At 39.9% G+C, this 144,179-nt stretch overlaps 2 protein-coding genes and 2 pseudogenes across 2 annotated transcripts; 3 read left to right on the top strand and 1 right to left on the bottom strand.

Moving 5' to 3' along the window:
* Nucleotides 1-17,514: 17,514 nt before the first annotated feature.
* On the top strand, nucleotides 17,515-17,938 carry LOC130857195 (60S ribosomal protein L35a-like; annotated as a pseudogene).
* Nucleotides 17,939-43,057: 25,119 nt separating this feature from the next.
* LOC130857677 (40S ribosomal protein S20-like) lies at nucleotides 43,058-46,742 on the bottom strand (annotated as a pseudogene).
* Nucleotides 46,743-55,194: 8,452 nt separating this feature from the next.
* Nucleotides 55,195-66,161, top strand: EPCAM (epithelial cell adhesion molecule). The gene is made up of 9 exons (XM_057741884.1): nucleotides 55,195-55,537; nucleotides 58,300-58,407; nucleotides 58,683-58,923; nucleotides 59,867-59,932; nucleotides 60,948-61,011; nucleotides 61,831-61,932; nucleotides 63,040-63,240; nucleotides 64,913-64,957; nucleotides 65,690-66,161. The coding sequence occupies exons 1-9, from the start codon at nucleotides 55,462-55,464 to the stop codon at nucleotides 65,729-65,731; spliced, it is 945 nt and encodes a 314-aa protein (XP_057597867.1). The 5' UTR covers nucleotides 55,195-55,461; the 3' UTR covers nucleotides 65,732-66,161.
* Nucleotides 66,162-75,976: 9,815 nt separating this feature from the next.
* MSH2 (mutS homolog 2) lies at nucleotides 75,977-143,252 on the top strand. Its single transcript, XM_057742806.1, has 16 exons — nucleotides 75,977-76,276; nucleotides 80,102-80,256; nucleotides 83,278-83,556; nucleotides 84,478-84,624; nucleotides 86,921-87,070; nucleotides 87,712-87,845; nucleotides 97,931-98,130; nucleotides 113,437-113,546; nucleotides 127,618-127,741; nucleotides 129,230-129,380; nucleotides 132,082-132,179; nucleotides 135,390-135,635; nucleotides 136,698-136,902; nucleotides 138,491-138,738; nucleotides 140,659-140,834; nucleotides 142,807-143,252. The coding sequence occupies exons 1-16, from the start codon at nucleotides 76,066-76,068 to the stop codon at nucleotides 142,975-142,977; spliced, it is 2,805 nt and encodes a 934-aa protein (XP_057598789.1). The 5' UTR covers nucleotides 75,977-76,065; the 3' UTR covers nucleotides 142,978-143,252.
* Nucleotides 143,253-144,179: the final 927 nt, after the last annotated feature.

Raw genomic sequence — 144,179 nt, 5'->3', positions numbered from 1 at the left:
AAAGGGAGAAAGAAAGGGAGAGAGAGAGAGTAAAGGAAAAGAAAAAAGAAAAAGTTGTAGGGAAAGAAGGTTAGGGTGCAGGAAAGCAACCCACTTCTAGGTTTGCAGATAAGACCTCTGTGAAATCGTGACTAAATTATTTCTGTTACCTCATTGCAACTTGGACCTTGGAGTTGTCTCCTTATTTGACAAATGGAATTAAAAATCTCTACTTCAGCTACTTTTTTATTTATTTATTTATTTATTTATTTTATTGGCTCTGATGGGTCTTTTTTGCTGTGCGCAGGCTTTCTTTAGTTGCAGTGAGTGGGGGCTACTCTTCATTGTGGTGTGCAGGCTCCTCATTGCCGTGGCTGCTCTTGTTGCAGAGCACGGGCTCTAGGTGTGTGGGCTTCAGTAGTTGCAGCACATGGGCTCAATAGTTGTGGCTCATGGGCTCTAGAGCGCAGGCTCAATAGTTGTGGTGCATGGGCTTAGTTGCTCCGTGGCATGTGGGATCTTCCTGGACAGGGATCGAACCCGTGTCCCCTGCATTGGCAGGTGGATTCTTAACCACTGTGCCACCTAGGAAGCCCCTACTTCAGCTACTTCTAAGGGGACTGTTGGAACTTAAATGAATATGAAGATTCTTCAAAAATACAAAATATTATAATACTGCTATTGTTGCTATTTTTACTAATACTATTATCATATCAATGTTGGCTGAGAAAGGAAAGAAAGTAAAGCAGAGAAAAACAATGTATTGTACGCTTACTAATGAACTGCACTGCACCAGCCAATCTGCATTATTAATCCTCACTACAACCATAGCATGGTAGGTACCCCATTTTACAGATGAGAAACTAAACTGAGGCTCAGCAAGGTAAAGAGATTGCCTAAAGTTTCATAGCTAGGACATTATAGAACTAGGATTTACACTCCCATTTGACACCATTACCCATGCTTTTCCTTTGTAAAAATTTTTTCTCCCCTATTTTGCAAACCACCCCCTCATTCCCACCCCCCATCCCCCCTCCCACACACAGATTTTTTCAGCTCAAACAGTGTAATACAATCAAGGTGAATATTGAATGTCATAGGGTCATAAGATCTGGGCTGAGCCACTCTCCCAGCCTCCTCCAGACGGGTAAAACTGTTTTTCTGACACTGGGAAAATGAAGAACAAGGTCAACCTGGGTGCCTGCTGCCTGGCATACAATCTCACAAACAGTGTTACATTGTTCATCGACTCATATACATCATCAGAGACTTTTTACATGAAGGATTGGCAGTTGTTTATCTAATATAAAAGAGCTAGAAATTTTTAAAATTCCCATCTCTGGGCCAGGCTGATCAAATCCTGTTATATCAAAGGTATTCCCAAACTTCAGCCAACCATTTTTCCATTTTTCTTACAGTATAAGAACAGCTCTTCATGGAACAGCAAAGACAGTGTAGGTGGATAGTTATTCAACAACTATGTAGTGAAAACCTTAAACACTATGGAGGAGATACATATATATATAGGGTTCAAGGATATATGTATATATGTGTGTGTGTATATATATCTTCTGCCCTGAAAGAGCTTACGCTCTATGTATCATACAGCAGCCATCCTACAGGTCATTGAAAGTGAGAAATAGCTGCTCTCACTTTAGTGACTAGGGAGGCTGAGCACAAATTCACAGGAGCTGCTTGAGTTTTGAAGAAAAGGCAGGGTTCGGATGGATGCATAGGGGAGCATTCCAGGGTGGGGGAACCACACCAACAAGGCATAAGGTTGGAACTGAGAAAGGCGGGGTTAGGAATGGAGACAGGACCCGCCTGAGGGGAGCAGGCGTGCGTGGTGGGAGCTATGGCTGGACATGGGGGTGAGGGGCATGTCCCCACGGATGCATTGACTGCTGAGTCAACTTAACCCAGGGCTCCTCAGCCTAGCACTGTTGATATCTTGGACCAGGTTTTCCTCTCTGTGTAGGAGGTGAAGGCGGGGAGGACGGGAGCCTCCTGTGCATTGTAGGATGGTTAGCAACTCCCCTGGTTTCTACCCGTTAGATGCCAGTAGTACCCTCACCCCCAGTGGTCCCTCCCCCACTCATTTGTGACACCAAAAAATGCCTTCAGACATTGCCATATGCCCCCTGGTGAACAAATCATTCGCTAGGTTGAGAACTACTGGGTTAAGGCATTGTGACAAGCGTGCATGAGCTGTGTGATTTTTCTCAGGGTCAGCACATCCTTCCATTCACCATCAGGGCTCCCATCCTCAAGGCCCTGTGACGGTGACCTGCAGCCCACAGAGAATCCATCCTCCTGTTGGACTCCAGGATCCAGTTGTGGGTGGTATCCTTACTCACCAGCCCCTACTTCAACATGCCTGGAGAACACCTCCAGGGGAGAAAGGACAGGTAAAATGCAGAAAGCCAAGGTTAACAAGGGTGGCCTGGTGTCCCAGTGGAAATTTGAAACAGCTAAAACAAAGATATTAGACAAAAACACATGGAAAGCTCTGAAGCAATTTAATATTAACATCAAGCCTCACATTCATCAGGGTGACTACTATTTTTTTTTTTTAAAAAGAAGAAAGAAAAAAGTGTTTGCAAGGATGTGGAGAAATTGAAACCCTTCTGCACTGTTGGTAGGAATGTATAATGGTATAACCACTGTGGAAAACAGTATGGAGGCTCCTCAGAAAATTTAAACTAGAGCTACCATATAATCCAGCAATTCCATTCATGGGTATACACCCAAAAGAATTGAAAGCAGGGTCCTACGGAGATATTTGTTCACACATGTTCATAACAGCATTATCACAATAGCTAAAACATGGAAGCAACCCAAGTGTCAATTGACCAATGAATGGATAATCAAAATATGGTATATACCTACAATGGAATATTATTCAGCCTTAAAAAGGAAGGAAATTCTGCAGTGTGCTACAACCTGGATGAAACTTGAGAATATTATGCTAAGTGAAATAAGCCAGTCACAAGAAGATAAGTACTGTATGATTCCACTTACATGAGGTACTTAGTGTAGTCAAAATCCTAGAGACAGAAAATAGAATGGTGGTTGCCAGGGGCTGGGGGGATGCGAAAATGGGAAGTTATTTTTTAGTGAGTATAGAGTTTCAGTTCTGTAAGATGAAAGAGTTTGGTGATGTGTTGTGGTGATGACTGCAAAACAATGTGAATAAATCTAATTTTATTTTAATTTAACCGTACTCTTAAAAATGGTGAACATGGTACATAAAATAGATAAGCAACAAGGATTTACTGTACAGCACAAGGAACTATATTCAATATCAATTTCCTATAATGGAAAACAATCTGAACTAAATAAATAAACATATATATACATATAACTGAATCACTTTACTGTACACCTGAAACTAACCTAATATTGTAAATTAGCTATACTTCAATTTTTTAAAAATGGTGAAGATGATAAATTTTATGCTATGTGTATTTTACCACAATAAAAAAAGTGGAAAAAACTAACATCGAGAATGGTGGGAAATGTTCAATTTCCATCTGAATAGTGAGCCCTTCAACAATAAAAGGACACATTGTGATTGTCCCAGAGTTGGGCAGTGAAATGCCATCCAATTAGACCTGGCATCAAGCCAACTGGAGCCCCTGATTAACACCAGCTGGATGCTTAGAGGTGGGTGTATTGTTTTCTTGCCCTCTTGACAGGCAGGTTGTTGATAGGAGAACTCTGTGAAAATGTTTACCATTATTCTGGCTTTTCCAAATTAGAGTTTCTAGAACACAGACTTTCCTCCAGGACTCTGACATGGGGAATGGAATGTCAAGGGCAGTGTAGGAACAGAGCTTGAGTGCAGTTGCGTGACCTTGGAGAGCTGAGCTCTCCATCTCCCCACAGTCTTTCTGCAGCCTGCGTTCCCTTCTGGTTTCGTCGGGAAAGAAAAGCTTGTAAAACAACCATGGTGGAGCCCAGGAATAATTTAAAACTTTCATTCTAGTATTGTTAGAATGAATATTTGAGAAACTAAATCTCCATTATAATGATAGCTAATGTTTATCGAGTATAGGCACACCTCGCTTTTTGGAGCTTCGCAGAGAATGCATTTTTTACAAATTGAAGGTTTGTGGCAACCCTTAGTCGAGCAAGTCTCTCTGTGCCATTTTTCCAGCAGCATTTGCTGACTTCACGTCTCTGTGTCACATTTTAGTAGTTCTCATGATATTTCAAACGTTCTCATTATTATTATATTTCTCATGGTGATTTGTGATCAGTGATCTTTGATGTTACTAGTGCAAAAAGATTGTAACTCACTGAAGTCTTAATGTTTAGCATTTTTCCCCCTTAGGCATGAAATTTTTTTAAAATTTATTTTATTGAAGTATAGTTGATTTACAACGTTGTGTTAATTTCTGCTGTACAGCAAAGTGACTCGGTTATACATATATATATATTCTTTTTCATAGTCTTTTCTATTATGGTTTATCACAGGTTATTGAACATAGTTCCCTGTGCTATACAGTAGGACCTTGTTGTTTATCCATCCTATATATAATAGTTTGCATCTGCTAGTCCCAAACTCCCAATCTATCCCTCCCCACCCCACCCCCACTGGCAAGGTGGTTAGCAGTTTTTACCAATTAGGTACTTTTTTATTGACATACAGTTGATTTACAATATTATATTAGTTTCAGGTGTACAACACGGATTCAATATTTTTATCAATTATACTCCACTTAAAGTTATTAGAAAATAATGGCTATATTTCCCTGTGCTGTACAATATATCCTTATTGCTTATCTATTTTATATATAGTAGTTTGTACCTCTTAATCCCATACCCCTAAATATTTTTATTTTTATTTTTAATATATTTTAAATATTTTTATTTTATTTATTTATTTATTTATTTATTTATTTATTTATGGCTGTGTCACACGGGCTCTTCCTTGTGGCACACGGGCTTCTCTCTAGTTGAGGCACACGGGTTTAGTTGCCCCATGGCATGTGGGATCTTGGCTCCCCAACCAGGGTTTGAACCCACGTTTCCTACACTGGAAGGCGGATTCTTTACCACTGGAGCACCAGGGAAGTCCCAGTATTTTTAAATTAAGGTATGTACATTGCCTTTTTAGACATAAAGCTATTACACACTTAATATACTACAGTATAGTATACACATAACTTTTACATGCACTGAGAAACCAAAAAAAAATTCACGTGACTCACTTTATCATGATATGCGTTTTATTGTGGTGGTAGAACCGAACCCACAGTATCTCTGAGGTACGCCTGTATTTACTCTCCATAAAGTTGTTACCAGCCCAGCCTGAGGAAGTTGAGGCTTGGAGGTGATAAATTACCTACAAGAACACACAGATGGTAACCTGTGCAGTGGGAATTTGACCCCAGATCAAGTTCTGTGTCTCCTGTACCCCCTGAACTTTCACACGACATTGATATTCAGCAGTCAGACCTGTCTGTGTAAGAGGCTGACGTGTGTCTCTGTCACAAAAAAACCTGTCTCTATTGATATTTGCTTTATATTAAGCCTGGGAACTTGCAGCATTTTGTCTGAGTCCCCCACCTGACCACTTCCACCTAGCAGCAGCTGAGAACCTACCACTGCTCCCTTCCTACTCTTTAAAAAAGAAAAATAAAAATTCTTTTGCTTGTTTATTCACTGTAGAAAATTAGAAAATTCCGGAAAAGCACAGGAGGCAATTTTTTTAAAAAATCATCCATAATGACAAAACCTTGAGATAATCGTTTTAAACAGCTCGACATATTTCCTACATACAATGCATCCTTCAGAGGCCCATTGATCCAGCCTCCGCACAGGCTCCTGACTCCCGAGCACTGGTAGTGCTCACAGGCAGGCCCACCCAAGGAGCTACCAGCAGAAGGTCCAAGAAACAATACCCTAGCACCCCTACATCACAGAACTTTCTCCCTTTACTTTCATGGGTGAGGACCTTCCCAAAGTGGCCCTCACAACACTGAGTCCTGCCAGCCTCAAGTGGAAGTTAGAATTTTGGAGCCAACTTTTAGAGAAACTTGGAGAACTGATACGCAAAAATGGTACTCTTGTCTCCCTGAATTTCTTATTCTGAGTGTAATGCTAATTTGGTTCCAATCTGAGCCTGGCACCTTTAGAAGCCAGGCACCCCACCCAGGCTAATACAGGGTATATAGTCACAGCCCTAGTAATTATCCAGGTCATAAATCACCCAGTCCTCATCCCTCTAGGCTGTCCAATAGAAATATAATGCCAGCTGCATGCACAATTTTAAATTTTATAGTGGTCACATTAAAAAGTAAAAAGGAACAAGTGAAATGAACTTGAACAACATTTTATTTAACCCAATATATCCAAAATATTATTGCATTGGCATGGAACAATATTAAAAATTTTATTAATAAGCTATTTTTTATTCTTTTTTTTGTGCTAAGCCTTCAACATCTGGTGTGTATTTTACCCTCAAATCAGCTCTCAGTTTGGAGCAGTCACATTTCAAGTGCTCAGGAGCTGCAAGTGGCCAGTGGCTGCCATATTAGACCGTATAGTTCCAGACCAAACTGGACCATTCGGTGACCTGCAGCGGCCTCCCTGACCATATTCTCATTCTTGGGTCATTTCCCAGGTGGTCCTGAATGCTCCAAGGGTGGGAGAAATGAAGAAAGGGACTTTTTGCATCCTGGAGAGGCCCTGCTCTCTATAGCAGGGGACAGGAGACAAGCTGATGAGAGTCTCTGCAGATCTGGTGATGGCGGGTTCACTATCACCTAAATATGTGAGGCCATATCACCCTCTGGGAACACAGGAGAAGCAGAACCCACTCCCATCTCAAAGGCCTCCCCAAGGCTTCCTACTGCAAACACAGTAAAGTTTAAACTTTATTTAAATTTATTTGGCCGCCCACATAGCTTGCAGGATCTCAGTTCCCCATCCAGGGATTGAACCCAGGCCTCGGCAGTGAAAGGCCAAAATCCTAACCACTATGCCACCAGGGAACTCCCGAACACAATAAAGTTTAAACTCTGTAGTCTGCCACCTGGCACTGATTTACCTACTCTCCAACCTTATTTCTCAAGACTGCCCTATAGGACCTCAGTTTATGCCAAGTCAAAGCAACCTGGCACCCCACGAACATGCCAGGCATTTTCCTACCTCCACATCCTTGTGTATGCTGTATTTTCCCAGCTAGAATGTCCTCACCTGCTGAATTCCCACCCAATTCTGAAGACCCTGTTCTCCATCTCTTCCCTGAAGCCTTCTTTAATGATTCCTGCTTGAAAGGTCTTTGTCCTCCTCTGATATCTACAGCACACTTATCAGCAATATCCAGGTCGGTGGTTCTATTTTAGGACATGCCTTACTTACTTTTCATTTAAGGCTATAAATACCTGAAGAGTTAGGATCAGAGTCTTGGGTAACAATAATAATAAATGATGGTTAATGTCTATAGAGTATTTACTTTGCTTCAGGTACGGTACTAAGCATTTTACACTGAATCCTCACAACAATCCTGGAAAATTATTCCCATTTTATAGGTGAGAAAACAGAGGCAAAGAGCGAGACCTTACCCAGTCACACAGCCAAGTGTGGCTTCAAAGCCAGGCAGTTAGAATGCAGAGCCAAACCACTTCCCAGCCAACCCTTGCACTCACCCGCCTCTCCTGCTGTGGTTGTTCCTTCCCTAACATGGTGCTGTGAACTTGGTAGACAGTAAACACGCATTTATTTATACATCAACTACTTGGGGTTTTCCCAGAGCATCTTTCAAAGTATTCGGCACATAATAGTGATTTAATAGAGATTTAAAAATTAATGCCCTGAACCTGCTCAGCCACCACGGGACTGGTCATTCCTTGCACAGCCAGCGAGGCCCATTCCTCCGTTTCCCACCCGCTCCTCAGCACCTACAGCGTGGGGCTGCGCCCTCCAAGGCTGCTCTATAGCTAGATGTCAGGTTTCTTCTCAGTCCGGGCAGCCTTGTGCCGCAGAAGATGAGGATCCGGATAGCGGGGAGCAGAGACCATCCCCATGGGACACAAGGAAATACCCCCCCCATTCTTTATCAACCTTATCTGCTTATTTGGGGCTCTCATCTCTAAGAGGCAATTTAATCCCCCCCCCCCGGAACCCAAAAGTCACATACCTATTCCCCAGGGAGCTGAGGTACCAAGAAGGCCCAACGTTTAGGATTACTCTTCGATAAGAGTCTTGTTTAAACAAGATCACATATAAAAGCTGGGCTGATCCTCACACCCCTCTCTCCTTTCTTTCTCTGTTGCTTGGACGATTGCGAGATGGTGCAATCCCCCCTGAGACCCGGGCTCTGACAGGCCTACTGCAAACTGCTTTCAAACGCGGGAACCTGTTTCCCAGCCCAGTCGTCCTCGCCATCTCCCTCCCCGCTTCCTCCCCGGGAGCAGCTGCTTGGGGCTCCCCGAGGGCTGATTGCTTAGACCTGTTTCTGGGCACTTCCTACTGGCACTGGCTGATTTACATTTTGAAACTAGAGCAAAGTTCATGGGTGCTTGGCTTCTGCACCCTAGGAGTTGCCCTATCCCGGTTAGAAAAACAGAGACAATAGCAACCTTGGGAAACTGCCCTCCCAAAATAGCACAGCCAGTATTTTGGCAACGCATTTCTTTGTGGTGAGTCTCTGGCTCTGCCACGGTGGAAACACCCAGGGCTGTAAATAGCAGTGAAAAAGGCCACTTGTGCCACTATTAGGTTTTGTGGTGGCAGGTTCTCTTTCTTCCCCCACCGAAGGGTCGGTTGTATTTTTACTTTGTTTTGTTTAAGCTGCAGATAAAAGCGTCCACATCTCGGGCTGAGGCCCTGCGGCCTGCCCTTGAGCTGTGAGAGTTCCTTCCTTCCCCCTCCTTTTGTTGCTGAAACTTGGCCTCTGTTCACTGGAAACGGAGTTTTGGGTGAAGCAGAAAAGAGTAGCTTTTATGCTTTGGCAGGCAAAGGGGGCCATAGTGGACTAATGCCCTCAAGACTGTGTGACACCCCCCCACACACACACCACGGAAGGGGTAGTGAGGAGTTTATAGTGTTCAAAGAGCAGGGTGTCATCAGCTCATGGACAATTCTGGGATTGGTTGCCATCAAGCTGAAATTTCAAGCATCATCAACGTTCTGGTTTCAACCGGTCTAGGGCCTGTGTGCTTGTGGTCAGCAGTTTTCATCTGAAGGGGGTCTGCTTCCTGTAAAAACAGCTTAGGGATGTGTGTCAGGCCTCTATCTACAGCTTTCAGGGAAAGGGGAGTTTGGTGATGCTGTGATGTGGCAGAAATATAGTCTAAATTGTTACCAGTTCCCCAGCCCAACAGCTACTCTTTGTTTCTACATCTTCACATTTCCTCATCATGAACTCTTGAGTTTGCGTTTTACTTCAAAAGAGAAAGACACAGGGGCGTGTACACGATTTCACCTTCAGTGCCTTGTCTCATCCCTGCGCTGCCGCAGGTGCCCTTCTGAAGACCGGTCACCTCCGCTGCAAAGTGGGGGTAACACCACTGCAGCCTCAGGAGTTGGGAGGGTTGAATGAGGCAGCAAAGCTCCAGGCCTGGCGCCAAGTCTGCCTCGACAGGCCCGCAGCCTCTCGGCCACTCTTAGGATGGGTTGCTGCAGGTTGCAGGAGTGGGGGGGCCCCTCTTGGCCTTCCCCTCCATTGCAGATACACGGCAGGCTGGCCCGGCAGCTGGGCAGGGCTCTGGGGGCTTCAGGGGGAAGCCCTGTTTGCAAAGGTGGACGCCTCTGATCCCTGTTTGCAGGATTCCAGGCCAGGCCCGGCAGCCCTTCGGCACAGAACTTTTTGTACATTCCACAGCAACTGAAAAGGCTTTTGTCCTCACACGGAAAGAACAAACGACAAAGGCAATTGTGTGTCTCCTCGCAGGCCTGCACGGCTTGGAAAGAGAAACTTCTTTCTCCAAGAGGTCTGCTCTACCTGAGCGGCTACAGCCGCAGATGTGACCACACAGCCTTGCAACTGGGGAGCGGGGTGGGGTCTGAGTTCCCACATGTGTGGCAGGGCGCACAACACACACACTCACACGTACACACAAACCTGGAAACTGCTCCTGGCCAGACGAGCAGGGCTGTGAATCACAGATGCCACAGCTGCAAGGGGCCTGGGGAAGGCATGCAGCAACGCCCACCCCCACCCCCAGGAGCTGGCAACTTAGTATTCCTTTCCAGGTGGGGCCACAAAGACCAGGGGGTCCTCTGACTCGTCACAAGTCACACTGTTCTTTTCAGGCCTCAGCTCACTCTCATGAAGAACATTAGACAGCATCAGAGAAAGATTCATAGAAGTCTATCCTGGCGTCCCTTCAAACACACAGTTCTTTATGGCCTATTGAGAGGGTTGAAACTCCAGATAGCCCATGTGAAATCGATTACATGGAAGAAATAATTCTGATTGAGAGGGGAGTGGGTCTCTCCTTTTGCCATTTTCTCCATTTTTATTTCCCCCTTTCTCCTGTAACAGCCACAGTAGGAGGGTGAAGGTTTGGAGGCTTTTCAACTGTGTTTGTTAAAGGAAGAAGGTTTTCTTATCAAATTATTATGCATCATTTTATTGCCTCCTTGAATGGAGCCACCCAACCTGTTTTCCCTGCCGACGTGGCTGCCAGAAAGTTCAGTGCTGAGTCTGGGGATCAGTTATAACACCTAATTCATCCCAGGTGCATCTGGTACTCCTAACAGGTGTCTGCACGGGAGTTTGCTTTTATGTTTTGTGTCTTGTTGTATCCCAAGTTCAAATATCGTAAGCAATCTTTGTACTGTGCAAAAAACTTTCATCAGCCTGGAGAGGTTGGGAATTTCAGTGTTGTTTCTGGCTCTGAGTGACCAGTTCCACCTTGAGCTGGGCGTCCCCTCTCTCCAGGCCCCGACTTCCTCATTTGTGAAACATGAGGATTGACCTGTCTATGTCTCTCAAGCTTGCCTGTCACAGAATCACCTGGGACTCTCATGCAGATTCCCAGGCCCCTTCCCTGGATTAGACATGGGGGGAGGCTGGAATCTGTATCTTTAAATCAAGCACCCCAATGGAGGGACTTCCCTGGCAGTCCAGTGGTTAAGACTCTGTGCGTCTACCACAGGGGGCATGGGTTTGGTCCCTGGTTGGGGAGATCCCACATGCCAAAAATTTAAAAAAAAAAAAAAAAGCACCCCAGTGGATTCTCATCTTCTGGCAAGTTTGGAAAACACTGACACCAGATGGTTGCTGAGGGTCGACTGTACACTATGATCTATAAATTTAGATAAATAATTCTTTAGAGAGGAGGTGAGATGATAAGGATTTTGAAATATGTCGTGTTTACTGAATGTTTATTATGATCCTCAGTTTTCATATATAAACACACGAGGGGCACACCTTGTATTTCCCTTTGCAAATGAAAACCCCACCCATGGTCTGTTCCTCATGCAGCTTTCCTTTCCCTTGGATTTTTACAGGGTCGGACCTCCCCATTCTTGCCCATTGGAGACTGCTCTTCTTTGGGAGACTCATTTCCCCAGACGCTTGCACGACTCCCTCCCGCCTCACCACCCGCTCCTTGGGTGTTTACTCAAATGTCACTAGTCCCAGTGAAGCCTTCTGTGGGGCTCTATGGCTGCCCCCTTGCCATTTCCTACCCGCCTTCCCTGCTTTGTTTTTCTCCTTAGCACCCATCAGGGTCGAACCTACTGAATTCACCTATTTTTGTTTGTCATCTGTCTCCCCCAACTAGAACACAAGCTCCTTAAAGGGGGAATTTTTGTTTGATTTGTTCCTTGCTAGAGCCTCAGTGCCTGGACTCGGACATAGTAGGTGTTCCATCAATATTTTTGGACTCCATGAATGAAATGCTTACTGAATGAACGAATGAATAAATGAACTTCCAGGGAGGGTCCTGATGTTTGACCCCAAGGAACAGCTCCTCCAGCCCATGCCAGGCTCCAGGCTTCCTGCACCTGAGTTCCTAGCCTCTTGGCTTTTGTGCATATTGGTCCCATCAGAATCCCATGACGGAGTGGCCTCTTGGGTGGACATTACTGTGTCTCGGTCCCTGGGCACAGGAGGCTCCACAGAAGCACCTCCCCCCCTTTCCAGCCCCTACTCACTGCTCCCTCCCTGATGCCTGACGCTGTGTCCTTTGACGCAGCTGCTCCTCCTCCCTTCCTTTTTCTCCCTTTCCTCTAGGACCCAGTGAGACCTTGGTCATCTTTGCTACAGTCTCGGGTTATCCAATTCCCAGCCACACTCGTGAACTTTCTCTAAAACCAAAATTTTCTTATTAAAAAGAGAGGAGGACTTTCCTGGTGGCACAGTGGTTAAGAATCCATCTGCCAATGCAGGGGACACGGGTTCGATCCCTGGTCCAGGAAGATCCCATATGCTGCGGAGAAACGAAGCCCGTGCGCCACAATTACTGAAGCCCGTGCACTCTGGAGTCTGAGTGCCACAACTACTGAGCCCATGCACCACAATTACTGCACCCATGCACTGCAACTACTGCTGCCTGACCGCCTAGAGCCTGTGCTCCACAACAAGAGAAGCCACCACAATGAGAAGCCCACACACTGTAATAAAGAGTAGCCCCCGCTTGCCGCAACTAGAGAAAGCCCATGTATGCACAGCAATGAAGACCCAACGCAGCCAAAAGTAATAAATAAATAAATAAATAAACAAACAAATAAATAAATAAAATGGATTAAAAAATAAAAAATTAAAAAAAATAAAAAGAGGGGAAATAACAGAGGCAGGATCCATCTCTCACCTAGAGGGATGAAACAGAGTTGCAGCCCTTCTCTCTGTGTCTTTAGGTGGAGAGAAGGGGCAGGATATTAGCAAGTGGTTTGGGAGAGACATCCGTGGCCTGGGAATCAGGAGGCCTGGGCTTTAGTCCTCTGTTGGATCCCACATGACCCTGGCCCAGTCACTTGACCTCTCTAGAAGATGGCAAAACTATGAACTTGCTTCATTCAGTACCTACGATCAGATGGGTCAGTTCTTAGTTTCAGGGAAATCCATAAACTGGCGAAGCGACCACAGGAGCTGCTGACCCAGACCGTGCCTTTGTGCCAATCCAGGTGAATGCTCGACGTCAGCAGTCCCTCAGCTGCACGCTCTTAAGCAAAGAACAACTTGAACTATTAAACCTGACCTGAAAGGAACTTACTTTAAATGAAATTTATCTGACAAAGAAAACGCTGGACCTTCGCTTGAGCTGAAATGAAGGGACTGCACATGGGAAAGGGTGGGGGAGTCAGAGCAGGCTCCAAGAGCTGCTGCAGAAGCTCCTGCAGCTTCAAGTGGCTCGTGAGCATGGCTGGGCCGGTCATGGGTCATGGGGCAGACTGCCCAGCATGCCCACTCCCGGCGATCCAGCAGAGCTGAGAGCGAGTTTATAAACCTAGCAACACGGGCTTCCTTGCCCACAATCACAGCTTTGCAAAGAGAGGCTGTGAAATAATAAAATGAAAATTAAACAGGATCATTGCAGCTGCAGATATTAACTTTCCTGAAATGGGGCAGAGCCCATCTGAACATTTGCGAAACTGGGCAAATTTTGCTTTGAGATGCTTCCACCCCTGCTCTGCTTTCTTCTCCCATTTTTTGTGCCTACTGAGCTTTTCTCTGTGTCCAGTGCCCCGGGCTCCCTGCTTGCCATGCCGCCTCCCTCCATGACCCCACCCTCATCCCATTCCCAGTCTCCCCTTCCGGTTAACGTGAAAAGCTTTTGGAAAGACTACAGACTTTGCAATCATACGGATCTGGATTCAATTCCCAACGAACTGTGCGCACTTGGCTCAGTTACAAAACCCATGCAACTCAGCTTCCTCATCTATAAAATGGGGATAATGCCACTTAGTTGATATAATAACACTTGGCTGATTAGGGTTGCTGTGATCATTATTTAAATTAAACAAAATTATACACAGAGTACTAGGCATGTCGTAGGTGTTCAATAAATGCAGGTTCTACCATTTTTCTCTCTGGGTAGGCTCTGCTCTCATTTATTAAGTCCTAGTATAAATTTGAGTCATATCTCCCTTTTCCTGTGTGTCTGGGTATTTACACTTTTTATTATTAAAAAGCATATTTTTTACTACAACAGCAGTGCATGTTAATTTGCTAAAAACCCAGAGAAGCAAAAAGAAAACATAAAAAACGCCACAAGCCCACCGTCTGCACATTTACAGCAGCCACTTGTTGAGCAATGTAAGCAAGGCAGCTGCTAAGCCCATTTGAAAACTTAATCCCCACGACCCTATAAAATAGGTGTTATTTAAATCTCCATTTAACAGATGATAAAATAAAGTCTCAGAGAAACCAGGTGTGCTGCCCAAGTTCACACAGCCAGTAAGGAGCAGAGCTGGGATCTGCAAGGCTGTATTCCTTGTTAAAAAACTTTCAGATGGCAGAGAAGATATTTGGGAGCTGGGGAGCTTTTCGGGGGCTGAGAAATCTCAGTCCCTCAGCCGCCTCCCACTCCGGAGTTCCCTGCCTGGTCGGCTGTCCCTGGCCACACCCACCTACGCACATGTGCCAGTTCCCCCCATTGCTTCATCTTTGCCAGCTGCAGCAGCCGGATATTTGCATGTAACCCTGTAGAGGATACTGCAGAAGCACAGAGTGTGGACAGAACTCTCGCTGGGAGGGCTGTTGACACAGAGCCAGGAGTCCTGCCTGTCACTACCTTGCAGGATGACCTTGAGTGAGTCCCTTCAGAGTCCCGTCTCTCATGGGAATAACAGCAGTTTTTCCTGTGGTTCTAGAGGAGGGAAAGTATACAAGACCAGCCAGAGAGTTTAAATGCCGTATAACAGTTACTGAAATAACTACAGGTAGTTTAAATGCAGTATAAAAGTTACTGAAATAACTACAGGCAAGAATAATCTATATATAATGTGTTTACAATGTTCAAAGGGCATTTGATGAATTGAGTTTAGGAGAAGCAGACCAACCAATACCAAAGTTGCCTTAGTCGTGGTACAGGAGTAGGCAAATACATATTGATCAGAAAATTTACCTGACATGCAAACCCAGAACAAGTAGGTCCAGTATGACAGTGGATGGGGAGAAGCTGGAACCCTGAAGATGAGACTGAGATTGGCTGGAGTCAGGCAAGTCTGGGCTGAGGAATCCCCACTTCTCATCTGATCCAGTGGGACCCTTCCTGGAAGAGGCTGAGTTCCATGATCCTGGTCAGCCTGGTTTAGAGAGTTTCTGGAAACTGGGCTTTGTCTAAGGGTCATTTACATCTCTTTGAACCTCAGAATAAGATGATTAAACGGAGAAATAGAAGGAGAGGCTGGGCTGAGGCCACCCTTGGATGCTCAAAACCCAGGGAGTGAGTCCTGCGGATGTCCACGTCTGAGCATGGGCAACCCAACCAGCCCAATGTGCTCAAATCCAGCCACTCATTGATCAGACTCATGGCTTTCTTGGTCTAAAGCCCTGCGGTTTTAAACCACCAGCTTTTGCAACAGGAAGAAGAAAGCACTGTGTTTCTTCTGGGCTTCCACAGGCTCTTAAAACAATGGTGTTTCTGTTTCAGACGATGATGCCCTGAAATAACCTGCCCACCCCTCTAGCTTTGCACACACCCAGTCAATAATTCACTGGCCAACTAGCATTCTTGGAGACGCCACGGAAGATCTGGTGCTGTGTTGGGCCTAAGAAGATACTCAGAGGTTCACAACCCTACTCATGCCCTCAAGGAGTTTATAGCATCCAGGTGGTGTTTGAATCACTTAGGAGCTCACCATGGGCACAGGAGGAAAACCAGAACAGGAAATGCCTCCCTTAGTGTCAGCTTGAGCAAAATACCACCCCTGATGACACTTGCCTGGGTCTGGAAATGTTTGCTCAGGGATGGCACTGTGTGGAGCATTCACTATACACCCAAATTTGCCTGTGCAGGCTGCATTGTCCTTGCGTGTTTCCCAGGGCTGAGAAAGGGAAGGCAAGGAATACTAACGAGTTGCTAACCCGTCAGCACCGTGCCAGCAGCTTTACAGGTGTCATTTCATCCCCACCACCACCTGGCGGGAAGTCTCATTGTTCCCACTTGCACCGAGGAGATTGCAGCTCTGAGGGGTGCTGAGGTGCTGGGGCTCAGGCGCTGGAGCTGAGGGTGGTGCATCCTGTGAACGAGTTGGGGTCGGGGGATTAAGGAAGAGTCCAGCTCATGAAGGAAGGACCTTGGGTGCTGGCTAAGGAATGGGACATTCTCCTGGGGGCTACAGGGGCCGCTGACGGACAGTAGTGAGACATCGGATCAGATCTGCAGGAGAGCTCCCTGGCAGCTGTGAGAGGGCTGGTGGGGATGGAGGAGGGATTGCAGAATGAGACCGGAAGAGAGGGCTCTGGAAGGGCACACCTGTGGTCTCCCCCCACCCCACTCTCCCACCCCCACCCTGCCCCAAAGCACACACACAGAACAGTGGTCTCTGGATTCAAGTACATCATTTTAATAATCCAATTTAAAATTTTACACCCCAGTCAGTGGCCTCCGTATTGATTTGAATAATCCAAATTGGCTAAACTGAGTCAGCTGAGTGAGAGAAGCTTGTGCTGTGGGCAACAGCCCTGGTAGGTGGCTGCTATGAGGACAAGCTTGATGAGATCTGATATGGTGACTAAGGGAGGAGGGGGAGGGGTGGGAAGGCCCTGGGTTTTGGATTTAGGCAGACTTGAGTTTGAATTCTGGCTCCACCACTGAAATGTCACAATCTCTCTGATTCGAATTATTTCTTTACTTCATTTGTAAAATAAATTTCATCATCCTTCTCTTTTGTGATTATGGAGTTAGAGCGCTCACAGTACCTAGCACATCACTGGTGCTCAGGAAATACCAGCTAAGGTTATCACTTGCACCTGGTTGCTCCGCAGGGCAGATGCCCGCCAACTTGGCTCTTCCCTGCGGAGCAACAGTGTCCCTTAGTGTCTGAATGGGGAATGACAGGTCGGCCAGATGCGGCCGGGTGGGTGCCCTGCTCCTACTCCACCCCACGTCCCACAGGTTAGAAGTCTCCTTAGTCCTATATGATCAGAGCTGACAACTCAGGCCCACTCAGCACGAGAGCCCACTCCTCATCCTGGCCAGCAAGTGACTGGCTCAGTTGTCCCCAGTACTGGAGGACCTCAAACCCAGTGGGAACCGTGGGCTAGGAAGAAAACACAACCTTGAGTAGGCTCGGAACAGCTTTCTAGACAGGGCCATGGACTCCAAGCCCTCCCACCACAGCCCTAAGAAGTATGTGAGTCAAAAGCAAAATGCCAGCTGCACAGACAGGCAGCCCTCAGCAAAACAAGCAAGGAAGGAATTTATTCAACAAACATGTAGAGGGTACCATCCAGGCCCCTGGCTCCAGGCTAGGTTGTAGATACAAAAGCCAGCAAAAAGAAGAAAAAAGCCCTGCCCTCAAGTAACTGACTATTAAGTGGAGAAAGGACATTAACCAGACAATCACCCGGATGCATAATTACAGGCCGCAACAAAGGTATGAAGGAGCTCTTTCAGTCATCTTGGCCCCGCGGAGGCCGGCTGGGAACAGGACTTCTAAAATGACAAATATGTCTGGAAGGTTGTGGTCCAAGGCCATTTTTGCTGGCTATAAGCGGGGTCTACGGAACCAGAGGGAGCACACAGCTCTCCTGAAAATTGAAGGTGTATATGCTCGAGATGAAACAATTCTATCTAGGCAAGAGATGTGCTTATGTGTACAAAGCAAAGAACAACACAGTGACTCCTGGTGGAAAACCTAACAAAACTAGAGTAATCTGGGGAAAAATAACTCGCGCTCATGGAAACAGTGGCATGGTTCGTGCCAAATTCCGAAGCAACCTTCCTGCTAAGGCCATTGGACACAGAATCCGTGTAATGCTGTACCCTTCAAGGATTTAAACTTATTGAAAAGTAAATAAATAAAAGTGTGGATTTATTCTCTTGTAAAAAAAAAAAATATATGAAGGAAAGGTTCAGGGTGCTGACTCCACCTAGGACATGATGATGTGTTCTCCTTGGTGCTCCCATGGGCCTCACAAGCACCCCGCTGGTTGAGGTGATGCCTCTAGGCTCTGTGCACATAGCAAGCATTTAAATGTTCACTGCTTTTGAAGATGAGCCAGTGTGGCTCTGGGCTATCTACCCCTCCACCTGGTAGACACGAGTTAGGGAAGTCACCAAAGAATGAATAAGCATTAATAGGTACTGGGTTTTTTAATTTAAAAAAAAAAAAAAAGCATTCCCAGAAGCAGGAATAGCATTTTCAAAGTCCTGCGGTGGGATCTCATGGAGCATCTTTGGTGCACAGAAATCGAGAGGGGTGGTGGTAACACTAGAGCAGTAGGCAGGGGCCAGGCCATCAGGCACCGGGACTCACAATCAGTAGTGTGGTCTTGATGGGAAGAACAGTGGGAAACCACATTCATTGCTCCTGCCTCCCTGCCACCCACATGGACACTCTGCCTGCCCCAGGGGACAAGCCCCCTCTTGCTGCCTCCCTCCTCCCATCACTTCCCAGGGTACCTCCATCAAGTCTTTTCTGGACCCCATCCCTTTCGCCCTCCTCCTAGTAGCATCCTATCAAGTTGTGTCTGAGGTTTTTTTCCCTTTCCTCCCTACTTTCCACAATAAAATCCTGTTAGATAAAAACTGACACTCAAAGCCATACTCCCACTTCCAAGCTGCAAGGATTTCTTGCCAGCTTAGTGTGCCCAGCCCTGTGGTAAGCTGGGCCTGAGGATGGAAGAGAAAATTTACTCCTTCCTTACCCTGAAGGGGCTTCTTTTCTTGTCCTGAAGCCTCAGCTAGAGAAACTCTTATATTCTGAGCCCTGTCAATGGAAACACTCATCAATCCTCTCTCTTTCTGAACGTTCACAGGAGTCAGTCTGCTGGTCCGTCAGTTCATCTAGTTAATGGTTTGAGGTATACAAGCAAAGACCACTGGACCTAGAGTATAAAAACCTGTTTTTATAACCTGGGCCTGCTATTTTTTAACTGTGTGTCCTTAAATTTCTTAACTTCTCTGGGCTTTGATTTCTTCATTAATAAAGTGAGGCTAATAAGATTTTCTCTGCCTACTTTGCCTACTTTATAAGGATAAAATGAGGCTCCCCAGTGGTCCCAGATGCGGGTCCTGAGACACATATCATTGATGGGGATGTTTTCACCAACCCACAGTGAGATGAGGAAAACAAGGACAAGGAGGGAGGCTTTTACAAAGGGAGATTCATTCAACTTAAAGGGTAGCCTGTATGCTGAGATTCTGTCCTTCTTTACATTGAAGTTACGTTTATTTTATTTTATTATTTTATGAAATGACTTTAGGAGATTTTTTAATGTCTTTACTTGACAAAATAAAAAGATAATTAGTCAATGTGAGGGGAACTTACTGGTCTGTGAACCCCCCAGATCCTCCTGAGTAAGGGAAACAGAGAGCCCTCTGCAACCCCAGGGGCTACCTGTTTTCTTTCACAAGCCCCACTGCCCAGACTCCTGGCCACAGCCTGGATCCTTGGCTTCTCATCCTGGCATTAAAAGCACAGGTTCTGGAATCAGACTCCTAGGGTTTAAGCCCTGGCTATGCTGCTATCTATCTGGGTAGATCCTGGACACGTTGCTCATGGTCTCTGTGCTATAATGTGTGTATTAACAGTGAAGACTAAATGTGAATCACGTAGGATGGCATGAGGGCACTCAGTGAATGCCAGTCGTGATTATTGTATTATTTTCCTCCCAGCCCAGCTCACCAGCTCCCTGCTGCCTGCAACATGTCTTAAGCCATTATGCCCTCTGCTTCTCTTTCTCCATTTTCAAAGCTTTTCCAGATCTGCCTTTTGGAGCTAAGAAGCCATTAGCTTCTCCTGGAAAGTTCTTGGAAAAATATAAGAAACTGGGCCTAATAAGCAGAAAGAAGAAGAGGAATTTTAACTGTATCTTTCTTTTTCACTTAAAAAACCTGCCCATTGACTTCCAAATGAGGAATTGCTTTCAGGTTCTCAGTAATTATTTGCCACACATGAGCCAGGGAGCCAGCTTCAAAAACAAGAACATAGGAGAAGCACCAGCTGGGCAGGGGCCAAGGGGTTGTTTTTTTTTTAAGGGAAATTTTTTCAACTTTAATATTCCTTCTTCAGGACCCAGACTCACAGTCCCTTCCAGTCGTGTCATATATGTGTGCTCTCCGCCGTTTGCTAAGAAGACAGTATCATGCTGGTCTCTCTCGTGATTATAGAGTGCGGGGAGCTGGAGCGTGCACGAGTCCTGAAGGCCCTCCTTCCAGGAGGAGAGAACCTGAGCAAGCCCCTGGGTTAGTGTCAGAAGACAAGATGCTTGGCCCTGGGCTTCTAGAGTAAGCTGAGAATGTCAGCTAGTTCCACCTCCACTCTCCTGGGGAGTCAGCAACTGACAGCATCTGTACATCGAGGTGGGCAGAGGTAATGTGCTTTTGCTCTTTTTTTTTCTCTTTTCAATTTTTCAGAGCTGAAGTATAGTTGATTTACAGTATTGCGTTTGTTTTAGGTGTACAGCATAGTGATTCAGTATTTTTGCAGTGATGTTCCATTATACGTTATTACAGGATAATGGATATATTACCCTGTGCTAGACAGTAAAATCCTTGTTGCTTATCTATTTTATGTATAGTGGTTTTGCATCTGTTAATACCATACCCCTAATTTGTCTCTCCCCCGCCCCCCTATCCACTTTGGTAACCACAGGTTTGTTTTCTACGTCTGTGAGTCTGTTTCTGTTTTGTATATACACTTGCTTACATTATTTTTTTTGATTCCACACATAAGTGATACCATATAGTATTTGTCTGACTTATTTTACTAAGCATAATATTCTCTAGGTTCATCCATGTTGCTGCATATGGCAGTATTTTATTCTTTTTATGGCTGAGTAATATTCGTGTGTGTGTGTGTGTGTGTGTGTGTGTATCACATCTTCTTAATACAGTCGTCTGTCGATGGGCACTTGGGTTGCTTCCATGTCTTGGCCATTGCAGTAAATAGCGCTGCGATGAACATTGGGATGCATGTATCTTTTTGAATTAGTGTTTTGATTTTTTTTCCAGATGTATGCCCAGGCGTGGGATTGCAGGATGATATGGTAGCTCTATTTTTAGTTTTTTAAGGACACTACATGCTGCTTTCCACAGTGGCTGCACCAATTCACATCCTCATCAACAGGGTGGGGGGGCTCCTTTTTCTCATGTGCCTTTGCTCTTGCTCATGTATCTGCATGACTGGAAGGTAGAAGTTTCTAAGCAAAGGAGTTTCCATATTTCTTTTATATTTTGAATGACGCAAACAATGGACTCCTAAGTATTTTTTTAGACTCCATTATTTTCATCCCTAAGCGCCCTGAAAGGCATGCAGAGGGTTTTGCCTTTCTGAGTTGCTTTAATCCAGGTCTGGCTCCCTTCATCTGTGGTTTCCTAGGTTCTACCCACCTCCCTGTGCAGCCTGCGTGCCAAGCCTGGTGCCGGGTGCCTCAGTCAGGCTGTCAGTGTCCCCAGGAAAAAGAGGAATTAGGTCTCGCCCAGCAATATAAGCAATAATCCTGAGAATCACCCTGATTGGACAGCTCTTCCCACCTGGAATGTTCTTCCTGCCATCTCCTCGTAATCAAACACCACCCTTAAAGCTGAGCCCAGTGCTCGCTTCGGCAGCACATATACTAAAAAAAAGCTGAGCCCACCTGAAGGCCCACCCCCCTGCCCCCGCAGCACATACTCCTCCCCTCAGGGCTCCTGAGGGACACTGTGCTCTGATTTGGAGGGAACAAATGAGCAAAAGTCCACATCTGCACAACTCCACCCTCTCTCAGTGTGTCCATATTTTCTCAGTCTGTTTCCCCTGTGCCATGGCTGGACTATGGAACAGAGACAAGTGCCATGACCCACGCCAAGAGGGGACGTGTGACTCTGGTGTCCCTGGAACAGGCCTTAAATAGCTGAGCTGACAAGGCCTGGGGCACAAAGGTGCACTGGTTATACTGACTGTGAGTCTTTGTTACTATCCAGGAATTCAGATAACAAAGTAGTAAATTGCATTAATTATTAGACAGAAATGAGTTACTCCCTTATTCTCTCAGACCCTACAGAGGAAGCCGCCTTCAAGAGCCGCAGACCATGCAGTGGGACCTCAACGGAAATAATCACCTGTTGAACGTGTTCTTTGTTTAATTCAACACACATGGTGCACTTCTGTCCACCGGGAAATGTTCTAGATAGTCAGGATATTTCAGTGAACAGATGAAATCACTATCCTTGTGGTATGCCCTTTCTAGCAGAGAAAGGCAGATAATAAATAAATACATTACTAGAATGCCTGGGACTTCCCTGGTGGCACAGTGGTTAAGAATTCGCCTGCCAGTGCAGGGGACATGGGGTTCGATCTCTGGTCCGGGAAGATCCCACATGCCTTGGAACAACAGAGCCTGGCGCCACAACTACTGAGCCTGCACTCTAGAGCCCTCAAGCCTCAACTACTGAGCCCATTGGCCGCAACTACTGAAGCCTGTGAGCCCTAGAGCCTGTGCTCCGCAACAAGAGAAGCCACCTCAATGAGAAGCCCTTGCACTGCAACAAAGAGTAGACCCTGCTCACCGCAACTAGAGAAAGCCAGAGCGCAGCAATGAAGGCCCAACGCAGCCAAAAAAAAAGAATGCCTGATGGTAACAGTACTCATACATTCATTGGAGGAAAATAAATTTGGGGGATGGGCTAGGGGGTGACAGGAGGAAGAGAGGTTTGGAATGTCCAACAGGGCTATCAGGGAAGGGTTCATTGATGGAGTGACATTTGAGCAAAGGCCTGAAAGAGAGGAGGGATGAAGGCCTGCAGATCGCTGGGGAAGCGCTTTCCAGGCAGGAGGAGAGCAAGTGCAGAGACCCCGTGGTGAAGGCAGGTCCAGGGAGATAGAGGAACAGCAGTGAGGACCAAGTGGCTGGAGCAGAGTCAAAGTACTTGCTGCCCAGGCCTGGCTTGGCCTTCAGAACAATTTGAGAGAAGGGAACAAACACACAGTTCTTGGCTTCAAAGAGACCAGGAGCCTCAAAGTCCACACGGCAAATGGTAAAATAGTTGCACACCTAGGAAAGATGGAGTCCCAGCCCATGCTGTGAGCATTCAGAAATCTCAGGGCCCTGGAGCAGGCAGAAAGGGCTTCAAGGAGCAGGTGGAGATTGGCTGAGAGGCATTGACAAGCAGGGAGAAAGGGAGTGTGGACACCGTGTGTGCCGTGGGGCATTCTGACTCAATGTCAGCCGCATTCTCTATGCCCTGAGCAACTTGGAATTATTACAGCTTGACATTTTTGGAGACAAATCAACAGAGACTCATAATGTGCAGGTATTTCCTCCCCAGAAGAGAAATTCCACATCAAGGCTTCCCTCGTTACAGGGTCTTAACTGCTGTACGGCGTGAACGTCTTCTAGACATCAGCATGAGGTCAGGGTGTGGGGAATGGTCGCAGACTGACCAGCCGCGGAGCTGGACTGCCCAGAGCCGCCTCTGCCGTGAGATTCAGGGCTGCCCTCCCCCCAGAGCCCTCAAGAGCTCTCCATGCCACAGAGCTCTTTCTGTTTAGCCTTTCCTTCCTGTTCTAAAGCAAACAGCCCTGAGGATTATATTTTGAGCCCATCACACATTTATGCCTTGTGGCTTTCCTTTGCTTGTTATTTTATTCGTTTCTTCATTTTTCCATCAATTCATTCAGCAAATATTTATTCTCATTCATTATTCTCAGGTTGTCAGTGGCTATGTGACGTCCACCCCTAGAGAAGTTGATAAATCAGCTTTAATAAGAACCCAGTCACCTCAGATGTCACATAGACAGAACCAGAAGGGTGGTCCCTACCCTCTGTCACAGCCGGGGCCGGCTCCCTAGCTCATGAACCCCAGTGCAAAATGAAAATACAGGGTCCCTTGTTCAAAAATCAGGGGGAAAGTGCCATTAAAGGCACTAAATATGAAACTTTCCTTTTTTCCATAGTCTCTATCTCACCTTCTCATGGTGTTTCTTTTTTTTTTTTTTTAATAAATTTATTTATTTTTGGCGGCATTGGGTCTGTTGCTGAAACCTGCTTTCTCTAGTTGTGGTGAGCAGGGGCTACTTTTCACTGCGATGCGCAGGCTCCTCATTGCGATGGCTTCTCTCATTGCAGAGCATGGACTCTAAGTGCATGGGCTTCAGTAGTTGCAGCATGCAGGCTCAGTAATTGTGGCCCATGGGCTCTAGAGTGCAGGCTCAGTAGTCGTGGCACACGGGCTTAGTTGCTCTGCAGCATGTGGGATCTTCCCAGACCAGGGATTGAACCCCTGTCCCCTGCATTGGCAGGCAGATTCTTAACCACTGTGCCACTAGGGAAGTCCCTCATAGTGTTTCTTATTTGCTATTTAATGTTCTGCTTTCTCGGGCACAGGGATATTTGTAGGATGAGTACAGACCATCAAAGGCTCTGAGGTGGCATGGGGTGGGCTGCCCCACCCCCTGGCTGCTCCAGCTCTGGGATTCCTCCTCCAGCCATCAGACTGACATGCCACACTGTGGGCAGAACCCAGGGTGGGTGGGAGAGCCCCAGAGGATTAAATCTCTGTGCCAGGATATGCTCGGTACCTAGATCGGGGGTGAGTGAGAGGCTCACCTCTGCTGCTACCTGTCAAATGCACTGTGGCACTGCCAGCCCAGGGCAGGGACGGTTGCCACCACACCTCTCCCTAAGGTGCTGCAGGGCATCAGGCTCAGCCATAATTCTCCCTGTGCCCGCGCCCAGGCGGAGGCAGGTGTGTGGGCAGAGAGGGGAAAGCCAGGCAGGGCCCAGGGAGCCAGAGAGCAGGGAACAGACAGCTGAGGACCCATTGCAGGGAGGCAGAGAGGCAGCAAGAAGCAGACCTTGCATGCTTGAGGCTCCAACCCCAAGGACACACTCCATTGTCCCATCAGATTTCACATACAAAACATAAATTCAAAGATAACCTCATTAAGAATGGTGAAAGTATTCTTTAAATTATCTTCTTTAATAATTCTTAAAGTGATTAAAGGTAAAACTTCAAGACAGAGGCCACAGAGCATTAACCCCAGGTGTGGGACCCCTTTGAGTCTGAAACTCTTCTGAGCATGTGTGACCATGACTGCACTGGTTACCCACCCACGGGTACAGCTTTCAATGCACCCATCTTTCAATGGGTCCTTAACAAAGTCTCGCCCCACTTGCTCCTATCAGAGCTGAGATGGGTCCTGAGACTGACATTAGGAAGGAGGTGACGCTCCCCACTGCAATAATAAAACGTCAGCGAGGGCCTGAGGCGTGTGGTTGAGCATCTTCAGACTCAGATCACGGCCACCTCGTCAGCTTCCTCCAGATGCTAAACAGCACCTCAAGGTCTTGGGAGTCTGGGTTGTTTGTGTCAGAAGTAATAACTTGCATTTTATTTGCTTTTAAAAATTGGGTATGCTTCCATTTGCCAGCCTCTGAAATCAGACCCATGTTTCATGTTTCCCAGTGTGCTTTGAGAAAGGTCTATAAACCGTAAACACTTGCTTTTTTTTTCTCCCCAAGGTGAAGTTTAATCCTAGTACGTAATACCACTGATTACTAGAGAGTTGTGCTGGGAACATCTTTTCATTTAGCCTCCATTTCTCAGCCTAAGTGATCTGATGAATATGCACCCCCTCTACATGATGGAAAGTTCTGAAGGCCTCTGAAGAAAAGAAAAGCAGATTTTGTGTTAAACATTACAAAGAAATAGAAAATTCTAAGGAAGTTTTCACTTTGATTTCAGAATGGACGTGTGGGAAATTCCCAAGAATGAAAGCCCCTAAGCAGGCAAGCTTAATACTCAAACATACCACCAGGCAACTGAAAGCATTTAAGTTGAGTGATTTGGTCCTACAAGCATATCTGAATAAATCCCAAATCTCTGCTGGACCTCTTCTACATCTGCACAGAGACTGGAACCAGCAGGACTCCAGCTGTGGCCAAGCCGAGCATCAACCGTGCCTGGGCCCCAGTCAGCAGTGGAGCAGGAAAGTCCCTTCAGAGGGCTTTCTTGGCCAAGAGCCTTTGCAGGGCCGGGAGACAGCGAGAAGGGCATGGCGCACTCTCGCTGGTGCCCACAGCCCCAGACCACATGCCTCCACACCCTGAGAGCACTACAGAGGCTCTGAAGGAGGCTTTAGGATGTGGCCAAGGCCCTGCAATCAGGTGGGTGAGGTCTGGAGCCACTGTTGTTTGAACATTTATACCAATGTGACCTAATTTGCTAACCACAAGCTGGAGAAGCTAGATATACCTGTTTAAATTCAAACCCAAAAGACACTAAGGGGTGATTCCGGAGGGGGCGTGGTGGTGGGAAAACCGTTCCACATTTGACTTGTCTCCTACCTCATGTGGAGGGTCCATGCCTAGTCTTTCCAAGACGATGGGAAAAGGACTTGGAGTCATCGTTGGTTTTGATGAGCTATACCCGCAGTAGCCAGCAGAGGGTAGCACTGCATTTCAAAGGGGCAGTCTAAGCCCTATTAAGAAATGGAGACAAAGAATTTCACCCCCCTCCTCACTCTCCACCCCTCACATATTCTTAGTTACTTGCCTAAAAGAAAAGCCTTGTTTTTTTCCTTTTCCTAATTCTTGGAAATCTTAAAGAAATTCTGAAATGATTCTGTGATTGTTGTGAAGGAAAAAAAATTTTCCTCATTGGGGTGGCCTTGAGCAAAATTATATCATCCTAGACACCGCCATTACCAACCCCCTGCCCCCCAGGCCAAGACCAGCTGGACTTTCTTTGTCTCCTTCGATGTCATGTATACCGTCACTTCACTCTTTCTCTTCTCATGGTCATTTTAACCTTATTCTTCAGTTCTGTAATGCAAGGCTAAGCTCCCCATTAAAAGGAACGTCAGGCATCAGTGAGCAGGTGGGGAAAACATTTCAGGGGGTAGAGAGCCTTCCCAGCACACCTGACATCAATCATACCTTGAAGGTAGGTCAAGCCAAGTAGAGTCTGAGTCTGAATCTCTGGTCCCTGAAGCACCAGCTGCTCTAACCTGAGGTCCTGCTTCCTAGCTCTGGACCCAGCTGTCCATGGTGGTGACTGTCATGGCTTCCAAACCCTTTCCTAATCATGCCTGTAACTGAACATAATGTAAATTGCCTTATTTACATTTACCAGAGAATTTCCTTTGGGGAACATGTTTTCCTTCACCCCATCCCCATCCACAATTAGCCAAATCTTGGTCCAAGCTACATGCGAATGTTTGGCTGTGAGACCCCTCCTTGCCCCTTCCTCTGCCTTCTGAGCTCCTTCTGGGCACTGGTGCCCTTTCACAATCTCAGAAAGGATGGAAAAGTGTGTTTCCTCCCAGTCTGCCTTCCTCAGATTTTCCCTCTGCATCTCTCATCTGGTAGGGTATGGTTCTCTACTAGAAGCCCTACTGGGAGAAAAAACCCTCAATCCATCATTCATGACAAGGTGTTCACATTTTTATTTATTTATTTATTTATTTATTTATTCATTTATTTATTTATTTAGGCTGCACCGGGTCTTTGTTGTGGCATGCAGGATCTTTAGCTGCAGCATGCAGGATTTTTAGCTGCAGCATGCAGACTTCTTAGTTGAAGCATGTGGAGTTTTTAGTTGTGGCATGCATGCAGGACCTCGTTCCCCGACCAGGGATCGAACCCAGGCCCCCCCCACCCCTGCACTGGGAGCTCAGAGTCTTATCCACTGGACAAAGTGATCACATTTTAACAAAGGAAAATATACAAAGGAACTGAATTCTAAAAGTGAAACTCAGCTTTGGGCAGAGACATATTTAAGTGGAGGAGACTAGACCACCACATATGTAGCTGCCTCTTCACTCCTCACTGAAGCCAGCCTTGACTCTAACCAGATAACACACCCAGCCAGGTTTGAGAAGCAACCACCTCTGCCAAGCATGGTCTCTTTCACAGAATCCCAGGTGACCTCATCACGGAGGCCGCATTCTCTGTCGTCTGTCCCAAGCACAGGATCACCTCTGATAACCTTTGCAGGTGATCCTGAGCTCATTCTATCCTGAGCAGCTCCTATATATTCCACACTGGGCTCAACTCTGAAAAGCGTACAGCTGAAGAACCCACGATCCCTCACGGAGCTTTCCACCCCACTCCTCCCAGCGGCTGCCTTCCCTCTCCATGTTTTTCTCATGGGCTGTCAATGGGTCACTTCAGTAGCCCCACTCCACTGAGCAGCATTGCATGCTTGAAAGGGTGATGCCAGACGTTATGACACTCCCATTCAGACTTGGGCATGTAATATCTACATATGCGCTGGCTCTCGCCAGGGAACTCAAAGCCATTTATGAGCCCTATCTCAGCTCTCACGGGAGCCCTGAAGGTAGAGGAGAAGATTCATTCTATCTGGGAACAGACTGGAAGAAACTTCCAGGCTTTCTCTGGTATAAGAAAAGAGTTGGTCACAGTCATCAATCTGTGCTTTGTAGACGACATTTTGAGTTGATAATTCTAGGGTCATTTTGTGAAACTTGCATGTGTGGAGTGATAATCCTCACTCAGGAGCCAATGTTTTCCTATCCGGCTAATGAGGCAAATTAGAACACTGTGAATTCTGTGGCAGGGGTCAGCTTACGCACCAAAGCTTACTAGCTTGCCTGGATGGCCATCCAGACCTAAGCCTTGCAAGCCCTAGGGGATTAGCAGAGAGTCAGGTTAAACACAGAAATTAGAACAACCTAGACATTTTTATTAAAATGGCAATTCATTATCATACAGACACACGAGGAAAGGTAAGAACCCAGATGTGTGATGGCATATTTAGGGAAATGACAACAGGAGACCGAGGGCAAGCACAGTGGGAGAAGTGGCTGGAGTACCAGGTAGAGGCCAAACCATGCACATCCTGTGACTTTCAGACTTTTAGACTAATGGTTCTCTAAAGAGTTTAAATAGGTAAGAGATCTACTTAGGTTTGCGTTTGGAAAGAATCACTTGGACTATGATGAGAAGAGTAGAGAGGCCAGAGTAGGTGCAGGGAACCCAGGCAGGGGACAGTCCCCTGGACTAGAAGAGTGGCAGTAGAGGCAAAGAAAGTCAATGGGTTTGGGAGCTATTTAAGAGAGAATATCCCGAGGGAGATGTGGAGGGAAAGGACTCGATGCTAGAAATTAGATTTCCCGGTATAAACTTTGGCCTTTATTACAGTTCTACATCCTTTGAGCTGCCAGATATCAGGGAGGATGGTAAAGGGGGAATCTAACATTTGATTCTGAATCCTACTATGCACCAGTCTCTGCCTCAAGCTCTATATAACCCATAGGTTAATATGGACTTTGAAATGAGAAGGGTTCCGGCTCTGCATTTATCACTTATTTGACTATGGACAATTTAAACTTTCTCATCTATATAATGGGGTTAATAATGTTTTTCATTCAGAGTTGTTGCGAAGTTCAAATATATGTGAGATACTTAATATAAGGTACTTAGGATGAGGCCTGGCACATACTAAACACTCAGCAAATGGCGGTACTGCTATAAGCATGTATTATCTCATTTAATCCTCACTTTATCTCTGGGATATACAAATTATGGCTCTGTTTTACAGAGGAAGAAACTGAGGCTCAGAGAAGTTAAGTAATTTACCCAGAATTTTCACTTCTGGCCCATGGTGGAGTAACAGGAATCAGAATTACCCATTCACTGTAAACAACCAGAAAATTAGACAAAAATATATAAAACAAACGTTGTTAGACATTGGACAACGGGTAGCGCAAGTCTGTGACCCCTAAGAAAAGGAAACAAAGGAAGTGAGACCTACAATTGCCCTGGACTTCTGCCTGGAGGCACATTCCAGACCATGGCACAGGGAAAGCCAAGTAGTCTTGCTGAGTTGAGGAGAGAGACTTCAGAATTCAGGGGCCTGGGGTGGAGAGAAGCTAGAATTTATGAGGCCAAATTCCAGGGAGGGCGGGGTTACAAAGGAGAAAGAGCTTGGGGGGGTCCCCTTGAATCTTTGCTGAATAGTAGGGTATACATGAATAGAGTAAAACCCCTTGAAAACATGAACGCAGAGAAGAGAAATGGAAGATATTTTTAAGAAACCCAAACAGAATTTCTGGAGTATAAAAAAAAAAAGAATTACTGAACTTGAGACACAGAAAGAGAAACCAGCCAAAGTGGAGCAGAGAAAAACAAAGACTTTTAAAAACTTAACAGACCCCAGTGATCTGTGGGACAATATCAAGTGAGCCCCCCCAAAACAAGGAAAGGCACACACAAAAATATTTGAAGAAAGCATTGCCATTGTAAATCAACTATAATATAAAATAAAATTTAAAAAAAAAGAATCACCACAATTTTCCCAAGTTTGATGCTATTTGAAGTAAAAAAATAATCACAATGTATTATGGAGTTTGACATGTGGAAGTAAAATATGTGACCACAATAGCTTAAAGGATGGGAGAGAAGAGTGGAAATACATTGTTGTGAGGTACTTAAATTTTACATGGAGGCGTATAGTAACATTTGAAAGTATTCTGGGATACATTGTTTCGCCAAGGTTGCACATCTAGAGCTGGGATTCGAATCATGGGTTCTAGCTGGCAAAGCCTTACATGGAGAGAGAAGATGGGAGAACAAACTGAAATAGATTCATACATGCTCCAAGACAGTTTTACCAAAGGTTGTGGGAATTAAGCTCTTTCATCCCAGTAATGGGTAGAATTATGTCCCCTAAAAACATATGTTCAAGTCCTACCTCCTATACCTGTGAATGTGACCTTATTTGGAAATAGGGTCTTTGCAGGTGTAAGCAAGTTAAGATGAGGTCAGACTAGATTAGGGTGGGCCCTAAATCCAATGACAGGTATCCTTATAAAAAGAGGGAGATTTGGACACAGTGAGAGAAGACACAGAGAAAAAGCCATGTGACAGTGGAGGCAGAGAATGGAGTGTTTACATCTATGAGCCAAGGAACACCAAGGATTACCACCACTGTAGAAGCTGGAGGAGGTAAGGAAGGACCCTCCCCTATGATCCTCAGAAGGAGCATGGCCCTGCCCACTCCTTGATTTTGGACTCCTAGCCTTCAGAACCATGAGAGAATACATTTCTATTTTTTTCTTTTTTTAAAATTGACGTATAGTTAATTTGCAATGTTTCAGGTGTACAGCAAAGTGTTTCAGTTATACATACACGTATATGTATTCTTTTTCAGATTCGTTTCCATTATAGGTTATCACAGTGAACTTGGTTCCCTGTGCTATGCAGTAGGTCCTTGTTGATTCTCTGTTTTATATACAGTAGTGTACCTCTGCTAATCCCGAATTCCCAATTTTTCCCTACACCCACCCCCTTTTCCCCTTAGTAACCAGAAATTTGTTTTCTGTCTGTGAGTCTATTTCTGTTTTGTAAGTAAGTTCATTTGTACCATATTTTTAGATTTCGCTTATAAGTGATATCATATGATATTTGTCTTTCTCTGCATTTCTATTATTTCAAGTCTCCAAGTTTGTGATGCTTTGTATGGCATCCCTAGGAAACTAACATAATCCCTAAAACTTTATTTTCCCTGATGATCCCCGGTCTTTACAAGGTTAAAAAGCTCTGGGGGCCCAGGTGTGAAGTGAATGTTGAAAGCAGAGCTCTCTGTTGACAAAATAAACCAGCCCCAGGATCTGACAGCCATGAAGGAAGGAACTGGTTGAACAGGTTTTCTCATACAACTCTGTGACTTTAATCCTAACCAGGCCGAATTTTAAAGTTAACTGATTCAGTGAGTGGGCCTGAGGAGCTGTGTGGTGTGTGTGAGGCCCTGTGCTAGGCCGGCTGGGGAAAAGCCGGAGGAGTCAGAGGCCCTCTGTCTTTGAGGAGCTCTTTCTAATAGGACTCACCTGAGTGCAAAGTGTAGCGGACTAGATGCGCGATTAGTCAAAGTGTGACTAACAGGCCGTAAGGGCTCAAAATCAAGAGAGTGATTCATTCCACCTGGAGGAGGAGGGGGTCGAAGAGGAGATCATCACCAAATAATGCCTGACTGTGGAGTCCACAGCCCAGAGGAGAAACCTGTCTTATGAGTTGATCAGAGACAAACAAGGAAAGCAAACCTGCCAGGAATGCTGGTGTTTTTCTGGGGAGCATTTCACCAACAATTAAGCAGTGTTCTCCGCTCAATGGAGAAGTACAAAGCTGTCCAGCCCCTGCTTAATCGGAGACAATTCTTTGGGATCTTGGAATTGTCTCTTCTTTGCCCTCCTGGTTTTCACTCAAAGTCACTCAAAGTCAGTGTTCCTTACCGCCTTCTGCAGAGGACGAGGAAGGTGGCAAAGGTGGAGAAAGTACAGGGGGATGTGGAACTGTTAATGAATGTTCCTGTAACAACGATCCCGACATTTTCTTCAAGAGCTGGTGGTGTAAGAAGGAGGGGGCAGGCTCTTGTCTAACGTTTGCACTTTCCAGAGCAAGAATACAGCCTGCTTGTCCAAGCTCTATCCACATTGCCAATAAGTGATACTCCCTGGCCCCACTTGGGCCTCCCTGGTGGCATAGCTCACAGTCTGGAAAAGGGACGCGGAGAAGAGACCAAGTCAGCCCTGAAAGCAAATTTGACCCTTTTGAGCCAGGAATGTTGATGTGCCAGAATGTGGTCCGGAAGGGAGGCAAAGGCTCCAGTGCCCTTATTCTCTTGGCCCTGTTGATCCCTTGCCCCATGGGAAGGGATATGGCTGGAACAGGCCTAGAGCAGGACCCTCTAAAGCCTGGGACCCCAAGCTGACTGACCCTTAGGTTTATCTAAGTCTAAAGTAGGACTGGGTGGGAGCCCTCAAACTCCACATGAACTGATATTAAGTTTCTTGGTTTTGTTCTGATAGCTGGAGGCACTAACACCGATTACCACAATGGCCTATATGAAGAACTTCACTGAAGGTAACTTGTCTGAGGCAGTGGTTCTCAACAGGGGGCGATTTTGCCATCGAGGGACATTTGGTGATGATAAGAGACATTTGAATTTTCACCATTGGGGGATGCTACTGGCATCTAGTGGGTAGAGGCCAGGATGTTGCAAAATCTCCTACTATACTACAATCCTACAGAACGCCCCCCCCCCACAACAAACAATGATCCAGCCCCAAATATCAATAATGCTTAGTGTTTGATAAGTGAATTTTAATGTCTTAAGCATGTGCATTTGGACCTGCCTGCTACAGGGTGCTGAGCCTGGAAATTATAAGATCACAGCAGTCAGGGCTCCTAAAGAAGGACACAGAGTGACAGCTTCCAGAAAAAAAATGTGTCAGTATCAGCAGCAAAGCAACTTGATGGCGAACTTGGAACTGTACTATCAGCCTCACCAAGTGGACTTGAGGCCCAGCAATCGGCCATGCCCATGAGACGAACCAGTCCTGAACATGGATTTCTTTTCCTTGTGCAACTTTGCCACCATTGCCCTCACCATTCCCCTTGTCTTTGGTCTTCACAGAAGCAGCTCTCATTCAACTAAATCTCCAAGGTTGAAACTAATTGGCTAAGTTTTCTTTACAGCTTAACACCATGCCTCACGGTGTCTACTTTTTTTTTTTTATCAGACTATATACCTCAGGACACAGACAGAATTTAGTCTTAGGTCTGTGCGGTCAACAGAGCAACAAGTACTATCTCCCCAGAGCAGTCTGGAGTCCATAAGAGATGCTTTGGGCAACATTTTACCAAATGTTTCTGTCTTCCCTCTTGCCCAGAGCAGAAAGTGGTGGTCAGGACCAGTTGGGTTCTGAACACCAACACCCCCTCTACTCCTTCCCCAGGTAGATGACAACTTTTTAAGCTGAGAATACTGCAACCACTTAATTAATTCTTCTAGATATAAAATAATCAGTAGCTGTGTCCACTCTGAGCCTATAAGCAGGATGGACCAAGTTCAACACCCCTTCCTTGTCTGCATTGTAAGACCTGGGGTGCCAGCAGTTCTGGGATCTAAAGGTTTTTCAGGTTCCTAAAACTTCCTCTATTTCCAATAACATTTGTCTCTGAAAATTTCCCCAGTAATTAGCTAAGCAAAAAGGAAAAGGTGTACCTTTATTGACACAGTCAATTCTTGATTATTCTAGGAGGAATCCTCCCATTTTAGATATCACCAGCTTCCTCTTTTGTCCCACTGTTCTTCATTCATTCGGATATTTATCTGACATGTACCAGGCCCCCGAGCACAGGGGTGTACAGTGGTGAAGGGCCATTTTCCTGTATAACATTACCCAGGCTGACTCCAAGATTTGACATCTCAGTCATGAAAAGAAGAGAAAGTATTAATGAAATACATGCCATGCAATTTCACCCATGCAAAAACAACATCCCAGAGAAATAATTCTTTATACTTGAGTTATTTGGATGATATATAAAGGAGACTTAAAAATAGTGATATCATCCTAGAAAGGGAAGGGAAGGGAAGGATCCTGAGTGACTGGTTGTTTTTTTAAAAAGCACCTTGATCTGGTGCAATTAAATAGGCACCTATCTTTCAAGATCTGAGAACTACTAGTGAGCGTCAGTTTTATGGAGAAATAGAACAAAGCTTCCTCTCTGCAGTAAGAATATATTAGCTTGATGCTTTTTGAAAAAGTTTCCACTGACCTTATAAACACTGAAATCTAAGAAATTGGATACTGGAGTTTGAGGATGAGGGAATCCCAGGGTTGTGGACACACAGGCACATCAACAACAAAAACAAAAGCAAAATGAAGAAATGGGGCCGCTGCCTGAAAGACTAGGAATCCTGGTCTCTGCAGGGAGCCCTGGAGACTGCCAGGCACATGGCCCCGTTCGTGCCACGTGACCCTTCTCTCTGCCTTTGGAAACAAAGGAGATGGGAGGAGACTTGAGGACAAAGAGCTGTAGAAACCAGCCCTCGGGTAAGAGTTTCTACTTTTGTTTTTGATCTCACCCCAAGGAAGTTAAAAATTAACCCAAGCTTGTAAGAAGACTCAAGGCTGTAAAGGCTGTGAGGATCTTTAAGGGTCCTGTTCCTCTGGTCTGTTCACTGTGCTGAGACCAGAGAGTGGACGAAAAAGGAGTTCACAACAAGCTTGAGTCCCTGGCCCCTCCCTTCAGGTCTCTCCTTCCCGCAGGGTCTCCCCTCCCACCTCTCTCTCCCTGCCTCCATCTGAGCATTTGTGCCTTAAGTTGCCTGTGCAGGAGCGAACTGTGTTACAGGAGAGAAACTGTGTATGTAAATGAGTGTCACCAAACAGACAAATGGTGGGAAAGGACATCTTTATTTGTTATTTGATGTTGTTTAGAAAAATGCAAACATCATGATAATGAGGCCAGACTAGAATACATGCGGAAAGCAGAGCAGAGATTTAGGTCCCTGCATGGCCGTGGAATCCATTTCCTCTGGGTACAGTGAGACTGTTTCCTCCAGCTTCAAATTTATGATGATATTCATTATTTGGAGTGTTTGTGAGTTTCTCCTTCTCACTCTCTTCTGCACTCCCCCACACAGACTGAGAGCTAGATGCAGTTTAGAAATCAGATCTCTGTTGAACAGACTGTGAACTTACATTTTGAAGAAAAGGAATAAAAATCCCAGTTCTACAGCTCGATGTTGAGTTTATCTGCCTAGTCTTTTTATTAGTGGTTTTGTCTTGGGCTCCTGCCTGCTCTTTCCCCCTCTGATTTCTCTTCTGGCTGAAGGAGAGGAATCTCAGAGTTGCAGGCTCTTCCGATCCTTTTCCAATCTTAGAGTGAGGATGTCCATTGATGAGGTCAGTTTCTCGAAAGTGGCCCAGTAGGCAGATATAAGGAAACGACGTCATGTGTTTTCTTTGGTTGCTTATTAGTCTGTCATTGGGTACCTCTAAGGGTACCATTTTCCTTTACTTTTCATTTTTTTGAAATTGAGGTATAATTTACAATCAATAAAATGCACACATCTTAGGGGTAAAGTTCAGGGAGTTGTGATAAATGTATATACTAGTGTAACTCACACCTCTATCAAAATAGAGAACATTTCCATTACCTGCACCCCTGCCCCCCAAATTTCCTTGTGCCCTTTCCCAGTAACTCCCCTCCCAACCCCATCCCTGTTCAAGGCAACTTTGTTCTGATTTCTATCACTTTAGGTTGATTTTGCCTGTCCTAGAATTCCACGTAAAGGGGATTATACAGTATGTCCTTTTTTCATCTGGCTTTTACTGCTTAGCATAACATTCTTGAGAAGCATCCATGCTGTTGCAGGTATCTGTAGCTTGATTTAAAGGTACTTTGATAACAAAACCCCACAGTTTATTGGACACCCTTTATGTGGAGGCTGATCTTAGGCACCGTGCTTGATGTTGAGAGCATGTGTGGCTTTGTTCCGTGTCAACCTAGCTGAGCTGGAACTACATTTCCCAGAATTCCCTTCCCTATATATTCTAGGTATTGTTGGCTACAAGAGAAATTTGTGTGGTGTTTGGAAGATGCATGTGGCGCAGCACCCATGCTTTTCATACTCTGAAGGTGGGTGTGGGGCACTAGGCACTGAGGCAGCTCACATGCTCTGCTAGTTCACAGGCATGAGGCAACATCCGGTCCGCAGCTCTGCCAGCTCCCGCCAGAACTCCTTTAGCTTCTCCACAGTCTGGGTCAAGTGCATGTGGTTCCAGGTGAAGGTGACAGCATCTCTGGCAGGGCACCCATGGCATCAAGCTTGGACGTGGTGAACATCAGACCTGGGTTTTAGTTTGTCCTCCTGAGTTCCCATTGTCCTTGCTCTCATTCAAGTCCAGCTTTGTTTTCTGACTGTCAGTATGGCGACCTATAGAGACTAAATGCTAAACACTAGATACACTGGCAACAGCCTTGCTGTCTTCCACCAGTTTCCACAATTGTGTGATTCTATATAATCCCTATAATACATCCTCTGGTCTGTATCATTCATAGAGTTTCTGCTTCTCTGCTCAAATCCTGACTGATTCAGGAAGAAATAGAAGTCAGTATTCCATGTAGGCAGTGCATCCAACATAAAATATAGCCTCCTAGCTCCTTGGAAGCCAGCAGTCCTGGACTCTGAGAACCCCTGGAGCTGCTCCACCTCTATATGTCTCCCAACACAAATGCTCATTCTTCCGATCTTCTTACTTCCTTTCCCTAACTACACCTGCTCCTAGACCCCAACTAGACTTCCTGCTCTTGACTGCTCCCTTTTTTCTCAGTCCATAGCCTCTTCTGGCTTCCCTTTATCTCTTTTCCAGTCTGCATCTCATAGAAGACCACCTGAATGACTTTCTTGCCAGCAGCTTCAATGCCATTAAAAAGCTTGGAAACCAAGCAAGAGGATGACTACATGCCCTTTCCATGTTTAGCGTGGTTTAGCAGGCTTACCCATGATTATTTCGTTATCTAGAAGAAAGAATCCAAGATTCACTGTGTTAGTTACTACTGATTACATCCCAAGCACTGTAAAGTTACACGTTAACTTACAGATTGTTGTCTAATAGAGATGCAAATGATTTCTGTCCAGTAGGAAAGAAAAACTATGGTTTTGTTGCCGTATTGATCATCAACCAGTTTTGTATCTAACTTAGCAAGCATATTCTAACATATTTTGAAAATTTCACTTTTAAAAAAATTATGTATATATTTATTTGGCTGTGCCTGGTCTTAGTTGTGGCACACGGGAACTTTGTTGCAGCGTGCAGGATCTTCAGCTGTGGCATGTGAACTCTTAGTTGCAGCATGTGGGATCTAGTTCCCTGACCAGGACTGAACCTGGGCCCCCTGCACTGGGAGAGTGGAGTCTTAGCCACTGGACCACCAGGGAAGTCCCAAAATTTTACCTTGACAATATCTTCACTCCTTGTCCATTTGGAGTGTCAACTCTATAAACCACCAACCCTGTGTACATCCAACCATTTGCACCAAACTGTTCTGAGATGTGGTTTCCCACCAGCAGTGTCCAGAAAACCCAGATGTGGATAAGGCATTTATGGTTACTCTGCAGTAGCTGCATTAACTACCTCTCTTTCCTTTATCTTCACCTTCTTCCTTGACCCCTCACCCTCAACCACCAAATATGCTCAAATTTTGCCTGTCTTGAAAATATCACTCTTGACTTGAGAGCATGCAAGCACAAGGGCAAACCATGGGTGTTGCTTGGGTTTTCACACCAAAGACCAGTGATTTTCTTGAGTCACTGACCTTTCCTCTCTGGGAGTGGCGTGAGCCAAGATTTAGGTAAGAAATTAGGGTGGAAGCAGGAAAGGCAGGCCTGTTTTCGTTCTTGACTTTAGGTTACCCCTACCCCAAACAAAAGTAGTTCCTCATATTTTCTATCTTTGCTTACTGGATACTCCTAGAATCTGAGTTTTGTTTTGGTTTGATTTGGTGTCTTGTTTTGTTTTTTTTTGGCTGCATTGGGTCTTTGTTGCTGCACACAGGCTTTCTTTAGTTGCAGTGAGTGCAGGCTACTCTTCGTTGGGTGCTCAGACTTCTCAGGTGGTGGCTTCTCTTGTTGCAGAGCACAGGCTCTAGGCACGCGGACTTCAGTAGTTGCAGCATGCGAGCTCAGTAGTTGTGGCTTGCAGGCTCTAGAGTGCAGGCTCAGTAGTTGCGGCGCATGGGCTTAGTTGCTCTGCAGCATGTGGGATCTTCCTGGACCAGGGCTTGAACCCGCATCCCCTGCACTGGCAGGTGGATTCTTAAACCACTGCATTGCCAGGGAAGTCCAGAACCTGAATTTTGAGGCCAAAGTCTCACTTATAACATTGGATTCCTTTGCTAGCCACATACCTTTCCGTGTGTATTTCTTATGCGGACCCTCATTCATTCATCACATATTTATTGTCTACATAAACAATGCACTGCACTAATTGCTGGTCCTTGTGTGGCAGAACTCAAGGTCTGCTGTGAAAGATGGATATTATTCAAATAATCCCCCAATACAGAGCTACATCTGTAAAAAGTACAATAAAGGAGAATACAATAATCTTTTAAGAACTCTGGTTCTTCCATCTGTCCGTCAATTTGGTGTTCCCAGAGATCCAGTCTCCGCTTTCTTCTCTTCTCTTCTTGGCTGATTAATTCACGCACACTTACAATTTCAATTATGACCTTAGGTACATATGATTCTAATATCTATCCATATATCCATCCAAAAACTTTCTTCTTAGCTCCAGATGTGTATTTTCAACAGTGCTCTAAATAGCTGTACCTAGATATACAACAAATACCGCAGACTCAAATATGAACTCATCCTCTCCTTAGAACCCACCTCCAAACCTGCTCCCTCCCCATTACTCCTTGTCTCTGTAAATGACACAACCATTTCCCTTGTCGTCAAGTCTAGAAAACTAGACTCATCCTAAATTGCTTTCTTTTTCTTATCTCCTACATCCTGTTTACTCTACTTCAGAGGCACCTCATAGGTCTGTGCCCTCTTCTCCTGGGACTTTCTCCCTGTCAATGTCAGTTCAAGCCCTTATTTGTTCTCTCCTTTTTTATGGTCTCCCTGCCTTAGTCCTCTGCCCCTCCAATCAATCCTCTGTATCACTACCAAAGGAATTTTTCCATGCATCTGACCTTATCACTCTCTGGATTAGTCATCACTTAGGTAAAATCAAACTCCCATAATATCTGGCCTTTACTTCATCCATCTCCCCATCATCTCTCCCTGTATGTACCCTTTACTCAGCTATGTTCAGCTACTTTTATCTTCCCAAACTTGTCACAGTTTCTCCATCTTTAGACCTTTGTAAAAGTGCTTCCCTCTATTCCAAACGCCCTTTCCCCACTTGTTGACCTGACAAATTCCTGTTCATCTTCAAGACAATTTGAGCATCCTCTCCTCCATAAAGCTTTCTTTGTGCTCTCATAGCACCTTCACATTTGTAAACCGTACTACTTACCTTCTACTGTAGTCATCTTGACCTGCCTGTGTCCTGACTATGAATTCCTTGAACAGGTTGACCCTCCCTTGTCCATCTTAAGATCTCCAGTGCCCAGCACTGTGGATAATCCAGTAAACATTGATTGGAAACACAGATGATTATGTGAAGAGAAAGGCTCTTTAGTCAATACTTTTCCTATTGGGTAAAAACAAGATAGTATATAAATAAAAACGCAAAAGGAATGTAGCGTTATATTCAAGTAAATGGAAATTAGTAAAATGCCATTAGACTAAGACCAGAACTTACTAATAAGACAGGCATCATGAGTCTATTGGGATGAGATGGGCAATTCATTGAATGATATTGGAAAAATGTGTTATTTTTAAAATGGATTAATTTAAAGTCTTGACCTCATGCTATGCCCCAAGATTAAGTCCATATGAGTTAAAGAATTACTGCAAATAATAAACTCATTTTTTAAAACTAGGAGAAAAATTCATCAAAGAGTTTTCTGAATAGGAAATCTCTTTCTAAGCGTAACAGTAATAGAAGAAAAAAAAACACCTAAAAAGGCTGATAGATATGACCATATGAAAATATAAATCTTCTGTAAATAAAAGAAATCATAAAATTACAAGTCAAACAACAAACGGGGAAAAACACTTGTCTATAAATGTGACCGAGTTTTCACCTAAGTACTTATAAATTTTTTCTTCCAGTTTTATTGAGATGTAATTGACATATAGCACTGTATAAGTTTAAGGTGTACAGCATGATTTGACTTATATACATCATTAAATGATTACCACAATAAGTTTAGTGAACATCCATCATCTTATATAATACAAAATGAAAGAAATAATATTTTCCTTGTGATAAAAATCTTAGGATTTACTTTCTTAACTTTCATATATAACAAACAGCAGTATTAATTATATTTATCATGTTGTACATTATATCCCTAGTACTTGTTTATCTTATAAATGTTACCCAACTTGGGTCTCCTCACCTGACGCACAGTAGGGCCAATCTACTGACACCAGGTTGTGGTGAAGGAAAGTACAGCATTTATTGCAGGGTGCCAAGTGAGGAGAACAGGTAGCTTATGCTCAAGAGACCCAAACTTCCCAGTGGCTTTCAGGAAAGGGTTTTTAAAGACAGTATGAGGGAGAGGGTCGAGGTATATGTGATCAGTTTGTGCACAGTTCTCTGACAGGTTGATGGAGACGTAACAGGGTGATGTTTTGGTAATTTCAGTCACCAACCTTCTGGCTCCAACTTGTCCAGGGTCTATGTGCTGGTGGTTAGCGTGCAGTTAATTTCTTCCACCTGGTGGGGGTTTTAGTATCTGCAAAACAACTCAAGGGAATGTCTCATAATGCTATCTGTAGCCCTTGAGGAGGAACTAAAGATCCTTGACTTTGTTTTATGGCTAAACTATTATTATTTTGTCCTGCTTAACTGTTTTCCTTTGTTTCTGCATTTTCTCATGTCTCTGATTAAATTTGCTGTTTGGAATTTAGGGAAAGCCTAGGAGGCTAAAACTTTTCTACAAACAAGAGGTGGGGGACACAGGAAAGGGGTGTCTCTCCCACAGAAGACTCCACAGGGTCCTGCTCAGTTTCATAAGTGGAAGTTTGTACCTTTTGACCACCTTTATCCAATTCCCCCTCCTCCACCCAGTGCTTATAAAAATTGATTTAAAAACCACTAAGGGGACTTACCTGGTGATGCAGTGGTTGAGAATCTGTCTGCCAATGCAGGAGACGTGGGTTTGAGCCCTGGTCCGGGAAGATGCCTTGGAGCAACTAAGCCCATGAGCCACAGCTACTGAGCCCACATGCCACAACTACTGACGCCCACATACCTAGAGCCTTCTCTTCAACAAGAGAAGCCACGACAATGAGAAGCCCACGCACTGCAATGAAAAGTAGCCCCCGCTCTCCACAACTAGAGAAAGCCCACGAGCAGCAACAAAGACCCAATGCAAACAATAAATAAATAAATAAAAATTTAAAAATAAATAAATAAATAAAAATAAAAACCACTAAGATTTCAATTGACAATATACAAAGGACACCAACACATAATATAAAAAAAGGAAACTGTAATAGTTATTAAATTATCATTAGTTATCAAAGAAATACAAATTAAAACAGTGATTAGATATTATTTTTTGCCTATCAAATTGCCAAAGATTTTTAAAAGATGGTAATAGTCAGTGAAAATGAGGGTCTAATGAATCATACACCCATGCCTAGCAGGGAGAAGCTTAAATAGAATAACTTTCAGGAAAGCAATTTGTAAATAAGTATCAAGGGGCTAAAAATGTTCTCATCTTCTTACTCATTAATTCCATTTCAAAAATCCATCTTATGGGGCTTCCCTGGTAGCACAGTGGTTAAGAATCTGCCTGCTAATGCAGGGGACACGGGTTCAAGCTCTGGTCTGGGAAGATCCCACATGCCATGGAGCAACTAAGCCCGTGCACCACAACTACTGAGCCTGTGCTCTAGAGCCTGTGAGCCACAACTAATGAGCCCATGCTCTGCAGTTACTGAAGCCTGTGCACCTAGAGTCCGAGTTCCACAACAAGAGAAGCCACCACAATGAGAAGCCTGTACACCACAATGAAGAGTAGCCTCTGCTCTTCACAACTACAGAAAGCCCATGCGCAGCAACAAAGACCCAATGCAGCCAATAAATAAAAATAAATAAGTTTATTTAAAAAAAAAAATCCATCCTATGAGGAAAAGAGATATAGGTAAAGGTTTATGAGCAAATACATTTATCTTGGCATCTCATACTGAAAAAAAAAAATGGAAGCAACCTAAATGTCCAAGAATAAGGAAGTTATCGCTTAATTATAGCATATTCTTACAATGGAATATTATGCAATAGCTTTTTAAAATCATTTTTGAAGAATAATTGAGTGGAAAATATTTATGATATGTTAAATATTCAGTGTATAGAACTATACATGTGATCTAATTTTTTAAATTAAATGTCTATAACATTCTAAATATGAATACAAGCGAATATTCTAGAAAAATAAGTAAGTATATGTGGATTTATGGATGATTGTGGTTTTCTTCTTTTTTATGATTTTCTTCTTTATGCTTTTATATATTCCTCCAAGAATGTGTTATTTTTATAATTATAAAACAGTTTGGGTTTTTTTTTAAACATCTGATTATCAATTTATTTAAAAAGTTGGTTTAAGCATCTGCAGTGTGACTTCAGCCTAGATTCCTGGCTCAGTACTGATGGAAGTAACCTGCTTAACAATCTCAGGAGGACTGTGCAAGTCAGAGTCGCTTGAAAACGATCCCAGTTGTTTTCAACTGAAAACGATCCCAAGTCTTAGCACCTTCACCACAAGGAGTTTTCCTTGCAGTTATTCTCAGAGTCTTGGTAGGCATCCGAATCTCTCCTTTCACTTTGAGATTGTTTTTCCTTGCACCTCCAATCAGGTTAGCACAGACCTTCTCCAAAGACTTCACACTGCGTCTGGTTACAGTGATTTTAATTTGGTGAACCACCACCTCTGGCCCCACTGGAGTCTTTCCGGTATCTTCGAAAAAGCCAAGGTGCGGCGAGGCTTCCGGACCCACTCGTTCCTCGTTCCTCGGCGAGAGTGAACAGCGGGCGGCGAGTCAGAGCAGGCGTTCCCCGGCTCCGCTGCAGCGGAGACCGGCGGTCGTGTCCTCCTCAAAGAGCCAGTTTTGGGTTTTTTGGACCCACATAGGTTTGAGGGGAAGCTGAAGTCCACGTGGAGATGAGATCTGTAGTGGAGATGAGATCTGTAGTAAAGCTGACTGCCCAGCAGGGATTTGCGGCTGATGATGCGTAAGTTAGCATCAGTTAGGAAACTGCGCCTCTACCAGCCAGGCATCTATCTTGGGCAGAGCTAGCTCATGGGGAAGTGGTGTGGCTCCCTGGGTTCCAGCCTGGCTCTGCTATGAGCTGCCACTCTTTCTACTCTCGGGAAGCTACCTGACTGCCCTGAATGCATTTATAAAATGGAGGCAGTAATGGTAACACTTGACACCCATTTCTAAGAAGGAAGGTCCCCTGTAAAGAGGAGCATTCAATTACAAGCTTCTTTTGAAATCAGCCGGAAGTTAGTAAGTGACAGAGTTTATCTGATACATATAAACATTTCTGTTAGTCTTCATGACTTAGACATAAACCTTAGCGTTGACATCAGCATTCAGTGATTTAATGCATATATCCAAGCAATGATTTCACAAATTATTGAAATATTGTAGCTTAAGGTCTAAATTGTTACAATTTCTTAAAACTGGACTTGCATGAGAAATTAAAATATAATGATATGGTACTTAATTATTAGCCAAAATGCTCTCTCAGCTGAAATGCTTACTCATTGGTTTACCATGAATGTGTTCAAGTAAGACTCATTCTCTTTGCTGTTAAGGAGAAGATCAGTATCCAGACTGAATTTTGGAGCCCTGAAAGAAAAGCGGTTAATTTCGCCTGAAAGATTCTTCTGGGAATTAGTTTACAAACTACCTAGACCTCAGTCTCATGATGGATTTGGGCATCACAATGTATCTTTCTTCTGGAAAGCTTAATGTTGTATGCTAGTATTATTATCTGATGTTAATATGCAGCTCTTTATTTTTTAATTTCACGTGTGCTGATCTCTCCAGCTGGGCTGGAGTGTCTTGAGAACAGGCCTTTGGTCTTTGACTTCCTGGATGCCATTAACGCTTAGTACAGTGCTGTATAACTTAAATAATTTAAGTACTAAGTATATATGTATTAAGTAAACAAGTTACAAATTAATCCCATGCCAGCCGTGTGCTTCAGGGCAGTGATTTGACAGGTACTGAAAAACCATGCTACCTCGAACATCTCCCTCAAAGACATGTTTCTGTGCCTAAGATTCCTATCATCAGTTGTCTCTTTTGGATAAAAATTGTCTCCAGAAGGCCTGAATTAAAATGTAAATATCTAACCTTGGAGATGTCACTCACTAGCACATTGTCTTTAATAGTTTGCTAGCAGAGAGCTTAGGCCTAGGATTGTGTCCGGGGAAAGAGCCAGAGAACATAACATCCTACTCTGAGGTGCAGATTACGTGGAGGACCCCAATCACAGCTGTGACAGATGAGGGGTGGAGCATAGAGCAGGAGTCCACTGGGCTGGGCACCTGTGGGGTGGGGCCAGAAATGCCTAACTGGGCCAGAGTGCAGTCAGAGTGTTGTTTGAGTGGTGACTAGGAGCAAGGTCAGTGCTCTTTGCAGGCTCGTCTACTTTCAGAAATAAGTGCTGATTTCATTGCAATTGCAATGAGAACCAAAGCATGGGAGCAGAGGAGAAACAATTTGGGAGGGAACCAGGAAGCTTTATTAACTCAAGCCCTCAAGAATCATGGGGAGATGGGTCGATGTGGTGTGGCCCTTGACCCACAACCAATATAGCTTCTGAATTCTGAGCCACATGTACATAAACATACATGCCCATGTACAACATACCTACCTATACTTAAGTGCCTCCGCATATATAATTCCAATTTTTTTTTTCTATAAATTGTCTGCCAGGGTGATGGGTAGGAGTCAGAAGTCAGCAGCATCCCAAAGTGAGTGGGAAGGTCGTGGCTACCAGACAGGGTAGCCTCTACCAACCCGCAGCAGGAAGCAGACAGGGAGGGTTCCTATGGTTGCAAGGGCTTGGCTGCTTTATTATGTTCATTCTTATGGGCGTTTTTACAAGAAGTAAGCAAAGTACGAAATATTGTATAACCTCTCAGAAAGTATGACATCCTATTTTAAAGAATGAAGGCCCCCTGTAAAGATGAACACCTAACTACAAGCTCCTTTGGGAATCAATCCAAAGGTATTAAGTGCCAGAGCTTATCTGATACACAAATGTTTATTTCTCTAAATTTTGACAACTAAGACATAAGCTTTGACGTTGATAGCATTGAAGCTACATGGTATTGGGAAAGAGTATAGGTTTTGGTGTCACAGACCTAGGGTCAAGCCTTAGCACCACCATTCACTAATGAGATTTTGGGCTTTACTTAACTTTGTTTAACCAATTCTCTCACTTGTAAAATGGAAATAAGTGATACAGTCTCTGTGAAGATTGAATAAGATAATGTGAAGAAAGCACATTGTGAGTGTGTACTGAATGTTCATTTTCCCCTCTCTTCCTTTCTAAATGGTCAGCTGAATTAACAAACCACTAAGGGAGATTTCTGACCAGTAGCCAAATAAGGCTCTGAAAACCTCTGAGAGTAAGAAGAATCCAAAAAATAAACTGAAAAAGAGAAAAGAGCCTGTTTCATTAACATTTACAATGATCTAAAAGTGGGTAGTAGCCAGACCAATCCTATCCTATTGATTCTACACGCTGGAGTTATCTGTGTGGGTATCTGTTTCGCCACTGAAGCTGGAAGCTCATCAACTGAGAACTCTAAGAAGTCTGTCTTATTGAAACTGAATCTCCCCAGAACCAGAATGGAGCCCCACAGTTTGAATGTTGATTAAAATAGAATCATTTTATCTCCCCTCCCCTCCAATTAGTTCTGAAAGATCATTAGGTAATTTTGAATCCCCTTAAGGCTTACTCATAGGCCAACTTGCAGATTTGTGCCACGAAATGAATTTACCTGTGCTTTCAGATGGACTATTTCTGCAGGGGTGAACTAGCTTGGGTGACATACAAGCGGAGCTACAGCTATGTCCTTATCTATACCTGTGAAATTCCACTGGTTAGCATCCTCCATTCAACACACCTGCAGCTTTCTCCTACAAAGCCTTTTGTATCTAAGGATAGAAGCAAAGTGTGATGTTCTCCATGTCCGGATGGCTTACTGACCCTTCATCAGTCTGAGCTATTCTTTGAACTATCTGCAGCATTTAGGCTTTTTGACCAAAGAGGAGATAGAAATTGGTCCCTAACAGTGCTGCAACTGTGTAAGTGACTCAACTCACCACGCATTAGCTCCTAGCTGTATTCGAGCAAGTTCTGTCAGCAGCTGACCATGGGGAGAAAATACTAACTGCAGATTTGCTCTCTACAGGACTTTGTATCATCACCAACATCGCCACCACCCCTGTTATAACCTGCTGCTAGTGCACCTAATATATCCTTTGTGGAAATGGAAATGTGGTCATTACTTTATCACAAGACTTCCCTACAAACTCTTAGAAGTTCCCCTTATTTTTTTTTTACAAACAGTGAACCAACAAAGAGGTGACATGCCCTCCCTCCCCCCTCCTCTATCCACCTTATTTATTTCCGCCTCTCACTTCCTTCTACCAGTGCAAGGCAATCATTCTCCCTCTTACTCAGTCCTCAGTGACGGCTGATCCTTAGCACTAGGACAGGGGACAGCCCAGACTCCCTGGAACATTATCAAACCGAGACCATTCTGAGTCAGCGGTGTATACAGTGATCTGCGTTGCACATGGCTCAGCTGGACTGCGGCACCGGATCATGCACCCATCCTGAGCAGGAGTGCCAAGGGAATTAAGTTTGTGACATTTAGTTCGTTCTTCTCACACATCTTGATTTTCTAGGGACATCTCAGGAGGCCCTCTTGGGACACACAGGTAATTCCAGAAAGGAAAGCAATCTAAGTGTGCATTTTTGTCCTTGGTTTCCTTGTCATGCCTTGCAAACTGCCAGTGCATTCGTTCTCAGCCAGCAACGTGAGAACCCAAGGCCACAGTCCTGCTGGGCCCTGTTCAGTTACCAGGAGAGGGAGCTTCCTCACAATTGTGTATGTGTTCTTGGTTGCTTCAGAGATGTCATTAAACATGAACGCTGTCTGAAAACAGCTCTCAGGTTTCATCAGCACTGTTGCCAGCACCACAAATGACCCATCATAAAGACCTCACCCCTCTCTGATACTGATAAGGCGAAGGTTAAGGTCCATCTCTGTTTGCTACACTCTTATTTCCTTCTGTCTAAGCTAGAGAACAATTTCTGGAACCAACTGATTCCTCTCTCAGTTGTCTTTAAGAGCACTATATTCTTTTTACACTGTTGAATTAACTCACACATAAAGTAAATGCCCAATATTTATGAATGATCATGACTCACTCATTCAGGTGGTTATTAGCTAAGATCGGTCACCCCATAGCCCCTACATTACCATATCCTCCCTGAGAGACCACAGCCATCCCTCCCCACAAGACTGCCACCACCACGACACTCGGCGGGGGTGGACAGTCATCCTGAAGCTCCTACCAACCAAAATCCACACATCTCAGGCTGATTTCCCATCTCCCTCCAAGAGCCTGTCAGGCTAATCCTGTCATGCTTTATATCTCATTTGCCTTAGTCACTGCCAGAAAACAAGCCCTCTAGGAGACCCAGCATCAACACTGGACACTCATCCCAGAATCCCTGAGTTCATTGCCTAAATCTGATCCAACCCTTCCCTGACCTCCCTGAACGCTTCCACTGTGCCCTTTGCAACTCCAGATCCATCATTATCAAACATCCTGGTAGCCTCTACTTCTTTGAACATTCCCTCCATCTCTTGGTAGTAAGCGAACCTGGCGGTCCCTGATTATCCCATCTTCTGAGCAGCCCTCTCAGGTAGAAGGCACTCATATCCCAGGCACCTAAGTGCCAGGGGGTATAGTAGGTGTGCTGCCTGCCATTTCCAAGTGATTTCTTTCCTTTCCTCCTTCTAAACATCCAGCTCCTTTGAAGTCCCTCCTATCACCTCCTGTCCTTCCAGCTCACTTACTCAAGAACTCCCATTGTCACAGCTCTTCAGCATTGTCTGACAGCTGCTTTTCTCTCCTCTCCTGTTTTCACTTCCAAACCCTGCTTAGGTCCCAGCATTTTCATCCCACTTTTGCAAGCATCTTCCCTAACAATCTTGTCCTTCTCTCTTCTGTCATATTGACCTGAAATATCCCATTCTCCTTGAACCCAGCTTCCTATCCTCTCAGAGCCTGCACCCACGCAGCTGATCATTGCTGGAGGAAATCACACAATGTAGTTGATAGATTTCACTTTGAGTTGGTGATCCTGAACCCCAAATGAACGCTGCATACTGCCTGGCAAATACTCTCAAGTTTTCCGGGAAAATGAACTTTCCCACTCTAAAATGACTTTCTCCATTTTTCCTTTTTTTTTTCTCAAAATCTCCCACATTGCAAAGCTTTGAGGGAAAATAGAATGTTTACATCACCTTAAAGTGTCTCCCCCAGAATATTTATTAAAACTCCGATGGGGACATCCTAGGTGGTGCAGTGGGTAAGAATCCGCCTGCCAATGCAGGGGACACAGGTTCGATCCCTGCCCCAGGAAGATACCATGTGCCATGGAGCAACTAAGCCCGTGTGCCACAACTATTGAGCCTACGCTCTAGAGCCCGTGAGCCACAACTATTGAGCCCATGTGCCGCAACTACTGAAGCCCACGCGCCTAGAGCCCGTGCTCTGCAACAACAGAGGCCACAGCAGTGAGAAGCCCACGCACCACAATGAAGAGTAGCCCCCAATCGCTGCAACTAGAAAAAGCCCCTGTGCAGTAATGAAGACCCAACACAGCCAATAAAATAAAATAAAAAAAACTCTGACGGTTTTAGGGAACTCCCTGGTTGTCCAGTGTTTAGGACTCGGTGCTTTCACTGCCAGACCCTGGTTTGATCCCTGGTCGGGGAATTAAGATGCTGCAAGCTGCATGGCTCGGTCCCCACCCCTAAAAAACCAAAAAACAAACAAAGAAACCCCAACTCTGATGGTTTTAACATATGTCCACAGTTTCTTTTACACTCCATCATTCAGGAGGTGATACTTAACTTTCCTCCTCTTGAGTGTGGGCTGGCTATAGTGACTGACTCCAATGAATAGAGTATGAAAATGGAAAAACAGCAACTTCACAGTGGGAAAACCTGGCAGACACCACCTTATGTAAGTGATCCAAGTAATTCAAGTAATAAATCATGTTAAAAAAATTTTTAAATACATCATGTTGATATCGTGTACCCCTTGATATGATTCAATGAGAAGGATATAACACCTCTGTGGCATTCTTCCCTAAACGCATAACCTCTGACTACTCATAAGAAAACCTCAGACAAACCCCAACTGAGGGACATTCCACAAAACTGTACTATACAAAATATTCTTCCAAAGTGTCAAGTTCATGAGAGAAAAGGAAAGACAGAATTTGTCACAGATTGGTAGACGCTAAGGAGAAATGATGCCTTACTGCAATGTGGGACCTTGGATTGGATCCTGGAACAGCATAAGATCATTAGTGGAAAAACTGGGAATTTCCCAATAATGTCAACAGCTTAGTCAATAATACTGTACCAATGTTAACTTTTTATGGTTATGTGAGATGCTGACGCTAAGGGACACTGGGTAAAGGGTATACGGGACTGGTATACGGGAACTGTATACCATGTTTTCAACTCTTCCATAAAATCTAAAATTACTTCAAATTAAAATTTAAAATAATAACTCATATCTCTTCATCCTCATACCCTTCTTGCAGCTGGTGACCTCACCTCATACATCCTGGATAAAATTAAATGGTCAGAACAGTTCCATGCTCCACCACCACATTAGATAGTATATCTGCATCTGCCCCCATCCTTCTGTTATGGTAGAAAACCTGTCCCCGCTCTTCTCAAGGCTCACCCCTCCACTCTGGGTCCCATCCTCCCTCCTCTCTCTCTTTCTCAATGTTGTCCCTCCCCCAGTTATTCCTCATCTCCCCTACTTCATCAATCTCTCCTCCCTCCTGGATCATTTCCATCACCATAGACACATGCTATATTATCCCTCAGATTAATAAGTCCCTCCCTTGAGCCCTCATGTCTCTCATGTTACTACCCTATTTCTCTCGTCGCCTTGGCTTCATAATTTCCAGGGACCAGTACAAAATGAAAATATGGGTTCCTTATTAAAATGTTAAGAATTTTGAGATTGTTACAGTAGAGCATTATATCAAATATGGGGCCCTTCTAAGCATGTGGTCCTATGTGACTGTGCAGTTTGCATGCCCATGAGGCTGGCCTTGAGTGCTAGGCTAGGCAAATTAATTTATGGTAGAAAAAATCAGAATTGGGATTACAGCTGGAGGGAGCAGGGATTGATTGGAAAGAGAAAAATAGAACTTTCTAAAAATGATGGTTATATTTATATTGATAAGAGTCCGTATCACAGGTGCATGAATTTGTCAAACTCATTTAATGATACACTTGCATTTTTCCCCCTTCTTATTATTTCACCCTCTAAGCAACACTGATCTCTAGATGGTGATATACACACTGAAATAGAAAAAATGTGCAATGAAGTCTGCAGATGACTTGGAAATGGATCAAAATAATAAGACAGATGAGTAGATAAATGGATAGGTATGTGATAAAGGCAGTACAGTAAAACATTAATGGTATAATCTAAGGTTGGATATCTCTCTCAATAACTGATAGAAGTATACACAAAATCGAAAGGAATTTACAAGACCTGAAAAATACTATTAACCAACCTGAACATTTCACCTCACAAAATAGTTATTCTTTTCAAGCACACATGGGACATTCACCAAAGACAGACCATATGGTGGGGGTGAAAGACACCTTAAGAAAGTGGTTGGGGCTTCCTAGGTGGCGCAGTGGTTAAGAATCCACCTGCTAATGCAGGGGACACGGGTTCGATCCCTGCTCCAGGAAGATCCCACATGCCATGGAGCAACAAAGCCCATGCGCCACAACTACTAAGCCTGTGCTTTAGAGCCTGTGAGCCACAACTATTGAGCCCATGTGCTGCAACTACTGAAGCCCACGCGCCTAGAGCCCATGCTCTGCAACAAGAGAAGACACGGCAATGAGGAGTCCCTGCACCACAACGAAGAGTGGCCTGCTCTTACAGCAACTAAAAGAAAGCCCGTGCACAGCAAAAAAGACCCAACACAGCCAATAAAATAAATAAACAAATAAATTTATAAAAAAAAAAAAAAAGGAAGTGGTTGCCTCTGGAGGAATAAGAATCAGGATGGGGAAGGAAGCTTCTATTTTATATTTTAAACTTTAGAGTACTACTTGACGTTTACACTATGTACAGGCATTTCTTTGATAAAAGTAAAACTTTATTATTTAACTATAATAGATATCACTTAAGCATGTGTGTATTGTTATTAATGTATAAATAGTGTACTAAGTGCTTATTATGCAGTGCTTTATATTTTATAAAATAATTTCAAGGGTAGAAAAATATGAAAATGGAGGGGAACGAATTAGGAGATTGGGATTGCCATATATACACTACTAATAAGAAAAAAAAATCAAATTGTACACTTTATATGCAGTTTATTGTATGTCAGTTGTATCTCAACAAAAGTTGTTAAAAAAAAGATATTAAAAGATTTTTTCATGGTTGGGGTTAGACATTTTGCTTTGGAGACAAACTTTTTTAATGACAAACGTAACGACACAATAAAAATTATACACACAAACACATGTATATATATTAAGGTGGACTCTGAATATACAGACTATTTTTATTAACCCAAACCAAACTAAGTAATATCCCCCACTCTGCAGGGAGTACATCCTATGAAACCAGGTTCTTTAGTATACGTGAGAAGAAGTAATGAACAAGTAGTATGAATACCAAGGATTATCTAGGAGAGAGAGGGGTTTGCTGAGTAGTGTTCAAAAAGAGCTTTCCTTCTTCATTCTATATAATGTACTTTTGTTTTCCACTAACGTATTACTCATGAAATAACTAAAATTTTAAGAACTAGTAGCCCGTTATAGCAAATGTTTACACATTACACTTTCCTCTAGCCATCTGCAAGAATAACACTCATCCCATTTAAGATTTCATTAAATTTTACATATTACACACACACACACACATACATACACACATGCAGTCTGAAATCTATGTGAAGAAACTGTATTATAGAATATTAAATAAGTAATTTTTTTAAATAGCAGCCCTAATTGTTGCTTTCTTTTTTTTTTTCTTTTGGCTGTGTTGGGTCTTCACTGTGGTGTGCGGTCTTCTCTTGTTGCATAGCATGGGCTTTAGGCACGCGGGCTTCAGTAGTTGTGGCACGTGGGCTCAATAGTTGTGGCTCACAGGCTTGGTTGCTCCGCAGCATATGGGATCTTCCTGGACCAGGGCTCGAACCCGTGTCCCCTACATTGGCAAGCAGATTCTTAACCACTGCGTCAGGAGGGAAGTCCCCCTAATTGTTTCTTTTTAAGGAACATACTAACTTTTCTCCAATACTATTTATATTTAACATGTTATCTTTTTGATTTAAAAGTATCTCTTAACATTCAAGAGAAAGTCACAACCAAAATCCCTATCTTAGCAATACATTGTACTACCCATTATATCTTTTCTTAACTAGTTTCTCTCCTTTTCTATCCGTTCTTTGGCTTTGATGTTGGTTTTTTAACTGGGTTCTTACCTGATGGACTGCAAGAGTTTGGTCAGAAAAGTTCAGATACAATTTTTAATATTGTCATATTTTTTTCTTAGTCAAATATTATATATCAAACTGACTACTATGAAAATTAAAAAGCAACACCTGTAAATTTTAAGAACAATTTAAAGAATATACTTGGGTAGGAAACCTTACAAAAATATTAAGAAATGTTCATAAATATGGCACTGGAACTACAAAAGATTCATAATCAAAACATAAAATAAATATATGTATAAATATAGCTGATTCACTTTGGTGTACCTCAAAAGCTGGTACAAGAGTGTAAAGCAATTATTTTCCAATTAAGAGTTTAAAAAAAAACATAAAATGAGAGCAATTTAGAGCAGTGACAAATCGAGAAAGTGTCAAAGAGCTATAAAAATAAACAATATCTTGGATGTATACGCAGATACTATGAGTCAGATTCGTGTGGTGTTTTGTCATTTATTTAATAATCATGTTTACTCAATTCACTTGGAAATGAACAGTTTAATAAACAGTGGTCAAGTTAGAAAAAGATGAGGTTTTTCTTGATTAGGTAGGTAACAGATTTAGACCTGGCAATGGAACATTTTGCAAATAAAACCACAATAACCAGTTAGTTTATTCTTGGGAAAAGTGTGTGTAGTTTGGGGGCTGGCAGTGTGTAATTTCCTGAAAACATCCATAATGCAGAAGATAATAAAAATCTGGTTGATAGTTGTTCCTGATTCGATAGTACTATTCGTTTCACTTAAAGAAATTTTTGAACAGATCACAAAGTTTCAGAACTAGGTCTAGCTCAGATTTACAGATTTAAAATACTGATAGATGTCAATACTTAAGATGTCAATAATCAAATAGTTAAATAACATTTAATCTTCAAGTAAAATTCACATTATACTGGTATTTACTGCAACAAGGTTATTATTTACATTAATCAACTGGCAATAGGAGAGTACAACACACAAATTATTGCTTAATAAAAGCATAATCCAAGACTTGATATATATTTGTAAAAGTTAATCAAATTTAGTTGAATCTTTAAATTGTCTTTTCACTTTTCCTTGTTTGAACTCTTTCTCCGATGATTTAAGCTGGAAAAAAAAAAAAAGACTTAAAAACAGGTGATAATGATATTACAGGTAACCAAAAAACATTAAAACCACTTAATACTTTTAATAATTATTAAAAGCTTCGTCACTACTATTATTTTAAGAGTGTAACAACAGCGTGTTGTAATTTGAATTCATTTGCGCTGAAATAAATTATTGTTCGTTGTTTCTACTTCCCTCTATTTTCGAAGTACTCATCGACATTGTTCTCTACTATTAATCTACCTGGATAATCTCAGTTTCCAGCATTTCGCTCTATGGGAACGTATTCAAGCGCTAAAAAGGCTTATAAGAAAGATAAAAGAATTGTTGAGAATAATTACAAAGAACACACGAATGTGTCATCCCGAGAGCTAGGGAGATTTTTTTTTTTTTTGCTGGTTTCAAAGGGGTACAATTAAACGTCCAGGTAAGCCTCGGAGGTCTTTTTTACTGTGGTGGGGACGTTTCTCCCACTTCTCTTTGTGTTCCATTCTCCCTTCCACCTTCCTCCTCCCAGCCCCCTCACTCTTTCCTCCAGGTCCCATTTCTTCCAGGTTTCAGAGTCGTGCTGCCTCTGGTAAAAAGGAAGTCTCAGTATTTTCTAACTTTCTCCGTGGCCACCCAGGGGCCCACCCTTCCCGCCCCCACCTGCCGCAGGAGGAAGCACCTGGAGGCGGGGCGGGCGCACCGGGAGCACACCTGAGGAGGGGGTGGTATTCCCAACGGCCGCGTTCCGGGGTGGGGGAGGGGAGGGGGCAGGGTCCCCTCCCCCCAGCCTCCCGGCGGTGACTCATCGCCAAGATCGGGCCGGCGGAGGTGAGCAGCCGCGGGCGGGGGCGGGGGGCGGGGCCGCCAGGTCAGGCAGGTCTGCGCCGCCCCGCCGCGCGTCCAGAGCGCGCAGTCCGTCGGCCGGCTCGCACAGTTCTCCCGGCCCGGGGCACCTTGCCGCCGGCCTCCCGACGCAGACCCGTGCGTCCCAGGCCTGCCGGCCAGCGGGCTCCCGGCGCCCTACTCTGCCCTGCGCGCGCTCCCGCGAGCCCCCGGCCCGCCTCGCGCCCCTCGCGCCCCGGTCCTCGGCGCGCGCAGCATGGCGCCCCCCCAGGTGCTCGCGTTCGGGCTCCTGCTCGCCGCGGCGACGGCGGCGGTGGCCGCGGCCCAGGAAGGTGAGGAGCGGGGGTGTGGGGTTAGGAAAGCCGGGGGGTGATGGCCCTCGGCGCCCTAGACGTAGACTGCGGGGAAGGCGCGGGTGGCCTCGCTTTCCCGCCGGGAGACGGACGGAGCGGGGCTGCCCAGGCTGTCGGGGTGGGAGGCGGCAGGCAGGCGCCCACTCGCGCGGGTCGCAAGGAGCAGCCTCGCTGGGCGCTCTGCGCGCCTCTCGGGAAATGGCCCGGGGCAGGGGCGGAGGGGCAGGCAGCGAGCGGAGCGGCCGCGGACGCCTCGGCGCGCCCACCTCCTCCGGCCCCTGCGCGCTTGGGGTTTTGGCCAGGCGGAAACCTGCCCGGGACGGGAGGGGACTCTGCGACTGCCACCTGCAGCGGGCCCTGGATGTGTGCCCCGGGCTGCGGCGAGGCCTCCGGGGCCGCTGCGCGCCTGTGCGCGGTGGGGGGTCGGGGGAGAGGCCCTCCTGGGCCTTGACTGCGAGGTGTGTGGCTGTTTTCTCTGTAAGGATCATACAAGTAACGCCAGGTTTATTGTAGGGAACCCAGAGATATTGATAATCGTAAAGAGCTGAAAAGGTCATAACGCAAGCACTTCAAGAGAGTCCCGTAATTAAAAATTGGGTATATTTTTCTTTTAGACATTGCTCTAAACATTACCCTAAACCTAAACACATTGTTTTATGTCTTGATTTTTCCCCCCTACATAGTATCCAGAGTTTTCCGTTTCCTTTAGTCTTGAAAAGCACGATTTAAATGGTACAGAACAATCTATAGCCTGGAAGGTCGCATCATTATCCTGATGTTGGACATGTATTTTGATTCCAGTTTTTCTTATTCTGGAGTAAATATCTTGGTAGCCTCTCTTGATTTATTTGTAGGGAGGTGGCTAGCAGTGAAATGTCAGCCAAAGTTTTCTGGAAAGTCTTTTATAGTCTCACCAACAGAGCTTGATCTAATTCACTACACTTTTGAAATAATGCAGTTTCATCAACATGTTTTTTGTACTTCAATCTGAGGCTAAATACTTAATTTTAAATTGCTTTAAAGTGATGATAGCTACTGTAGGAATATGTTCAGAAAGTCTAATTGATCTGTTTTAAATTTCACATTGTTTAGGTGTAAATATGTGCTCTGAGCAGGTATAACAGTGCTGCATAAGATTTTAACTTCTTGAGGACAGCCACTATACTTTCTCCTTTTGTGACCCCAATACTGAATTTAGTGCTGGACAGATTATATATATATATATAACCATAGGACAGATTATATGGTTCGTATTGATTATAATTCAAACAGAAAAATTAAAGGCAACTTGGGATATGAAGGATCAAAATATAAATTCTTTGGTCTGTCATAATTAGTTTTTGTTTTTAATGATTGCCCTCTCTTAGCTATACAAATGAAAGAAATTAGATGGGCTTGCCATTTGAAGTTAACATGAACTTTTGAGATAGTCAAAGATATAACTATTAAACTTACATCAGTATCCAGGATGGGCTGCATTATAGCACTTTCAAAATCAGATTCTAGAATTTAATTTATTTAAGAAATGCACATATGGAGGTGCCTCCAAATTCAATTGATAGTATAATTTTTCTAAGATAGAAATTGTCCAAGGGTTGAGTAGGTTCCCATTAAGTCTCAAAACAAGCATGTCTTATTAAGAAAATGGAGTAGGAAGAGGGAGGTAGTCTGAGTTATTCACAGGTCATAGAATTGGTATTTTTTTAATTTAATTTTTATTTTATATTGGGATCTAGTTGATTTTACAATGTGTTAGTTTCAGGTGTACGGCAAAGTATTTCACTTATACATATTTCCATTCTTTTTCAGATTCTTTTCCCATATAGGTTATTATAGAATATTGAGTAGAGTTCCCTGTGCTATACAGTAGGTCCTTGTTGAGTATCTATTTTATTTTATTTTACTTAAAAAAATTTTTTTTAATTTTTTTGGGCATGCTGCACGGCATGTGGGATCTTAGTTCCCCCACCAGGGATCAAACCCACGCCCCCTACATTGGAAGCACAGAGTCTTAACCACTGGACTGCCAGGGAAGTCCCATGATTATCTGTCTTATATATAGTAGTGTTGTTGATTTTGGGGAAAAGAGTCCATGACTGATAGACAAAAGTGTTTATCTAGCAGGATAGGAACAGGAAAGGAGCTGAGTCTGGGAGTATCATGAAGGCAAAGTTGATCTGGTGTTTGGAAAGTTTATTATTTTTTAAATATATTTATTTATTTATTGACCTGTGTTGGGTCTTTGTTGCTGCCCTCCGGTTTCTCTAGTTGCGGCAAGCGGGGGCTACTCTTCATTGTGGTGCACAGGCTTCTCATTGTGGTGGCTTCTCTTGTTGTGGAGCACGGACTCTAGGCACGTAGGCTTCAGTAGTTGTGGTGCACGGGCTTAGTTGCTCCGAGGCATGTAGGATCTTCCTGGAGCAGGGATCGAACCTGTGTCCTCTGCATTGGCAGGCAGATTCTTAATCATTGTGCCACCTAGGAAGTCTGGAGGGTTTATTCTTGGTTTAAAACAGAAAAATGGGAATGCATGCAAATTAGACACTCTATATAATATATATAAACTATTTAGCATAGTGCCAGCCACTCCAACTACAGCTGAAAAATGGAACATTCTGGGCCACTTTTTAAGGCTGTATGTTCCTGTAACTTGGGCATTATTGTCAGAACATAACTTAGCTGACCCGACATCAGAGTTGATAGTTGGATCCTCATTTTAAAGTGGATTTCTCCCCCTGCAGGATGTGTGTGTGAAAACTACAAACTGACAACAAACTGCTCTGTGAATGCACAGGGTCAGTGCCAGTGTACTTCATTTGGTACACAGCATACCATCATTTGCACAAAACGTGAGTAGAATATCCTCATTGCCTTTAAGTTAAATTTTAACTTACACTTCTTTAATTAATTTGTCTTGAGTTGGGAAATGTTCAGTTGGCTCAAATCTGAATCATGTTATTTTGTCAACATGATCTCATCTCTGAAGTTTCTTATGATTTAGAAAATGAACATGGGAACTTGTCTACAGTAATCTTTGGCCCTGTAAGTTTGTAGTAAATTAAATTTTTTCCTTAAGCGTGAAACTGCAGTTACTTTTCAGTTTAACATGATGCGTTCTTTTCAGTGGCTACCAAATGTTTGGTGATGAAGGCAGAAATGCATGGCTCAAAGTCTGGGAGAAGAGTGAAACCAGAGGGCGCTATCCAGAATAATGACGGGCTCTATGATCCTGAGTGTGACGACAAGGGGCTCTTTAAAGCCAGGCAGTGCAATGGCACCTCCCTGTGCTGGTGTGTGAACACTGCTGGGGTCAGAAGAACCGATAAGGACAGTGAGATATCCTGCTCCGAGCCAGTGAGGACCTTGTGAGTTGGGCTGCCTATATGTTACTTGTTTTCATGCTTTTTGATTTCGTTTAATTAAATTTAGTTTTGAATATGTAATATGATTTCTTGACTTAGATAGAATTCAAAAGATAGAAGAGAGTGGACAGTGACAAGCCCCCATCCCATCTTGATCCCCACTACTTGATCTGTAAACTACTCAGTTTACTTCCACAGAGCTGATGCTACCAGTTTTATGCCATAACCTTCCTGAGATCTGTGAATTTACTGGCAGTGTATTTTTTCTTATTTTTTAATTTTTTTCTTATGATAGCATACTAAACATAATTTTCCTTTTATATTTTTACTTAACGCTGTTCAGTATTTTGAAGTACGATTAGTGTTAAGTGTATATGAATAATTTAAGCTATTTATATATTTGCTCATTTATTGTGTTTTAAAGTGAGATATGGGTGTTTCAGGGATTATGTAATGAAAAGGAATGGAAACACACTCCAGCTAGCTTAAGCCAAAAAGATTTTATTGGAAAGGACTAGAAACTGGAAAGTTATTAAAACCAAAGCAGGCACTCTTCTCCACTTCTATCTTCTGGAGACTTGTGGCCACTTTTCTGTTTCTCTCAGTGCCTTTTTGTCTCTTCACTTGAATGTGGCCCAACATGACCAACTTAGCCTTAGCTGCCTGTATGTTACCTGTTTTCATGCTTTTTGGATTCATTTAATTAAATGTGTAATATGTGATCTTGAGTATGGTGGCCAGACGGTCCATGTTAGAAAGGCTGAGTTCTTTATGAACGATGTGTGTGAGGGCCAAGGAAGAAATGAAGGGCATATCTATTGTATAGATCCTTTTTCTGTTCATTCTCCTGTAATTCCACTTGGGAATTTGGGTATTAGCATATTAAGAAAATAATATAAAAGGCCAAGTTGTTATGGTCAGTCAATACTGTGTTTTTACTTTATAGCTGGATCATCATTGAACTAAAACACAAAACAAGAGAAAAACCTTATGATGTTCAAAGTTTGCAGAAGTAAGTGCTATTAAATGCATTATGTTTGCACAGTTGGTACTCAAATCTTCCATCCTGTGCCATTAGATAAACTAAAACAAGTCTCAGTGCTTTTTCGTATTTCTGAAAAATAGGATAATATAAATAATAATTTTAACTTAAAAAATAATAGAGGTGCAAGAATTGTATAGATTCCTGTAGTACCCTTCACTCAAATTCACCAGTGAACATTTTGTAACATTTTCTTTTTTATATGTGTATGCATATGTGTGTGTACTTTCTATAGCTAACTGAGCATGTGGAAATATTATTTCCCCAGAACCATTTGAGAGCAAATTCTAGATGTCATGCACCATGACCCCTAAATACTATGATGTATCTTTTCCTAGGAACAAAAGATATTCTCTTACATAACCACTGTACAGTTATCAAAATCAGGAGATTTAATGTTAAACCACATTGTGCCAATTTTCCCAATTTCCTTTGTGGCAATTTTTTCCCCTCTGACTCAGGACTCAGTCTAAGATCAAGCATTTAGTTGTTATGTCTGTTCAGTCTCTTTAAATATGGAACACTGCTTTGGCCTTTGTTTGTCTTTGTTTTTCCAATAAAATTTAAAATTTTAATATTTAAATTATGAACCATGACATTGATATTTTTGAAGAGTGTGGGCAAATTGTTTTATAGAATGTTCCTCAGTTTTGTATTTGTCTCGTGTTTCCTCATATTTAAATAATGCATTTTTGACAGAAGAACTACTTAAAGTGATCATATGTCCGTCTCAGTACTTCATGTTGAGAGGCACACAACGTCAGCTTGTCCCTTTACAAGTGATGTTACCTGCGGTTGAGGTGGTGTTCCCCAGGTTTCTCCACTTCGAAGTTACCACTTTCCTCTTTGTAATTAATAAGTATAATCTGTGGGGAGATACTTGGATACTGTGTAAATATCCTGTTTCTAGTCAAACCACAACTCAGTTTTTGCATCAATTATGATGATGATAGTTGCAAAATGGCATAAAATTTTTTGTTTTTAGTGCACTCAAGGAGGTAATCACAAGTCGTTATCAATTGGATCCAAAATATATCACAAATATTCTGGTAAGTTTTTTTTTTTTTTTAGCAAATGAACTTTAACAGAAAGTTGGTTGGACAATTTGGTTTGGGAATGATTTTTGACAGAGATTAAACTGCATTTGAAAAACAGTTTAAGCCCTGGGCACTTAATACTGCAAATCCGCTGTTATTGTTTTCCCTCCATAGTCTTTGAAAACCTCAGTTTACCCTTAAAGAAAGTGTAGTGTCTCTTACTATCCCCAACACATGCCACTTTTCTTACCTTGGAAAACCTATCTCTGTGGTTGCTTTTGGCAATACTTAGGATTCTACTTAGTCCTATTTCCTCTGGTTTCAACAGCTAGTCTTTAGATGGTTAGCCCTTCCTTAGCTCTTTCAATTCTGGTTGAAAAATTCTTGAATAGTGTGATGGAACTCTTTCAAGGCAGAAAACTGATGTCATTTTTAAAAAGACTTTTTGGTAGTAACATATTTTTTCCTTCCTAAAAGCAGAACATGATAAATGCCACTGCATTTTGGATTGCATTTCTTTAGCAATTTAGCGTTAAAGTAGTTCTAACCAAATAAGGCACTTTAATATCTTGTTTAAAATCTTTTGAAAAGAAAATTATAAATATCTTTGGTCACATTGCTATTTTAATTCCCTTGGATAAATTTCTAGAACCTCCCAAAGATTTTGAAATTATTGGTAATAAACGCAATTATCCACTAATGGCAAGAAACACCAACACATGAAGATTACAGAAAATCAAACACTGAATATTCTGATTATTGAACAATGATATTTTTCATACAGTTTTGGTTATAGTAATATTAATTCATATGTTTCAATTTTTCCCCCAGTATGAGAATGATCTTATCACTATTGATCTGGTACAAAATTCTTCTCAGAAAACTCAGAATGATGTGGACATAGCTGATGTGGCTTATTATTTTGAAAAAGATGTGAGTATAATCTTCCTCATTGTGTTCCTGTGTCTAGAAATGTAACGTTGTCTATCATGTCTTAGTGGATTCAGGATCTTTCATCTCTTTACTTTCAGATCAACCGTGTGAGTAACTATTCTCCAAGTGGTTCTCATGCTGCATTTAATTTTGTTCTCCCTCTTGTTCACATGCACCTTTCTTATACACCTTTCTTACTTGTTTGTGTATGTGTGCCTTTTTATCAGATTGTTCTGCCTAGAATATCGTCTCTCTTACGATTCTTATTACTTCCTTGGCAGTTGTTTAGTTTGTGAGTGTAGCCTTCCCCTGCTATAATTTCCATAAACAAGAGACTATGTAAAAAATGCTGTATAGCTAGTGTGATTAAAATGTTTGTTTAAACTTTAATGTACTAAAGTGAGCTATTTTCTTTTTTTTTTTTTTTCACTGAGCCCCTCTCCTGGAATTTCAGTTACATGTATGTTGGACCACTTGACAGTAACCACAGGGGTACTGAGGCTTTGTTCTTTTTTGGGGGGTGGGGGGTGGGGTATGCTCTGCAGCATGTGGGATCCCTGACCAGGGATCGAACCCATGACCTCTGCAATGGAAGCTCAGTGTCTTAACCACTGGACTGCCAGGGAAGTCCCTAAAGTGAGCTATTTTCTGGTGAAATCTGGGATTCACTTCAGAATAACCAGGCCAGGGAATTCCTTGGCGGTCCAGTGGTTAGGACTCTGCACTTTTGCTGCCGAGGGCCTGAGTTTAATCCCTGGTCGGGAAACTAAGATCCCACAAGCTGAGCAGCGCAGCAAAAAACCAAACCAAACAAAAAAAAACCCCACAAAATAAACAAGAAACCCAAAAAACCAAGCCAGGGGAGGCTGGGTGTGGGGGAAGGAAGAGTAGATAAAATAAGGTTGGCCATGTGTTTATATTATTGAATCTGGGTAATAGGTACGTGGGATCTCATTATACTGTTCTTTCTGCTTTTGTATATGTTTGAAAATTTCCTGTCATAAAGTGGTGGGTTTTTTCTTTTTTTCTTTTTTTCTTTTTTTCTTTTTTATGTTTCATTGGATGAGATTGAACTATTTTAAATTGCTTTTCTCCTTCTCAATATAGGTTAAAGATGAATCCTTATTCTTTTCCAAAAGGATGGACTTGAGAGTAAATGGAGAACTACTGGACCTGGATGCTGGTCGAACTTCAATTTACTATGTTGATGAAAAACCACCTGAATTTTCAATGCAGGGTCTACAAGCTGGTATTATTGCTGTCATTGTGGTTGTGGTAATAGCAATTATTGCTGGAATTGTTGTGCTGGTGAGTATAGGACAAGTAAAATTTCATTTAAGGGTCTATTCTTTGAAGAAAAGCTGATAATATGAAAAAGCCACAACCATGTTCCAAAACAAGTCAATGAAACAAAATCTTCGTTTTTTGTAATCCTTTATGCTGAATGAATCTATTGCATTTCTGGTCCCTTTTTATAAAATAGTCAACCTTATGAAGCAAGAAAGGATACTAATCTGAGAAAAGCTTGTAGCTGAGCACTTCACAGGTTGGTTTTGTTGCCATCAAATAGCAAATGTCCTTCAGTTGTCCTCACTGCACACGAGTGCAATTCAGCACTATTGCCAGGACTAGTGCAAAACCTGAATTCCCAAACCATTCAGTGAGATGAAACTACAGAACACAAATTAGTGTTAGCATAAAAAGAGTTAAAAGGGATAAATAAGAAGCAACAATTTAAAAGATTAGTTGAACTTAGCAGTCCTTCAGAAGAGGACTGTATCACCGAACATGCAGGGTTGGTTCTAGATATGTAAGGGTGCTTCAGCATCAATAAATTTTACCAACACAACAGAATTCAGAAATAGATTTCAGGGTATATGAGAACTTACATTTTCAGTTCAGTAGCATTATGACACTTGGCTATCCATCTGGAAGTAAACAAGTTGGATCTCTTTCACCCCACCAGGGCTGGCCGTATTGCTCAAGTGTGTGTGAATAGCACGTTCAGGAGCACGGCAGTGTGAAAGGAGTTGGGCAGTGCACCCATGTTCAAACACAAATTCTAGATGGGTTATAGATCCAAATGTTAAAGAATAGAGTAAGTCTTAAAATTAATTTAGGAAATGTACAATCTTGTGGTAAAAGAAACCAAGTAAGGTGGGAAATCCGGAATCCATGAAGTAAGAAGTATATATTTAACTTCATTGAAATTAAATATTTTGTATGGCAGAGATACTGTAAAGTGAAAAAATGTCAGTGATAGGCTGGGAGAAAACATTCACTATGTATACAACAAAAAAGGTTATTATGCATAATATGTAAAAAGTTCTTAGAAAATGATGAGGACACTAAAGAAAGAGTGGTAACAGGTGTCAATAGACAATTTACAGAAAAGGAATTCCAGATGGCAAATAAACACATGAAAGGTTTATCATAGAAATCTAATTATCCTACAGAAATGAAAACACATGTACATAAGGAAGCATGGTCAAGGTCATGTATTGCAGCATTGCTGGTAAGGGTGAATCCGGAAACAACCTGAGTGTACATCTGGAGGAGAATGAATGAGTAAACTGTGGGATATCCATGCTATGGAATAAAGTAGCTATTTAAAAGGAGTTCAATCTATAGCTTTTGTTCTGGAAGGATTCCTATGATGTGGATACAGGCTGTGCAAAGAGGGAAATGATGTTGCATGATTCCATTTTTTTTTTTTTAGACCCTCTAAAACTTCTATACATATGTTCATATATTTGCATTAGGATGGAACAAGATGTGGAAGAATGCATACTAGGCTGTTAAATTCCACTAAAGATTATTCATTGTTTTCTCAGTGCATTTAAGAAACAATGTCTGTGGATAGATTTTAAAATTAAATTTGTTCATATCAGAATTGTGTTCATTAAAAGCATATGTGTCAATTTTAGACTAATTTTTTGGGTAGCAGTACTCAAATAGTAACCATTTTTCTTCCATTTAGGTTGTTTCCAGAAAGAAAAGAATGGCAAAATATGAAAAAGCTGAGGTAAGTGGATTATTTAATTAAAAGACCCTAGTTTAATCTCTAACTCCTAATAATCACTATACCTTCCAGACACTGATGGGTCTCAGTGTCTTGAGTCCCTTTATAGTATAGTCCTTAGAGTCTCAGGGAGCCTCATAATGCTAAATTTTCTTGCACAAGTTCCACAGCAGACCAGGTTATATTGAATTCTGACCACTTATTGTCTGGGCAAGTTATTTAACTTCCTTTAAACTTCCATGTTTCTTTTATCAGCAAGATGGGGATAATAGTACAGACCCATCATAAGGACCACAGTAATCTGTGTAAACTGTCGATCCCATGCTTGCCACACAGCAGATGCTTGCCATCTGAAGTAGTCATCATCTTGTCCTGGTTCTGCCTATAATTAACTGTGCGATCTGAGACAAATCATTTAATGCTAAACTTCCATTTCCTCACCCATAAAAGATTCATAATAGAACATGAATTGGTTCTTCCTATGTGTAAAAATGGTATACATTTAATAAAAATATTACCCATTCTTAAAGATCTAGCTTACTTGCTACTTCACTTTGGCCATCTTATCTCTAAAAAGCAATTTGGATCATGTACTCAATGTATGCTTCCTTTTAATATACCTTTTTTTAAAAAAAACTTAAGTCATAATGTGGAATCCTTTTTTTAAGCTATTTTCAGAATGAACAAAAGATTGGAAAATTATTTTAAAATTTTTTCTTTTTCCCTCTATTTCAGATAAAGGAAATGGGTGAGATGCATAGGGAACTCAATGCATAACACTGTAATTTGAAGAGTAACTACAAGAAGGGAAATTAGCAAACAGACCAGATTACAAACATATGAGCATGGGGCAAAGAGAAGATTTTTGAAGACCACTGTTGTGTTAGTTAACATCATATATTTTTAATAGTTAAACCTGTACTCAAAATATAAGCAGTTTGAAATTGACTTTACCAATCTTAAACTTTGACCACACGTCATATATATGCAGATCTGATATAAAACCCAGAATTTGGACTGCATAGTTTGAATTATTTATGCCTAACTTTGAAGGGTATGCATTAAATATGCTTCCACAGTAGAGTCTGAGTGACTACTGTCTCATCCATTTGTGATTAAATAGCTGCCTTTCTGTTTACTTTGAGTCCTGTACATATAAACATTTTTTATGAACTATGAAATAAACATTTAAAAATGAGTTTCCTAACTTCATTTGAATCATACGGAATCAAATTTGATAGTATACACATAAGATAATAGGTTAAGAAATGCTCTGAATGCTAACTACAAATTAGAATTTGTATGGGCCCTTATAATCATGTGTATTCAATATAAAATTTATAACCTGTAGTGTGTAACTTCTACACAGAATCGCCAATTTTATCTGAATGCATCTAAGATTCTATTTTAGACAAAGTGGCATTTTGTCAGACACTGAATACCTTGAGGCAAAATTGGTGGAGAATGTTGTGAACCATGAATTCCATAGTTGGTTAAATTAGAAGCCCCAGTTTCTCAACTGAATAATTATGGTACAAACACATTTTATGTGAAGTTAAAGTATCCTGAAATATTTTGCTTTTTGATAGGAAATTTTTAAAAACACTGTGAAAAGAACATTAAAGAAAACATGTAAAGTAGATTTAAACATTTGCCTATGCTTTTTATCCTTTCTGTAGTAGGCAGAATTCCAGGATGGGCCCTAAGATTTCTTACCCATGATAAATATGCTGTATGTAATCCTTTCGCTTCGAGTATGGGCAGGATCTGTGAATATAATGGGCTATGACCCCTGAGATTAAGTTATATTATATGGCAAAGGCGAAGGGATTTTGCAGATGCCATTAAGATCCCTCATCACTTGACTTAGTTGAAAGAGAGATTACAAAAGTAAGAGACCAAAAGCAGAAATAGACGTGCTCTCCTGTTAGCCTTAAAGCAAACTGCCATGTTTTGGAGAGAGTCACCTATCAGGAAATGGTAGGCTGACCCTAGTTGCTGAGGACCTCAGTCCCTCAACCATGGACGTGAATTCTGTCACAACCAGTGAGCTCAGAGGAAGAGGACCTCAGCTCCTGATGAGGTCGCAGCCCTGGTGACATTTTCACTGCTGTCTCGAGACCCTGAAGAAAAGACCCAGTTATACTATGCTTGGACTCATGACCCATAGAAAGTGAGGTGATACATGTTTGTGTTAAGATGCTAAATTTGTGGTAATTTGTTATGCAGCAACAAAAATTAGTAGTAGAAAGTAATGAAAACTTTGAAAACAATGAAAATAGCAGATATAAGAAACAGCCACCACCCCAGGGCTGAGACAGCACCCAGAGAAGAAACCCTGGGTTTCTGAGACAGCACCAAACCACACACCCTGGGCTGGAATCCAGACCTTGTGGGAGAGGGCATTATGGCTCAATGAAGTGCAGAGAGGTTGCTGTGGTGCTGCCCTGGCAGAACTTGTCGAAAATCTCTCTTGTGGAACTTACTGGAAAGATTTGCCGTCAAGGACAGGGGTCATCAAACTACAGGCTGCAGCCTGACAGTCTGGGAACTAGGAGTGGTTTATGCATTTTTAAATGGTTGAAAAAAATGGGAAGAATATTTCGTGATACGTGAAAATTACACAGAATAAAAATTTCAGTGTCCATAAATAAAGTTTTATTGGAGCACAGCTATACTCATTTGTTTCTGTGTTGTGTGTGGCTGTTTTGCACTACAAGGGCAGTTGAGTAATTGTGACAGACTGACCCACTGGGAGGCAGAGCCTAACTATTACTCTGGTCCTTTACAGAAAAAGTTTGCTGACCCCTGCTCTAGGGTGCTGAGGGAAATCTATTCATAGGGAGGTGACCTACCCGACACCGAAGGCACTGTATAAAGCTGCTTTTTATTGTTGGAGTGTGGGAGGCGGTGCTTAGGGAAGCTGCCATCTGCTGTCCAGGGCTACAGAAGCCCTGGGTGCTGCAGGAGCTGGGGGCACGGGGGAAGCCGCAGGTGCAACAAAGGAAACAATACTCTTTCCTCGTGCAGTGTCTCTCCAGCGCCCTCTACTGACAAGGCTTCAGAGCGGGCACAAAGGGTGAATTTGGAGTTGAGGCAATAAATCAGTAACTCTTCAACCCAATGCCTTCTAGTTTCTGTCCTACCTCTTCTGAAGCTACTCCTGTCACAAGTCAGCACTGACCAGCTGATTACCAGTTTCCCCAGTATTGAATCGTTTGATCTCTCCGCAGCTTATCACCACGATCACCACCCCAGTGTGTTGCTTACAAAGTTTCTTCATTGGCTTCACTGGCATTACTCTCCTCTTTGTTTGTTTTTGTTTGTTTTTTGTTTTTTCTCTTCTACTGACTCTGAAATACCGATGTTCCCAGGATTTATCCTTACTTCTATTTTTCTTCTCTTTTTCTTCCTGGAGGATTTCATCATTCCCTTGCTTTAGTTACCATCCAAGTCTAGATGATAATAGAAATACCATCTCCGTTCTCATCCTTCATCCTGAATTCTACACTAAACTGTTTGACTTAACTAGCCTTTAATGACCTCATCGTCTTCCTCCAAAAACCTACTTCATCTCTTATATTCTCAGAATCAATTAATGGTGGTGTCACCATGTACCAAGTCCCAAGTTCTTTTTTCTCTCTTACCTTCTCCATTCTTTTAGTCATCAGGCCCTGAGATTCTCCCTCAGTAATAAATCCACCTCTAATCTGCCTTCTCTTACATATTTTCACTCTTTGCCACCAGTCTATTCCCTCTCTAGCCCAAGTCCCACATTGCTTCCAGAATGGTTTGCCTAAAGTTGATCATAGCACCTTTCTGCCCCTTCCGCCTGCCAGTCTGGCCCTGCACTGGGTGCTGTTTCCCCTTGTGGCTGCCCGGCATCCCATCCCCTCTTCCATTTAGGGAGAATTCTGTGTGTGGTATTGGTGGGAGGCAATTTTCCACCTCCCCCTGCAGAAATTTAAGGGCAGTGAGTCTCCCTCTGCTCTGAGCATCCAGGGCACAGGCACCACCCCCACCTAGGACTTGGAATCTTGTGATAAAAACGAAGAATAAGAAAACTCAAGGGCAGCGATGGGGTTAGGCCAATGGCAGCTGCAGGAGTGTTCCAGGGCTGGCATCCCAGACCTCTAGCTATGGTCACTGCCTGGCCTCTCTTGGTTCCTCCTTTCTCTCCATTGCCAATACCCTGCTCCAAAACTTTACCACTTGCCTAGATGTCATTTGTGGCTTCCTTATTACCAAGCTCTTTTCACTCTCAATCCTTCCTGTGTATTATTCCCAGAGCAATGAAAATAGTCACAATCTACCTTACTGCCCAATTATATCCAACTTTGCTGCGTTTAAGATTTTCCTTCCCATTTCTCAAATGTTCCTGTTCCCCGGTCCTTTTATACTTTGCTTGGGCTCGACCATGCCTTTGCTTGTGTTCTTTCTTTTTTTTTAAAATTGAGGTATAGTTGATGTACAATGTTATATAAGTTTCAGGTGTACAACATAGTGATTCACAATTTTTTAAGGTTGTATTCTTATGTTCTTTCTTGCATCTGGAATATCCAATACTTAGTTAAGGCCCAACTTAAGGTCCCCCTCTTTCATGAAGCCTTTCTTAACACTTTAGCCTCAGATCTTTCTACTTCTTTCAATGTGAAGGGGATCAGGATATGCTACGCCCAAATATGCCACTTTGGCATAAGGATTATTTTGAGCTAAAGACAAATGAGAATCAACAGATGTAGAAGGAGTTCTCTGCCCTCCCCTTATCTACCTAAAATCAGAGCATAAATTTTCTTTTGTGAAAGTGTTTCCCCCGAACCATCACCAGAGATAGTTGACACTGAGATGAGTTTGCACAACCAGACCTTACTACAACAGCGCTTATCTTCCATTAGTTCTCCCGTATGTTTCCTGGTTACTTCTCCACAATTTATCATCTCTGGAAGCCCAAACCCTCTTTCCTTTGTTAAGTGGATATATAAGACCCTGAGTCTAACCGATTCTTTGATATTTACTCTTCTGTGAACTCCTATGCATGCATATATTAATAAAAATTGTGCCTTTTCCCCCGTTAATCTGTCTTTTATTAGTTTAATTCACTTATTCCCAGCAACTGAATTTAAGAGAGTAGAGAAAAAGTTTTCTCTCCTCAATAAACACAACACTTTCTGTAGATACAACATAATTTCAGTTATTTCCCATCATCCTGAAACATGCCCCCCCAACCCCTCTAAAAATTCCCACTGACCTTGCTTCCCTAACAATCTGCCATTCCTGTCTCTTCTCCTTTATTACCAAACTTCTTAAATAGAACTAGTACGTTTTGTTTTCAGAATATTTTCAATCCATAGAGCTTCTGTTGCCCACATCAACCAACCAAAGAGCTTTCTCAAAAACCAGTGATTTCTTCAGATCACTTGCCCACTATTTTTTAAATTAATTAATTAATTTATTGGCTGCATTGTGTCTTAGTTGCTGCACATGGGCTTTCTGTAGTTGCTGCAAGTGGGGGCTACTCTTCATTGTGGTGTGCGAGTGCAGCACGCGGGCTGAATAGTTGTGGCACACTGGCTTAGTTGCTCCGCGGCATGTGGGATCTTCCTGGATCAGGGGTCAAACTGTGTCCCCTGCATTGGCAGGCGGATTCTTAACCACTGCGCCACCTAGGAAGTCCCCATTTGCCCACTTTTAAATTGGGCTATTTATCTTTCTATTATTGAGATGTAAAATTTCTTTATGTATTCTGGATACAAGTCCTTTGTCAGATATATAATCTGCAAATATTTTCTCAGAAGAACATACAAAGCATATGAAAAGATACTCAATATCATTAGTCATTAAGGAAATGAAAACCAAAACCACAATATGATACCATTCATATCCACTAAGATGGCTAGAATCAAAAAGATAGTAACAAGTGTTGGTGAGGATGTGGAAAAATTAAAACCCTTATACATTGCTGAAGAGAATGTAAAACGTTGCAGGCATTTTGGAAAACAGTTTTGTAATTCCTCAAAATGTTACACATAGTATGTTAAACATATGGGTTATAGTTTAACATGAGGACTACAGCTAAACATATATTAAAAGTATGATCCAGTAATCCCATTTGTAGGTATATATCGAAGAGAAATAAAAACATATGTCCATATAAGAACTTGTAAATGAATGTTCATAGCAGCATTGTTTTTTGTTTTTTTAAGTAATTAATTAATTTTATTTATTTATTGGCTGCATTGGGTCTCCGTTGCTGCACATGGGCTTTCTCTAGTTGCTGCGAGTGGAAGTACTCTTCATTGTGGTGCATAGGCTCCTCATTGTAGTGGCTTCTCTTGTTGCGGATCGCAGGCTCTAGGCGCGTGGGCTTCAATAGTTGCAGCACATAGGCTCAATAGTTGTGGCTCATGGGCTCTAGAGCACAGGCTCAATAGTTGTGGTGCACCAGCTTAGTTGCTCCGTGGCATGTGGAATCTTCCCAGAGCAGGGCTTGAACCCGTGTCCCCTGCATTGACAGGTGGATTCTTAACCACTGAGCCACCTAGGAAGTCCAGCAGCATTATTTGTGATGGCCGAAAGTGGAAACAATCCAAATGTCCACCCACTGATGAATGAATAGATAAAATGTGATACAGCCATTTAATAATATATTATTTGGTAATAAAAAGGAGTGAAATATTGACACACGTTATGATATGAATGAACTTTAAAAAATTATGCTTAATAAAAGAAACCAGTCACTAAATACCCTATATTGTATAAATCCATTTATATGAAATGCCCAGAAAAGGCAAATTTATAGAGACAGAAAGTTGATCTGTTGTTGCCAGGAGCTAGCAGGAGGGGGAAATAGGGAGTGACTGCTAATAGGTATGGAGTTTCTTTTTGGAGTGACAAAATGTTCTAAAATTAGATAGTAGTGATGGTTATACAAACCTGTTAATACACCAGAAATCATTGAGTTGTATACTTTAAATGCATGAATTGTGCAGTGTGTAAATTCTATCCCTATAAAGCTGTTTAAAAAAGAAAACTATGTCTTAATACTCAGCTCCAGGGGCCCTTTTAGTCCTCCTTTCTCTGAAACTGCAGCTTCTCACATGGTTGACAGCACTTTACTTATTGTCTTTTTAAAAATGTTTTAATTAATTAACAATTAATTAATTTATTAATTTATTGGTTGCATTGGGTCTTCGTTGCTACACATGGGCTTTCTCTAGTTGCGGCGAGCAGGGGCTACTCTAAGTTGTACTGCGTGGGCTTCTCAGTGCAGTAGCTTCTCTTGTTGTGGAGCATGGACTCTAGGCACTCAGGCTTCAGTAGTTATGGTACACAGGCTCAGTAGTTGTGGCTTGCAGGCTCTAGAACCCAGGCTCAGTAGTTGTGGCACACAGGCTTAGTTGCTCCACGGCATCTGAGATCTTCCCAGACCAGGGATTGAACCTGTGTCCCCAGCATTGGCAGGCGGATTCTTAATCACTGTGCCACTGAGGAAGTCCCTATCGTCATTTTTTAATAATGGAATAATATAATCAAATTACAAAAATTTTAAAAACTAGACTGCTGGCAAAATTAGTGTTGAATATGAATTTCTCATGGGCATATTATCGTAGAAAACTGAGCTAACAATAATTTATTTTTAAGATTAAGTTAAACACTTTAAAATTTAGTAAACACTTTTCTATTTTGGTTGTTTAAAAATCTTAATTATTATTTCTTTGAAAAGCCTCTTTGTTAGGTACATGTACTTTTTTGCCCGACACTTACTCTGATTATAAGTCATTATGAAATTTGGAAAATATGAGAAAATTAAAAACCATTTGGGGGTATAAAAACCATCTGGGGGTAATGATTTTATTACACCCTATCATTTTTGCAAAATCCCTCTTTTCTGTTATTTTTAGAAATTCATAGTTTCTTATGTAGGACTAGAAAATATACAAAATTTCTATAAGATGCAGCTATTTGACATAATTTTCGAAATTATCATAAACATTTAATCTATGCACATGGCTTTAAAGAAAAGACACTGTTAAAACAACCTCTTAGGGCACTCCCTAGTGTCCTAGGGATTAGGATTCCGGGTTTTCACTGCCGTGGCCTGGGTTCAATCCCTGGTCAGGGAACTGATATCCTGCAAGCCATGTGGCATGGCCAAAAACAAACAAAAAAACAAAACAAAACAAAAAACCCAACAGAAACAAACAACAAAACAAAACAACCTCTTAGGAAAACTGATAACAAGCACATTTCAAAGTTTTATTTCAAGCTTGTCTCTAAGCAGGCTAATTTAAAGGTCCCTCTTCTTGAAGACATTTTGGTGGAAAAAAAGCCTGTTAGGATTATTGTTATTAGTCTGGATACAAAGTAAAGAGTCTCTAAAGTCATTAACTATCTTTTAAGTCTGGTGAAAGGTCATTGTCCTCTGCCAAGGCTGACAGTCCTCTAAATGAATTTCTAGACTTTATGCCCATTGGCGTCTACCAGAAATGGTAGTAACTTCCCAAAAGGAGCAGTTAATGACATCGGACTATAAGGCTCAGGTCTGAGACACATTTTCTTCTTCAGAACAAAAGGATTTACAGGAAAAGCTCCCATTCAGGCTGCTGGCCCTTAGTCCCCCAGCCCAGAAGCAACCATGGTTATGTTCCTTGTACTAGGCTCACACTCTGGAGATCCACCTGTATCAGCAGAACTACACATCTAAACTGTACAAATATTCTGAAGGGGGGGTGTCTAGCTCATAATCTAGAGTGGATTTTAAAAAATATTGTTCATCTTTAAAGACTAGAGAAAAATCCACTGCCCCCTCCTAGATGAAACCAAACCCCTCCCATCAGGCTCTTTACCTCCCACCCTGTAAACTCTGTCTTTCTTAAATTGCCATGAGAAGCTTATGTTTTGATATTCCATTACCTGAATTGCTGACTAGTACACGTCCAGGTCCTAAATGTCCAGACAGATCAGGGCAAGTCCGGGTATTCTCTTTATTTTTAGAATTAATAGACTCAATTGATAAACAAATAAATAGTTCAATGAATAAGTGAAAGACAGTTGGGGTGGGAGGAAATGTGATGATAAATAGTATAAAGGCTTTTTACAAAAGATAACAAAATATTTTCAAAGCTACTACATCATTTGATCCCGACATTAACCCTGGAGGTACTTATTAATACCATATGGCCTTCCTCTGAACTCACTATTTAGAATGTGAATTGGGAAGGGGGAGAAATGGATGACACTCAAGGCCAGGTTATCATAAAGAAGTGGTTATTGTGAGACACAGTTCATTCATTTACAAACATTTCCTGTGTACCTAATATGTACCAGGCCCCCTCTGGCACACAGATAGTTAAACTTACAGACTCTAGAGACTGAACTCTAGATCTATCACTTACTATCAGCTCTGGATCTCCAGCAAGCTAATTCACATTTCCAAGTTTCAGTTTCCTCACCGTAAAATAAGAATAACAATAGTTCCTAATACTTAGAGTTGCAAAACTTAAAACAGTAAGCACATGTAAAAATTTTAAAAAACAGTCAATAAATGCTGATGAACATTAGCCATTATTATTAACTATAAATAAATATAAATACTCATCTATGTTCTTTCCAGGTGTTTAGTAAAGGAGACAGGTGAACATATATTTCTAAAACAATGCAGCAAATAAAAGAGAGATATGAATAAAATGGTAGTCCAGAAGATAATTCAACTAATTACACCTGAGGTGGGCTGGGCATCCTTTGGGCAGGAGGACTGAAGAATGACCAGTAGTTTGCTACACAAAGGGCAGGGCAAGGCCATTCTAGAGCAGAGAGACAAGTTTGTGTTAGAGCCACAGGTATTGAAAGGGAAAGGGAAGTTTATTGCTCCAGATCAAAGAGTTGGGGTGAAGGAGGGAGCACTACAGGAAGTGGGGATGTAGTCAGCACTCAGATGGTTCAAACTTTCTCTGCTTCTGAAACTATTTGAATTTTTTTAAACAATTTTTTTTATTAGTTATCTATTGAAACTATTTGAATTTTAACATGTAGGTCAGTGGTTTCTAAACTGAGGTGATTGTCAGGAATATCCAGGGAGCTTTCTTATGAGATCCCAAGACCCCACCTTCAGAAATTCCAACCCTTTACGTCTGGGTGGAGCCCAGGAACATCTTCGAAAAGCCCCCGGGGTAATTCTGCTGCTGAATCAGGATTGGGGGCTGCTTTTATGGGGGAAGGGTGATCAAACAGGAGAGTGCAATACCTTTGTAAGGCAGGTGACTGTGCAGGATGTATCCTGCCCTCCTTCAAGTCTTTGCTCAACACTAAAAACAATTTTTTTTCAACCCCCACCTTTTTTTTACCTAAACACTTATCTTCTAACAGTGTACTTATTATAAGTTTACTTAGTATATTATCTGAATTCATTCATTAGAATGTAAGTTCAACAAAGGCAGTGGTTTTTCTCTTTTTACTAGTGACCCTCAGATCCTAGAAGTCTGGCGCATAGCAGGCCTTCTGTTTTTGAAAGAATAAATCAATCAAGGAGTGGACCATACGAGAATTTGGCTAAGACAGAAGCTGTGGAGAAGAAACCTGTAACCTTGATGTAGACAGTTTGCTTAAAAAGGAAAAGGGAGGCAACTGGAGAGAGAAAAGGGCACAGGTTAAACAAAATACTGTGATAGGGAGGAAGGCTAGGTTTTCCTTGTTTTCAAGTTTCTAATTTCACTCTCATGCTTCCGGGTATATAAACTCAAGTCCTGCCGCACTTCCCACCTGGTCTCCTAAACTAGCTATCCATCCACCTGGGGCCCACGTCAGAGCATCCGAGAAAACCCGGAGAACTGAACTATTTCAAGGATGGGCGTCTGCCAGGGTCGGCGCGCAACCTAAGCTCAAGCATGCGCAGTAGACAGAGTCAACAGCGTGCGCGGGAAGCTGGGCCTCGTCCGATTATGATTGGCTGTCGCGGCGCACTCCCACCCACCGTAACGCAGCGCTTGATGCTGATTGGGTTTCTCCGCAGAGGCCGGACGCCGCACGGGGGACGAGGGAGGGGAGGCGGGAAACAGCTTAGTGGGTGCGGGGTCGTGCAGTTCCCTCAGGCAGGCGGGTGGAGAGAATCCGAAATGGCGGTGCAGCCGAAAGAGACGCTGCAGCTGGAGAGCGCGGCCGAAGTCGGCTTTGTTCGCTTCTTCCAGGGCATGCCGGAGAAGCCGACCACCACGGTGCGCCTCTTCGACCGGGGCGACTTCTACACGGCACACCGGGAGGACGCGCTGCTCGCCGCGCGGGAGGTGTTCAAGACCCAGGGGGTGGTGAAGTACATGGGGCCGGCAGGTGAGGGCGGGGACGGTGCGGGCTCCGGGGGGAACCCGGCGGAGTGGGCTTCTCTCCGGAGGTGGGAGATTGTCGGGCGGGGAGGCACGGCGGCGGGGACGCTGGTGCCTCGTGGGGCGCTGCGCTTGCTGCGGCCGCTGCCTGGCCGGGTGGGGCGCCGCCGGCCCCCTGCCCGGCCTCCGCCTTGAGTCTGTGCCTCCGCAGGCTTCCCGCGTCAGAACTAATAGCGATCTGATCTGCCAGGTTTAGTGCCAGGCGTTTTAACACATTGTACTATTTAATTTTTCTGCATTCCGCGTAGTTGTCTGCTTCTCGGCCCCGCCTGGGACTGTGGATCTCATCACAAACGCCAGTCCAGGATTGAGATTTAGAATAGACGGGATTTAGGGAGACCGTTTTATGTCACCAACGTGATTTTGCCTTTTGGGCGAACGTGATTTATTTCGCTGTTCAGCTCAGGGACCTATAGTGTCTGCTCTTGATAGGCGATATTGTCAAGTGGTCAGGACCTCGAACTGGAGCCAGATTGCTTGGTTTCAAGTCGCAGCCCTTCCACTTACCAGCGATGTGGCCTTGAGCTAGTCATGTATGTCTGTGCCTCAGTTCGGCATTCAGTGCCCTCGGTAACCCATCCCCATCTCTCCCTGGAAAGCCACAAACTTCTCACCCTCTTGTGAATTAGATGTTCTGAACATCTGGTTTTATGTTAATCTCTTTTATCCCTGGCTCCGTTGTGATAACGGAATGGACATTCTAGGAGGAGTAAGGAGTTGTGGGTTTTAGTCCTGCCTCTGCCACATGCAGGTGGAATGTTACGAACAAAAGATGTTTCATTCATTAGATAGACCTTTACTGAGTGCTGTGGTGTCCGGCAGGGTGATGGACCCTGGGAGTACATGGATCAAAAGGCAATACCCCACCTTCATAGAGCTCCCCCTAGTGGAGAGCGAGGCATAAATAATTCCAATTCCAGGTGAAGACGTATGGAGGATGCTCCATAACAAGGTGCCGAAGGGGCAGAGGCAGGATTGCTACAGACTGGGGCCATCAGAAGAGGCATCACAAGAGAGGTTAAATTTCACTTGAGTCTTGAGAAACCCATTATCAGGAACTTTTCTTCTCCCCTCAGCATGCGGGCTGTCTCTAGTTGCGGAGATGGGGGCTACTTTTCATTGCAGTCCGTGAGCTTCTTATTGCCGTGACTTCTCTTGTTGCTGTGGCTTCTCTTGCTGCGAAGCACAGGCTCTAGGCGAGCAGGCTTCAGTAGTTGTGGCACGTGGGCTCAATAGTTGAGGCTCATAGGCACTAGAGCACAGGCTCAGTAGCTGTGGTGCACAGGCTCTGTTGCTCTGCGGCATGTGGGATCTTCCTGAACCAGGGCTTGAACCCGTGTGCCCTGCATTGACAGGCGGATTCTTAACCACTGTGCCACCAGGGAATCCCAGAAGCCTTTCTTAACTCCCATTTTAAGGCTTCCTGGTTAACTGCCACTCTTACATGTTCCCTGCCCTAGGACCTTCTTGCCCTAGACACAGCATTTATTTTACTCGATGCCAGTAGACTGAAAGCTCCCAGAGGGCAGGAACTCTGTCTTAACCAGTCTCTGCCTCTGAATCCCAGCACCTGGCACAATGCCCACATTATCAGCTGAATGAAAATGGAGACTCCAAATTATTCTTGAAGAGGAGAATCTTGTACCAACCTGAGGTTTTTCTTCTGTGCTAGATGGAGGCTGGGTTGCTTTCTCTTCCAGTTCCTCTTCAGTCTTACTTCCCAGCTTTCAGACTTAAAGCATACAGCCAGGCTCTTCACCAGGAACTCCAGTGTGTTGCAAACACTCCTTTGAGAGAAATAGTATTTTTGGAGGATAACACTGATGGTTGGGCAGCCTATCTGGAGATTAGTAATGGAGGAAGTAGGGGAGGCCGTATAGGGAGGGGAATCACCTCATTTGCCTCTTAAACCCACTCATTCTTAAGAAATCAGCACTGGGGACTAACCTGGTGGTCCAGTGGTTAAGACTGTGCTTCCATTGCAGGGAGCATAGGATTGATCCCTGATCAGGGAACTAAGATCTTGCACACTGTGCAGTGCGACCAAAAAAAAAAAAAAAATCTGTTGCGAATGTATGTTCCTGTTGAGTGTGTCTACGAAAAGACTGAGAATTGTTCTGGATCCCTCTGCCCTTGGCCAGGCAGATAACGTTGATGTGCAAATCATCAGGTATAAGTAATAGGGAGTGGCGGGTCTTGTGGATCTGAGAGTGCTTGTTCTTGTGTGCTGAGCATTCAAATTCAAATGCTTTAAAAACCCAGTGCTGGCCAGACAATTATACTGACACATCCTACCAGGCTGATGATTTAAGAACAGTTTCCAAATTAGGTGCCAGACCAGTGTTTTTTCCCTCTCTCCCCAGAATTGTTTTTACTGAGTTGGACTTTCCATTTTGTCTTCTAAATTAAAGGATGATATAACAGTGTTTTGAAACTCATTGCTGTAGTTACTGGAAGTTGCTGACCAGTATTTACAGTGGCATTTGTAAGTGTCTCTGGGAGAAATTCGTCCCTAATTTTGTATTAACTCTGGTTCAGTGCTTTCCATGAGCAATTTTTTTAATAGTAATATTCATCATCTGAATAGTGTTACTTATGTAGAATTCCGTTGGTTAAGCTGATAGTATGTCCAGTTGTTCTGGTTTGCTTGGGACTGAGGGGGCTTCTGGGATGCTGGACTTTCAGTACTAAAACTTGGAGAGTTGGAAATGGGATGAGTTGGTCACCCTGTGGCTAGGCAGAAACAGGAAATAACTTAAATGGGGCCTGCCATTCCACTGAGGTTCTGGTCGTGAGCGAGTCTTTTGTTTTTTTAATTAATTTATTTATTGGCTGCTTTGTGTCTTTGTTGCTGCGCTGGGGCTTTCTCTAGTGCAGCGAGTGAGGGCTACTCTTCGTTGTAGTTCACAGGCTTCTTATTGCTGAGCACAGGCTCTAGGCAAGTGAGCTTCAGTAGTTGCAGAGCACAGGCTCTAGGCAAGTGGGCTTCAGTAGTTGTGGCGCACAGGCTTCGTTGCTGCACGGCATGTGGGATCTTCCTGGACCAGGGATCGAACCTGTGTCCCCTGCATTGGCAGGTGGATTCTTAACCACTGCACTACCAGGGAAGTCTTTTGTTTGTTTGTGGGTTTTTTTTTTTTTTTTTTTTTTTTGTGGACCATTTTTCAAGTTTTTATTGAACTTGTAACAATATCACTTCTGTTCTAAGTTTTGGCTTTTGGCCGAGAGGCATGTGGGATCCCAACTCCCCTACCAGGGATTGAACCTGCACCCCCTGTATTGGAAAGCAAAATCCCAACCATTGGACCTCCAGGGAGGTCCCTGAACCTTCAAGTTTTGAACTGTGTTACCCAGAACATTTTATAATGAATAATAAGTAATTTATTTTTATAAACCTTTTGAAAAAAATTCTATATAAATACTGTTATAGTTATTACATAAGACTTTTATTCAAACTTGTGAAAAACAAATGATAAAAAAAGAACAAGTATGTTTAGCCATATATATATTTACTCATTCTTTTGTCTTTGTATCTTCTCAGTTTTTTATTTTGCTGTGTAGGCTCCACAGGTGCAAGGGGCTATGTCTGTCCACCATTTTATACCCTTCATCTACTGAAGTTTCTAGGACATGTATTAGGTGCTTGATAAATAGTTTATTGAGTGAGTGAATTACTGGTAAAACAACATAGCTTGGGGGGGAAGCATTGTGTTAGGTCTTGAACATTTATTACTTCAAATCTGTAACATGTATTTTTAATATTTTTCTTTAGGAGCAAAGACTTTGGAGAGTGTTGTGCTTAGTAAAATGAATTTTGAGTCTTTTGTAAAAGATCTTCTTCTAGTTCGTCAGTACAGAGTTGAAGTTTATAAGAATAGAGCTGGAAATAAGGCCTCCAAGGAGAATGATTGGTATTTGGCATTTAAGGTAATTATCTTCCTTTTAAATTTAGTCATGTTTTTAAGAATAGAAAAAGAAAAACTGTGAATGCTATGTTGCTTTAATATTTTAGCCATGTTGTGATAGTAAAATGCTTTGAAAAACTTTAATATTCTTTAGCGTGTGGTTTTTAAAATCAGTTTAATAGCAATTCAGAAATTCAGTAAATCCTTATTATGAGTATGAATACTCTGAGCTCTGTCACTGTCCCTAAAACCTAAATAATAAATAGTCTTTATATAAAGTTGAATACCAGCATTAAAGAAGATTTGATTTTACTGTTTTTGAAATATCACACAAATTTACATATCCAAAATATCTCTTTTATACACATTTGTAATGTGTTTGGATATTTGTATGTTCCTTTCTCTTTCATTAGATTGTAATTTTTTTAAAAGTTTGGAACTTTGTTTAATTCTGATCGTATTCCTAGGTGTGCCTAGAAGGGCTTATTGATGTGCTTCTAATGCCTTCATGGAGATGGTGGTGCTATTTTGTTTTATTTAAGGACTGTCTTTATTTTTAGTCCGTAAAGTCATGTTTTTGTTTGTTCACACACAGTGCTTTCACATAAATATTGGATAATGGTTAAAATGTTGGGGAGGGGAGATTTAACCTTGAAAGGGAATAAGTGTGTTGTAAGGGGGGACAACGCTCTGGGCTTGTGTTTGGCTGATCTCATTTCTTTTCTCCTCTGTCCCTCTGTGACCTTGGCAAATTTCCCAGTCTTCTCCTGTATCTCTTCTTTATAAACAGTAAAATTAGAAGGTTTTCAAGATGTTTTCTGACCTGAACGTCCTGTGAAAGTTTTTTTGTGAGGTTTGATACAATATTTAAACATTTGATGTTGGTGCTGCCTCAAATATAAAGTTCTTCAATATTCCTTCCCTATTGCCTCCCACCTCCCATCTTTGTAAATGTAGACATTTACTGAAGATTATGTTGAGAGAGGTTAGCATTCTTTACTATGGGATTTCCTCCAAATTTTCATTGCTACTTTACTGCGAAAAGTGGGGCTTAGAGTTTTTATCCTACATTTTGAAAGATTTTAATAGAAAATTGAGGGTACCGCGAAGTGATGTTTTCTGTCATTCCTCACAGAGCTCAGTTAGTAACAACATCAAAACCTGGGATCGTGGGTTCAGGTGATTAACTGGATTATCAGCGCATCACACCTCACTCCTTTGTGTCATCAGAATCCTTTGAGATGAATTGTTTTTAACTCCTACCTTTTAGATCAGGGGAAGAAACTTCAAATATGTATCTTTATCAAGTTAAAGGTAGTATCTTCATCCTAATATTTTAAGAAGTTCAGATCTAAAACTGCTAAAACTGATTTATCTTTTAATTTTTAGCTTATTGATTCTCTTGTAAAGTATTAGTGATATTCACAGTAGTTGACCTCTATGATTGACTTTTTAAAAAAAATTGTGGGCACGCCCCACAGCATGCGGGATCTTACTTCCCCCACCAGGGATGGAACCCATGTTTCCTGCAGTGGAAGCTCGGAGTCTTAACCACTGGACCACCAGGGAAATCCCTATGACTTTCCCCCCATATTCTCAGTAGTATATTAAGAGTAGGAAGGAGCCTTATATACCATGTAGTTCAGAGGTTACCAGTCTTATCATTTTCAAGGACCCTCAAGAACCTAATTTGATTGGCCGCTGGTTCACTTTTGAGAGTTTTTTTAAGGTGTGCTTCATAACCTGTGCATGTAAATCCAAAGCATGTATGTGTAAATATGATTCAATTCAATATGCAATTGAATCAGTGCTTTTTAAATTTGAATAGCAGGTCACACTCTATTCCCCCCCCCGCCGCCGTACCTCGTGGCATGTGTGATCCCTAGTCAGGGTTCAAATCCAAGCCCTTGAGCCCCCTGCAGTGGAAGCACCAAGTCTTAACCACTGGACTCCCAGGGAAGTCCCTCCATTTCATTTTTGATTCAGATTTTAATCAAAAATCTATACATAGTTACAGGATATTCAAACCATATTGTGAAAAGATAAATGATTATCATGATTATGATGCTAAAGACATTCAAGAACTATTGATGGCTACTGGTTGCTTAAATTTGGCTGTCACTGTGCTCATCTGGACTATTTCTATCTCATGTTTCATACCATGGTCTATCACTTGCCCCAGAAATGCCTCATGTTAACAGCAACCCTTCTGTTTTTGATCATGTTGAAGTATGGCACCCACCAGCTTGACACAGGTGGAGCCAAAAGCAAAGAAAGTTGACCCTTTAGTTTCCTTGTACAGTCTTAAAAGAGATTTCTAATCTTTTAGAAATATTGAAAATAGGTCAGAGACTTCCCTGGTGGTCCAGTAGTTAAGACTCCGTGCTCCCAATGCAGGGGGCCCAGGTTCGATCCCTGGTCAGGGAACTAGATCCGGCATGCAGCAATGAAGATCCTGCATGCCGCCACAAAGATCCTGAGTGCTGCAACTAAAACCCAGCACAGTTTACCAAAAAAAAAATGTCAAAAACCCTTTATTTGGAAATCATTGATCTAGAACAATCTGTATTTTACAAATAAATATATTGATATAGAGAGATGACTATCCAAGGTTAATATTTACGCTAATAATACTGCTCTTCTACGTAGTATAACTACTCAATGAAAATTCTGATATGTGCAACCAATAGGTAGTTTGGCAGAGTGTAGAAATTTAGGCATACCATTGAGAGGTTATCGCTTTGGTACCTCAATGTTTGTGTGAGTGAATGTAAACCTAGATGCCAGATTTCAAACTGAAAATCACTTTTGATACTATTATTTTTAGATGTGTCCAAGTGTTTTGAAAATAACTGGAAAAGTAGGGAGGATACTTTATAGAAAATATGGTAAGATTAATTGAAATATTTGGTTATAAGTAATTTGTTTTGATAAGAAAACGTTACGTTAATAAAATTCATCTAGGTTGGATAATTTTTGTTTGCCAGTAAAATTTTAAAGTACATTCAACAGTTTCTTAAATTTTTAAAAAATTTTTGCTTAGGCTTCTCCAGGTAATCTTTCTCAGTTTGAAGACATTCTCTTTGGTAACAACGATATGTCAGCTTCCATTGGTGTTGTGGGTGTTAAAATGTCTTCAGTTGATGGCCAAAGACAAGTCGGAGTTGGGTATGTTGACTCCATGCAGAGGAAGCTAGGACTGTGTGAGTTCCCGGATAATGATCAGTTCTCCAATCTGGAGGCTCTCCTGATTCAGATTGGACCAAAGGAATGTGTTTTACCAGGAGGAGACACTGCTGGAGACATGGGAAAACTGAGGCAGGTAAGCAAATGGACTGTAGTGATAGAGGAGAATCCAAGGCTAGGAGTGGCTCTAAGTTAACATGATACTGTTTTATTTAAGGGAAAAAAATTACAAGTCAAAACCTTTGAAACCCAATCACAACAGGGTTTTGAGAAATGTCTTGAAGTTTATCTTTGACAGAAACTTTGTATCTTTAATAGGACTTCAGAAGGAGCTGTTTCTCAAGACTTGTTCTACCTCAAATCATTACATCCTCTCCCTTTCTTTTGGAGTGATTGAATGCCATCTTTAAGGGATCACAATTCATTCATAAAAGGAGTGCTTTCACAGTTGAGGGGTGCAGGGTGGGGAAGAGGTGATTTGGGGCCATTAAAAAAAAACTGTATTTAGCAGGGATATATCAAATAAGATGCAGTTCTTCAGGATTATTTTTTAATAATTTGAGTGGAAATTCAGCCTTTTATTATTTTACTGATTCTTTTATTTTAACAAAGTTCTGATTTTGCTATTTGTATCAGTATATGGTTTGTTATTTAGATATTTAAGGGATGCTTTATTCCCCCAAGGATTCTTTTCCTTTCGTGAGCCTCAAATGGAATAAGAACTACTTGAGAGTTAGCATATCTCGGAGGGGCATTTTTTAGCATATTTAGGCAACTTTCCCCAAGTATTATTCTGTTAAGAGTTTCTACTGTTGAGACTATTTTTGAAAGCTTTACATGAGCCTAATTTTAAATTTCTATGAAAATTGCTTTTATAGATTTTAAAAATATGTGTTAATACATGTTACCAATGTCTTCTTGCATGTTGTATAAAAATTTAATGTGGGTTAATAATTTGTTAAGCTGTTGTCATTTATATTTGCCAGTGATACAGCTTTCCTTGTTGCTTTTCTTGTTCCTTTTCTCCTAGTAATTTAAAATATTTTCTGTAAAATAGGTTATTCAGAGGGGAGGAATTCTAATCACAGAAAGAAAAAGAGCTGACTTTTCCACAAAAGATATTTACCAGGACCTCAACCGGTTGTTGAAAGGCAAAAAGGGAGAACAGATGAATAGTGCTGTGTTGCCAGAAATGGAGAATCAGGTATGTGGATTACAGATGTGAATTTACCATTAAATAGTGGCTTTTTAGAAGGCTGCATCTGTCATCTATATCTCAAAGCCTAAACTGGATCACTGATATTTAAGCTTATTTTAATCTTGTAAGAAAGATTAAAGTGAAGAAACTTGTAAAAAAAAAACTCAAGGAATGACTAGAAAAATTTAAACATAACCTTTAATATAATTTCATTATATTTACACAGCATACGTCCTTGGGGTGAGGAAGAGTTTATTGTTTGATTGGTTTCACTTAAAAGAGCCTGATTACTGTCACCTAAGTAGGTGAGGTAGCATAGTTGTTTAGGAGGGAAAAGACCTATCAAAGTTTTATAATGTACAAGCTGTGGGGTTTTTAATAAATTACTTCAGTTTCATTATCTGTCTTAAAGGATTGTTGAGATTAGGAAGTAATAAGGTTGAAAGTATATACAGTGCATAATAATTGTATAATAAATGTTACATTTAAACAATCTGGCTCAGAAATTGGCACTGATTATGTTCAGTGGTAGAAATGAATATGCAAGCAGTATAACTTTTTATGGGGTTTTTCAGTGGTTGAAGTTTATCTTCAGCTTTTCAAATCTTTGAGGCAAGTATGGTTTGAGAGATGTATTTTTATGGTAAAATATTAGAAACTCTTGGTGGGTTAATTGTGGGTCACTGATAAGTAAAATGAAAAATTGTATATTTAAGTAAGACAGCAAGCTCTAGCTTCTTATAATTTTCAAAATTGATTTCAAACTAGAATAAACTGAGACTATTACTACTATCATGATTTTGCAGTGATTGCTTATCACATAAGTTTGATCCTTATAAGCTAAGTTCATCTGTTTTACTTTTTTTGTGTTTCAGAATCAAAAGCCATTGTATATGAGCAATAATCGCAGTAGACACATTCCCTGACTTATGATGGTTCAACTTAGGGTTTTTTTACTTTACAGTGGTGTGAAAGTGATGTGCACTCAGTAGAAACTATACTTTGCATTTTGACCTTTTCCTGGGCTAGCAATACTCGGTGCAGTTCTCTCATGTTGCTGGACAGGGCAGCACGCGGCAGCGTTAAGCAGCTGATACACTTAGAGCTGTGCTGTACCCATAGAACCATTCTGTTTTTCACTTTCAGTACAGTATTCAATAAATTTTGAGGTATTCAACTTTATTATAAAATAGACTTTGTGTTAGCTGATTTTGCTCAACTATAGGCTAATGTAAGTGTTCTGAGCACATTTAAGGTAGGTGAGGCTAAGCTATGATGTTCAGTAGGTTAGGTGTATTAAATCCATTTTCCATTTATGATGGGTTTATTGGGATGTAACCCCATCATAAGTCAAGAGAGATCTGTATTAAAGAAACTTACTTCAGTGTTGAAAACTGGAAAAAGCTTTTATGGCTACTAAAAGGTGTTATCATCTGTGCCTCATGGTGATGTAGCAGGAGATTCTTGTGACAACCTTATATATTTGTTAGAGTTTGGCAGAGGCAGACATGACTGTGTTATCAGTTAGGAAATATGTGCACATTCACAGCGAATCTGGTATTGTGTACAAGTAGAATTTGTCATTGGGCTATCAGCTTGATATCCTTAGCTTCTTTATTTTATGTTACAATGGTAACGTAGGCAGTTTATTTAAACTTTTTATTTAAATATACATATAGGAAAGTACATATATCATGTGTATAACTAAATTCTCATTAATTGTAAGTATCCACATAACCAGCACCCATGAAACAGAATAGTACCAGGATCGTAAAGACCCTTTTTATGGTTTCTTCCAGTTGTTACCTCCACCAAGGGTAACCCTGCTTCTTTCTTCTGACAGTATGGATTAGTTTGGTCTATTTTTGTAGTTTATATAAATGGAGTCATAGAATTCATGCTCTTGTGTCCGATTTCTGTTGTTCAGTATTCTATTTGTGAGATTTATCTGTATTGTTGCGTGTTGTTGTGGATTGTTTGTGTTTATATCTATTGTTTGTAGTATCCACAGTGTGAACATACCAGGCTTTATCCATTTTACTCTTGGTGGACATTTGCATAATTTCTACTTTTGGCTATTAAAACATTGCTGTTAACAGTAAATTTTCACTTTCTAAAAATCATTTTCTAGCCTTAAAAGGTTTATTTAAACTTTGTCTGATTTTCTTGGTTTGGATTGGGAAGGGACACCAGGGAAAATGATAGTGTTTGAAATTTATTTTCATTTTGCCATTTGTTTTTTTAAAAACAATCTCTAGAATTCTAGTGATAGCCATCTTTTATTTTAAATTCTTAATCTTAGGTTGCAGTTTCTTCGTTGTCTGCAGTAATCAAGTTTTTAGAACTCTTATCAGATGATTCAAACTTTGGACAGTTTGAACTGACTACTTTTGACTTCAGCCAGTACATGAAATTGGATATTGCAGCGGTCAGAGCCCTTAACCTTTTCCAGGTAAAAAAAATATATGGGTTAAAAATATTGAGTGGGTAAAAATGTTTCCTTTTATATATATAGAAGACTCTCACTAAGGAGCTTAAATATTTTGAAATATTATTATACTTAAAATAGATAAATAGTTTTGCATTACTGTATTTTTCTAATTGCAAGCTATATAAATAGTATTTGTTTGGTCTTATGAATAATTTTGTGTATTAACAGCAGTTCTTAAAAATTACATTCTAAGAAGTGTTTTTTCTTTTTTAAACATATTATTAGGCAGACTTCTCTTTTTTTTAAACTTATTTATTTATTAAATTTTTGGCTACATTGGGTCTTCATTGCTACATGCAGGTTTTCTCTAGTTGTGGCAAGAGGGGGCCTCTCTTCGTTACAGTGCGTGGGCTTCTCGTTGTGGTGACGTCTCTCATTGCGGAGCACGGGCTCTAGGAGCAGGGGCTTCAGTAGTTGTGGCACACAGGCTTAGTTGCTCCGTGGCATGTGGGATCTTCCTGGACCAGGGATCAAACCTGTGTCTCTTGCATGGGCAGGAGGATTCTTAACCACTGTGCCACCAGGGAAGTCCTCTAAGAAGTTTCATGTCAGGTTTTCACTAATGAGCGTGCCATTTTTCTATTTTATTTTTTGTTCACTAGGGTTCTGTTGAAGATACTACTGGCTCTCAGTCTCTGGCTGCATTGCTGAATAAATGCAAAACCCCTCAAGGACAAAGACTGGTTAACCAGTGGATTAAGCAGCCTCTCATGGACAAGAACAGAATAGAAGAGAGGTATATTACTAGTGTACACTTTTGTAAGCTCTGAGCAACTTCCAGTCACTCCATATAATTATACCACTTATTGTAACAGGCAATTTTGTACCTAAATTTTAGCATCTAACTGCATAGAAAGCTAATAGAGTAATAGAGTAGCAATGATTTAGATTGATTAAATAACTTATTTTCCTAATTATGTTTTTTTCCTCTACTATAAAAAAGTAAAATTTTATTAGGTGGTTATGGATAATGTCTCAGAGCATGAGCTTGGGAGCCAGATTACCTTGGTTCATATTAAGGCTCTACGACTTAGGAGCTGTGTTATATTGGGCGTTATTCAACCTCTCTGTGGCAGTTTCTTCCTTTTTAAAATGACAATAATAACACACCTACTTCTTAGGGTTGTTATGAGTATTTGATGATTTTATGAGGATTAGATAATCGAATGTGTATAAAGTGCTTTGAACAAGATCTGGCACATAGGAAACACTCTTTATTCTAGAAAGGATTTAAGGCAGCCTAAATATATTTCAGAAAAGCTTTAAAATTGAGGAAATAAAAGAAAAAGTTATGTAATGCTGCTGCCCTAATATAATTAGCATTGGAGTAGGTTTTATTTTTCTTTTTTATTTTCTTTTTTATTTTTTGTTTTTGGAGTAGGTTTTATTTTTATCTTTTGTTTTAGATACAAGTTTTAAGCCTTAAATGAGGTATAATATACATAAGAGCACGAATCCTAAATGTGCAGTTTGATGGATTTTCACAAAGTGAACACATTGGTAACAACATACAAGTCAAGAAACAACATAACTAGCATCCCAGAAACTCCCCCTCAGTTATCCCGATAGTTACTACCTCTCCTTAGTTCAAGAGTTATCACTGTCCTTTTAACATCATAGGTTAATTAGTTTTACCTGTTTTTGAACTGCATATAAATAAAATAATTTTCTAAAGTGTACTCTTATGTTTGATAGTCTTTTTAAAAACAGTTGTAATCCTAATATAGTTTTGTGCCCTAGTTTTTTCCCACTTGCACTTATATTATAAGCAATTTTTAGTGTTGCTGTTTTATGTTCATATTCAGCATTTTTAGTAAGTACATAATATTTTATTGACTGGATATACTTTACCTTTTTCAATAATTAGGTTATTTCATGTGGCCTTATTGGATACCTATTGTTTGTGATTTGGTAAATTAAGATATCTTGCCAGAATAGGTAAAAGAGTATTTTTATGGATTTGATATTGTCAAATTGTTCAAGAATTTGTTCAATACCTACTGAATTCTGATGGTATACAAAAGCATGATGATCCCTTGACTATTTGGGACTCCATGTATGCCAGGCAAACATAAAATAGTTGATCAGTATCATAAAACACCCTGCAGATAATTACCAAGCTAAGTGTTGGTCCTGTGGATTCTAAAGGGTCTTACAATAAAAATAACTCATGAGGTCAGCAAATTGTGAGTATGTTGATATATCATCGAAAATGCAAAAGTTGAAATGCTAAGGCAGTATTCTGAAGCCAGGTTCGTTGTGAAAGAAGAATAGGATTTAGTAACTTAAAATAAGAAATAGGAAGGATTGGATATTTGCAAGTAATTAAGGCAGTTACAATTTTTTTAAAATTTTAATTATTTGTGAGTAAGTAACTACATTTACATGTGTCAAAAGTCAAACAGAACAGAAGACTATACAGTGATGAGTCTCTTACTCTTGTCTCCCAATTTTCCAGTACTCCTTCCTCAGGACCTCTGCACAGCTCCAGGGACACATTTCTTATTGTACTCTTTGTGAATTGCCAACACCTGCCCTGGGAGCAACTGGTCTTAATCAGTTTCTTGAGTATCTGGAAAATCTTTGCCTAAACAAGTAAAAGTTTATGTCCATTCTGCTTCATCTTTTAGTTGTTTCTTAAAAGAAGTATTAGGAGCTTTAAATAATTCCCAAGGTCTAGGTCACAGGTTGTATTTTTAACTTTGGACTTGTGGGAACAGGGCATATGTCAGTGGTCCTCTTCTGACTTAACACCTAGAGTGTGCATGTATTTAGACCGTTCAAAAACCTGAGATGTCACATACATACTATTACCAGAATAACAAATTATTTAGAAGGCAAGATATCAAAATTAATTTTTTGACTGTAAGTAAAACTGATTATTTTCATAGGACGTAGCAATAATTTCCAAAATCTGGTGGCCTTATAAGATATTAATTAGAAATAATATTTGCAAGGATAGTTTTATGAGTAAGAGTATGATCTACTTTTCAGCACCTGTAGAATGAGACAATATTTTCTCCTTTTTATCTTGGGGAGAATTTTTTTTTTTTAAACGAGCAATTAGGAAGGCCTGTGGTTTTCAAGGCCAAAGGCTGAAAGTCCACAAAGCAGGAAGAGAAGGTTTTACTTCGTAAAACAGACTTTCATTGGGAAAGTCTCCTTTTTTAATCAGCTTTTCTCAACTCCACCTGCTGTGATACCGCATGCTTTCTAGTTTATGCCTTCCTGGGGTTCTTAGGGCAAGTCTGTTGTTTCCCTCTCTAAGCATTTAAGATTGATCTTTCTTCAGGTTTATGTATTGAATCAAGTTTTTTCTGTTTTTTACTGTCATTGTTTTGGGGTGATTTTCTAGCAGAGAAGGTGCTAGAGAGCAGAGAAATCTAGCAGATTTTCTAGCAGAGAAATCTTTTTACTCCACCTTCTTAAAAACTAAGTGGGGAGTTAATTTTAAAGTGGCTATGTGGTAAATTCCATTAAGAAAAACAAAGATTTCTCTTTATCTTCTATTTTTATTAGAGCAGACACAGGGACAGTTGTGACTAAATCTTTGAGTTTGATGCATATATTTTGTCCAGGACTATAGCCCAGTGATAGGTTCAGGAATAATGATGAAAATAGGATTACTTTTAATTTATTGTCAAGCTCTTAGGAGGAAGAGAAGACTGGTTGCCTTGCACTTTGCTAAGCATCTCGCATTCTTTAGCTGTGAGGTGGTGAGGACGAGCTTTAAAGTCAGGCTGGCCTGACTCCAGAGCCCATGCTCTTAATCCTGTACTGTATTTCTTGCTTCTATCAATTGTATTTAATTTGATCCAAGTTGGATTAACATCAGAAATGAAATGTACTATTTTGGCTTTAAGTTATATCCATGGAATCGCTTTCTGTGTTGTAATGCTCATTTTCCCATTCATTAAAACCTGCTTGCACTGAGACTACACATACTTTATAGCTAATGGCTTAAATACTTTAATCTCTAATGAGAATTGATATGTTATTACCTTTTAGGAGTGAGAGTCTTGGTATTTCTTCCTTTTGTGCTTTAACAATCAAATTAGGGATTATAATAAGAATGCTGTCCATATTACTGTTTGTTCTTATTTTCTAATACATCCCAAGAGTCCTCATGTTTGCACATACACTAGGACTGTTACTGTTACTTTTAATTTTTTGAGATATTTTTGTTTTTGTTTTTTGTCTTTCCATAGATTCATCTGAACCCTTGATAATTTTCCCTCGTTTTTTCAAGTTGGACTTCTTTAAAGAACATCAAATATTTGTTAGCATATGAAATAGTTCCCTCATGAAATTGCTGATGATGTCATTTGCCTTGTCATTTGCTGATGATGTTGAATTTGGTATTCTTATTGCCTTCTTGTTTAAAATTAAGTATTTATATGACATTTAATATAATTAGTGTAGCAGTCTTATTAGAAATATAGGTCTCCAAATAAAAGTGGTTCCTATAAATGTAGAAAGGGGGTGGTGCTTATGTGATAATACATCATGCTTCTTGAGGCAGTGTACTTCCAGGGTTATAGTAAGACTTAGACCTAGATTTCTTTCCAGGTTATGTTAAGTATCCTTTGGTGCAAGGATATTTTTAATTAGTAGTCAGTATTCTGTGGAAACAGAGATCTGGAGCTCATACAGTGAGTGCAGTTTCTTTAAAATAGCAAAGCATTGTTCTGGCCTCAGAGAAAGAACGGGAGGGCTGTCACTCCACAGCTTTCCCACCACTATTTTCTCTGCTTCCAAATCAAGTTTAGGGGAAACCCCTTTATTCTGGTCTAGTCCCTTTGAATTTTATTTGCCTTCCTATCCAGCCTGTACCACAGGGACAACCCTTTTCCCAGTGTTGTCATGGGGGCCATAGAATTTCTTGCCCCACTGGTCCTTTGTCATACTGGCCCCTCTCTCCTTAGCTTTCTTTCTCAATTAAAAGTTGCCAGAGAAGGTCACACAGATGCTGACTGGACCCACTGTACTTTTAAGCTATCTAGTTTTCACTGCTACATGGTATTGCTTTTGTTACATGACTCATTTCCGTGACCAATCCAACATTTTTTATTTTCCCTTCAGCTGCCTCCTACGTGTAAGCAGAAGATCTCCTCCCTGATTCTTATAATCTCAAAATGTACCTGTATTTTTAGTTTTTTACTCCTTGGCTCTTACTCAGAAGAGGAAATAATGCTCTTTCCTTTCCAAAGACAACCTTTCCCTTTTGCCTCTGGTTATAGTTTTTTCCTGTTCCTTTTCCGCTTCAGTTTTCTTGCAGTGCATCCTGTACTGTTCTCCCTTTAGGTCTCTGCATTGCCGCTCCACCCTTCCCTCCCAAGTATTTCCCTCAAAATCCTCTCTCTTTAAATCCCAACTATTTAGAATGTAGCCAAATGAAATACCCCAAAATGAGGTTCCCCAGCTCCCACAGGAATTCTCTGCTTTCTTACTTGTATCACATTTGTTGCATTTTGTATCTTGGTTGTTACTCAGCACTAATTGTAAGACAGAACATGTCCTTCTCCTCCACTGGATTGAATATCCCTTGAAAGCGTGTGCCTTTCTTTTATATTTTGCCATACTTTTTCAGTTTTCTCAAGCCTATGTAGCAGACTATCTGCTATTTAATGTATCAAATGAGTGATTCTGTCTGCATTAAACCATGTGAAGAACAGATAAAGAAGAGACTCAAAAACTTTAGGTAATTGTAGTCTTTTAGGTACCAAAGTTGTTCTTTAGGTATCAGATTTGTTCTCAGCCATATAAATATGCTGTCACGAAATTCCAGTCAGCTCTTCTTACAGTGAGAGGTCAGAAATGCTGGTTTTAAAGAATGGACAGAATGGTGATTTTAAAATAACAAAGATTTCATGACTATTTTATAACTTAATCTTCTGGAATTTTAGAGATTAACTGACCCTAAAAATTATCTTGTATCCAGTCAGTTTGTGAATGAATGTATCAAATTGTGATGGCTGAGTAATTTTGAGTAGGATTGACAGGTATACTCTGTTTTGCCAACAGTAACTTTGGTACTTCTGAAATTGTGATTTGAAAGTGGCATTGTCATGGAAACAGTAGAGCAGTCTTTTAAAAAAAACTCTGTTAGCCAGAACACAAACTAATACTATAATTATTTCTGAAATGGCATGTTGAATAGACTTGTGAAACTAGCAATTTATTAGACTTTAATGATATCCAGACCAAAGACTGAGGGGGCTGTGTATCTTGCCTTGTGCTGTGTGTTTTAGAAGCTTTTTCATTCCCTTGCTATTTTACTTCTTAATGCTCTTTCTGAGCTTTATGCTCTTTTTTTAATTGAAGTATAGTTGAATTACAGTTTAATTTCTGCTGTACAGCAAGGTGATTCAGTTATGTACGTATGTATATACATTCTTTTTTTTTATATTTTCCATTATGGTTTATCATAGGATATTGAATATAGTTCCCTTCAGTATACAGTAGGACCTTGTTGTTTATCCATTCTATATATAATAGCTTACGTCCGCTAACCCCGACTTCCCACTCCATCCCCCTTACCTTTGGCAACCACAGGTCTGTTCTCTATGTCCATGATGAGTCTGTTTCATAGATAGGTTCATTTGTGTCATATTTTAGATTCCACATATACATGATATCATGGTATTTGTCTTTCTAAGTTACTTCATTTATGATAATCTCTAGTTGTATTCGTGTTGCTACAAATGGCTTTATTTTGTTCTTTTTTTATGGCTGAGTAGTATTCCATTATATACATGTACCACATCTTTATCCATTCAACTGTCGATGGATATTTAGATTGCTTCCATGTCTTGGCTATTGTGCATAGTGCTGCTCTGAACATAGAGGTGCATTTATCTTTTTGGATTATAGTTTTGTCTAGATATATGCCCAGGAATGGGGTTGCTGGATCATATGGTAATTCTATTTTTAGTTTTCTGGGGAACCTCTATACTGTTTTCCAAGTGGTTGCACCAACTTATATTCCCACCAATGGTGTAGGAGGCTTCCCTTTTCTCCACATCCTCTCCAGCATTTGCTATTTGTAGACTTTGTAGTGATGGCCATTCTGAATGGTGTGAGGTGGTACCTCATTGTAGTTTTGATTTGCATTTCTCTAATATTTAGCGACGTTGAGCATCTTTTCATGTGCCTGTTGGCCATCTGTATGTCTTCTTTGGAGAAATATCTGTTTAGGTCTTAGGCTTATTTCTTTGGAGAAATGTCTGTTTAGGTCTTAGGCTCATTTTTCGATTGGGTTGTTTGGTTTTTTGTTGTTGTATGAGCTGTTTGTAGATTTTGGAAATTAAGCCCTTGTCAGTCGCATTGTTTGCAAATATTTTCTCCCAATCTGTAGATTGTCTTTTCGTTTTGAGTATGGTTTTCTTTGCTATGCAAAAGCTTCTAAGTTTGATTAGGTCCCGAATGTTTATTTTTGTTTTTATTTCTATTGCCTTGGGAGACTGACCTAAGAAAACATTGGTATGATTTATGTCAGAGAATGTTTTACAAAATTCTGATCTCTTCTAGGGGTTTTACAGGATTAGGTCTTATATTTAAGTCTTTCAGCTATTTTGAGTTTATTTTTGTGTGTGGTGAGAGGGTTTGTTCTAACTTCATTGATTTACATGTGGCTGTCCAGCTTTCCCAGCACCACTTGCTGAAGAGCCTGTCTTTTTCCCATTGTATATTCTTGCCTCCTTTGTCAAAGATTAATTGACCATAGGTGTGTGGGCTTATTTCTGGGCTTTCTATTCTGTGGAACTTTATGCTCTTGAAAAGTGTTGGTTACTTATGATTCTGTGGTCAGTTTAAGAGAAAACAGTGATAAGACACTTGGTGGAACAGGAAAGAAGCATAGGGAGATTCTTGATCAGAAATATCTTCTCTGTGGTTTCTTACCATTTACAGAGAGTGGCCTAAGAATATGGGAGTTTTAGGAAAAGAAAAAGAAAGATGAGGTAGGTCAAGCCAGCCTCAGCTTTCTTTCATCCTTTTCCTGACCCCCTTAAACTTTTCCTGCTTTATCATGAGGACTCAGAAATTTCTTGTGATTGTTAGAACTCACTTTTTAAAACTGTTCCATGCAGAAGAATTGCTTGAGAAGCTCATTGCAGTTTCATAGGAGGGCCCCAACCTTGGGGATTCTGTATTCCACCTCCAAGTGATTTTAATGTGGGTAATTTTGGATCAAGCTTGGAGAAACCCTGTTAGAGCCAGGGGATTAGCTAGGAAGGCCCAAATATGCTGCGATTTGGCTGCATCCCTTAGTCAGTTTTGTTTGTTTTAAAATCTAGAGTACGAGCCATAGAAATCTTCTGGAGCAGTTAAGTACCTGAATTATTCTTTGTTTATATAGCCTGTGACTGGTTCATAATACAAGCTTGGTAGCAGATTATTTCCCCACTAATTTGGCATTTGCTTCAACAAATATATCTACTACCAACTTCCTAGATACTATCTTGACATTTTATAAAGTCTGTTATTTTTCTCTTTATTTTCATCTTTTAAAAGCGATTTTTTTATTGAGCCCTTTAAACCAGTGACTTTTAGCCTAGGGCTGCCCCCCTCCCCTGCCCTGCCTCCTCTGGGACATTTGGCAATGTCTGGAGACATTTTGGGTTGTTACTCTGGAAAGAGTATAGTGGGTGGAATTCAGGGATGCTGTTCAACAGCACAGAACAGCCCCTCACAGCAAAGAATTATCTAGCATAAATGTCAATATTGCCAAGATTGCAAAACCTTGCTTTAGTATTTGTAATTATATGATTGCTATAGGGGCAGCATGTTTTTCCCATGCTAGATGAACATTATGATGATGCAGGAATTGTAAATGCTGGTAGAGAGATCAGGAAATAGTTAAGAAATAGTTAGAAAGCTGATTTGGTTCCTGTTCCTGTGTAATTTAAGGATTAACTTACTACTCATGTAGTTCACAAATATAAGGAAAATCGCTGTTCATCTGATAGCCTTCTAAACCTAGGATCGTCTTCTGTGCCCACGCATTTCCCCTGCCTTTGAATGTTAAAGTTTACCTTTCAGCTATTACTTCAGTAACATCTACTACATAATTTTTCAAACTACATGTTGTGACCCAGTGGTGGGTTGTGAAATTAGTATAGCAGGTGATAACTAGCATTTTTGAGAAGTTAAATACAATAGATAAATAAAAGAGTACACCACATATAGTAAGCGTTAAGTTTTGTCTTGTGAAACCTATTTTAATTATATGTTGTTGAGGAGGAAAATTTCTTTTTCTCTCCTAGTTATTTGGCTGTGGCCCTGTGAATTGGTCTGACAAAAGACAGATTAACAAGAGAAAAAGCATGGAAGTTTATGCTCACACCTGGGAGCACTGAGGGATGAGTAACTCTAGGGTTAGTTAGAACTTTGGCTTATATAGCATCTTAGCAAAGGAACCGTAAATTTTCAGTGAAGTGACAAAACGAAGAAGAAGGACTTTGCGTTCCTAGGGCTACAAATTGTGGGAAGGCGAATGTATGGGAAGCTAATGGTAGATAAAGGCTAGTTGGTAGGGTTATGTAGGTTCCTCTGTTGCCATCTCCCGGCTGATAAGGGTCTAAAGTTGAGATTAATTGTTGTCCTTGCTGGTAAAGAAGGAAGGGGGATAGCTTTGTAAATTTATGTCCTGCTTTTGGGCAAATAAGAAGGCAAAGAGCTTTCCTCCTTTCTGCTTCTTCTCAATTGTTCTTAACTAAAAATAGTCCTTAAGGACCAAAGTAGTCCTTATGGACACTAGAGAGGCTTTTTTTTAAAAAAATAAATTTGTTTTATTTATTTATTGGCTGCGTTGGGTCTTGGTTGCTGCACACGGGCTTTCTCTATTTGCTGCGAGTGGGGGCTACTCTTCATTGTGGTGCGCATGCTCCTCATTGTAGTGGCTTCTCTTGTTGTGGAGCACGGGCCCTAGGCACGTGGGCTTCAATAGTTGCGGCACATGGGCTCAGTAGTTGTGGCTCACGGGCTCTAGAGCACAGGCTTAATAGTTGTGGTGCACGGGCTTAGTTGATCCGTGACATGTGGAATCTTCCCAGAGCAGGGCTCGAACCCGTGTCCCCTGCATTGGCAGGCAGATTCTTAACCACTGCGCCACCTAGGAAGTCCCGAGAGGCATATTTTAAAGGTGGCATATTTTGCCCACTACAATATCTGCATGTGTGTGCTGGGTCATGATGTAAAAATATATTTCTTGCTCTGGATTACAGGGAAAAAAATGGAAAGCCACTGACTCCAATAAATTACAAAAACAATATTAGTTGCATGTTTTATAGTTCTTGAAACAAGCAAAAATTTTATTTATTGATTTTGGGAAGCAATAAACTTATTTCAGTTTTTAATTACAAATTTTGGCCTTGTACTATCACGAGGTAATTTTACAATGCATTTTGAATTTATAAGACTTTCTTATAGAATAAGTGTCGGATTTGGCAACATTCTTGAATTGTAATTCTGTTTCATTAAAGATCATTGTTTACATGTGTAATAATATGTCAATATCAACGGAATCCAATAATGAGATTCCTCTATTTGAGATGTCAATTTGATGAAAGGCAAACAAAATGGGTATATTTCAGTATCATGTAATAACTACTTAACCAAACATTAATTTTGTTATTAACTAATCAGAAACTGCTTACATCACAGTGTTGTGGGGCTTTCCATCGTCTACTAAAAGCTAACATTTCAGAGCAGATTCAAGCTTCTTGGAGTTTTTGAGTTGAGTTTAGACATGCACCTAGTTGACAGATTTTAATTTCATACTAAGATATTTAAGATTAATTCTAGTATAATTTATTTCAGATTAAATTTAGTAGAAGCTTTTGTAGAAGATGCAGAATTAAGGCAGAGTTTACAAGAAGATTTACTTCGTCGATTTCCAGATCTCAACAGACTTGCCAAGAAGTTTCAGAGACAAGCAGCAAACTTACAAGATTGTTACCGACTCTATCAGGGTATAAATCAACTCCCTAATGTTATTCAGGCTCTGGAAAAATATGAAGGTAAAATGATTTTGTTTCTGTTTTCCTTCAGTCTCAATATACTTAGCAAGTGTTCTGTCCTTTTAAAGTTGGTTCTGGTGACTCATCTTTAAGTTTTCCTGATAACAGGTTTGTATTGCCCTCTGGCTACATTGCAGAAGCCAGAAGTCAGTGAGACAATTCAGAATTTTTGTTTTTTAGAAATGAATATTAGGATTATGAAGTTTATTAATAGGTCTTTTGCACTAAAAGTGGCAGTTGAACAGGGTTTGATTGCTAAAGACTCACAGGACCCAAAATGACAGTGCTTACAAATGTATGGTTTATTATAGGAGAAGGATATAGTCTAGCAGCCACACTAAAGTAAGATAATGCATCACAGCCAAAGGCTGTCACAGCAAGGAGGCCGGGGAGGTCAGGTGCAGGTTCCTATGAAAAGGTCCTTGGTGAGGTACACCTTCTCAGATCAGGGACCACTAATGTATTCAGAAACCCTGGAGCCAGGGAGCCTAAAACAGTCTTGCTGGCCTTTTTAGTATTTTGCTGGTTTTGTGGGTGTATTCCTGTTCTGTTCCTAGTTTCTACAGCAGAGCCCTCTTGGGGCCTCACTAGGACCAGGTGCAAATCATCAGTCACAATGCTGCTAAACTGAATGAACCACCTTGAATCTCCTGGGACTAGAGATTACAAAACAACACAATTAGTATGTTTCATGCCTTGCCCAGGAGTCATTGCCATGCAGGAACTTTAAGAACACACTGAAGGCTAATTCCAGGCCTTCTGGAATTAACCTTTCCAGTATACCTAGGAAAGTTAAGACAGAAGGTCTTGGTGGTAACAGTTGAAGTCAGAGAGAAGTTACCAGAATTAAAGTAAGCAAAGTCACATATTAGTTAATCAATATAGTATTGGTGGATAAAGGCAACCTACTCTTACAAGCATGGTTTTTAACTGTAAGTGAATGTAAGTTTCTACAATAAATATTTTAGTAAGTACAAAGTTATATGTCTAATACATAAAGCATTTTAAGTTCCAGAGTTAAAAATCAACATCTCTTAGAACTATTAAAAACAAACCTTTCAATATTATGAGACAGCTTTGTGAATTTTTTTGTAGGCAGACTTAAAAAAAAACTATGATGACTGGTACAAAGTAAGTATAGATTTAATTTAAATTTTATGGTAACCTTTCTTCTTATTTATCTAGCAGAGTGTAAAAGAATAGCTAACTGCTTATCTTTTCAGAGTATCACTGTATAAACAGTATTCCTTTTCTAGTTAAGGCTCCTCATTAGACTGATGAGACTTAAATGCCCTTGCATTTAGTTCCACCACAGTGGAATTAAAGAAAATGGGTCTTTAAACTTTTTTGCTTCACATTTCTTTAGTGTGGCTCAATTTCCCTCCTTTGTGCCTCCATTTCCTCATCCTATAAATGAATATCTTCTACTGCTACGATTTTCTGATTCTGCCTCCTCTGGCCTCATTCCAACAGGATCACCTGGAAGCACAAGGGGATTGACCAGTGTTAGGGATGTAATCAGGGTAGAATCATGGAGATACGCTCTCTAAACAATTTACTCTTACCACTTAACATCAGCTGTTTTAAACATTTCTCTCACATCTCTTCCTTCACAAGGTAAAGAAGCCATCCTTGTCCCTGTGTCCTCTTTTTGTACCTGTACTCAGTGAAGTTTCTGAAAGCCGACATTTCCATCTTCCATTCATTCCACTGGCTTCAGCCCTGACTACTGGCATTTGCTAAGTGACTGGCATTTGCTAACTGACTGACTTATTAAGTGAACATAGTCCCATCCTTATCTTATCAGGTTTCACTGGTGAGTGTGACAGTCTTTTTTTTCCCCCAGTTTCATTGAGATATAATTGACATATAACATTGTATAAGTTTAAATGTACAACACAGTGATCTGATATGTATATACTGTAAATGATCACCACAATAAGTTTAGTTAACACTGTCACCTCACATAGTTTTTTTTTTCTTGTGGAGAACTTTTAAGATCTAATCTCTTAGCAGCTTTCAAATATACAGTTTTGTTTTGTTTTTTTTAATTAGTCACCAGGACTTTAATGTGTCTAGTCACATTACATTGCCAGGACTTAAATCTTATAACTTGAAATTTATACCTGTTAACTATCTTCACCCATTTCCTCCACCCCCTGCCTCTGGAACCACCAGCCTGTTCTGTTTTTATGGGTTTGGTTTTATTAGATTTCACATGTAAGTGAGATCATAAAGTATTTGACTTTCCCTGTCTCACTCTTTTCACTTGGCATAATGCTCTCAAGGTCCATCCATGTTGTTGCAAATGGCGGGATTTCTTTCTTTACGGTTGAACAGTATTCCATTGTACATATGTATCACATTTTCTTTATCCATTGCTTCGTTGATGGACACTTAGGTTGTTTCCATGTCTTAGCTGTTGTAGATGATGCTGCGGTGAACGTAGGGGTGCAGATATTTCTTCAAGATAATGATTTTGTTTCCTTTAAATATATACCCAGAACTGGAATTGCTGGATCCTTCTATTTTTTGCTTTCCTCTTAAATGTAGTCCCCCCCACAACCCTCCGTTCTGTTTTTGGCACTCTTTTCACTCAATACCTGAAAGTTTAAAGTTGGGATTCTTGAATGAGTTCTTTTTTTTTTTTTTTTCCTTGAATGAGATCTTGAAAGCATCCTGAAATTTTATGCAAAATTTTGTGTGTATATATTTTTGGAAGGGGAAAGGATCTGTAACTTTCATTGGGTATTCAAAAGCATATATAAACCACCCTGCCCCTCCAAAAAATGAAAGAAATACTGCTCTGCACATGCTCTGGGGAATTTTTCTCATTCCCTGGGATAAGCATGAAGGTTAGGAATTGGCTCTCTTCATCAACCTCTCTGCAAGTGTGTGGCTTAGTGCACTTGAGAGTTTTCAACAAGGCAGTAATTCCCTACTTTTTCAGTGTTACACTTAAGTTGTATAGACCTATGAGAGATCATAACATTATGTAAATCAAATGCTTCACATTGTCAGTTTGGTAACTGATGTCCAGTTAAGGTATTTGAATTCACCCAGCCTAGAAAATATTAGAGGAGGAAGACTGTTCCAAGTTTTGTGGTGCTAAGAGCTATGTTTTTTTCTTTCAGTAACATGGAACATTGGAGAATCTAGGTATATCCTTGTCACTGGGAACCTAACTATACTCTGAGTTTTTTTTTTAATTGATGTGTAGTTGATTTACAGTGTTATATTAGTTTCAGGTGTACAACATAGTGATTCAATATTTTTATAGATTATACTCCATTTAAAGTTATAAAATGTTGGCTATATTCCCTATGCTGTACAATATATCCTTGTAATTTATTTATTTTACTCACAGCAGTTTGTACCTCTTAATCCCCCACCTCTAAAATGCCCATCCCCCCTTCTCTCTCCCCATTGGTAACCACTAGCCTGTTCTCTATATCTGTGAGTCTTTCTGTTTTGTTATATTCATGTTTGTTTTATTTTTTAGATTCCGCATATATGATAACATACAGTATCTGGTTTTCTCTGTCTGACTTACTTCATTAAGCATAATACCCTCCAGGCCCATCCATGTTGTTGCAAATGGCAAAATTTCATTCTTTTTCATGGCTGAGTAGTATTCCCTCTCCCTCTCTCTCTCACACACACACATACACACACACCTTTGTCCATTAATCCATTGATGGGCACTTAGGTTCCTTCTGTATCTTGGCAATTGTAAATAATGCTGCTAGGCATATTGGGGTGTGTGTATCTTTTTGAATTAGTGTTTTCATTTTCTTCAGATATATACCCAGGAATAGAATTGCTGGATCATACGGTAGTTCTATTTTTAGTTATTTTTTTTTCCATACTGTTTCTCACAGTGGCTACACCAATTTACATTCCCACCAATAGTATATGAGGGTTCCCTTTTTTCTACATCCTCGCCAACAATTTCTTATTTGTGGTCTTTTTAATGATAGCGATTCTGTCAGGTGTGAGGTGATGCCTCGTGGTTTTGATTTGCATTTCTCTGATGATTAGTGATGTTGAGCATCTTTCCATGTGCCTCTCTTGAGTTTAAAATGGCATTTTGCAGAGTTCAGCATACCTCCTTAGCCTACTGACTTCATGGAAAAACCCAAAACTGAGGCTAATTTATGAGGAAAAACCAAATGCACTGTCCTTAAAAGTAAAATCATAAAATCATTAAAAGTTTTAAAAAATACATTTGTATATTACTAGAAATTGAGTGTATTCTGCCATCTTGTGATGTTTTGGTTTTGATTAACTCTAGGTTTGATGTTATTTTAATGTTATTCCTGGAAAAAATGAAAATAAATTCAGAGACAGCAGAGGGCAGCAACAGTTTAGAAAGTAGATTTGCATTGAGTGATAAAAGCTCTACTCTAAACTGTCTTTCTCCTGTTTTTTTTTTTTAAAAAGAAAAGTATACTTGGCCCCCTTATTCCTCATGTCTTTTAAAATTGAAAAGTTGAGGCACACATTTTCAGCAACATGAATGGATCCAGAGATTATCATAATAAGTGAAGAAAGTCAGAAAGAGAAAGACAAATACCGTATAATATTTCTGTATGGAATCTAAAATACAACATAAATGAACCTATCTACGAAACAGAAACAGACTCATAGAAAACAGACTTGTTGCCAAGGGGGAAGGGGTCGGGGAGGGAAGGATTGGGAGTTTGGGGTTAGCAGATGGAAACTATTATATATAGAATGGATAAAAAACAACGTCCTACTGTATAGCAAAGGGAATTATATTCAATATCCCATGATAAACCATAATGCAAAAGAATATGGAAAAGAATATGTATGTATAATTGAATTGTTTTGCTGTACAGCAGAAATCAACACAACATTGTAAATTAACTATACTTCACATAAAAATTTTTTTTACAAGTTGAGGCACAACCTAAAACAATGATATTCTGCATTTGGAGCAAATATCTGATAGTGCTTAAAACAACTCTTAAGTATCCAGATTATTTTGTTGATGAATTTTATTGTAACAGCTATCATACTGAGGTATGTACCTCTTCCCTCTGCCCACATCCAAGTAATCATCCTTTTCTGTTTTAATATGTTTAAAAACCTTACATGTGCTGTCTTCCCTCCCCTGGTCTTTGCATCCTCCTCAGTGAACCCATAGTAATCTTTCTTAGCATGTCTGATCACGTCATTTCTTCCCTTTCAATTCTGAACACATTAATTTGCTTCCCATAACCTACCAGAAGCTCCATTCCTGTGCCTGGCCTGGCTGCTACTTCTCAGTCAGCCTCCTTTATACTCCCTCACCTACCCCTCTCACTATACTGTTTCTCCAGACTGTTCTGCTTTTTTATGCTTTTCTCCATGTTTTCCCTTTGTCTTAAATGCCCTTTACACCTTATCTACATGATGGAACCCTACTAATATTGACGATTGAGCTCAAATATCACCCTTTCTGTGAAGCTTTCTCTGCCCTCATCATGCAGTTTAATGGTTTCCATATCTCCTTCTGCTTATCTCCATTGCTTTTTAACCCTAAATAATATAGGTAAGTTAGTCTAATAATAATCCCCCCTTTTAACCTGATTGCTCAGCTTCCTTCTAAATAGAAGAAAAGAACATGAAAGCAATTTATTTGGCATTTCTGAAAAGGAATCTGCTTTACTAATGTAGCACTTTTTTTTTTTAATGTAGCACTTTTTAAACTTTAGCCTATAAAGCTACAATTTAACATCTGGTTGGATTTTGTATTTTGGAGATACTTTCTTTAAATTTTGTCTTTATCAGTTTATAAAAGGAAGGTAAACTCTTTGTCATAATTATTCTACCATCCAGAGGTAATCATTATCAGTATTTTGGTATATGTTGTTTTATTCTTTAAACAAAATTATACAAGGTCAGTTCTGTTTAACACTTTCTTTGACAACGAAGACTTGTGCTCATGTAGTTCATGTGTTAGGAAATAATTAGCGCACAATGTGAATTTTGTGTTGCTTATGCACATTTTGCCCATGGGAAACACTGGGTGAATGTAGAAAATTGCACCCAGCTGAACTGAGCTGTACAGGAATACACAAATGTACACAGACACACACACACACACACACCCCTCCTCAAACGTCTGTGGTGATCTCAGTTCACCGTGTATTTATGAGCCACACTCATTCACATCTGGTGTTTGCACTCTACTTCAGACGACTCTCACTATTTCACAGTAACTCACAAGCTTCAGCCTTTTGGAAGTCCACCTCCACAAGCAAACTTCATGTCTTTTGTGAGGTAAAATGCATTATTTATTGTAGTAGTTTTGTATTTCCTATCTATTTACTTTAACATGTGTAAAACTGTACAACTGTTTTGTTACATTCCTATCCTTTAAAACATTTTTTTTTTGAGGTACACCAAAGTGAATCAGCTGAACTTATACATATATCCCCATATCCCCTCCCTCCCACAACTCCCGCCCACCCTCCCTGTCCTGGCTCTCTAAGGCATCACCCATCATCAAGTTGATCTCCCTTTGTTATACAGCAACTTCCCCTAGCTATCTATTTTACAGTTGGTAGTATATATATGTCTATGCTACTCTCTCACTTTGTCAGTTTTGTATTTCCTATCCGTTTACTTTAACGTGTAAAACTGTACAGCTGTTTTATTACATTCCTATCCTTTAAAACATTTTTTAAAAATTTTATTTATTTCTTTATGGAAGTATAATTGACTTACCCAGTTAGTGTCATGGAAAATCCTTTGGTGTGGGGGAAAACCTCCACGCACTTGGTGACCAGAGGTGAAGTGTTCTGTGTGAGTAGTAAAGGAGACACTCAGGAGAAAGACTCACAGAAAGATGGGATAACAGGTGGAAAACTGAGTTCCTTTACAGTCCTAACCTCTTAAGATTATTTTTCGTTCCTCTCACACATCAATTGTTATAGCAATTTTCTCATCTTATCTTTTGGGTAGAGTATAGTTTAAATGTCTTCTTTCCTGTCCTCCCATTACTTAGATCATTACCTTCACTATCTTTAATCTTATCTTCAATGATGAAAGCTTTCACATTACAGTTATATTCCTGAGCCAATTCATATTATCTCCGCATTTCTGTTCTTCCATTCAAATGACCTTGCACCCAGATCCCACTAAACATTTCCAACAAGATATACTAACTAATCACCAAAATACACTAATTAATCACCATAATAAAAAGCAAGTGGTGTTGGTGAGGATGCAGAGAAATTTTCTTGTAGATCTTGTGACTAGACCTGTAAATCAGTAAAGCTTCCTGGAAAAGTAACTTGTCAATGTACAATTATTTGCCATTAAAATGCAGACAAAAGGGCAAAAGTCTGGAATGATAAAAAAAATTAACAGAGGTTTCTCTTCTAGAGTTAGACTGGGAGTTGACATTTTTACATTACTACTTTTATTATTCAAAGAAAAAAATGCATAACCTGGCTCAGAAATAGTTTTAGGACTTTACTAACAGAAAAACACAAAATCAGAACAAACCTGAGAGGTACACAAACCTTTAAAGTGTATGCGTAATAATTTCCTGGAACTTTAAAATAACAATAGATGTTAGCTAAATATAATTTATACATTATAAAGATTTTAAAATAATAATTTTTAATGTTTAAAATATGGTAACGTCAAGTAATAGAGGTTAAATTATGGCAGCTGACAATTAGTACTATTTTTACTATTGCAAAGTCAGTACTGTTGTTTATTAAACATACAATTAGTACATTTTTATCCCACCAATATATTCTATTACACTTTTGCATACAGTCAGTTCTGTTATAATGCAAAATATGCATCCCTACACAAAACTGCAATAAAAACTCGTTTACGAGATAAAAGAGGTCTAGGCATAACACTCAGAAACTTCATCAATTACACTTCTGGTCATAAAATGTGTGGAGGTTTCCCCCCACACCAAGCAATTTTCTGTAACATTAACTGGGTGTTCTATAATTTAACTCAGTTCTGACACTATCTCCTTGGCAATAGCATCAGATCCCACAGGTTAAGGGCTCAATCCCACAAGACTGGTGTCCCCCAATGTCTCCACCCAGTCTCAAGCCAAGATATCACCTGTACTTCTGACCAACTGGTTACAGATGAGGTCCCACTGACCCCCTCCTTGGGTTTAATGTGCTAAAGCAGCTCACAGAACTTAGGGAAACACTTACACTTACCAGTTTATTGATAAAGGATGCAGATGAACAGCCAGATGAAGAGATAGGGCAAGTCTGGGAGGGTCCTGAGCATAGGAGCTTCTGTCCTGTAGAGTTGAGGTGCGTCACCCTCCTGGTGGATGTGTTTGCCCACCTGAAAGCTCTCCAAACCGAATAATGCCCCCCCCAACCCCACCCCCAGCTGCCACTACTGGGGTTTTAGGAGGCTTCCTCATGTAGGCATAATCAATTATTAACTTCATTTCCAGCCCCTTTCCCCTCTAGATGACAGGGGTGGGAGCAGGGGTAGAGCTAAAAATTCCAAGCTCCTAATCATGGCTTGGTCTTTCTGGTGACCAGCCTGCATTCAAGAGCCCACCTTGGGTCACCTTATTAGAACAAGAGATGCTCCTAGTGCTCTTATCACTTAGGAAATCACAAGGGTTTTAGGAACTCTGTATCAGGAACCAGGGGCAGAGACCTGTATGGATTTTCTGTTATCTCACAGAGACTAGCATGATGTAAAGTGATACTCGTAACTAATCAGTGGAATCAGAAGAGAAAGTCAGCAGAGGAAAGAAAATTAGTTTTGTCAAAATGATAATAGTAATAAAGGAAAACAAGGTATATTGTTGGAAAAAGACATTGTTACCTGCAAGTGAAGGAACGGAGACAGGTGGCTGTGCTCAACAAAGGGATGACATGACCAGAGAATCTGAAAAGGGAGAGAGGGCAAGGGTCATGAGAGAGGATAAGAGGCCAGAACCGCAGGGTAGCAGAGGCATAACGGAGACGCCCTTGTGCTGAGGGTGGTCATTCAGAGCGATTGAATTATTTTGATATTTTACCATGATTCACTGCACTTCAGCTGTTGGCTTCTTTGCTAATTTGGTAATTTGGCTCCAGCCTCGTATTTATGTGAATACTGTAAACTTTCATTAGCATCTTGCCAGCCTTTTTTTACACTTACATGAATTTTTAAATCTATTTCATAAATATATTCGAAGGGTCAGATAAAGTTTAATTGTACTTAAAACTTCTAGATTGGAGTTAATACAAGCAAATTATGTTAAATTAGTCAAGGGAACGTGGGCACAGAATAAATTTTTAAATCTTTGTTAATTGAAACTCATGTCTTTTTATTACCATTTACCAAAATACTAGAACAAGGATGTTAATACTAACTTTATAATTAATTTAGACTTTAGGTTGCTTTTCCTGCTTGTAGGCTATTTGGAAAGTCTGATTCAGCAGATCTGTCCTGGTAAGGCCTTAGACGCGAGGTAGTGTCAGGAGGACACAGGTAGGGAGGCATCTCATATCTGTTATCCAGAACTATCTTATAGTTCATTTTGATTTTAGTGTGACTTGCTCATTTAACTTGATTAGAAAAATCTTAGTGTCTTCTTCTTAATTATTTTGTCAGGCATTTCCAGTTACTCCTCAGATAAATAAAATGTAAATGATTTGAGAGAGAAGATGTTTACCAGTAAGTATCAGTAATTTAGGTGTAATTACAGCCAGTTTACCCAGCAGCCTCCACTTTGCCAGACACAGATCTGGGAAAGGCTTCTTGTGGTGGGAAGTGGGGGCCTGTGGTGTGGTTGGTGTCTGCCTGTGGTGAATAAGACCAGGCATTGCAAGCTCAGGTGCCTAAAGGGGCCCAGCAGGTTACAGATAAATGAGGCAGAATGGTGGGCTGATATTCTGATGAGCTAGGGAAGTCGCAGTCAGACTAAAGTGGACTACAGCTGGTCAGACCACCTGATTACCACTGAATGGGAATTCTGACTGAGGATTTCCCATATGGGCCCATGTTTCAAAGCCTACTCTGAATTTCTGTCTAAACTCTTCTTTTGGTGTTCTCTCTCAGTAAATGGCCCCATGATCTACCCATTGGCCTAAGCCTTGGGAATCAGCCTTGACTGTTGCCTCTCCCTCATTGCACTTACTCCTATTCAGTCCTGTTGGTATTGCATCCTCTATATTCTTCACCTCGGACACCTTTCCATCCCACTGCCAGTACCCGAGTGCAGGCTATAAGTGTTCCTTACTTGAACTGCTGTCAGCCTCCTAATGCTTTTACTATCCCTTATCTTGGCTCTTTCTAATCCATTCTTTTTGCTTCAGCCAACTCTTTCTTAATATATAAATATATTTATAAATAAAATAAATGTGTCATTAACCCTTCAGGAGTTTTCCACTGTCTTTAGGCTTAAAGTGTGAAGTGGTTTGAAAGGCGCCTCATAAACTGTTGCCTCTGCCTCTCTCTCTGTCTCTCCTTTCCCTCCTAGTGCTCGTTGCCAGTGTTGCTCAGGCTTTTTTGAACACATCTCACAGTAAGATATACATTTTCATTTGACTCAGTGCATACCCATGGGTGTGTCTATGCACTGTTAAAAAACAAAATTCAGCCGAGTGAATTTTAAAGATTTTACTGGCTTTATTCAGCACTTCGTGAATCAGGCAGAATCCCATCCAGGAGATAGAAAGGAACCCTCTAGAGCTGTATGTACAAAATGAAAGACTTTCATAGGCAGAAGGGAGCAGAAATTAAGGAAGTTATAAAAAGAGGGTTGGTTGTTTTAAGGTTACTTTCCTTTAGGGGATTGTAGGGGTCTGTCGGGCGTATTACCTAACTGGTGCTGATCAGGTGATTCCTGATTGGCTGGTTTAAGATTCTGTTTCTGGGAGAGCTGAAACTGTAATTAAGGTAAGCCTCGATTTAGTGACTTGGGGCTTAGCATAAGCGACTCCATTTGGGGCCTGTTGTCTTGTTTTTAACAACATGTAGACACTGTATATATAAACACTGAAATGATTATATAATAAAATGTATAAACTGAAATAATATGTAAAACTGAAACAATAATACAGTGTACTTTGACATTTCCAATTTTTTTAATTGAAGTATGCCAAGATTTATTAAATTAATTTTATGGTGGAGAAAGGTCTGCAATTTGAAAAAACAAATTGCATTTGTTTTTGCATCCGTTCAACTGAACTTCAACATCCTCCGGATTGCACACTGCATGCTCATTGGCCTTTGTATATGCTGTTCCTTTAGATTCAGACATTTATCCCCTCCTGTCTCACCTGGCTTTGTTCTCTTCATCTTTAGATTTTCACCTTCAGAGTCATTTCTTTGGGTAGGCCTACCTTGTTCCTACATTTGGGTACCCTCCTGTCCTGGTTATGTGTTTCCAAAGCACCCTGTATTTCCCTGTCTTTATACTTGCCATCCTTCTTTGTAGTTAGTTTAAATGACTGTGTCATCTCTTCCCTACCCCTAAGAGTGTAGTTTGTGCCCGAGGAACGAGTATTCCAGCCCAACTTCTGACATGTAATAGGCCTTCTGAAACTTCTTTTGGGAGAATGAGAAAATACTCTGTAATGTAGGAGAGAGAGTGTGCCAGAGAGGAAACTGAAAATTAAGTAGTGTAAGAATGGGAAAATTCTTAATGATGCATGGTTGTGCCAGGAGTTCAAGATGCTTTGTCTTACCATTGTTATTTATTTATTTATTTATTTTTAAAAATTTATTTTTGGCTGTGTTGGTTTTTCGTTGCCGTGCAACAGGCCTTCTCTAGTTTTGGCAAGTGGGGACTACTCTTCGTTGCAGTGTGTGGGCTTCTCAGTGCAGGGGCTTGTTGCGGAGCACAGTCGCTAGGCATGTGGGCTTCAGTAGTTGCGGCTCGTGGGCTCAGTAATTGTGGCTCACGGGCTTAATTGCTCTGCAGCATGTGGGATCTTCCTGGACCAGGGATCGGACCCATGTCTCCTGTATTGGCAGGTGGATTCTTATCCACTGTGCCACCAGGGAAGTCTTTACCATTGTTTTTTTGTTTTTTTTTTTTAAACCATTGTTATTTGAGATCCTGGAAGTTTACAGTGTTCTTATTTTACTTTAGTGTCTATACTAATAAAGATATGTTAGCAAAAATTGATTAATTGCTTACATCATAGCAAAGGACTAGTATCCAGAGGTTGTTAGGGAAGATAAGGGAGAAGCAGAAACAGCAAGAAGGTTTAGCAAACACTTGGAGTACTCACAGTGTTCCTGATGCTGCTAGCTGCTTAGGCTGTGATAGGACCCCAAAACAGTCTTGTCTCTGCCCTTATAGCATGTGAGGGAGACAGACATTGGACAAATAATCACACAAAAATATAATTTTGATAGATGTCATAAAAGGAAAATTCTAAAGTATATCAAGAAAGTGCAACATTTTATTTTGGGGTAATACACATGCCAAAGTAGTTTTCAGTGATGTTTTTGCCACTTGAAAATAGCCACGGCAGCTTGCGGGATCCTAGTTCCCTGACCAGGGATTAAACCCAGGCCCCAGCGGTGAAAGCGCTAAATCCTAACCACTGGACCGCCAGGGAATTCCCCTGAAAATTAACCTTTCTAAATTCACTGAGGATAGTCTCCTTAGTATTTCTCTCAATCTGTGAATAAGTGGCATGAACACAGGCAAGATGGAGAAAATAAGTCCGAGAACTGGTGTTAATACACCAGTTAAGGTTTAGATTTAGAAGCTGGCCTGGACATCATCCAGGAGTATATCTTAATGAACCACTTAGTTTTGGTAGACTTATGTGCTTTTAGTTTATCCTGAAATTTGTTATAATTTTTATCATAGTAAATGATGATGAAATGTTTGATAATGGTTAAATTATGCTTTGGATTGTTATAGAAATGTAAGTACTTATGCTTATTGACCTAAACACTGCAGCAGTTTCTGAGGCACACAGCAGCATTCCTTTAAATTTTTCCTGTGGTAACTAGTGGAAAATGGAGTTTATCAAAACCCAGTGGTGCCCATCAGTCGATGAATAAGTAAGTAAAATGTGGCATATCCATGAAATGGAATATTTGTTCCTCAGTCAAAAGGAGTGAGTACTGATGTGTGATACAATATGAATGAACCTTGAAAACATGTGAAGTGAAAAAAGGCAGTCACAATATAATATCCATTTATATGAAAAGACCAGAATAGGCAAATCTATAGATTCAGAAGGTGGATTAGTGGTTGCGTAGGCTTGGAGGAGTGACAGGAGGCTGGAGGGAAATTGTAAGTTACTACTAATGGGTACAGGGTTCCTTGTTACTTTTGAGGGCAATGACAGAGTTTGAAAATTGTGGCAATTGTGGTACAAATCTATGAATATACTAAAAACCATACAATTTAAGATGGAGAATTGTTTGGTATATGAATTATATTTCAGTAGAGCTGTTATTTTTAATTAAAACCATAACCTGTTGGGGAAAAAACAAAACCCAGTTGGAAATTGGCAACTGGGGCTCAGTACAAATTGCAAGTAGGGGAAGGAATTCAAGATGCTAGAAGGCTTGCAGAATTATGGAGCAGGTGAGCAGAGAAGGGACCTTAACTCTGAGAAGAGCTGCAGCAAGGTGGGTCTGTGTGTGTGAGGGGCTGGAGGACATATTCTTCAGTTTATAGTGGTATTTCTATGATAATACTACTTGTGTTTTCTTGGAAAACCTTACCTTCTTTAAAGTCATGTGCTAGAAAACAGAACTTATAGAAAAAACTAGAAATAAGGTAGACCCCTAAATATATGGAAATTTTAATAGAAATCAATAGCCTGCATAAATCTCCATTGCATTTGTACTCAGTACCAGCATCGAGTGGCTTTGCAGCTTGAAAGTCTGGGGCTCGTTTCCTCCTTTGAGACGCCCTTTGAGGGCATTTGCTTCAAATAAATGTCAGTTTCAACAAAGTTAAAAATCTGAAGCAGGGTGTGCAGAATTCAGTTAAAAAAATTTTTTTTTAAACACTGGCAAATGTTTTTGTACTCTTCATCTATGCTCAGCCTTTCCACATATCCTAACATAGTGGAAGGTATAATGGTCATTAAGCCAGCTACTCTGAGGTCTTTGTATGTTGCTAAGCTTACTCTCAATTGTGTGAAAGCTTGCCCTTGATCTCTTCAAAACATTAATGGACTGGGGGGAAATCATTCGTGAACCAGTGCCACCACCATGTTTTGCTGCCTTCATTCCCCCCTTTACCAGTAGCATATGAGCTAATTCAGAATAAAGAACCAGGCATTGTAGCACAACAGACATTACGTGGGCAAAGTGTTGTTTATAGACTGTCTAAATAATGTTTCACACATATGTACTATTTTCTAAATATGTCTAGATGCTGTTGTGATTAATAATAAAATATGAATTCTCATAATAGTTTTGCTGACTGCCATCGTAGCGTTTTTGTTATTTTCTCAATCAAGAGCTACCGATACATCTGGAAAAGGTTCGGAGCTATTGCTTTGGAGTGAAATGCAGTATGTTGGGGATCACATGCAGTGTCTTCTAGGGGAATTTATTGGAGATCAGAAAAATATCCTTGTGTTATAACCAATAATAATACGTGGTAACTATTGCTGAGCTTCCATTGTGTCAAGTACTATATATGCTAAGTATTGTGCAGTTGTTTTATTTATTCATCTTCTGAGTAGCTGTTATTATTACTCCCACTGTAATAAACAAGCAAAAGGTGGCTCCAGATCACAGAGCCAGTAGATACCAGAGCAGGGATTGGCTTCCAGGTCTTTCTACTCATGCCTTTCACACTATAGACTTAGTTGCTTCACTTACGCCTCCTCACACAATTCCTCAGCATGTGCTCTTAAACGGCATCAAGCAAAGTTCCATTTACTTGTGGCTTGATTAAACCTCTGTTAATTGGAACGCTGTATTAATAATGGAAATTAGGGATTTATAAGGTAAGTTAGAGGTATTTTAATGACTTCGACTTGGCGTTATTAAATCTAAAAAGAAACGCAGCTCATTTGGTTGTAATTAATGTCATATTTCTGCAGCTATAGTACCTCTTATGAAGGCGATTACAGACGTGTGGGGGAGGCAGTGTTATTAGGAGGGAGCTGTGAGTGCCAGATCATCCCCCTTACTATACAAGTACTGAACACATTTGAATTAAGATGCCTGAGTAAGTAGTAACTTGAGAGATCTGCTGCACAGCTTGTGCTTTTGGGATCAAATGCTGCTCGTTATAGCAAATTTTCATGATTTGTAGTTTTGTATTTTTAAAAATAGGACCTATTTATTTATTTACTTTTTGCTTTCTTTTAGGAAAACATCAGGCATTGCTGTTGGCAGTTTTTGTGACTCCTCTTATTGATCTTCGCTCTGATTTCTCCAAGTTTCAGGAAATGATAGAAACAACTTTAGATATGGATCAGGTATGCAGTATACTGTTTAAAACAAGCAGCAGAATAGTTTTGAAAAGTAAAGACACATCAGAAAACTTTCCAGATTTCTCTTTTTAGTATTTAATTTTGTAAGGCACTTTTACAGGGCACCTTTGAGACAGTGGATGTAAGATGAAGTGATGGGAAAAGATTTTTAAACTTGTTTTTAATAACAGTTGTTTTAGTGGGTGAAAATTAAGAAAGATTAACAGTAAGTGAATATTGGGCATAAGTGGCCTGGTTAAAAGAAATTTCATAAATAAAAGACTTCACACATGCAAGTATAAATATAGCTGATTCACTTTGGTGTACCTCAAAAACTGGTGCAAGAGAGTAAAGGAAATATATTCCAATAAAGAGCTAAAAAACAAACAAAAAAAAACGAAACATATGCAAGCTGAGTTTTGTTTTAATTCCGAGAAAGAAGGAAAATTATACTCACTGGAAAAGGAAAGGGTATAGAGGTAAATATGGAACATAAGAGAAATCAGCTTCTCTTGTTTTATTTTCCATGTAGGGAGGGTCTTTGGGGAGGAGGTTAGAGTATGGGTGTATCTTGTGAGTAGTTGTTGTATACTAAAAACTTAACCATGACTCTAAATACTAATACTTTGAAATTTTTCTACACTAAATTTCTTGTTAAACATGAGCATACCGGGAATATGTGCTTACATTATTCTTTTTATAATTTTTTTTTTATGTATTTGGTTGCACCAGGTCTTATTTGTGGCAGGCAGGCTCCTTAGTTGTGGCATGAGAATTCTTAGTTGCAGCATTCATGTGGGATCTAGTTCCCTGACCAGGGATCAAACCCGGGCCCCCTGCATTGGGAGCACAGTTTTAATCACTGCACCACCAGGGAAGTCCCTACATTATTCTTATTAAAGAATAGATTCTTTGCATTCTTCTTTTTATTTATTTATTTTTTTTTTATTTTTTTGGGGGTACACCAGGTTCAATCATCTGTTTTTATACACATATCCCCGTATTCCCTCCCTTCCTTGACTCCCCCCCCTCGAGTCCCCCCCACCCTCCCTGCCCCAGTCCTCTAAGGCATCTTCCATCCTCGAGTTGGACTCCCTTTGTTATACAACAACTTCCCACTGACTATTTTACAGTTGGTAGTACATATATGTCTGTGCTACTCTCTCGCTTCGTCTCAGTTTCCCCTTCACCCCCCGCCCCCTCCCATACCTCGAGTTCTCCAATCTGCATTCTTCTTAATAACTGGATTAATTGGAGTTAACATTTGCTGTATGTGATGTTTATTTTGTTTTTACTGGATCATTAACAGATTTAAAGAATTTAAACTCCATTTACTCTGTGCTCTTTGGATTTTAGAGGCACATGAGAGAGAGAGAAGGTGTAGGTAGAAATGCTTCTTTTCTGGTAATATTTTGTCAGTGATAGGGCAATCTTTTCCATTTACTTGTAGGGTAAGCAATCAGAAAACTTACATCATCTCCAGGATAGATCACATTTTGGGTCATAAATCAAGCCTTGGTAAATTCAAGAAAATTGAAATCGTATCAAGCATCTTTTCTGACCACAACACTATGAGATTAGAAATCAATTACAGGAAAAAAACTGTAAAAAACACAAACACATGGAGGCTGAACAATACGCTACTAAATAACCAGCAGATCACTGAAGAAATCAAAGAGGAAATCAAAAAATACCTAGAGACAAATGACAATGAAAACAACGATCCAAAACCTATGGGATGCAGCAAAGGCAGTTCTAAGAGGGAAGTTTATAGCGATACAATCCTACCTCAAGAAACAAGAAAAATCCCAAATAAGCAATCTAACCTTACACCTAAAGAAACTAGAGAAAGAAGAGCAAACAAAACTTACATCATTCATCCTTTGTTTAGGAAAACTTGTGTTTTAGCTCTTGTTTCCTCTGTAATGCTGCTGTTAGTGGAATGATTTTTAGATGCACAACTTTTAGATCATTGGGAGCCCAGCAAGCTGGTTTAACAAGCCCACCAGGTGATTCTGATACATGCTTAACTGTTAAGGCATGGTGTGCTTGTGGGTAGTCATATTAGTGTGCTTGTGGGTGGTTTTCCAGAAAGATATTTAAAATACCAGGATATAAATTTTTAAAGTGTTTTTCTTTATTTAATGCTTTTCTACTTATAAATGGAACACATAGTATTAAAACAAGTGAAACAAAAGTTTACAAAGAAATATAGAGGTAAAAATGACCTTCCTTGATATTTCTCCTTCCCTCTTTTCAGAAGAATGGTGTTAACAGTCTGATGTGTTTTCTTCAACTCCATTATATTATCCTTATTGTGGGTTAAGGATTTTTAACACATATATGTTAAACTAGAATTTGCTGTGACTGTAAAGTAGTCAGTGTTCATTCTTTAATGATGCTATGGGATTAGAGCATTGTGAGGTTTTTATAAATGTCTGGGAAGAGTGTGGATTGGGAAGGTCAGCAGTGTAATAATTGGATGGATATAGGCTGGGAAAGAAGAGGTCATTTGTCCTTATTTCATTGCTATCACTTTAGGTATGACAAGCCCCAGTTTTTAAATCTGAAAGTAGAATATTAAGCTTAATTAACTTTGTAGGGGAAGAAAAACTTTTCTTCTCCTCTCTTAGGCTCATTGTTTGGGGGACTGCTAATTAAACTGACCCACCCCAAAAAAAACCAGATTAGTAAGAGAACAGATTTTGAGTTCACAGAAAAATGTGACTCAAGGATGCTGTTAGAATTTGGGAATATTAGGGGAAGGGGAGAGGGAGAAAGGGCACTTACTGGAAAACAAATGGCTTTTAGGAAAGATAAATGAGCTCTTTGGCGAACAGATGGAAGATATGATAGTTTTGACTTCCCTGGTTGTGAAACTCCCTGGGAGAGGACTTAATGACGACTCAGTTTTTTGGGGAGGCTCTGCTTTTAGGGAAATAAGAGAGTTCAGAAACAAAGTCTACTCTGCTGCTTTCATCTCAATATAATTTTTATGACACAGTGACATATTGTGGACCCCTTCAACATTATGTACTGTGCCAGTTAAGATGTGAGTTGTGGGTTTCCTTTTTTTTAATTTTCTGAGTAGATTATTTTGAGGTTAAACTTAATATCAGTTAGGACTCTTATTTTTGCAGGTAATCTAAATTCGATATAACTTGGCTTGTGAAGTTTTAAGTCTAGAGATACGATAGAGTTTACTTAGAGTTGCTTTATTCAGCGGCTCTGTGAGGCCATCCAAAGGACCTAATTTCTTGATCTTGTCTGTTTTTTTTGTGATTTAAATTTTGACCTAAGGCTGGTTCCTCTTTTGGCTCTAGGATGGCTACCTACCAGTAGCAGTTCATGCCACGTTCCAAGAAAGAGTCCTGCAGTTTGTCTTGATGGGACTATTTAAGCAGTGATTGTGGCCAGAGAAATAGAATGTGATGTTTGGCCTAAGATCCCCAGGAGTAGGTTATGTCTCTCGTTGGAGATACACAAAGTAAGGGCACTACTGGGAAGGGGGAAGGAGGGAAATAACTGTTGTAAGACCACCAAGAGTGTCTCCTGAGATTCTGTCCTATAACTATAGGCTTTCATTTATAGTATGATACTGTCTTTTAAATAAATCAAATTCCTAGTTAAAACCTGTTATAGAGTCTCTAGGGAGTTGACCTAGTATAATATCTTCTTTATTCTCAGTTACTAACTTTTAAACTTAGCTCAGGTTATAAGGTGAATTCAACCCTTCACTGTCATTGTAGATATTTGTAATGAATTTAGGCATTCAATTACATGACTCAGAACCACTTTGAGAAAACCTCAAGAGGATATCAATTGTTTCATGTACGATTTCATATTTTTTAGCTGTGCACTTAGGAATTCATGTGATGAGAGGAGCAGTCATTTATATGAGTGGCTGGGTTAATTTTTATTTTTTCCTGGGTTTAGCTTTTTATATAAATGTGTCAGGTATTTTTGTGGCTGCTTTCCATAAATCTTATAGAAAGATTTTCTATTTTTGAAGTAAATATAGAGCAAATCTACCCCAAGACGGGGTTCAAAAAGGCAATGATTTTTCACAAAAAAGTAAGCAATGTTAGTTTACTGGGTGGTTTAGTGAGATGTATTAAATTTTTAAACCTTTATGTATTTGGACCATTTTATCTTTGAATCTTAGTTTTCACATATACTTATTACTGATATTTCATCTACTGTTGAAAAGTAATGACCTTATTTTTAATGTTAGCTTTATATTTATTTATTTATTGGCTGCACTGGGTCTTTATTGCTGCGCAAGGGCTTTCTCTAGTTGCGGTGAGTGGGGGCTACTCTTTGTTGTGCATGGGCTCCTCATTGCCATGGCTTCTCTTGTTGTGGAGCACGGGCTCTAGGCGCGTGGGCTTCAGTAGTTGCGGCACACGGGCTCTAGAGCGCAGGCTCAATAGTTGTGGCGCACGGGCTTAGTTGCTCTGTAGCATGTGGTATCCTCCTGGGGCAGGGATGGAACCCATGTCCCCTGCATTGGCAGACGGATTCTTAACCAGTGCGCCACATAGGAAGTCCCTGAAAAGTAATGACTTAAGGTAAATTTTTATTGAAAATACTGGGACAGAAAAAATTGAAATAGTTTTTAAAAAGCTACAGTTGAATAATCCTGATACAACTATATCATTATTGTATATGTAAGTTATAAAGATACTACATATAAATAATTTAAATTTTTTGTACTTGGAAACAAAAAAAATACAAAAAAGGGAAGTATTCATATTCTGCGACCTAGAATTAACTGTCAAAACATGTTGACATTTTTTCTTATAGTTGTCCTTTAAAAAACAAAACACTGTTTTTGTAAAACTGATACCTATATAAAATAGCATTCACACAATGCAGCAAGGTAGAGAGATGGAAGTTTAAAATATCCTTTGCATCTACCACCTAGAAATAATTGTCAGTTATTTAGTCTGTTCTCAAGTATGGGCAGAGTATTGAAGGTTTAGAGGACAGATGTTGAAATTTTGTGTTTTAGTCCCTTACAATAAAGTATTGTCCCGCTCAAAATCCTCGTAGTGCACCCATTGAGACACGGCTAATGGTACAGCTAATGGTCTTTTTACAGTTGCCTACAGACAGATGTACAGATAAATTAGAGAACTTTTAATTTTAAAAGGATACAACTTAATGGTTTTCAGTGTAACAGAAAAAGAAAATTATGGGAGGGAATTGTTGAACTTCAAATGAATGATTTTTCACCACAAGAGAAGGAAAAGAATCTAAAACATAGGTTAAAGAAACTTACATTAGAAAAAATGAAGAGATTGGAGATTTCTTTGTAAGACATGTTTCAGTTTTGGAGTATTAATTACTTGCTGTGAAAGTTGAGCAGTTAGGACCACTCTTGTATATGCTTCTATAGAATTCCCTTCATACCTCTTTGTTTTTAATAGTTATATTTTTACACTGGCCAGGTCTAAAATACGCACAATATGTCTGTGGCCTTAATTCCAGTTTCCAGCCTGTTTAATGTTCACGTTTATATGTAATTGGATTCAGTGCTTACCATGTCCTTTTACCACGGTTTTTTCATTCCTGGGTTTAAAATGCTTGATTCCACTTTTATTTGGCTAGATTTGTTTTTCAGGTGTTTTGGGTTTTTTAAAAAGAAAGGTTGATGTATATTATAGTCTTTGAATTATTTCATGCTTGATAAGTGTATCTGTCGTGTAGCTTTATTCTTGAACAAATCTTCATTATTATAGTTACATCTTTCCTAAACTTTGAAGGTAAAACACCTCTTTCTTCTGACATTCAGAATTATTGAAATGTCTGTTATCACTTTGATTTACTACCGCCCCCTTATCCCTACCCTCCTCCCCTTCCCCACATTCCAGGTGATCTGCTCTTACTGCCTGGTTGCTTGAAGAATTCTTCCTTCCTCTTCTCTTTCCTTCACCCCTTAATCTTTCCCCACTTTCACCTTCCCCTTTTCCTCTGCCTGGCCCACTCTGGGCCTTGACCCCATTTTCTTTCCTTCTCTCTTCCCACCCCCTTTCCTTCCTTTCCCCTTCTTTCTGTCCACATCCTTTCTCCTGTTAATTTCTCCACCCACTTTCCTCCTTTTTGAGGTATTTAAAAGTTTAAAATTTGATTGTAAGATACTTGTCATACTAATATAATCAACATTCGTATGCTCACTACAAAGTCCTGTTTGCATACATCCCTCCACAGGATTACGTGCTATCCTGGAATTGGTGTTTATTATAATTTTCATGCCCTTCATTACTATAATATGTACTATTGGTTATTTCTAAACTTTATAAATAATATTGTCTTGTCAGTATTTTGATTGAAATTGCATTTAATTTAATGATTAACTTAGGAGAGAATCAACATCATTACAAAATTGAGTCTTTCCATCCACAAATATTATATCTTTCCTTTTTTTTCCCTTCCAGTGGTTACATTTTTTTTGGAGGGGAATTTACATAAAATCAACCAATTTAGGGCATATTATTCGTTGTTATTTAGTACATTTACAGTGTTGTGCAACCACAACCACTTAGTTCTAAAATATTTTCATTACCACCGAAAGAAAACCCTACCCGTTAGCAGTTACTCTCATTCCCAGTTTCCCTAGATGCTGGCAACCACTAATCTACTTTTTGTCTCTATGGACTTGCCAACTCTTGACATTTCTTATAAATGGAATCATGCAATACGTGGCCTTTTGTGAATGACTTCTTTTATGCCTCAATAATATTCCATTGTATGGACACCACGTTTTGTTTAGTCACTTGTTGATGGACATGTAGGTTGTTTCTCCTTTTTGGCTATTATGAATAGTACTCCTTTGAACAGTCATACACAAGTATTTGTTCGGTTCTTTTAGGTGTATCCCTAGGAGTGAAATTGCTGAGTCATATGGTAATTTTATGTTTAACTTTTTGAGGAATCATTAAACTGTTTTCCGTAATCCCTGCAGCCTTTAGCATTCCCACCAGCAATATGAGGATTCCAGTTTCTCCACATTGTTGCTGATGCTTGTTATTTTCTGTGCTTTTTTTTTGTTTTGTTGTTTTAATAGCCATCCTAGTTGGTGTGAAGGTTATTTTTTGATTTGCATTTCCTGGTGTCTAAATGATAAGCATCTTTTCATGTATTTGTTGACCATTTTGTATCTTTGGAGAAATGTCTATTCAGATTCGTCGCTCATTTTTAGATTGTGTTATTTGTCTTTCTGTTGTTGAGTTGTAAGAGTTCAATTTATATTCTGAATACTAGACCTTTTTCTAGGAGATATACATTTCTGAGGTTTCCAGTTGCCAAAAGTTGTTCATAGTGATTGCTTATTATTTTTAAAAGCACTGCGCTATTTACAGATAGATTTCCTGTTTATTTTTAATATAATTTGTTTATGCCTCCCCTGACACTTGTCCTTTTCCATAGTTTGTCTTTTAGAGAACCAACTTGTGACTTTTAAAATCCTCTTTTGTATCTTTGGGTATTTTTGTGTGTTTTTTCCCCATTAATTTCCATTCTTACATATATATTTCATCTATTTTTGGTCTCTTTTCAGCCTCTTTATTTGAGTGTTCACTATTTTTTCAGCCTTTTCTTTTTTAGTAAGCATTTAAGATTATACTTTTCTTTCTATGTGTTGTTTTAGCTAAATGCATCCCTTATGTTTTGAGAGGTATAGTTTCTTACTCAGTTTTAAGTCCTTTATTCCCATTATCATTTATTCTTTGGTTTGTCATTTGTTTAGAAATAAGTTTTTAAATTTCCAAGCTTGGTATGTGTCAGTTTCCCTAATTTTGGTTGCAGAGTTCTCTGTGTGTCCATTTGATAAGGCTTTAGTTGTTTGTCTGGATACTTGGTAATTTTTAATCTGCTGAGTTACTGAGAGAAATGTGGATTTCTTCATATAATTCAATACATTTTTGCTTCATATGTTTTCAAGGCATGGAGCTGTCGTGTGTGTGTGTGCAGGGTGGGGGGGGCAATTGAACCTTTATCATTCTTAGAGACATTTAAATAATAGTAATGCTATTATTATGTAATGCTTTTAGCCTCAGATTTATTTTGTCTGATAATAAGAAAGCAATGCCAGAGTCCCTCTTTTTTGGTTTTTACATGATATATCTTTTGCCATCCTTTTGTGAGTTTTTTTGGTTTAGGTAGAACTTATAGCTGCATTTTATTTACTTTAAAATTTAATTTGATAATCTTTTTTTAAAGGGGCAATTTTTATTTACTTCTATCAAATTATTTTGTAATTCCTATTCTTCCTGATTCCCCATATTCATTCTTTCTTACTTTTATATTGATTGGGTTTTAAAGATTCCTGTTTTGCCTCTTTTCATGCTCTTGCATCCTATCACACATGTACTAGTTTGAAATTATTTACAAATTAAAAAAAAAGTGTATGCATAACTCATCAAAGTCAAAAACCTATCAGCATCTTCTTACTTCTCCCCCAAAATACTAGGACCTTAGAATACCTTGGATCAGATGATATCTTGTCATTACTGGCTGATGTTCTAGTTCTGTCTTTTTTACCCCTTAGATTTCTATAAGTTGTTGTTAAGTTTAGATTTGCCCATGTGCTTACCGTTTTCTTTGCTATTCATTTCTTCTTCCTGGACATTCTTTAGGAGTTCCTTTATTGTGTGTGTGTGCGGGGGGTGGGGGGGGTGGGGGTGGGGGTGGGGGTCTGTTAGTCAAATGTTGTTAGTTGGGAAATATCTGTATTTCACCCTTGTTCTTGAGGGATATTTTATCTGAGTGTACATTTCCACATGACAGATGCTGTTCCTCAGTACCTGTAAGATTGTGTTGCATTGTCCTTCGGCTTGCACTATTATTGTTTACAAGTCTTGTTCCCAGGTATTGGTTCCTTTAACTGCTCTGGGTCCAAAAGTGGATTTTTCTTTTTTTCCCATCTGGATTTGCTGCATTTTCTTAGTCAGAGAATTCATGTCTTTTATCAGTTCTGGAAAATAATATTAGTCATTATGCCTTTGAATGTTGTGTTTCTTCATTTTCTTTTTCTAAAACTATTGGACTGAATTGGATTTCTAAAACTATTGGCCAATCAGTTCGTTCGATTTTTTTGATGTAAGATGGCTGTAGTAGCGCTTAGTTGTCTTTAACTTCATTCAAAACAATTTTGTTAGATTGTATGTGACACTTGTCATATCAGCCCTGCATTTTTTTAGAAAGTATCAAAATTGGTGAATTTTTGTGTAGCCATTTTAATATTGAAGATGGAAGAAAAAAGCAACATTTTCAGCACATTATGCTTTATTATTTCAAGAAAGGTAAAAACGCAACTGAAATGCAAAAAAAGATTTGTGCAATGAATGGAGAAGGTGCTGTGACTGATCCAATGTGTCAAAAGTGGTGTGTGAAGTTTCATGCTGGAGATTTCTCGCTAGACAATGTGGTTGGGTAGACCATTTGAAGCTGATAGTGATCACATTGAGGCATTGATTGAGAACAGTCAGCGTTATACCATGCGGGAGATAGCTGACATACTTAGAATCAAGCATTGAAAATCATTTGCACCAGCTTGGTTATGCGAATCGCTTTGATGCTTGGGTTCACTTAAGTGAAATAAGACCTTCTTGACCGTATTTCCACGTGCGATTCTCTACTTAAACATAATGAAAATGTTCCTTTTTTAAAACAAATTGTGATGGGCGATGAAAAGTGGATACTGTACAATAATGTAGACCGGAAGAGATCATGGGGCAAGCAAAAATGAACCACTACCAACCGCACCGAAGGCAGGTCTTTATCCAAAGAAGGTGACGTTGTATATATGGTGGGATTGGAAGGGAGTCCTCTATTATGAGCTCCTTCTGGAAAACCAAACGATTAATTCTAACAAGTACTGCTCCCAGTTAAACCTACTGAAAGCAGAACTCGACAAAAAGTGTCCAGAATTAGTCAGCAGAAAACGCATAATCTTCCATCAGGATAATGCAAAACCGCATGTTTCTTTGATGACCAGGCAAACAACTGTTATAGCTTGTATGGAATTTCTGATTCATCCGCCATATTCACCAGACAGTGCACCTTTAGATTTCCATTTGTTTCGGTCTTTACAAAATTCTCTTAATGGAACAAATTTCAATTCCCTGGAAGACCATAAAAGGCACCTGTAACAGTTCTTCGTTCAAAAAGATAAAAAGTTTTGGGAAGATGGAATTATGGAATTGCCTGAAATATGGCAGAAGGGTAGTGGAATAAAAGGGTGAATACATTGTTCAGTAAAGTTCTTGGTGAAAATGAAAAATGTGTCTTTTATTTTTACTTAAAAGCCAAAGAAACATTTTAGCCACCCCATATGATTAGACATGTGTTAGACTTTTGCATTCTCTTTCTGCCATGTGTCTGTGATGCTCTCTTTGTGATTACTTCAGATGGTCTGTTTCTTCAACTCTAATATGTTATTTCACAATCCCATTGGGTTTTTTCTTTTTACTGATTAAACTTTTCATTTATAGAAGTGGTTTGGTTCATTTCTAAGTCTGCCTAGTCTTTTTTTTTTTAAGCAGGAAGTTATTCTTTGATCGTGTGTTCCATTCTTATTCTTAATATTCCATCTCAAAAATTTCTTGGATTTAAATCTGCTCCTTACCTTCTTTCTGTTGAGTCTTACCTTTTTTTTTTTTTCTTTTCTTTTCTTTTCTTTTTTTTTTTGGACTCTCTTACTCATGGTGGCTTGTTTCTTTGTCTGTTAAGTGTGTTTAGATTATGAATTCTCATTTATCTGGTTTCCTTCTGTGCAGATCATACAGGCAAATCATATACCGCCTCATATAAAATTTGCCTTTGCTTTTGCCTTATACCCTGCAAATGTAATTAACCCAGGAAAACTTTTAACTTCTCAGCCTGTAGCTTTCTACATTCGTTAGGGCAAAGATTTAGCTGTTGAAAAAGAAACCTTAAATAAATAACAGTGGCTTAAATAGGAATAGGGGTTTAATATTCTATCAGGACAGTGTGGGCATAGGGGCACAGGGTTGGCAGGGCAGCCCCACTGTCTCTGCAACCTGTCCCCTTTACTTCTCCAGCATCCTGAGGGTGTTGCCTTCATCTTCAAGGTCCAGGATGGCTTACTACCTTATCTTTATTCCAGCCAATGAGAGAGGACTAAAGGGGAAGAGGAGGATACATTCTGGAAATGGTACACATCATTTCTGCTCACATTCTATTGGTCAGGATTTATTACTTTCAGTTATATGCCCACACCAGCTGCAAGCAAAGCTGGAAAATGTAGACTTTGTTCTTAGTAGTTACGTGTCTTGTGAAATATTGTCAGTGCTATTCCTATAGAAGTAGGGGATGATAGAAGTGACCACAACCAGCAGCCTTTTTCACTGCAAAGACAAATAGCAGACATTTGAAATCCCACCCCCAGTGAAGGCAGGCTTGCTTTATTTATTTATTTAAAATTAATTTTTATTGGAGTATAGTTGATTTCCAATGTTGTGTTAGTTTCTGCTGTACAGCAAAGTGAATCAGTTATACAAATACATATATCCACTCTTTGTTAGAATCTTTTCCCATATAAGTCATTACACAGTATTGAGTAGGGTTCCCTGTGCTATACCATAGGTTCTTATTAGTTACCTTTTATATATATAGTAAAGGCAGGCTTAAAAGTTACACATTGTCAGAGAGGAGATTCTGCCCCCATCTTCCCTTTCCCAGGGGCCCAGGCTGATGGAAGCCGGTTTCCCTAATTGTTACCGTTTCTCATGAAGTAAGTTTTTAAAATGGTCCCCCGGCTTTGCTCTATGCTGGGGACTCTGTACTTTGCAGGAGCTCAGATATCTAGGCTTCTCTAACTCAACTATACGTTTATTTGAAAAAGTGCTTATACTATTTTACCTAGTATTTCTAGGATAGTGGAGTTTTTGCTTTTGTTTTTGAAGATTTCTAGTATTTTTCATATTTGTTCTCTCTAATTCCTGTAATCTCTTTTATGTGAATTCTCTCTGATTATATCAAGTCTTTTTGTAATGTCAGTACAGGTAATTTGATTCAATTTCTCTTCTCTGTTATGTTGTATTCATTTGTATTTTAATGATATTGTTAAGCTCTAACTTCTCTTTTTTTATCTTGTTTCTTGATTCATTTTCCTGTTTTGGAGTTCTAAGCCTGGGTTTATTTTGTTCTGTTTCCTTTGTGTAGTCTGGTGTAATGGGTGTGTGTGTTTCTGGTGCTAGGCGGGTGATCATTATGTCTTGTTTGTTAGAATACCTCAGTTCTAAGTTAGAACACCTAGTTGGGTGGTATATTTTCTTATCCATTGTTTGGTAGGAGTAAGGCATTAATGAAGGATACTCCATTTGGTGTGTGGCCTAAGGGTGTTTAGTAAGTTAGAGCTCAATCATCACTTTCTTTCTCTTGCTTCACTTGGGTTTCCCAGCAGCATTTTCAGAATAGTATTCTCCTGTCTGACCAAGGAAGTTCCCCCTTCAACTCTCTTATCGCTGGGCTGGGATTATTAGTGAGATTTCTCAGGGTTTTGTTGACTCGCCAGTGGATTTCTGGAAGGTGGGAGTGAGGATAGGAATTTAGCCTGGCTCAGCCTCACTTCTCGTTTCATTGAAAAAAGGCAGTTCTGTAACATTGTCAATCCACCATTGTAGCATTATTTTTTTCCTTGGGTTATCGTAAGTCTTGGTCCTTGTTTCTAGATCATCTTCATTGTTTGTTTAAATAATTGTATAACATTCTGTTGATGTACCATTGTGCAAATATTGTGATGTTCTATTATTTCCAGATCTTGTTATAACAGATAAATCCGTAGAGATTTTATTCATCCCATGTTGTTTGCTTCTGTTGCATTATTTCCTTAGATTGAATTCCTAGGAGTAGAATTGCTATGTCAGAGTATAACAAATATCTCTGAGTCTTGTCGCATATTGCTTTTTCTTTTTTAAAGGTTATAACAACTTAGATTCTCACCAGAAATGAATGAGTATACTAATTTCACTGTAGCCTCGTTCGTATTTGGTGATAGGCTTTTTTTTTCCCTTAAAAAAATAGCTATAGAATAATATATTAAGGTTGCTTAAATATTCATGTCTTTTATTATTATGGAGCATTAGCATTTTTCTATGGTTTTAGTTTACCACTTATTTTCTCATCTGTGAGTTGTATGTTTTTATGCTTGCCCATTTAATGACTTGATGTTTTTCTCATACATGCAAACAAGTGCCTTTTTATAAAAGAAAATGTCAACCTTTACATTTTTAAATTTTGCAAAGCTGTTTTTACAAATCTTTTGCCTTTTAAAAAATTAGATTTATCTGAAATTTTAAATTTTAGTATATTATATAATTAAATCTTTTGTTGGTTTAAATTGAGAAAGTTATTTGATAAATGTTTTATTCTCTTTTTTTGCTGGCTTTCTGTATTGTGATTTTATTTCCTTATTGTGGGGTTCAGTTTTGGTATGTGAAGAAGTTGTGCTCTGATTAAGTGGATAGTAATTGGTAGAAATTTATATCAGTTTCACTTACTGACTTTTAAAAAATCTCTTTGTTTTAGAAAACATTCATTTTTACATAAAATTAGATCTTTTTATAGTTCTTAATGTCTATAAGGATAGGGTTCACTCTTTTTAAAAAATATTCTTTCATAATTTTGCCTGTTCAAGCTTTAGTCATTTTGTTTCAAAAAGGGATTTCAGGAGCTAACTTTCTGAGATTTTTAAGATGGATCCTTGATTTGGGCAAAAACTAAACATTCTGTTACAGTCTTTAAACATGGTTTAGGGGAAAATACAAATAAAAATAATGAATACTGTTAGTGACAAAATTATCATTTGTACTATGTCTGTTTCGTAGGAATAATTTTTGTATATCTAGAGGTCTGAGCTCCTAATAAACAGGACTCTTTACATCTGTTAATAAATAGAAATTTGTTATAGTTGTGACTGAGTAGCTTATGGATAGTGAATCATTTAAATCAAAACATTAGTGAATTTTCAATTAAATAAGCAAAATACTTTCATGACTTCCATCTTTACCTATCATTGATAAAATTTAAATATTCTTTGTTCTGTTTATAGGTGGAAAACCATGAATTTCTTGTAAAACCTTCATTTGATCCTAACTTGAGTGAATTAAGAGAAATAATGGATGACTTAGAAAAGAAGATGCAGTCAACATTAATAAGTGCAGCTAGAGATCTAGGTAAGAGTGGGTCCTTGGAGGTTGAATCATTCTTTTGTCTGTATAGTATCCACACTGGAGCCAGAATTGCTTTCCTAGAAGACACAATTGATTATGCCATTTCCTTGTTTAAAGGGCCAGCCCCTTTTCTACTGAATAAAATTATAGTTGCATAAAGTTTACATATGGGGTTCTTTACATCTGGAGCCTGGCCTCCCCTTCAGATTCTTCTCTTACTAATTTCCTTAATCCCAGGATGACTCCACGTTCCTGCCAAACAAATAACCCCACCTGCCCTTGCATCATGTCTTTTAAATAAGACCTATTTTTCTTATTTATTTATTTATTTTTCTTTTTTTAAGACCTGTTTTAAATGTCACCTCCTCTATAAGCCTAATTCTACTAGGAATAGTTCATTGATTTGACTTTGGGGTTCGCAAGCACTTCATTAATATTAACTTAAAAAATTATTAGATTTAAATTCCCTAGATTATAAATTCCCTAATTAGTCTACACTGTTTTGTTCTGAGTTTATAAACCTCTTTGTTCGGAGCATCTCTCAAATGTATGTTGAACAAATGAATCTTAGCGTATTAGAAGACCCCTCAGAGCAGTAATACTCTTGTATTGTTATATACCCATACCAACATATCCAAAAATTTTTACAGATAATTTCCAAGGGGGGTCCATAGATGAACTAGATCCTAGATGTAAGAATCTTTGCCTTGAAGGATATTGAAATTTACTCTCCTCATTTCATAGATCTCTCCATATTCTGTGTCACTTTCCTCCCTGGTCAAGTGAGGTCTGTCTTTAGTTGTTTGCTGCTTCTAATATTCTATAGTCATGCTTTAGCAAGTAAGTTTGTAGATACTGTCTCTCTTCTGGTTTGGGGTCTAAAGATCACGTTGATGAATGAGACTATGAGGAGAGGACAAACATAAAAACTCAAAAATCTTAGGTGCATGAAGTCTAGCTGATTGATCATTGCTTGTTTTGTAAATCTTCCTATACTTAACACAAAGTATATGTCCTAGTTTTTCTAGAGTTTCGCTGTCAGAATCTCCTTTTTTGGAAAGTGTATTTGTTTTCTTTAATTGTACTTTATATTAGTTCCAGAGAAATGCTTTGGTTAACTAAAGAACCCTCAGCAGAACCCCTGAAGGGCAACGGCCTTATCTTATCCACCCTCATGCCCACAGCATCTGCAACAGTGTGTGCTACCCACTGCTGCTGCTCTGTAGCCTTGGGTGATTTTACTCAGAAAGGCATCCACATCGGAAGCTGACATTAATAAGGGGATTTAAGTATTTTCATGTAGTTCTTTGAGTGAAGTAAGTGAAGTAGGATGTGCATCTTTCCCAGTTGGATAATATTAATAATTTCCAGTTGCTGTCACAAAATAAAAGTAAATTTTTCACTATTTAGATTTGAGTATTTTAAACACTTAGATTGATAATGGCTGGAGATATCTATGAAATATTTTTTCTTTTTTTCCTGATCACGAAGGCTTGGATCCTGGCAAACAGATTAAACTGGATTCCAGCGCACAATTTGGATATTATTTTCGCGTGACGTGCAAGGAAGAAAAAGTCCTTCGTAATAATAAAAATTTCAGTACAGTAGATATCCAGAAGAATGGTGTTAAATTTACCAACAGGTTTGTAAGTCTATGTTAAATTAAGTCTTTACCAGTCCCATGAAACTATTCTCTGACGAAATGTGAGTGTTCTGTGATAAGGAAGTTTTACTTTATTTATTGTTAATTGATATAAGGCATAAGATAAGATTGATGCTTTTTTTTTCCTTGCAAGAGGTTGGTCAGGTATCACAATACCACTTGTTAAATAATTCATCTTTTCCTTGTTGACTGAAATGGCACTTTTGGGTCTATTTTTAAGATTATTCTTTCACGTATCTCTCTTACTTTCCTTTTATCAATGTGAAATAGATTGTATTACGTTTATTTTGTTTCCATATCTGTTAGAGTTAGTTCCCCTTCATATCTCTGTTAGTTATTTTCATGTGTTTATTTTTTCTAAGGAAAACTGTTATCCTTCATCAATTAAATTCTTCTAGTATATCAACTGGATGTATCATTTAATTTAGGGAGATGTCTACCAGCCTTAATGAGGCTATTCATTAGACTATAGCTTTTTTTAAAAAAAAAATCGTGATCCATGTTGGAAAAAAATCTTACCAATTTTTTCTGCTTTTTCTCTTGTTGTTAGGAGGTTCCTGAGGCAAATTATGCATAGGTGGAAAAAGAATTATTTAAAAATAAATCTTCTGTGACTGGGAGAGTGAGGGCATTTATCCTTTCTCTTCTGTATTGTTTTAGAACTTATGGTCAGCCTTATTCCCACCCCTCCTGAATATTGCTAGTATTTACAGCTAGCTTTTGTATATATTATAATCCTCTTTTATCCATTTATTTAGTGTTTTGAGTGTCTGTTTTATGCAGACGTTATTCTAGGTGTTCAGACAACCTAATAATGAAAACAGTCAGTCTGTTTAGTTTGTTTCTCATAACAACTCTCTGAGATAAATAGGACAGGTTATAGTCTCTCACTTTTTAGATGGAGAAACTGAAACTCCAGTTCCCTTGGATTGGACAACTAGTAACAATAGATACTCAAACCTAGATGTTCTGTTGCCAAATTTATTAGTTGCTGTTTCTTGATCACACTATATCCCTGATTCAAGAAATTTATATATGTTATAACTAACCAGTGGGTGATTCGAAGATGATTATAACACCCCAAAAGTTCTGTCTTATCTAAGCTGAAATATATATACAAGAGGTTGAACTGACTGACCACAGTGGTTCCAAAAGTTGTGAAAAATTCATTTGTTCATTCATTCATTGATTTTTGTCAACAAATTGAATGCTTGCTGTGGATCTGACTCTGTGATCATGTAATTGTCCTTAAAAACCTCTGATGTCTGTCATCCAGAAAATTTTTAAATCTACTGTAACCTATACAATCTGATCCTGCCCACCTCTTCTTTTCTCTCTGGCAGCTCTTCCCTTCACACAGCAGTCTTACTTTTATAATGCCTTTGCTTCTTTCTTTTCTTCCTTTAATTCTTTCCATTTGCCTGTTTCATAGTAGTCTTTTTGTGCCAGTGTACGGTTCTTGAGCTGTATATGCATATTATGGCATTGGCTGATTCCGTCATGTTCACAGTTTTTGCCTTGATTGACTAATACCCTCCTCCTGATCAGTACTTCCCCCTCTTTCTTGTATCCTCTGTGACCCCCTCGTCTTATCTTTCTGTTTTTAACCTCATTCCCTTCTTTTGATACCAGTGAATATATCTTCTCTGTTCTCATTTTCAGCATTTTTTATTCAACCTGTAATTTTCATTTACTCTTTAAATTGCTCAGTAAGATTGTTTTCATAACATTTTCCTTACTTTAACAACTTTCAGCATCAAAAGACAGCTTCCTACAGTAATGAGAGAAACTGTGTGTGGGGTGTGTGTGTGTCATTTATTTATATTTTAATCAAAGTATAGTTGATTTACAATATATTAGTTTCAGTAGTACAACATAGTGATTCAATATTTTTATAGTTTATACTCCATTAAAAGTTGTTATGAGATAATGGCTATCATTCACTGTGCTGTACAATATATCTGTGTTGCTTTATCTATTCTACACATAGCAGTTTCTATCTCTTAATCCTCTACCCCCTATTTCCCCCTCTCCCACTGGTAGCCACTAGTTTATTTTCTGTATCCGTGAGTCTGTTTCTGTTTTGCTGTATATATTCATTTGTTATTTTTTAGGTTCTACATATAAGTGAGATCATACAGTATTTGTCTTTTTCTGTCTGACATTTCACTAAGCATAATATTCTCTAGATCCATCCACATTGCTGCAAATGGCAGAATTTCATTCTTTTTTGTGGCTAATACACCCACACACCACCCACATCTTCTTTATCTATTCATCTGTTGATGGGCCCTTGAGTTGTTTCCATATCTTGGCTGTTGTAAATAGTGCTGCTTGTGTGTGTATTTTGAGAGGGAAGATGACCTCTGTCCTAAATAGGCATGAGGACTTATTCCATTTAAATGTTTTAGAAAAGGTCACAGTTCAGAATTTTATTCAAAGGAATAATTGTTATAGCAGGAATTGTGCCAATGGGCCATTCCAAGCAGCATAAATGTTAATATTGCTGAATTCCAGTCACATCCCTCCCCGACGAGTTGCCCCTTTTCTACTGATATTTCCATTTTAATTATTGTTTTGTTGCCTTATAGGATAATACTCTGGATATATTTTATATAGCACACATTACCTCCAGTAGATGTTTTAATATTTGTAATAATACCATTATTTTGATTTGCAGTAAATTGACTTCTCTCAATGAGGAGTATACCAAAAATAAAACTGAATATGAGGAAGCCCAGGATGCCATTGTTAAAGAAATTGTCAATATTTCTTCAGGTAAATTTAATAGAACTAATACATTAAATGTTGTGAATACGACCTGGTTTTTGGTAGTAGAAAAAAATATTGTTTTGTTTGAAGAGTGGGTTTTGTTTGGTTTTTTTTTTTTTAAGCTTTTACACACTGTGACTGTTTATTAAACTCCCTATGAAGTAATGCATGCTATATTGTGGTAGGAAAATTAACCAGATATTAGTCTTGTATCTAGAAAGATGAACTAGTGCAGGCTAAGAAATGGGAATATTCTGACAAACAAAGGCAAACAGAAAAGCACAGAACGTGTTGTAGTTGTAACAAGGAAAAACACCAAGGGCCACAAGGCACGAATAGCTTGTATCTGTAGGCTCGTGCTCTAGGTTTATGGAGATAAATACCACTGAAAACCAAATAGAAATTACACAGGAGGCAACCCTTTTTGGATTCTATGTGCCATTTTATAGATTTTCAGAGTCTATTCTAGAAGGCACTGTTAGAGATGATTGTTTTTTGGGGTTTTTTTGGCTACACTGCACAGCTTGTGGAATCTTAGTTCCCTGACCAGGGATTGAACCCAGGCCACGGCAGTGAAAGTGCTGAGTCCTAACCACTGGACCACCAGGGGGGTCCCATGATGACTGTCTTATAATTAAAGGTACGGCATGACTTGGCTCTATGGTATTGCCCTTAGCATGGAATGAATGTATAGCACAGGGTAGGTGGTGATGTGTTCAACTGGAAGGCTTTGCCTATCGTCATGTTTGTATTGACTGCAACCTTTATTGTGCCTTTCAAAAACTCACCACAGAACTACATTAGCCAAGTGATCAAAGTTGGCATCACCAATAATGGGACAAAGACATTATATATATGCTTCCTGATGAGATGCAGAGGAAAAGACACACTATTACCTATATACAGGCATACCTCATTTTATTACACTTGCAGGTATTGTGTTTTGTTTTACAAATTGAAGATTTGTGGCAGTCTTGCCTTGTTAAATGATGGTTAGCATTTTTTAGCAATAAAGTATTTTTTAATTTAAGGTATATACATTTTTTAAGACATAATGTTATTGCATACTCAGTAGACTACAGCATAGTGTAAACAGAACTCTTATGTGCATTGTGAAACCAGAACATTTGTGTGGCTTCTTTGTTGTGCTATTCCCTTTATTGTGGTGGTCTGGAACTGAACCTGCAGTATCTCTGAGGTATTCCTGTAGTATTCTCGATAAAAATGTTTAACCTAAATAGTAACAAGAAGGAAAAAACTTGGATAAATTTAGATTGTGGGACATACTTTTTAAGGCCTGCAGAATACTCAAAGGCAGAGGATAATCCTTGATTGGATCCAGTACTAGGGATTGGAATTGAGGAGTAGCTATAAAGGACACTATCGGCACACACTGGCAAAGTTTAATATGAGATAATAGGGTACTGGTGTCACATTTCTTGGGTGTGTATTGTGATTAAGTAGGAGGGTGTCCTTGTTCTCAGGATGTATGTGCTGAATTATTTAGGGGTAATAAGTCATTTAAAAAGTCTAAGAATGTATAATTCTGTAATTGTTTTACTATTATGAATTTTTATAGTAAATCAGAAAGAAACATAAAACTTTTAAAGGATTTTAATATACTTTATATATTTGTGTTGAGATGAACGAGATTTATAAAGATTACATTTTTGTTTGGTGGTATCAGGTTGCTGTAGCATGGTAATCTTCTTGTTGAATTATGTTCCTAGCCTAGATTGCATTTATGAGGACCCTAAAAAACATTGCATATATTCAGACTGGGAGTCTTCTCCCAAAATAATATTAACTAATATTCATTAAACACCTAGTAGGTTAAAGCTACTAGATTTTAACACTTAAATGGAAGGTTTTGTATTTGGAGTCACCTTGAATTTAAATGAAACCTCCTCTTGGTCTAATATATACATTATAAACTATCTTTATTAAAAATGTAATAGATCATTTTTGTAATTTTTTATTTTGCTCTTAAACCAGGCAAGGTGATGGTGTTAAGAGCCAGGTGATGTGAGGTACCAAATATAGACCCTTGATTAAGAGGCTTTTGGTTTTCTTTTATTATAAACCTATTCTTGTTGGTATATTAGAAATTGTATGATTTAAAGTAATTATGTAAGTACTCCACTAATATTTAAGTAATTCCTGTTGCTATATGGTAGGGTAGTGTGAATGCTCCCCTTGCCCATTTGTTGAATATGTTAGGTAAAATAGGAATAAAATTAAAAGTGGTGAAACAGAATTACTTGTATTTGGCCATTCATAAGTTAATTTTTATTTTCAAAAAATATTTTATCACTTTTATGGTGAACAAGGGAATCAAAGATGAGTCAGATTTCCTGCCATTTAACTAAACTCATGTTGTATTTTTCTAAAATTAAACAGCGTTCTGTTGATTGTCTCTTGAAGCTTTTTATAGTTCCATGTGACCCGTGTGTCTGTTACACCAAACCTTACAACCTATTAAAATTTTAGAATCTATTCTGAAAATTTTGACCATCTTTATTGCCTAATCATGCTTTGCCTAGCATACGTCAGGGACTGTTTAATGTATGTAATAGCTTTTAGTTTTACTGCTTTAGCAGAGTGGAATCTTGTTGGAAGTGTTTTAAGTGATAATTATGAATCTAAATTTATGCTAAAATTTAACTGTATGGGGAGAAAACCTCAAGTAACAATCTTGACAGTCACATTATATCTTATTACCTGGTGTTTGCAGGTTTCTTAGGATAATTGTGGAATGCCATCCTGGCTTCAGACTCTTAAAATTTAGAAATATGCCTCACATATCACTGCACCTGCTTTTTTTTTTATCTTATCAATATATCATGAAAGCTTTTCCATGAAAGCTTTTTCTTGTTAGTTTTTTTTTTCTCTCCAACCTCTACCTCATTTCTTTATGTAAGCAGCTATGCACTTTTATTTTTTAATGGATTTTGGTAAGGGAGGGCATCTTACTCTCTTTTTGAAATCTGTTCATAGTAGGGGAAAATGTGACAACACATTTTTAACCTTGTGTTGAGTTTTAGGTATTGCTTTCATGTTTAGTTATGGCAAACCTCTGTTAGTTTTAAAAATTATATAAATTAGGAAATGGATTTTGAATTCCCAAATGGAGGAGGGTTGAATTTATTCTTATAGCTGCTTATGTGTATTTTTTCTTATCCAATATTCCTGTATACGTTTTCTGTTTTTATATAGGCTATGTAGAACCCATGCAGACACTCAATGATGTGTTAGCACAGCTAGATGCTGTCGTCAGCTTTGCTCATGTGTCCAATGGAGCACCTGTTCCATATGTACGGCCAGTCATTTTGGAGAAAGGACAAGGGAGAATTATACTGAAAGCATCCAGACATGCTTGTGTTGAAGTTCAAGATGAAGTTGCATTTATTCCTAATGATGTTCACTTTGAAAAAGATAAACAGATGTTCCACATCATTACTGGTAAAAAACCTAGTTTCGGGGCTTTTGGGGGGTAATGTTTCCCCTTTTTTATGTTGGAGTGGAAATATATATTTAAGTTGATGAAGAAAACCTTGTCCTTGATGTTAGAAAAAGAACGTTGTTAATATATGAATGAATGAATGAATATATGTGAACAGAATGAAACTTCTGTTCCAGGGGTTCAGTGCATTTGAAAATGAATGTCTCTTCATCCTCCAAGGTTACCTTTGGGTCAGACCTTTCAATAGTGAGTTCCTTGAAGGTCAAGCATGATTGTGTGCTGGAATGACCTCAGCTTAGGGTAGCAGTTCTTTTAAAGACATGATACTATATTCATGTGAAACTTGAAAAAAGTAGACTTGTGTATAGACTAATGTAGCATGTTTCAAACTAAAGTGTTTTGAGAGATCTTAACCAGATTCTAGAAAAGAAAAGTGTCAGGGTGTGTGGGTGATAGGAGTCTTCGGGCAAATGTGTTTGGGAAACACTCAATGATTGTATTTTATTTCCCCAAATGGATTTTCAAGTTGTTCATATGAGCTAACCCCATTAATCGGTAAATTTCACATTTTCCAAAAGTAGGGTCATGTCTTTGGGTTTTAGTGTGGAGTTTACTTGATTTGAAGGATTTGATTGTACTGATTCATTCTCTAATAGGTCCATTTATTAATGAATTATCATGTTTAGTTAGTTAATCAATTAGGCCTGTACTGCTTTTCTGAATGTCATAAAATTATCCTGCAGACAGCTTTGTGAGCTGTGGGGAATTGTCTATATGGTCTTTCTAGACCATAATCAAATTATAGGTGAGATAAATCTTTCATGGCTCCTCTTGAAGGGTACAGCATAGGTTTGTCTGAAGAGAAAATAATAGCATTGTTCTAGGGCCTAGTGTAAGGCAGGAACTTTGTTCATGCCTTTGGGCAGCCTCTGGTCTGCTTCTTGTATGTCATATCACATGACCTAGGTAATTAGTCAGCAATGTACAATTTAAGAGTAACATTCAATTTATTAGTAGCAAAAATAAGTTAATCTTGCTTGTTGATATAATTTGTTTTATAGGTCCCAATATGGGAGGTAAATCAACATATATTCGCCAGACTGGGGTGGTAGTTCTCATGGCCCAGATTGGGTGTTTTGTGCCATGTGAGTCAGCAGAAGTGTCCATCGTGGACTGCATCTTGGCCCGGGTAGGGGCTGGTGACAGTCAATTGAAAGGAGTCTCCACGTTCATGGCTGAAATGTTAGAAACTGCTTCTATTCTCAGGTGGGTGCACTTTCCAGTCTCCTGAAAATGGAAACTGATGTCCCTGTCCCATGAGAAGTAAATTTCCAGATTCATCTATAAAACATCTGTAATCTTTTATCTAGTTTAATAGTTTCCTTGTGAGCTTTATGCACTTTATATTATCTTAAAAGAGTGATTGGCGGTAGTTGTGGAAAGCTTCTTTGATTTTTAATATTGTCTTCTTAAGGTTTCTGGTAGTTGTACACCTTTTGAATCTCTACTGCCATGCTTTTGCTGTTCACACTACCCGGAATGTCCTTCCCTGCTGTTTACCCAAGTTCTTTCTGATCTTTACAGGCCCTTAATGACAGAAATTGTACTTCTGTGATGATGTTCCTTGTCACATGTGCCTAAGGTCATGGCTGTTTGTTCGAACTTTTTGACATGCCTGTAACTTATTAGCTTTTTATTTTAGAGGTTATGAAATCTCTTTATTTCATTTTTAGGAGCTTCTTTAAAGACAGGGAGGCTATGCCTTCTGTTTCTTGGAATCTTCTAAAGTACTTTGTATATAATAGATCCCTAGTAAATTATACTTGGATTATTGTTTTTGCAGAATTATAAAAGCAATACAGATGTTTAGTATAGTAATTAGTCAATAAGTTAATTTTTTAATATATAATTTTAATTTATTATTTTTTATTTATTTGGCTGCATTGTGTCTTCATTGCTGCCCACGGACCTTCTGTAATTGCAGTGATCAGGGGCTACTCTTCGTTGCGGTGCACAGGTTTCTCATTGCTGTGGCTTCTCTTGTTGTGGAGCATGGGCTCTAGGCACGCGGGCTTCAGTAGTTGTGGTGTGTGGGCTCAAAAGTTGTGGCTCACAGGCACTAGAGCACAGGCTTAGTAGTTGTGGCTCACGGGCTTAGTTGCTCTGTGACATGTGGGATCTTCCGGGACCAGGGATCCCCCTGCGTTAGCAGGTGGATTCTTAACCACTGCGCCACCAGGGAAGCCCAATAAGTTAATATTCATAACTTAAAAGATTAAAGAAATAAGCAAAAGGTGTCAGTGGCATTTCATGGAGAAAGGAAGAAATGACCAATAAGCACATGAAGAACGGTCAAATGCTCTAATTAAAAAAAAAATGTTCCCCTCTGTTCATGTGATTAAAAAGAAGAGAAAATGCTAACATTTGGTGTTGGTGGGGCTGTGGCAGGCACACAGAGTCACGTGACCATCGGCCGTGTATGTGAGTGTTTGTATCCCCAAACCCTTGTCCCATCTTCTTGTGGTATTTTTTTAAATCTTGACTGATTTGATTGTCAAGAAATGAATGATAGTTGCTTTATTTGGAAATTCTTAGATTACAGCTAGTGAGATTGGTAATTTAAAAAATACTTATTCACCATTTGTTTCCTCTTATGTCAGTTGTTCATGTCCATGACCATTTTCCTGCTGAAGTTTTAGTGCTTTTCACAGACCTTATTGAATTTTTGTATGTACTAAGATAATTAGTCTGTTAGCGTTTGTGGTGCATCTTTCCCATTGTATTGCCTTAATTTTGTTTTTTGCATTACCACATACTATGTCATAGGAAATTTTCATGTAATTATGTGTTTCAGGTCTGCAACCAAAGATTCTTTAATAATCATAGATGAATTGGGAAGAGGAACCTCTACCTATGATGGATTTGGGTTAGCGTGGGCTATATCAGAATACATTGCAGCAAAGATCGGTGCTTTTTGCATGTTTGCAACCCATTTTCATGAACTTACTGCCTTGGCCAATCAGATACCAACTGTTAATAATCTACATGTCACAGCACTAACTACTGAAGAGACCTTAACTATGCTTTATCAGGTGAAAAAAGGTGAGTGCATCCCACTGGTGTATTGTAAATTCGGTATTCCTACCCTTGGAATCATTAGTCATTGCCTTATTCTACATTAGGATGAATTATTGGTGTTTTTACTGAACACATTTACCTCTTAATTTACAGTCTGGGGACAGGGACATGGTACGTTATCTATATTTCTATGTCTCATAGTAGAACCGCTCATTTTAAAACAGTCACAGAAAGAATGATGTATACTTTTGAACATTTTCACAGGGATTTTGTACTACCTCCCATGGCAGCATGTTTTCTTGTCAAATTAGCTGCTTGAGAGTAACAATAAGCTTTGAAGTTCTGAGGCTCTAGCCGTTACTGTTTAATAAACGGTTGTAATTATCTGATTATATTTTTAAGAGTGTGTTATATAAACAGGCTCATTTAAAGCTAGGGTTTCCAGAAATGTTGAAATTGTTAGTAGTTATCAGGTGAGGAATCACTTATTTGTTGGCATTTCATCCTTTCTGGAAAGTTTGTCATTAGTGGGTCTGGCGGCTAATCAGATGACTGCGTTGATGAGATTAACATACTGTAAAGTTTTTATTGCTTTAACATTTTACCAATCATCAGAATTGCTTTTTCAGATGGTGTCCTGATTTTCCGTGAATGCATTTTTCTGCATCTGTTGGTTGCACATAAATCAGATATATATATTTTTTTAATTAATTAATTAATTTTTTGTCTGTGTTGGGTCTTCATTGCTGCACATGGGCTTTCTCTAGTTGCGGTCAGCGGGGGCTGCTCTTCATTGTGGTACACGGGCTCCTCATTGTGGTTTCTCTTGTTGCGGAGCACAAGCTCTAGGCACATGGGCTTCAGTAGTTGCGGCACATGGGCTCAATATTTGTGGCTCACGGGCTCTAGAGCACAGGCTCAGCATTTGTGGCACACGGGCTTAGTTGCTCCCTGGCATGTGGTATCTTCCTGGGGCGGGAATCGAACCCATGTCCCCTGCATTGGTAGGCAGATTCTTAACCACTGGGCCACCTAGGAAGTCGGAGATATTATTTTTTATTCTTTGTTGCTTATGCTTCTTAGGAATCCTTTGGAGTTACTGTTTGTACTGTTGTTGTTGATAGAGAATATAGGTACTCTTGGTTGGACCTGGCATTTAGCATAAAGTTGAGGTTTTGCTTTTAAAAAGTGGGTTCAAAATATTAAAAAAAGACCAGATGAAGTTTGGAAAAGATAGGAACAGGTTCCTCTTCACTGTGAATCTTTATCAAACACTTGCTTCTATTTTATTTTTGTTTCTCTAAGTTGTGCAAAATATCCAGCTCCAGAATGCATGGGATATATAACTAGGCTAAAAGAAAATTTATATTTCCATGATAGCATTGTGAGCATCCTTGGTATTATACATTTGGAAGGAATGTCTTAAGTCAGTTTATTTTGTGCAAATGGGGATGAAGATAACTACCTAGTCTGTAAATTTACTAGACTAGATTTGGGTCAAAAATTTCATTGTCATTTGAAATATATTTTGAATTAAATACTCTTCCTAATTACTTACCCTTTACATTTATCTTTTTTTTCATAGTACTTTAGTTCCTCCCTTATGAAATGAGAGAACCTCAGAGATATTGTATTGATTCTTTTTTCGTCAGATTCAGATATTTGTCTAGGCTTTTGAGGATTATCTGTCAAGCCTTTTCTCTGCTGTTTTTATTTTTCCTACTACATTTGTCAAGGATAAAATATAACAGTGTGTGCCAAGTCATAATCACTTTTTGTTGGAAGCTTAATTAAAATTCCTTTATCTAAGTTACTCTGAAACATTTGGCTAATGTATTTGAAATAACACAAAATTGTTTCCTAATGACGAAGTGAGAAAGTTCCATTTACATAAATTGCTATCTCTTCCTACCCTGCCCCTCACACCTCCCAAATTTCTTATAGGTGTCTGTGATCAAAGTTTTGGGATTCATGTTGCCGAGCTTGCTAATTTCCCCAGGCATGTAATAGAGTGTGCTAAACAAAAAGCCCTGGAGCTAGAGGAGTTTCAGAATATTGGGAAATCACAGGAATATAATGAAATGGAACCAGCAACAAAGAGGTGCTATCTGGAAAAAGAGGTTTGTCAAATTATTTTTGTAGTTATTTTTTTCCTATATGATTCTGATGTTTATTTATTGATCATTCATTATTGGTTTCCACTTACATTTCTTTGCATGGTAAAGAATCCATCTATATCATTTTGGTTTCACCACTACACACATCTGCACAATCGAAAGATAGCATTTCAAGTACCAGATTTGAAAAGTAAGAGGGTAGGAATATTAGTGTAGGTTTAAAATACATAATTCAAAGGACTTATAGAGGTGCATGCACATCTTTGATTACTTATATGCAAATAGATCAAGTTCAGTTAAATTACATATTTACTCAGTGCTTAGTTAAGATGATAAAGAAGTGAACACAGTTCCTGCCCTCCAGTTGTTTGCAAACTAGTTGGAGAGGTAGTAATAGTGAGCATGTCATAGAGAATATGACAGATATTTACTCAGGAAAACTCTCTGTGGGCAGGATGTTTCAGTTCTTGAGGGAGCAGTGGATCTTAAGTTAGGCCTTCTGAGTGCTAGGTGAAATTTAGATGTTCACGTAGAAAGGTAGAAGCATATGCCCAGTGGATTTTTTAAAAATTAAAAGATTATTAGTTTTCTGTAATAATGAAAATAAGAGAATCTTAATTCACATCTAGGTCCTGGTGGCATTTACTGTGATTATGCATTTTGACAGCTTGTCACACTGTTAGCTTTTACCCAGTGAATTTTTTTGTTGTTCTTACTTGAAGGATAGATGATGTTAAAATAATAGAGGATGTGTGTGGTTTTTGAGCTTAAAAGGTAAGGTTTTATCTGTTGTACCTATGCAAGCAGGAGAAATGTATTATAACTTGTTAATAGTTTTAAGTAGAGAAGGTTGCCATCCTGGATATGGAATGGTCTTGGTATCAGCCCCACAGCTATCCATGATCCAGGATTAAGTAGGCTTCTTTATGTAATTGGTTCTCAATTAGAACAGAAGTCATATACTTTTGATAATGTTAATTACAATGAATTTAAAAAAATTTTTAAGCTAAGGAAGACATATAACAATTATCGATGTTACTCAATCTAGATTTTATTTTTGGGGGAAAAAAAGGCAGTTGTTATTTATAGAGGTGTATTTCTTCTTTACCTTATCATTTGGATTATCCACCTTTCACCTTTAAGGTACATATTACCAACTGGCTCCCTAATGAAAAGCAAACTTTTTTAGTTCAGCTTCATATACAGTAATAAACATTATATCCTTTGCCAGGCACCGTTCTTAGCACTTCTACACATACTAACTCTTTAATTCTCACAACAGCCCTTTGTGGTTGGTAATATTATTGTCCCCATTTTATGAATGAGGAATACATGTTAAGGAATTAGCCCATGGGTCACATAGCACGTAATAACCATGTTCTTTAGAATGGCAATAACTGGGCAGTAAAATAAACAAAGAAGAAACATCCCGTGTCTGTGTATGAGTATTCAATTTTCAGTGACTGTTTATACCTTACAGTATTTGTAAACTTTGAGTTCTTTTTTCCCCAGAAGGTTAAGTTATATTTAAAATTATGAAAGCTGAGGGATTTGGGAACTCCTAAAATATCCAATTTCTTTGTCATTAGCAGCTGAAATATATTTATAAATATCCTTTTAATGACTTGCTGTGAAGAAATACAGTCAGCTAAGAGCTTTGCTATAAATTCTAGATGGTGCACACTTAAAATTTGAAGAATGTTTAAATATTGGGTGGCGTGTTTAGATTGAAATTATAGTGGGACAATTTGGATTTTTTTTTGGGGGGGGTACACCAAGTTCAATCATCTGTTTTTATACACATATCCCTGTATTCCCTCCCTCCCTTGACTCCCCCCCACCCTCCCGTCCCAGTCCTCTAAGGCATCATCCATCCTTTGTTATACAGCAACTTCATAGTGGGACAATTTGTTACTATTTACTATTTTTAGAAAAGTTGTTTTGAAAACTAATGGAATGTTCACATTTTTTTCAGCAAGGTGAAAAAATTATTCAAGAGTTTCTATCCAAGGTGAAGCAAGTGCCCTTTACTGAAATGTCAAAAGAAAACATCATAATAAAGTTAAAACAGCTGAAAGCTGAGGTGATAGCAAAGAATAATAGTTTTGTAAATGAAATAATTTCACGAATAAAGGTAACCACGTGAGTAAATTCCACTAAATGGAATGAAGATAATATTGATAAGCTATTGTCTGTAATGCTTTTCTACTGTTTTATATTAACCTTTCTTCCATAGTGTTGGCAATTGATGTCCATGGGATATCAAATTAATAAAATATTTAGTATACTTCACTCTACCTGAGTATATTTTCAAAGACCTTTATTTTGAAAAATGGGAGCTGTAACTGAGGAAGACTTAAATGGACATGGGCGATAGTAGGCAATATGTTGAATTTTATAAATAAAATCGTGTAGTTTTTAGAATTTGATATGTGTTGTATTTCTTTATGATAAGACTTTTACACATACTCCCGAATGGTATGGGAGAAACAGGTAGCCCAGAGACTTTGTAAAAAAGTGAGGGATCTTAAAGCTAGAAAGAACCATGGAATTCATTTCCAGCAATTCCCCAGAGTGTCCGTCTGTTGGCAGGAGCCAGGTTGGCTGCATATGTATTAACCAAGGAACTTATTAAAAATCCAGAGTCCTAGTGTGATCCTTCAGCCCATCTGCCATTCTCCCACCCCCAGTCTGTGATGAGAGTTAGAAATCTGGATTTTAACCAGATCTTTCAGGTAGGGAACCCTGATTTAGTCTTTTATTTTACAGGGAGGAGATGGAGAGGTTTAAGAACTTAGTGGCTGCTCCTGCTGAACATGGGAAGAAAAGGACAGCCTTTTTAATAAGTGGTGATGGGATAATAACGTATTCATATAGGAACAAAATGAAATTGGATCCCTATTCCATATTATATAGAAGAATCAACTCCAGTGAATTTTTTACCTAAATGTACAAAGCAACACTACCAAGTTTTTAGTGTTTGCAGTTCTATAGAAATAATATAGGGAAATATTTTTATGACTCTTTGGGAAAGATGAAGTTGGCTTTGGGAAAGATTTCTTAAGTCATGGACACCATCCGTAAAGTTTGACACACTTTGCAATATTGAAATTAGGAACTTCTTTCATAAAAATGCATCATAAAGTTATAAGACTACAGTTGACCCTTGAAGAATGTGGGGGCTAGGGGCACTGACCCCCTGTGTAGTTGAAAATCCACATAGAACTTTACAGTCCCTTCATATCCACAGTTACGCATCCATAGATTCAACCAGCTGTGGATCATGTAGTATTACAGTACGTACTGAAAAAAATCCAAGTATAAATCGACCCACGCAGTTCAAACTAG

The sequence above is a fragment of the Hippopotamus amphibius genome, chromosome 7 (assembly GCF_030028045.1).
Source record: "Hippopotamus amphibius kiboko isolate mHipAmp2 chromosome 7, mHipAmp2.hap2, whole genome shotgun sequence".
NCBI classification, from domain to species: domain Eukaryota; kingdom Metazoa; phylum Chordata; class Mammalia; order Artiodactyla; family Hippopotamidae; genus Hippopotamus; species Hippopotamus amphibius.
Note: the sequence above shows the minus strand (reverse complement) of the source record. Positions and strands in the feature narration are given on the sequence as shown.

Bases quoted from the DNA above. Each gene is read 5' to 3' on its own strand.
- EPCAM (XM_057741884.1), top strand. From the start codon at position 55,462: ATGGCGCCCCCCCAGGTGCTCGCGTTCGGGCTCCTGCTCGCCGCGGCG. The intron at 58,408-58,682 runs GTGAGTAGAATA...CGTTCTTTTCAG, and splicing joins TACCATCATTTGCACAAAAC to TGGCTACCAAATGTTTGGTG. The intron at 61,012-61,830 runs GTAAGTTTTTTT...TTTTTCCCCCAG, and splicing joins AATATATCACAAATATTCTG to TATGAGAATGATCTTATCAC.
- MSH2 (XM_057742806.1), top strand. From the start codon at position 76,066: ATGGCGGTGCAGCCGAAAGAGACGCTGCAGCTGGAGAGCGCGGCCGAA. The intron at 98,131-113,436 runs GTAAAATGATTT...GCTTTCTTTTAG, and splicing joins GGCTCTGGAAAAATATGAAG to GAAAACATCAGGCATTGCTG. The intron at 135,636-136,697 runs GTAAAAAACCTA...TTTGTTTTATAG, and splicing joins GATGTTCCACATCATTACTG to GTCCCAATATGGGAGGTAAA.